This window comes from Mixophyes fleayi, chromosome 3, assembly GCF_038048845.1.
Source record: "Mixophyes fleayi isolate aMixFle1 chromosome 3, aMixFle1.hap1, whole genome shotgun sequence".
NCBI classification, from domain to species: domain Eukaryota; kingdom Metazoa; phylum Chordata; class Amphibia; order Anura; family Limnodynastidae; genus Mixophyes; species Mixophyes fleayi.
The window spans coordinates 188,839,318-188,983,496 of NC_134404.1; the positions used below are offsets into that span (position 1 = coordinate 188,839,318).

General features: G+C 40.3%; 3 protein-coding genes across 8 annotated transcripts; all 3 read right to left on the minus strand.

Moving 5' to 3' along the window:
- Window positions 1-6,927: 6,927 nt before the first annotated feature.
- Window positions 6,928-17,369, minus strand: LOC142144277 (uncharacterized). Of its 3 annotated transcripts, XM_075202915.1 has the most exons (7): window positions 17,086-17,369; window positions 11,496-11,624; window positions 10,714-11,412; window positions 10,259-10,375; window positions 9,063-9,179; window positions 7,445-7,561; window positions 6,928-7,207 (listed from the first exon to the last, which is right to left on the minus strand). In XM_075202915.1, the coding sequence occupies exons 3-7, from the start codon at window positions 10,984-10,986 to the stop codon at window positions 6,962-6,964; spliced, it is 870 nt and encodes a 289-aa protein (XP_075059016.1). In that variant the 5' UTR covers window positions 10,987-11,412; window positions 11,496-11,624; window positions 17,086-17,369; the 3' UTR covers window positions 6,928-6,961. The 3 variants fall into 3 exon arrangements, with proteins under 3 accessions (XP_075059016.1, XP_075059018.1, XP_075059017.1); XM_075202917.1 differs by lacking the exon at window positions 10,259-10,375; XM_075202916.1 differs by lacking the exon at window positions 7,445-7,561.
- METTL24 (methyltransferase like 24) lies at window positions 15,157-92,888 on the minus strand. Of its 2 annotated transcripts, XM_075202914.1 has the most exons (6): window positions 92,331-92,886; window positions 65,757-65,855; window positions 63,963-64,102; window positions 53,578-53,806; window positions 43,479-43,607; window positions 15,157-15,351 (listed from the first exon to the last, which is right to left on the minus strand). In XM_075202914.1, exons 1-6 carry the CDS (start codon window positions 92,625-92,627, stop codon window positions 15,328-15,330), a joined length of 918 nt encoding a protein of 305 aa, XP_075059015.1. In that variant the 5' UTR covers window positions 92,628-92,886; the 3' UTR covers window positions 15,157-15,327. The 2 variants fall into 2 exon arrangements, with proteins under 2 accessions (XP_075059015.1, XP_075059014.1); XM_075202913.1 differs by lacking the exon at window positions 15,157-15,351 and having other exon boundaries at window positions 41,244-43,607; window positions 92,331-92,888.
- A 10,548-nt stretch (window positions 92,889-103,436) lies between these two features.
- On the minus strand, window positions 103,437-131,523 carry DDO (D-aspartate oxidase). Of its 3 annotated transcripts, XM_075202920.1 has the most exons (6): window positions 131,469-131,523; window positions 121,940-122,115; window positions 120,307-120,415; window positions 115,161-115,337; window positions 113,859-114,222; window positions 103,437-103,488 (listed from the first exon to the last, which is right to left on the minus strand). In XM_075202920.1, coding segments are annotated over exons 1-6 (849 nt in total). In that variant the 5' UTR covers window positions 131,471-131,523; the 3' UTR covers window positions 103,437-103,467. The 3 variants fall into 3 exon arrangements, with proteins under 3 accessions (XP_075059021.1, XP_075059019.1, XP_075059020.1); XM_075202918.1 differs by lacking the exon at window positions 103,437-103,488 and having other exon boundaries at window positions 113,242-114,222; XM_075202919.1 differs by lacking the exons at window positions 103,437-103,488; window positions 115,161-115,337 and having other exon boundaries at window positions 113,242-114,222.
- Window positions 131,524-144,179: the final 12,656 nt, after the last annotated feature.

Here is a 144,179-nt window from a genome sequence, read left to right on the forward strand (position 1 = left end):
TTGGAAGTATGTTTGTTTTGCAGTGTCCAGAGCATTTCGATAGGAGTGATAGATAAAAATATATGTGAAAAACTCATTAGAGGTACAAGATTTACGCCAGTGACGTTCTGCTCTACAGGAAAGTTTTTGAAGGTTTCATGTTACTTTAGTGTGTCACGGCTGATATTGAAGTCAACATGTAGTATGAAGAGTCGCTGGAGCCACTTCATCAAGGCCTGTTCCTATGGTTTGGTGAAAATGCAGCGGAAAACTGTTGAAGATTAATACATTTCTGCAGGTAAGAAGAGGCTTGGTGGAGTGTGATAGCAGAGAGGAGGTTTCAGCAGTGGGAGGTGAGCATGTAGCTGATAAGGTGATGATCCGAGAGAGGGATAGGGGGAATGCTTTATGCAGGCCAGTCAAGTTCTTTCACACCAAACTCTGGAAATTATTTTTGCTGGACTTCGCTTTGTGCATGGATGCATTGTCGTGTTGAAACAATATGGCTCCTTTCCCAAACTGTTGCCACAAAGTTGGAAGTACACAATTCTCTAGAGCAGTGTTTCCCAAACCCAGTCCTCAGCGACTCCTAACAGTGCAGGTTTTCCAGGTCACAAGTTAAATAATTAGTACAACCTGTGGATCTTTCAAAATGTCAGTCCGTAATCAATACACCTGTGCTCCAGCAAAGAAATATGGCAAACAAGCTGTGCACCTTCCTTCCTCGCAACAGCCTGTGTATGTTTCAACAGGAAGGTGGACATGTTTGTAAGAAGAGCCAGAAGCAACATCAACATCATTGAGCCGAAAGAGTTAAGCCACTCAGCGTCATATGCTGCATGCCACCGCTAAAGGAAGGTTAGTGCTGCCTGTTAGACGAGACCTCTAGACATGATCGTATTGTTTTGGTACTGAGATGGGAACGAAGGAAGGAGTGGAGAAACTCAGACTGGTTGCGCCCTAGCAGCTGTCATCTGGCTACTCTACTTGCTCAGTGATGGCAAAACTCCCCATTGCCTCGTCCATTATATATAGTGGTAGTTAGATCCCTAGGCCTAGAGCAAGGTATCTCCTGAGTAGTTGTCAGAAGTCTCAGAGCCCCCACCAATGATGCCTTCTAAAGTGCCAAGCAAATTGGTGGAAAGCCCCTCCTCCAGCTCCACCTCCATTTTTGAGGAAAGGGTCTTTGAAGAAACATTAATGGAGTAATGGGTAATGGAGAGGATGTGGCAGATAAATATAAGAAGGTGTTCTCATGGAGACTTCCTGTTGAAAATTGTATTATATTAATAATAGAGTTAAGCTAATCTGAGTTTATTTTCAAACATGGTTTAGTTTTGATTGACCACTCTTATTATTCGTGAATTTAATTATAAGATTTAAACAAAAAACCCACTATAAACATATAACTGATATATACTTCTCTTCTCATAATATGCAGTTATTATTAGTACTTCTGCAATGTTTTACTTGGAAGTTGATTTTATATCCCTAGAAGATAAACACAAAGCACACACTACTAAAAACGTAAGCTATTTCTAGATATTCCTAAAGTAAAATATATTTTTGTGGAGGGCACACAAACACTCTATGGACAAAAGTATTTGGCCACACCTGTTAATTATTGAGTTGAGGTGTTTAAATCAGACCAATTGCCATAGGTGTATAAAATCAAGCATCTAGCCATGCAGTCTCCATTTGCAAACTTTTGTGACAAAAAATGGGTCATTCTGAAGATGCTCATGCGTGGTACTGTGATAGGATGCCACCTTTGCAATAAGAGGGTTCCTGAAATTTCATCCCTGCTGGATATTCTACGGTCAACTGTAAGTGATATTATTAGAAAGTGGAAGCATTTAGGAACAACAGCAACTCAGCCACAAAGCGGAAGACCACATAAAATCACAGAGTGGGATTAATGACTGCTATGGAGCATAAAAGTCGCCAACGCTCTGCTGGCTCCATAGATGAAGATATTCACACTGGAACGGAGATTGCAAGCCAGGCCTTCACGTCCAACATCAGTGCCTGGCCTCATAAATGCTCTACAGGATAAATGGGCACAAATTCTCACAGAAACACTACAGCATCTTGTGGAAAGCCGTCCAAGAAGAATAGAAGCTGTTCTTGTAAAAGGGGGACCAACTCCGTATTCAAGTGTATGTATTTGAATACAATGTCATTACAGTCCCTGTTGGTGTAATGATCAAGCGTCCGAATACTTTTGTCTATATAGTGCATGTTATGTCTGGAGAAATAAAGATCACACAGTACCGGCTCATCAGTTAAGACAGGATAATACACCTGCTTTCAGAGGTTATGAGACAAGAAATGCCTTTTAAAAAAACTCATTTAGACAACTAGTTGGTTGTATACAATTCAGAAGAATTTCATATTTATTTATGTTTTGGATTTTTTCTTTGCCTTGTCAGTCTACACAATCAAAGAAATAATTAAATAAAGCTCTGTTACGAGAGGAGATATAATCATAAAAATCCCTAAAAATGGTAAGTCCCCAAGTCCAAACAAGTTTATTATTATTGTTAATTATTATTTTATAATAATGTAGTACAATAAAATAAAAAAAAATGTGAGCATTTGTTTATAGAAATATCTCCTTTATAAATAGTGCTTGGATGAATGCCAATATATTAAGTCAATGTTAAGGGAATATGTCCTGGAAGGTCACATTTTAAAACGTTGTAAATACTTTCATGTGAATCCATGAACCAATATTAGAATGCAGGGGTTCCAATCTGCAGATATCCATATAAAGAGAGTGGTAAGATAAGGATACCCATTGTCACTGGCAGGGGCAGATTGTCCAGGTAACCTACCGGGAAAAGTCCCTGTAGGCCGACCGGTGTCTTTTTAGAGAGGTTTTTTTAAAAAAAAATTATGTGTAGATATTGCACCCTAACTTTTCGAATCTGTTTCCTCCCACATTGACTTTATTACAGATCTGGGATGCAGACAAAACAAAATATAAATTCTTTCATGTCAGAATTGGCTTCTGATAATTTACCACAAGTCAGTACCAATGCATTTGGAATCACTCATTTATTAACTCTACATATCTCAAATCTAAAGGGGACCTTTTCTCAGAATATGAAATGTAATTTGTAGAAACACCTTCATCTATGCAATATTATTGGAAAGATTTATTCGGAATGGACAAAATGAGTGGCAAAATGTTTCACAACCTTTTATCAGACACATCTACTCACTTACCCAAGACCTGGACATCAGTATTAGAGATACAACGTTCAAATAAACAGTGTTTACAGATTTTAAATAATGCAGTGTAATGTTCCAGAAACAGGCTTTTAAAACTTAACACAGATTATTTTATACTCCAGAATTCAATTTATTCAGAAATTAGTTCACTTTGTTTTTAAAGATGAAATCTGATCTGAGATTTGATCAATATCTGGTTGACATGTGCTAAAATTTAAACTACTTGGATTAAACTTCAGACATTTGAAATTGTTCTATATATGTTTTTTAAATGAAAAAGGTCATCAAGTTATTATTCGCATCAACAGTCTGCTAATAAGAGAACGTTTTTGCTATCTCAGAAAAGAATATAGATCATATTTTTGAAAACTTGCCAATTGTGGCTACAACATCCTTATGGCTCTAATTTGCAATTTAATTAACGCCTCGTCATCTTTCTATTGTTATTACACTGGAAACAATCTGGATCTAGTTATGAGCATTTCTGTAAAATATAGTCTTAGTTTAATTTATATTTATTTGTCAATATGTTCTACTAATTGTTCTGCTAAAATAAAAAAATATATGAAAAATGTATGTGTATATAATATATAAATGTTATCTTTCCTTTCCTTGTTCCCATAAAGAGCCTTATGGCTCTGGAGGATGGAGAGGAACAGGGCTCTTTCCCTTTTTTGGATGGATCCAAATTACTAGATCCCTACGCACTGTACTCATGTTGCACTGGGAGATGGAAGCACTGCACCTCAGGCTTCATTACGAAAAAAAAAAATCGGGTCCCTCAGAATGTTATGTCATCTCATTCTAAAAAGTCAAAAGAGGAGCTGACATGACCTCATCAAAACCCTTGTCCACATACTCATTTACTCTGTCCTTGAATACTGCAACCTCCTGTTATCTAGCTTTCCCCTCAACTATCAACCCCCGCTATAATGTGTATTAAATGCCACAGGGAGATTTCCTCTCTTCCTGCACCTCTCTGCAAATTTCAAGCTACTCATCCTCACCTTAAATCCCTCACAAACACCTATTCCTTATAAATCACTGATATCAACCTGAGATACTCTATCTCATGCCCTCTTAGATCTGCCTCTGGTCTAAGCCTCATTTCATCATCTCTAACTACCACTTTTCTCTTCCAGCTACAAGACTTTGCGTGCTGCTCCCCACTTATGGAATTCTCTATCCTACATGACCAGACTCTCCTCCAACCTTCAATCTTTTTGACTTGACCATTCCTAAACTTTGAATCTAATTTTTTTTTTTTTTTAACTCAATCTAATGTGGATTTGCTGGTGTGATCATGCCGATCATGCAGCAGGAAAGACAGATGGCTTCACTTTTTTTCTCTAGAATACTTGGATTCAATCATGCAAGGCATCCAGTTCCTGTGACTACAAAACAACCTCAAATTATCATCCCTCCATCACCATCTTGACAGTTCATCTGGGGTTCTTGTTGTGATATTCTTGTTGTAATACTCTGGCTAGAATATAATGTTCCAGAAGTCTTGTTTATCATTCCGATGCAACTTTGCAAATCTAATCCGACGTTGTTCCTGGTTACCCCTCCATAAAAACCATACTCTTTTTCTGATAGAGTAAGGGACATTAATATTTACATAATTGACAGATGCATGTATTTACATTAGAGATGGTCACTGACCATGTGTTTTGGTTTTGGTTTTGGATCTGGATTACCTTCGGGTTTTGGTTTTGGCAAAACTGCCCTTGCGTGTTTTGGTTTTGGTTTTGTTTGGTTTTGTTTTGCAATTTTGTGTAAAAATCAATTTTTTTTGGCCTAAATTAACCTAATTTAGTGCTCTACCTTTTTCTTGGATAAGTAAGGTAATTCTAAAGCTAATACATTAGGAAAAAAACAGTTTAATCCCTAGTAGGCCGTCCTTAGAAAAGAAGCAGCCTGCATAGACTGTACAATATAAAACAAAATGGACAAAGGTAGTTTGGTGGCTGTCTATGAGCCCCCCACCTCCACTTGTAGTTAAATAGAAAAGAAGCAGCCTGCATAGACTGTACAATATAAAACAAACTGGACAAAGGTAGTTTGGTGGCTGTCTATGAGCCCCCCACCTCCACTTGTAGTTAAATAGAAAAGAAGCAGCCTGCATAGACTGAACAATATAAAAAGAAATGGACAAAGGCAGTTTGGTGTCAGTCTGTGTCAGACCCCTTCTTCACTAGTAGTAAAATAGAAAACAATTCAGCAGGTCTAGACTGTAGAATATAAATAGAAATGGACAAAGGCAGTTTGGTGTCAGTCTGTATCAGACCCCCTCTCCACTAGTAGTAAAATAGGAAACAATTCACCCAGTCTAGACTGTAGAATATAAATAGAAATGGACAAAGGCAGTTTGGTGTCAGTCTGTATCAGACCCCCTCTCCACTAGTAGTAAAATAGGAAACAATTCAGCCAGTCTAGACTGTAGAATATAAATAGAAATGGACAAAGGCAGTTTGGTGTCAGTCTGTATCAGCCCCCTCTCCACTAGTAGTAAAATAGAAAACAATTCAGCCGGTCTAGACTGTAGAATATAAATAGAAATGGACAAAAGCAGTTTGGTGTCTGTCTGTGTATGACACCCTACCCTTATCGTGAAATTGACAAAACAGCAGCCTTTCAAGACTGTACGTGATATAGAAATGCCCCAAGTCCCTTTCCAATATTACACCCTACACTTATATAGAAAATTTTAAAAAGATGTTATCGTCATCATCTTCAGCTTCATCCTCACCCTCATCAGTGTACACATCAACATCACAGACTATCAATTCATCTCCACTTGAATCCGCCATTAGAGAACTGTCAGTGCTTGGATGTCTTTGATGGTAAAGGCCTTCCTCGTGGAAGATGTAGTTCATTTTTATGAAAATCATTTTCTCAACATTTTTTGGAAGTAACCTCTTACGTTGATCACTGACTAGGTTCCCGGCTGTGCTGAACACTCTTTCAGAGTACACACTGGATATAGATATAAGATATGGGTAGACGTGGGAGTGCCCTCCCCTCTAACACTGCACAAAAAAATGTTAACACTGAAGTAAAATAAATAAATAATGGGTGGTCATGGAGGGCAGATAACAGGAGGTGGTAAGGAGGTAGCGGTACTAGAAAGACACAAGACATGAGGAAATAATGAAAGAAGGATAGATAAATGGAGGTTGGGGTGAACAATAGACAAGGGAGTAGCAGATTTTAATGACATGGGTTTAGTGTTGCCATTCGTAATATAAGGGGCAGGGGTGACAAGAGCATTGTGACACTTTGGAAAAGGCAAGCTTTGTAGGACAAAATAGCTGGGAGCCATATATGATTTATGCGTGTGTATTCAATGTTAAGTCTGTGGTGTTTGTATGTTTGGTCAGGGCAGGGTCACCATCAGGTCTGATGGGCGGGAGGCACTGACAAGGGGCCAAGACTTCCAAGACTGCCAAGGGAGCCCACTTTGACCTGCCTACCCACACCTTTGAATTAAACTTAAAAAAAAAAAAAATAAGCTTTGCGATAGATCCCAATATCTGATATGCTGGAAACATCTTTACCATTTCTGTTCATTGCTTTTGTTTTTTCTGTGGAATAAAAATACAAATAAAAAAAACTACTATAAATGCTGCGGTAAAAGTCTAAAAACGTTATTTATTTAAATATTTTAACTGGTAATTTTTTTTAAATAATATTATATTAGGACTGAAGTATTAGCTATGGTCCATTTGTACTATTATATTGATCAGTCATCATCTATTACTATGACATCATTAATGATTGTATAGCCTCTGGATTGTGTTGATTTAGGAAATTCCTTAGTTTTCCTGGTGCCAGCGGTGTAGTTGGGCATCTCCAGTATTTTCATGTCAGGAATCGTTTGATTGGTCTTATTAGAATTAGAAGTGAACTTAGAGGAAGGTCCATCATTCTCCTCTGGCAACACAATTGGTTTGTTTACTTTAGAATGGTTTTCTCTTATTTCCATGAACTGCGGATATATAAACAGTAGAAAACCATCATTGATTTTGAATTAAGTTGATCATCTCAAAGTTGTAAATAATTTTTAAGGCATAAACAGGCAATCTGTGGTTCTCCAGCTGTTGCAGAATTACATGTATCATAATGCTGGCACTTTTACAATTCTACAGCAATTGGAAAACCGTAGGTTACCCAAGCCTGCTTTAAGGAATAAACTGTTAAAAGAATATAAGTGTCTTTTCCTCACCTCCAATGGTAACAATTTGTCTACTCGCTCCGGTTCATATTTAAGAGAATGGAAATCTTCATATGTATCTAGGAACAGATCTGTGTCTAAGAATGCTGGTTTGATGTTTTCTTCAACCTAGGAACAGATTAATAATCACTGTGTAAATGTCAAGACTTGATTGGTTCGGGTAGATATGAATGTATCTAGGACATAGTCATCATCATCATCTATTTATTTATATAGCGCCACTAATTCCGCAGCAATGTACACAGAGCTCACTCACATCAGTCCCTGCCCCATTGGAACTTACAATCTAAATCCCCTAACATACACACAGAGGCCGAAAGAGACTAAGGGCAATTTAATAGCAGCCAATTAACCTACCTGCATGTTTTTTGGAGTGTGGGAGGAAACCGGAGTACCTGGAGGAAACCCACGCAAACACAGGGAGACACATACAAACTCCACATAGATATGGTCATGGTCGGGAATCAAACTCATGACCCCAGTGCTGTGAGACAGAAGTGCTATCCACTAAGCCACCGTGCTGCCCAAAAGTCAATAAGGTGTCAGGCGCTGTCCCGGTACTGTCCATACATGCCGGGGATGTCTCCTGTGCCGAGCCGCGTAAGTCAACGGGACGTACTTCCGGCTTTCACTGTTTGCACATGCGCAGTAGGTCCCTCTATCGTCCTTCCAATCAGGGGCCACATATTGGTATATAAGGCACCTCCTTTCACCATTCTGGTGCCAGAGTATTGGTTTCACCAGCTCCAGCGTTCCTGACTCCAGTTTCCTTGTTCCTGTTGTTTGCTACTTTGGTCCTGACTCCTGGCTTTTTCCTGACTACCCTCTTGTCCTACGATTTGATACTATCTGCTATCTGGATCTTGACCTTTGGCTCACCTCTGACCTACCCTTTGGATTTTCACTGTGTACTACGCTATCCTTTGGTATCTGAACCAGATTGCACGACTATTCCTGTTTTTTACCTGCTGTTCAGATAACTAACTTGGAGAACTGCGATCTGCGCACGTCACGCAGCCAAGACCAAACCTCCATGCGAGGGGCCCTGGTGAAAACTGGGGGACGGGGGCACTGACAAGGGGCCAAGACTGCCAAGGGAGCCCACTGTGACCTGCCTGCCCACCCCTTTGAATTAAACTTAAATTATTTTTTTTAAAAAAATATCCCACCTTTGCGATAGATCCCAATCTCTCATATGCTGGAAACATACCAGCCTATCAGAGATTGGATAGTATAAATTAATAGCATAAATGATCTTCTAGGTTATTTCACTTTCAGTAGATGGCTGAAGAGTCCCTTTGCCCACTCAAAATGACATTATATTTACATATAGGCAGAGGTGGGGAACAGATGTCAGCCTGTACTTTCAATGAAAAGACTCTTGGTGAAACTGGGTACATTTTATGAAGAACAGAACATTTTTATAGCCTCAAATAACAAGATTAATAAAAATGAAAATATACAAATGTGATACAAGTCATAGAGAATTACATGTATCAGAATGCTGGCACTTATAGTTCTACAATAATCAGATAACCATGGCTTACCCAAGCCCACTATAAGGAATAAATTGTTATAAGTTAAAAACATTTAAGTGTCATTTCCTCACCTCCATCGGTAACACGTCCTCTTCTTCCTCCAGTTCATCAATGAGGGTCTGGAAATCCATATCTATGTCTGGGGACAGAACTGTGTCTAATAATGCCGGATGGATGATTTCTTCAACCTAGGAACAGATTTGTAATCACTGTGTAAATGTCAGAATTTAACTGGTGCGAGTACACATAAATGTATCTTGGACATAGTAATTAAGGATTATTTGCGAATGTGCAAAGGTGCGGCCCTGCAGAGAAAATACCTTTATGATGTCATGCCACTATGACTGCGCCTGTTTATACAGGTTCTCCTAGTGATTGGTGCTACTAGATGGTGGTGACTGCAGGGGTGTAATACTGTGCTCCTTCTGATACCAGGAGCTGGGGGGTGTTCCATTTTCAACATGGACTGAGTACAAAACAGCACTTCAATCTCCTCACATGTAAAACCAGATATATATCACAGAATATTATATATAAATGGATAGTAATAAAGAACCAATTTCCTCTTACTATTATCTCATCTTACTAAGATAGAAATGAGTTTTCAAGAAGATAAACATTGTAAAAGTTGTTATTAATCATGAGAGTGATCCAGAAATTCAATGTTACGTCTGTGCTTATTGTATGTTTGGTCAGGGCAGGGTCACAATCAGGGAGTCTGACGGATGGGGGGGCACTGACAAGGGACCAAGACTGCCAAGGGAGCCCACTGTGACCTGCCTGCCCACCCCTTTGAATTAAACTTAAAAAAAAAAAAATATCCCGGCTTTGCGACAGATCCCAGTCTCTGATAGGCTGGAAACATACCAGCCTAACAGAGACTGGGTAATATAGATTAATAGTATAAATTTGCTTCTAGGGGTTTTTCACATTCAGTAGATGGCTGAAGAATCCCTTTGCCCACTCAAAATTACATTATATTTACATATAGGCAGAGGTGGGGAACAGATGTCAGCCTGTACTTTCAATTAAAAGACTTTTGGTGAAACTGGGTACATTTTATGAAGAACAGAACATTTTTATAGCCACAAATAACAAAATTAATAAAACTGAAAATATACAAATCTGATACAAGTCATAGAGAATTACATGTATCAGAATGCTGGCACTTATAGTACTACAACAATTAGATAACCATGGCTTACCCAAGCCCACTTTGGGGAATAAATTGTTATAAGTTAAAAACATTTAAGTGTCATTTCCTCACCTCCATTGGTAACACGTCCTCTTCTTGTTGCAGTTCATCAATGAGGGTCTGGAAATCCATGTCTATGTCTGGGGACAGAATTGTGTCTAATAATGCCGGATGGATGATTTCTTCAACCTAGGAACAGATTTGTATTCACTGTGTAAATGTCAGAATTTAACTGGTGTGAGTACACATAAATGTATCTTGGACATAGTAATTAAGGATTATTTGCGAATATGCAAAGGTGCGGCCCTGCAGAGAAAAAAACGTTATGATGTCATGCCACTATGACTGCGCCTATTTATACTGGTTCTTCTAGGGATTGGTGCTACTAGATGGTGGTGACTGCCAGGGTGTAATACTGTGCTCCTTCTGATACGAGGAGCTGGGGGATTAGGGTGTTCAATTTTCAACATATAGAACTATACAATACAGACCTGTTCCATTGGTGACCTGTATAACTAGTATTTTACCTGTGACATGAACTCAGGCTGATCACACAGAGTCTCTATGTAATGTAGAAGTTCTGTTTCAGGTGAGTCCTCTGATGGGCGTCCTTCTACTCTCTTTGGGAGCTTTACACCACGTGGCCAAATTATTGTCTCCATATAGCCTGGGGCGATCTTCTGGTGTTGTCTATAGAGATGTCTCTTCAGCAATTTCTTCTGTCTTTCATAGCATAGATGACTTCTTTTATGTTTTATTTTCCAGTTACCTGCTGGGAGAAGAAGAGAGTCTAGAAACATATTAGTGAAGGCCTGTCAATAAAATTCTATACAGTCACAGTACTCAGGATGTAAAAGCCACGTCTACATAAACTCACTGTAGGGCCCAGGTCAAACACTTGATAAGAGAATTCTTCTTTCTACATACCTGCTCGCACACGTCTATTAGTGTGCACAGTGCTCTTTTTGTTAATACTGGCCTGTACTGGACTCTCAGAGTTTGCATTGATCTTTATTTTCATCACTGTTTGTGCTTTGTTTTTAGTTTGCTCATCATAGATGTCCCCTTGTACAGCAGTTTCAGTCGTTGCAGTTATCTCTTCATGTATGCCAGCTTCTGATGACCCTTCTGTCTCCATATCATCTTCATATGGTTTTCTTGCTTCTGCCTGCCGCTGGATAGATGCCTCTATCTGCTTTGCTTCCTCTTTCTCCAATTGTATGAAGCTAAACCACACAAAATAAGTTCAGAAATGGGGTAATAAAGTGGATAGCCTATTGTTATGCTATTTTTAGGTCGAAAAACTTACTTCTTAGCCATCTTGTAGAAGATCTTACGATCAGCTTCACTCGTTTTTATCCATTCCCTTACAGTATAGCGCACACCCTCCTGTAGCTTCATATCAGGACGAAGACGCGTAAGAGAACGAAGTACTGGACTGTGAATAATAAAATTAGATTACAGTTTAGTTTAATATTATTTATACAAACATTGTAGTCCTTTCAAACATGTGTTACTAGAACAGTGATAAGCGCTGTGTACATTACAACAAAAACATCACCTGTAATGTGAATTGACATTTGATTAGCAAACAATTTATTTACTGTTCCATCTTTGTTTTCACTTGGGGCTTTAAAATGAAATATTTTTTGATTCACTGTCATTGGTTCTTCAATATTGTTAGCAGTTTGTAATTGCAGGGACATAGGGGCTGTAGATATTATATTTAAAATATCTATCTGACACATAGTGTGGTGCATGTAATTCTGGTAATCATATTCTAGCTGATGCGAATATCCATGTACAATAATTGAGATTTGGAATGACAGTACTCTGCGCATTTTACTTTTCCAATATTTATATTCTATTGAAAAATGTAGATTTTTTAACAAGCAAAAATACAAATAATACGTTTCTCTCCTGGTTCAGCTGTTGTTTATTTAAGAGTACCCATTGCCTACACAAAGTGGAGGTAGCCATTGTGTTGACTGAACCAATATTCATGCCTCATATCTCAATGTCATTAGATTCTAGTGTATTTATGTTCTACATTCTCAGGACTATTGTCAGCCCACAAAGTTAATTTACACCCACTGAAGAATGAGTCAAACCTGCCCCACTGTACAAAACTGCTCATACATATTTCCTACTGATAATGGTAATAGGATCATCCCCACCCCATTCTGTTTTTTATAACTTCCCCATAAAGGTACAAGCCATTTGCTGAACAGATTAAATATAATATCTGGAGTTTCATACACGTCTGATTGAAGCCACATCAAGGAAACCTTTATATATACGTTTCCTGTAGGCTGGCGCCTCATATGGTTTTTGGACCTATTGAATATGAATGGATTGTTTTGCCTACAGTTGTATTCTTAAACACAGCATCTCAGTATAGAGGTTCACGCACAAATTAAACTTTATAAAGTGCATCCATCATCTACAGACCTTGAAGGCCATTATGTGCAGAGTGCTGTCACTGGCTCCTATTAAATTGAATTGATATTCAGGAAATATTTGTCTCATTCCACATCTGTCTATGCTTTTGAGCATGTTTTGTTTTACCCCAATCCTACCAAACAGCAGAATGAATTAACTGTCTTTCTGATATATCTATAAATTTGGCAAAATGTTACTTTGTAAATACAATGTAACATTACTTTACCATGAATAGGGAAAAAAAATCAATTTGTGTAAAATTTAGCTGTAAGTTCATCCATATCTAGTTGATAAGTAGCTAAAATAGTAACTACCTCTGTGTGTAGCCAATAGATGCACTTTAATGATAATGACTAACGTGTTTACACTGTGCTTATTTTTGCAGGGAGGTGAAGATTGTACAAACGTGTGAACATTACATCAAAGCCCAACTTTCTATTCCTTTATGACCTTAATTTTCATTGCAATAAACTTATTAAGCTTTAATAAAATGTATTAATAAAGTAATAGAATGCCAATACAAATCGATATAAATAATATAACATAACTTCTGGGTCTAAATCCAAATGTCAAATAGAAGATACAGTATGGTACATGCATATCAAAAATCTAAATCTAAATAATAGATCAATAACATGAATTTTGCGATAATTTATAGATGTATATTAATACATGTACATATAGTGATATATGCATTCTATGAACGGGAAGGGAAAATGTATTCTATAGCTTTAATATTCAAAAATATAGATACAACCTATTATTTATAACCTTTTCATCTGGGAGATATGTGACTTGCTGGTGTCCCCACATTAGGCTGAATTAATCTGGTATCAGTTGTCATGTACCATCAACTAACTAGCTGAGCCCAAGTTAAAGCTTTGCCCCTCACCTTCACTCAGTGGAAGAAGCCATTTGCTAAAGATTATGGCTGGGAGTCAGTAAATAGGAAGTTTGTATTCTTATTAGTGTTATCTCAGGTCACACAATGGATGCATCCATTGTATATCATACCTCTCATTATTGTGAAAATAAAAATAGGAACAAAATAAACCATGCCCCAAAAATGCCCCAAACACAATTCTGAGTTACCTAAAGCCCAGAATTTGCACATTACATTTTAAATGAATTAATTAGGGATATAATGTACCAGATATATACTTTATAAAACAGGTCATATCAGCAAATATGCATTAATAAATTGAGAGATTAATATTCTATTTAGTTACAATGAACATAAGTAATTTTAAATGTCTTTGTGGCAGAATAACGTGGAGTGACAGTATTTTTCTTTATAATCATAGAATACAAGTTGCATAATATAGAAATACATTTTGTAACTTTCACAAATGTGTATGAAAACATTCCCATTGTGTATGAAAGTATTCCCATTTAATGTTTAAGTTGTCTGACACCTGTATGTAACCAATACCTCACTACAAGCTTTTACCCTCTTATATCAACCAGTTAGGAGTTTGTTCCGCCCCCGGCTATCCATTTGTAGTACCAAGGTTAGTCTTGTTGGAGTCATTTGGCAGAATAGTCACACTATTAGAGGTCACAACACACACTGGTCTTAGTATCTCATTGCCCCAAATAATTGTGGGTAGAACATTAGGGCTCGATACTGTGGTTTGATGCGAGTTGATTTCCTATTTATTGAGGAAACTAACTCATAGTGACCATGAAAATTACAATAATTGTGAGTTATTATTTACAGAGATATTCCTTATAACATAATAAAACATTGTTCATACAATGTTATCAGTCTATTCTATATGTGAACCCAGAAGGATTGAGCTGTGGACCATATGTCTGATTAGATATATAGAAAGTGTCTGTGTCCAGGGGTGCTGAGAGGGGGGATAGCGGTTACAAATTACTGGGGCCCGGCCTGCCTTGGGGCCCCAGGCTCGCAGTCCGGTATTTTTTCTTCTCCCGCTGTGGATGGAGGGGAGCCCAGAAAGTTGCAGTACCGGGGCCCCAAATTCCTCTTGGCGGCCCTGTCTGTGTCTGGTCACTTCCACAAAGCTCAACAGCTATGAGCCAGTGTGAATATCAGGTGGAAAGCCAATTTGTAAGGAAATAGTATAGGGATTCTTTGTGAATACCAGCAATGCTACAATGGGGAGCACAAGTGCAGTGTGAGATTTACAAGGTTAAACATCATTTACTGGACTTATAAGAACACATACTAACAATGTGTGTGCTGAAAGGGGTATCAACAAAAAACATCCAAATACTCTATTTATGGGTGAAACAGTAGAGCAAAAGGTAGTGGACACTATAAAAATAATTAAATATTTTTTTTATTAATAATTAATTATAATTTGCATAACACTTTAACAAGCACCCTATAGTGTAAGTAACTCAGAGTTGTATATATATAGTACCAGCAATATCTATCAATACAATTTCCGCTCATGTTATTTCTTTAAATCAATCCAGGATCCTGCCTTTACTTTTCTGTAATAACCAGGTTGTTCAAACTGACAAATCTTAAAATGCTTATTAGGACTTACCTGTATTTTCACTGGTAGAAAGGAACTAGTATATATAGCTACAGGTGTTGTATATTCTGTGAATAAAGCCACTAGGATTCAGCTTTGGACCATATATCTGTTGATAGATAAGGAGCTGGTGTCTCTGTGTCCGGTCACTTCCACGATGCTCAACAGATATGAGGCAGTTTGAATATCTCAGGTGGGATGATGCGTTATGTTCTAGAACACAAATCAAAAATAAACAGCTTCAGCTACTGGCATGTGCCGAGACCAGTACATCATTTACTGGTTTATTTCATAGGGTGTTCACTTGCCTATACTAGTGAATAATTCAAATTTGGTAAAACATGTATAGATTTACTAGCAGTAGTAGACCTTTTCTCTGGGTTAAGAAGTTCTCAGGATTTCAATTCCTTTAGTTTTTCACGACACAGTTTAGATTATAAAATTATATGCAACAATACTAGGCAATAAGAGGGGTTATGAAGTTAAGGAAGAATTATGGGTGATGAATAAATAAAGAACAATTAACTTTTAACTCTTTCTACTACTAGTCTGGTTGGTCTTTATCTGGTGTCATGGAAGCCAAACTAAATTTCCTCCACCTCTGTTTCTGTGTAAATTTGAAACTTCAGTACCCAGTAAACATGAGACGCATTGTAAGAGATATTGGAAGGGGTGTCTGCGCTATACAATAACAGTAAGAGTGTAAAATATTAAAAGTCACATTCCCGATTTAATAAAACAATATACCAAAATTAATAATATATAAATATAATACATTCATAAAAATAAAAATTGAAAAATAGGAACATAAACAAAAAACTTATCGATAAATAATGCCAAGTGTATCTAATAATAACAGAAAACATATGCATCTGTATGTTCATTCAAAATATACACATAGTGATAGAAATGAACCAATCAGCTGTATATCACTTTCAATACATGACTATGTGTATATTTTTAATGAACATATAGATGCATACGTTTTCTGTCATTATTAGATACACTTGACATTATTTATAGATAACATTTTTTTTTTTCTTCTATTTTTCATTTTTTATTTTTATTTTTATGAATGTATTATATTTATATATTATTAAATTTGGTATATTGTTTTATTAAATAGGGAATGTCACTTTTAATATTTTACACTCTTACTGTTATTGTTTAGCGCAGACACCCCCTCCAATATCTTTTATATGTAATTTAAATCGGGTATACCCACTACCCGTTGTGACTGCAGCTTTACTTTATACATTACAGCCAATAGCGCCAACTAGGGTTTAAGTTTGGGTACTGTGACTCTCGTGGCAATCCTTATTCAGGCTAGTTCTGATAGCCACACCCTCTCTTTCTATGAGACGCATTGTGAATGTAACACAAAACTTGCTGATATTTTGTAGAATACTGAAATGACTTTAATATGTGTAATAACATCTGTAAATAACAATTGTGTATTAGTGCTCAGTGATTTCTTCTCTTAAATTTTCTTGACAGACCAAGAAACATTTCATCTATTTTGCAAGCCACCCTTCAGGTGATAAACCTTTCCCTACCCCTGCTCCCCTACTCCCAGCTGTGCAGGCCTTTACTCAGGGGCTATGTGTACAAACATAGGTCTCTATGCACTAACATACATAGGTCCCTGGTGCTCCATTTTTGAAAAAGAGCTTCAACCTATATAATACTTAGGTAATACATATAGTGGAACAGAGCTGATCTCTGCCACCTCAGAGGTGATGAAGGCTTTAGTGCAAGGAGGTGGGATGGGAGCAGCACAACACACTGCATGGTAATTAATCACATACCATGAGTCCACTCCATAATCTGCCTTACTCTTGTTCTGGACACCCCCCCTCCTCCCGATGGACGGCTATGGTAAAGCAGCCGTCTATTGGCAGATTTGGAAGAAATACAGAAAATGCAATGTTCTTTCTCTATACTTACCTTGATGTGTGAACCTCACAGTTTCTCCTGAAATTGACTGCTACAGCGTAGTGCTCACTGTCCATTTAACTACATCAGAGGTGTCCTGTAGCACCACTGTCTCACTCCCCACTGTCTTGCACTCTGGTCTGTAGTGTGTAGACCAGATGAGGGACCGACACATCATCAGACTGGCCCTCCAGGGAGATCCTTGGTGGACCCCACTGCTGAAGAGCAAAATGCAATCACCAGGGCCCCCACAATCTTCCATTTGTTACTGTGTACAATGGAAGAAGTTCAGGAGAAGTCTGAGCTGCTCTTTAGTATAGTTTGCTGCTCATGCAGGAACTACTCATTGCCTCTGGTGCTCCAATTGGCTGAAATCACACAGTCACTCAACCAATTGGAGTATAGACACGCCCCCTACTCACACTGCAGCAGAAGAAGATGGAGGCAGCACAGCAGGAAGAGGTAAGTGTATGGGAGCTGGTGTGTCAGTGTGTTTGAGAGAAAGTGTGAGTCAGTATGAATGAGAAATGTGTCAGTGTATGAAAAATGTATGTGTATGTATATGAGAGATGGAGTGTGTTTGTGTTCCCAGGTGTATGAGAAATGTGTACTGTAAATGTGTCAAAAACATAGTGCCAATACTTAATACAAGCGGAATGTCTTTGGTAAACTGTAGGCACTCTTGAATATCTACCACACATACTGTGTGTATGCAATCACATCCCCCTCTATTCATATAGGCCTAGCTCTAATTTCGTAACATATTAGCTGTCATTCTTGTTGTTTGTCGAAAGCTGATTTTTATCTATGTACGATCTTGCATTGATTTCTAATCAGCAGTGATTTATTATAATTAATCTCTTTAAGGCTGTGTGGGGTAACTTTTTATTTTTTATTGATTATCCACTGGGTAAGCCAGTGGATAATCAATAAAACAAAGACATGGTTTGATGAGTTCGGTGTGGAAGAACTTGACTGGCCCATCCAGAGCCCTGACCTCAACCCCATCGAGCACCTTTGGGATGTGCTGGAATGGAGATTGGGAGCCAGGCCTTCTCGTACAACAGGTGCCTGACCTTATAAATGCTCTACAGAATCAATGGGCAATGTTTCTGTGGGCACAGATTCACACAGAAACACTCCAACATCTTGTGGAAAGCCTTCCAAGAAGAGTGGAAGCTGTTATCGCCGAAGGGGGACCAACTCCATATTAAAGTATATGTATTTGAATACAATGTCATTACAGTCCCTGTTGGTGTAATGGTCAAGCTTCCGAATACTTTTGTCCATACAGTGTATTTATGCAAAAATCCTTGATAACTCATATAATAAATGCTTAATATTCAAAGTTCAAGCATATATTTTGAAAGGATTGTTATTATAATTATTCATGTACCACATGCACGTAACATTTAAGCCCATACTAGCTCTGCACTGTCAATCTGTGAGGAGATATGGAAAAAATACACTATGTCTGTAAGGACCTGCTAAAGAACAATTTAGCAGCAGCGTCAGACTGGCCCACCGGGATACCGGAAAAATCACCGGTGGGCCCCGCTGCCTTACGGCCGCACCCCCTTTTAAAAGTAGGCAGAGCTGACCCTGGGAACCCGTTGTCCACACTAGGGAGCCCGCTGTCCTCCCCGGTGTCCCCGTTGCTTCAAATGCGATCCCACACGAGTGTATTAAGCAAGAGGTTCATTGAAAAGATTGATGCAACATAGCGGTGACTTGTTATGTTCTCTTGTCCTATTTAAGCTTGTTCTGTAGAGATTCCCAAAGTTGTAGCATGATCCGAACAGACTCTTGAAGGTTAACTTGTCACTGTCCTCTCTCCAACTGCGCTGTTATATCCCTGGCTGGTGTCAGAGGTTTCTGCAACTCCTCAGACACAATCTTACATTATACGGAGCAGATGAAGGATAGACATTTTTGAGGATTATTTCTGCATGAGACGATCAATGGCTGTATTATAGGCTTGATTACTTATATCGTCTGGTGAGTGCGCACCCCTTAGGGGTTAAAAATTAACCCTTGTCCACACGTGGTGCTCCTATCGTTTTATGAGTTCACGGATTAGCTGGGGTTTTTTCTCTACCATCTTGCTATATCTACAGTCTGCACTATTATTTGTCTTTTTTTCTTTTTATGTTTTATGCCTGACCTACGAGGGACATTGAATTTCTTTGGAACTTCGTCAGCAGGCTGATGCTGCTTTTTTAAAGGACTTTGAACTTTTCCATCATTGTTTCATCACCGTGTTATGAGTATAGAGAGTATGTTATTGACACCATTTTATCTCTAGATTGGCGCTTGTCTGCAAATTTATTTGTCCTGGTTATATATCTATAGGGCTTGGTGTTACCTAATTTGTTTGCTACAAGCTGCCTCTCGGTTTGCTACATTGGGTGCGCCTGTGACCTAGACATTGTTTGTTATTTTTGTAAGGAGCAGAGAGGATTCTACAATCAACATTCAGCCACTTGTTTATATTTTTATGCTATCACTGTGTGTGTGTTTGTATATATATATATATATATATATATATATATATATATATATATATATATGCGTGTGTGTCATATATATATATATATATATATATATATATATATGCGTGTGTGTCATATATATATATATATATATATATATATATATATATGACACACACGCATATATATATATATATATATATATATATATATAACAAGATGTAAACACTGGCGCTCAATGCAGTATTGTACATGTGAAGTGGTAGAAATCAATCCCACATATACACCTCTTCCATGTGAGGAGGCAGCCTTCCTTCAAAACTCTGTCTGGTAAGGCCGTAAATGTATATATAGGTACAACAGAAGGAGGGCGCAATGGTGATCTTAACAGATTATACTGAACAAGGTGGGTACAGAGTAATGGGCATAAGGAAGTAAGATAAGTCTCTGGGTTGGTATCCAACAATATGCGTAGTAAGTCCAGAACTAAATTCAAATGCTAGACAGAGTGACCAATGTATCAGATACTAATGTGCAGAGAATCAACATAAATGTCACAATATAAAGATGCAGTTTCTACTCCTCTAAAGCTTGCTGAATCAGTGTAACACAGCTTGTAAACTCTCCAATCATATGTCAACAGAGGGACAAGGATAAACAGGAGATAAGTAGAGTAGTGCAGTTCACCAGATAACAAATCAATAGATGGGAGCGTACCAGAAAATAATATTAAACCAGCTTATCTGTATCAGGGTCTCCAAAGGGAAATCACGGCTCCGTCTGGTGTGTCAGGAACAGGCATAACAGCAAATGATGCAGTATGTGGTAAATCTTAATCTCGGGCAGCCGTCCCCATGCAAACACCGTAGCAAACTCCAGTCAGCCAAAATGGTAGAGATAAAGGAGCCATATAGTGTAGTAATTTATATACAAAGAGTTTATTCAGCAATCTTATAAAATGCAAACTCACATTATGCAAAGTAAATAAAAGCTTATCTGTATTAGGCAGTAGGTCAGCTTGTACCAGTATGGATCCCTGGAGAGTTCTATAGGTATTACCAGCGATCTCCACACAGGAGTATCAGGGTATATACACCAAGTGTCCAGGATAGTGGTGTGTCCTAGTTGGTATCTTACAGAAGTATTAGGGCCTCAACGCGTTTCGTCTTGAAAGACTTCTTCAGGAGGAAAAACAAGTAACCCATGCTTAGGGCTTGTTTAAATAGTATATGCGGTGGCCATTTTGCGCATGTGCAGTGCGCAGATGCTACCATGCATGCGCGGATACCCCACGACCGCGCGGGTACTACAGAGGTGGAGGCTGAATAGTATGCTCAAGAAGCATATGGATCCATGTCTCTGGAACTTAGTTATTCATGTCCAGTGCCTGATTAGTGTTAAAGAACCTCTGGCAGATATCAATAAAAACTAGTGCGACGGCCATCTTGGATAAGGGCACCCTACATAGACTATCAGTATGTGAAGCCTATAGTGGCCATCTTGGAACAGGGGACTAAAATGCATATAAAGTACATATATAATATAATGAGATAACAGTTAAATGAAAGACAGAGATAGCATATATAAAACAGAACCATTATAAACAATAAAAAACTATACATAAAACCAATGCATGAATTGCAGTCAGAAGGACATGTATTAAATGAGTATATATTGGTGCCATCCTGTACACCCATATAAAATATATAAATACGTGGCTATCATATGTGAGGGTAGTATTAACCATCAAACATGAAGTGCCCACAAACATAAATTAAAATATGATAAAAGGAGTTAGAAGTATAGTAAGGCACATAGCTATAGAAATGGCGCAATTTCATAGCCTTCATTAAGACCATAAGGGCTAAGGGTGTTCAGCTGGAATATCCAAAACATCTCCCTTTTGGAGAGTTTGGATTGGAGATCTCCCCCTCTGCGTCCTAGGCATACGTTCTCTATTCCCTTGAATGTGAGGTGGTTTGGATCGGAATTATGTTTTTTATTAAAATGTCTAGAGACAGAGTGGGATTCAATTTTGTTTTTGATATTCCGGACATGTTCCTGGATTCTTAGTTTTAATGGTTTTTTCGTTTTGCCTACGTATTTAAGACCACAAGAGCATTCTAGTAGATATATAACAGAGGATGTTTGGCAGTTTATAAATTCTTTTATATCAAACTTCTGGCTATTGTCATGGTTATAGAATGCTTTCTTATCAGGACTTGCAAACTTGCAAATGATGCAATGGCTGCACCTGTTAAAACACTTAACCGCTAGAAATGTATTGGAAGTGTTAGTATGAGTATCAGGTATCATGCTAGGGGCAAGAGCATCTTTTAAATTCCTATTTTTGCAGAAGATAAGGGTCTTGTAGGAAGAATAGTGGCTAGGATGAAGTCCATGCGTAAAATCTCCCAATGTTTGGAGATAGTAGACCTTATTCTATATTCACAAGAATTATAATTGGTGATGAAGGGAATGCGTTCCTTTTGGTTATCCCTATTTTTATATTGTAATAAGTCAATTCTATTGACACCTTCAATTTTCGTTAGGGCTTCTGAAATGAGTTTATCTGGATAACCCCTTTCCTGGAAGCATTGTGCATACATATGTAGTTGTTCCCTACATTGAGAGTCATTGCTGCAGTTTCTTTTTATCCTATGGAATTGGGAGTATGGGATGTTGGATTTCCATTTCTTCACATGACCGCTTTTATAATGGAGATAGCTATTGGTGTCAACCGTTTTAACAAAATTCTTCATCTCAACCCTATCATCGGTTCCTGTGAGAACTAAATCCAGATATTCAATGCTGGTAGTATTCTGATTAGCTGTGAATTTGAGATTGAAATTATTATTAACAATATAAGCAAGGAATGAATTGATGGATTCATGGTCACCCTCCCAAACCATAAGGATATCATCTATGTATCTCCTGTAGATCTTAATGCAGTGGGAAAAAGGGTTGGGCTTATAAATGTATTCATGTTCCCAGCTCCCCATAAATAGGTTGGCGAAGCTTGGCGCAAAAATCGTGCCCATAGCTGTACCGCATATCTGGAGGTAAAAGGTTTCTAGAAATTTGAAGTAATTGTGAGTGAGAATGAACCTCATTAATTCGCACAGAAAATCTTTATGTTCTAGGGAGAGGTCTAGGTCCGGATCTAGGAATTCTCTACAAGCTTTAATGCCCTTTTCGTGCTCTATTGCTGTGTACAGCGATTGGACGTCAATAGTGAGCCAGATATAGTTGGGCTTCCAACAAAAATTCTCAAAGATGTTCAGAACGCTAGTTGTGTCCTTGAGATAAGATTCAAGCTTGGTGACGTACTTGCTCAGAAAGATATTAACATATTCGGAAATATGGGATGCAAGGGAATCTATACCGGCCACTATTGGTCTAGCAGGAGGTTTGTTCAATGATTTATGAATTTTCGGTAAAAAGTAGAAGACAGGAATAATGGGATTTAAGATCAATAAATATTGATATTCATCTTTAGTTAAGACATTATTCCATAAACCTTTTAAGAGTGTATTCCTTAGTGATACGTATTCTATAGTAGGGTCAGTATGTAATCTAATGTATGAAGTTTCATCATTCAATAGCCTCTCGGCTTCTTCTATGTACGCTGATCTATCTAGTAAGACGACACCTCCCCCTTTATCAGCTTGTTTTATTATTAATTCTTTATTATTAGCTAGGGTATCCATAGCCTGAAGTTCCTGTTTGGTGAGATTAGAAGTTTTCGGGTTATTATAATTGTCTCTACACAGGTCTTTAATAACCAATTCCTGGAAAAGGTCGATGTGACTACTTCTAGATTCTAGAGGGTAAAATTTAGAGGTGGGTTTTAGACCAGATTTAGACATGTTTTCGTAATTTGAAATGATAGCTGTGTCTTTTCTGGCGAAGTGTCACTTCAACGTCAATTTCCTAATGTATTTATTGATATCGATGAACATCTGAAACTTGTTTGGTTTACATGTAGGAGCAAATGAGAGTCCTTTACTTAATATTGAAAGTTCTGAACTATTGAGTTGGTGTTTAGATAAATTAAAAATCCCATTTTCTTTTAACGTTCTGTTGTCGATGAATTGAACCTTCTCCTTTGTTTTTTGTAAGCCCCCTCGTTTTCCCCTTCTTCCATGTGTCTGTGTTTCATGGGTGAGGCTATTCTTATATTCTCTTTGACATTCCGTTTGTTGCCCCCTCTCTCATGTAGCAAGCGTACTGGGGATAAAAAATCATCACTATCGCTAGCATCAATAGTGTCTAATGTGAGGAATCTGTTCCTAAGTGGTAGCTGTTCTACAGGTGGATGTTTCTTAGTGGGGGGACTGTAGTGTGTTCTATCACGATTCTGTTTAACGATTTTACAATAATAATCTGACTTATGTGAATTGTCGGGATATGATGAATAACTATTCTTATGAGGAAACTGTGTTGTCTGTCTTTTCCATTTTTTAATGTTATTCCTCTCGTAATCCTGTTTGTCCCTAATGAACTTTTTTTCTTTTGTTCTAACAACTTCCAACTCTAGTCTTTCAAGTTTTGTTATTGAGAACCTGTTCATTATTGGCATAATCTTCTTGTGTTTGGAATGGTTCTAAGAGAACATCTTTAATTTTAATTTCTTCCTCAATTTTATGAAATAATTTTTTCTTTTCACGGATAATGAGTTTCATGAGACTCAGGGAGCACTCATGTAGAGTTTGGTCCCAGTCTTTCATGAACTCAGCATCGTCAATACCAAAAGTGGGAGATTTGTTTATACGTAAGCCCCTGGGGATACGGTCAACAGAAATATAATGTTCTAAGCCTTGAACATCCCACCGAATGCGTGTTTCTTTAACAAACAATTTTTCTATGTCCCAGAAAACACTGTCTAAGTCTGATCGTGATTCCAATATATTGGCATTCTCATTGAAAATCTTTTTACACCAGTCTGACCTTTTGGTTATTCTGTCTGAGTTTTTCCACTTGTTGCTACTGTGGAATTACAATCTGTATGGCTGCCTGTTTAATCAAAAACCAAGAGAGTAGATATAGATAACAAGATATAAACACTGGCGCTCAATGCAGTATTGTACATATGAAGTGGTAGAAATCAATCCCACATATACACCTCTGCCATGTGAGGAGGCAGCCTTCCTTCAAAACTCTGGCTGGTAAAGCCGTAAATGGATATATAGGTACAACAGAAGGAGGGCGCAATGGTGATTTTAACAGATTATACTGAACAAGGTGGGTACAGAGTAATGGGCATAAGGAAGTAAAATAAGTCTCTGGGTTGGTATCCAACAATATGCGTAGTAAGTTCAGAGCTAAATTCAAATGCTAGACAAATGCTAGCAATTCAAATGCTTTGGATATTCCAGCTGAACACCCTTAGCCCTTATGGTCTTAATGAAGGCTATGAAATTGCGCCATTTTTATAGCTATGTGCCTTACTATACTTCTAACTCCTTTTATCATATTTTAATTCATGTTTGTGGGCACTTCATGTTTGATGGTTAATACTACCCTCACGTATGATAGCCACGTATTTATATATTTTATATGGGTGTACAGGATGGCACCAATATATACTCATTTAATACATGTCCTTCTGACTGCAATTCATGCATTGGTTTTATGTATAGTTTTTAATGGTTTATAATGGTTCTGTTTTATATATGCTATCTCTGTCTTTCATTTAACTGTTATCTCATTATATTATATATGTACTTTATATGCATTTTAGTCCCCTGTTCCAAGATGGCCACTATAGGCTTCACATACTGATAGTCTATGTAGAGTGCCCTTATCCAAGATGGCCGCCGCACTCATTTTTATTGACATCTGCCAGAGGTTCTTTAACACTAATCAGGCACTGGACATGAATAACTAAGGTCCAGAGACATGGATCCATACGCCTCTTGAGCATACTATTCAGCTTCCACCTCTGTAGTACCTGCTCGGTCGCGGGGTATCCGCGCATGCGCGGTAGCATCTGCGCACTGCACATGCACAAACTGGCCGCCGCATATACTATTTAAACAAGCCCTAAGCATGGGTTACTTGTTTTTCCTCTTGAAGAAGTCTTTCAAGACGAAAGCGTTGAGGCCCTAATACTTCTGTAAGATACCAACTAGGACACACCACTATCCTGGACACTTAGTGTATATACCCTGATACTCCTGTGTGGAGATCGCTGGTAATACCTATAGAACCCTCCAGGGATCCATATTGGTACAAGCTGACCTACTGCTAAATACAGATAAGCTTTTATTTACTTTGCATAATGTGAGTTTGCATTTTATAAGATTGCTGAATAAACTCTTAGTATATAAATTACTACACTATATGGCTCCTTTATCTCTACATTTTGGCTGACTGGAGTTTGCTAGCGGTGTTTGCATGGGGACGGCTGCCCGAGATTAAGAATTTACCACATACTGCATTTGCTGTTATGCCTGTTCCTGACACACCAGACTGAGCTGTGATTTCCCTTTGGAGACCCTGATACAGATAAGCTGGTTTTATATTATTTTCTGGTACGCTCCTATCTATTGATTTGTTATCTGGTGAACTGCCCTACTCTATGTCACGGGCAGTAGGAGTTTTACCCAGAATTCACCAGGTGGAATTTCACTTTACCAGAGGCGCGGAGTCTAACACAGTGGCTGGTCTTCTCCAGGAACTCCCGCAAGGGAGTATGGTTTTAGCGGCTGCCACTGTGCAGGTCGCGGCCCTCTGGGAAGTGTGGTGAATATACAGAACTATACAACTGAATAGGAAAGGGAATGTCAATGATATAAATGCAGAGTCTCTGAACAATGGAATCAGTGGTAACACTGTAGACTGATGAGCAGTAATAAAAGGAGGAAAGAGTTCCAAAGTGCATTAGCACACAGGTAGCATACGGCAGACCAATGTATGACAACTGGATAAAGTCTATGGAAGGACCAATCAATAATTCAGCAGGAGAGTCAGCGATTCGCAGCTATACTTCAGAGGCACTATAGGCTTTAGTCCTAATAACAGGTACCATGCAAAATAGTAGGGTAAGCTGCTCCTGACATATGTTCCTGCTGGTAAATGTAAAGACTTGTGCAGATGCAGGTATAATACCAGGTAGCGTAGAGTGGTCTGCGGCTAGCAAGTTGTACCACTGATATGGAGAGAAGACTTGTCCAGGTGCAGGTATGTTACTAGGTAGCATGGAGTGGTCTGCGGCTGGCAATTTGTACCACTGATATGGAGAGACGACTTGTCCAGGTGCAGGTATTTTACCAGGTAGCGTAGAGTGGTCTGCGACTAGCAAGTTGTACCACTGATATGAAGAGAAGGCTTGTCCAGGTGCAGGTATGTAACAAGGTAGCGTGGAGTGGTCTGCGGCTGGCAAGTTGTACCACGATATGGAGAGAAGGCTTGTCCAGGTGCAGGTATGTTCCACAGCAAACAGAGAGCACAAGTAGAAACCGGAAACACCTCGGAGTCACAAGGGAATGAGAACCAAGAACATGCAACAGTAATAGAGTAACAGGTGCCTTAAGTAATGAGAGGTGATTGATTGACCAATGAGACTATGAGCAAGGTTTTAACAGTCCGTGGTTTCTGCACATGCACAATCCTTGGTCAAGATGGCGGACGGCCGCGGCGCAGAACAGGCGCCGGAAAGAGAGAGAGAGACCTATGTCCCAAACCAGAGGCACTAACCGTCCGGTGAGTGACAGTACCCCCCCTTTTAAAGGTGGGCACAGAACACTTGGAACCGGGTTTGCCCGGATATTTGGTATAAAACTTTTTTAGAAGTGCTGGAGCATTAAGGTCATCCGCACGGATCCAAGAGCGCTCTTCCGGACCAAAGCCTTTCCAATGCACCTAAAAACGAAGAACTCCTCTAGAAATTTTAGAATCAAGTATATGAGTAATCTCAAACTCCTCCTCTTGTTAAACTTGAACTGGGCGAGTTGCTGAAGAAGGAACAGAAAATCGGTGGATGATAACAGGCTTGAGTAATGAAACGTGGAAAGAGTTGGAGATACGAAGGTTCTTAGGCAATAACAGCTTAAAACAAACAGGATTTATCACCTGAATGATTTTATAAGGACCAATAAAACGTGGAGCAAACTTCATGGAAGGAACCTTCAGGCGAATATTCTTGGTAGAAAGCCATACACGATCTCCAATTTTGAGTGCTGGAATTGCTCGCCTCTTTTTATCAGCAAAGAATTTATATCTCGAAGATGCCTTCTTCAGAGAGGATTTAACCTGAGCCCAAATGGATTTAAACTTTTGACATAATATATTAACAGCAGGAACTTGGGTGGGAGGGAGGGAAGGAAATTCTGAGAGACGGATGGTGACCGTATACCAAAAAGAATGGTGTTTTAGAAGATGATTCATGATACATGTTATTATGGGCAAATTCAGCCCATGGAAGCAAGTCTACCCAATTGTCCTGATTGGCTGAAGAAAAAATTCTAATGAAAGTCTCTAGGTCTTGGTTAACTCTCTCGGTCTGTCCATTCGATTGAGGATGGTATGAAGATGATAATGACAATCGAATACCCAAGGTCTTGCAAAGGGCTCGCCAAAATCTGGAGACAAACTGTACTCCTCTATCCGAAACAATTTCAGACAGACATCCATGAATTCTAAATATTTCTTTGATAAAATGATCAGCCAATGTAGAGGAAGAAGGTTACCCTATCAAAGGGACGAAATGAGCTATCTTAGAGAATCTATCAACTACCACCCAAATGGTATTAAATTTTTTGCTGAGAGGAAGATCAGTAACAAAATCCATACTTATATGGGTCCATGGTTTGGAAGGAATAGGTAGTGGTTGAAGTAATCCCGCCGGTGTTCTACGGGAAGACTTAAATTGGGAACAAACATCACAAGCTGCCACAAACTCCTTGACATCTTTCCTAATAGATGGCCACCAGTAACTCCGAGAGAGAATCTCTAATGTTTTTCGTACTCCAGAATGCCCAGCAAAACAAGAGGAATGATACCATGACAGAATCTTCTTTCGAAGAAGTGGTGGCACAAAGGTTTTTCCAAATGGTAGAACATTGGTGGAAGAAGCAGCTAAACTCACACATTTAGGATCAAGTATAGGACGATCAAAACAATCTTCAATATCGGAGGAAGGAGCAACCGCCCGAGACAATGCATCCGCTTTTTTATTCTTGGAAGCAGGTTTGAAGGTTATAATTAAATCAAAGCGAGAGAAAAAAAGTGACCATCTTGCTTGTCGGGGGTTCATACATTGAGCTGACTGCAGATAGAGAAGATTTTTGTGGTCAGTAAATATAGTCAAGGGGTGACGAGCACCCTCCAGCAGGAAGCTCCATTCCTCCAAAGCCACTTTAATGGCCAATAGCTCCTTATCCCCGAAAGTATAATTCTTCTCAGCAGGTAATAGACTTCGAGAATAAAAAGCACAAGGATGGAATTTCTTTTGTACCGATCTCTGAGATAGAATGGCCCCTAGTCCAATATTAGAGGCATCCACCACCAGGAAGAATGGAAGAGTCACATCAGGTTGTCGAAGAATAGGAGCAGTTGAGAACGCCTTCTTGAGGAACTGAAATGCTTGAAGAGCCTCAGGAGGCCATTGCTTGGTATTAGCACCCTTACGGGTAAGAGCCACTATAGAAGAGACAATGGAAGAAAATCCTTGAATGAAACGTCAATAATAGTTAGCAAATCCTAAAAAGCGTTGAATAGCTTTGAGTGTAGTTGGCTGGGGCCAATGTAAAACTGCATTCACTTTCTCTGGATCCATTTTTAGGCCTACTCCAGACACAATATATCCTAAGAAAGGAATCTGGGATAATTCAAAGGAACATTTCTCCAACTTACAAAATAATAAGTCTAGAAAGAACCTCTGCCACGTGCTGTCGATGAGATGAAATATCTTGAGAAAATATCAATATGTCATCTAGGTAGACAATGACACAAACATATAACAAGTCCCGGAAAATCTCATTCACAAATCCCTGGAAGACAGCTGGGGCATTACACAACCCAAATGGCATGACAAGATATTCATAGTGTCCATCCCTGGTGTTAAAAGCTGTCTTCCATTCATCTCCAGCCTTAATCCGAATTAAGTTGTAAGCACCACGAAGATCCAGCTTGGTGAATATCCGAGCTCCCTTGATGCGGTCAAAAAGTTCAGCAATTAATGGAATAGGGTAACGATTTTTGATGGTTATGGCATTGAGACCTCGATAATCTATACAAGGCCTTAATGAACCGTCCTTCTTCTTAATGAAAAAGAAACCCGCTCCAGCGGGGGAAATGGGCGGCCGAATAAACCCACGATGGAGATTTTCCTTGACATAGTCTGACATCGCTTGAGTCTCTGGTAACGGGAGAGGATAAACACGACCCCTTGGAGGATTCTTACCAGGTTGTAAGTCTATTGGACAATCCCAAGCCCGATGAGGCGGAAGACGTTCTGACTGGGCTTTATCAAATACATCAGCAAATGAAGCATACTGTGGAGGAAGACCAGGCAAACAAGGTGCTATAGAGGATTTATTTATTTTCACGGGAACAACTTGAGTCAGACATCTATGATGACAAGCTAGACCCCAGGAAATAACTTGCGGAATGTTCCAATCAATTTGTGGAGAATGGAGTTGAAGCCACGGAAGGCCAAGTACAATAGGACTAGTGGTAACAGGGAGGATCAAAAAAAAAAATTGCTCTTGGTGTTAGACCCCGATTTGAAGGGTTAAAGGAATAGTACGTTGAGTAATAATTCCATTGATAATTCGTGAACCATCTATGGCCGTGACGGCAATAGCTGTTTTTAAAGGAATCACTGGTAAGCACCACTGACACACTAGGGAACTTGAAATAAAACTTCCAGCGGCTCCAGAGTCCAGAAGTGCTTGAGTGGTAAAAGACGTAGTGGAAGTAGAAACAGTGACAGCAAATGAACAAGTTTTAGAATCCATATGACATGGAGAGGATTCCAGGGACCCCAACCTTACCTCTCCAGAACAGGTTAGGGCCTCGCGTTTCCCGACTTTTTAGGACAAGAGTTCAGCATATGATTAGGATCAGCACAATAGATACAGAGTTTATTGTTTAACCGTCGTTCCCTCTCCTCTGGAGTCAATCTAGAACGTCCCACCTCCATGGGTTCTTTTGGTGGAGAGGAATGACGAAATCGGGATGCCAAGCGGACAGTTATTTTAGATGAAGACTCCCTTTCAGAATTTCTTTCTCGGAATCTCATGTCCACTCGGTTACACACAGATATCAGAGCATCCAAAGAAGAAGGTAACTCTTCTGAGGCCAATACGTCTTTAATCTTGTCAGCAAGACCCTGCCAGAAGGCAGCTATCAACGCCTCATTGTTCCATTGGAGTTCAGAGGCAAGTGTGCGGAATTGGATTACATACTGTGCTACTGAACGAGATCCTTGGCTTAATCGAAGAATGCTAGAGGCAGCAGAAATAACACGACCAGGTTCATCAAAAATTCTTCGGAAAGTAGAAATAAACATGGCCCTATCCTCCAATAGAGGGTCATCTCTTTCCCACAGAGGGGAGGCCCATGCCAGAGCCTGTCCAGAAAACAAAGAAATTATATAGGCCACTTTAGAGCGATGAGTAGGGAAATTTTGAGGTTGGAGCTCGAAATGAATGGAGCACTGATTGAGAAAGCCCCTACAAGCTGTCGGGCCTCCATCAAATTTTGAAGGAGTAGGCAGGTGTAGAGCAGAAGCAGTAGATGCCTGGGATGGCACTGGGAGCGAAGAGGACACTGGAGGATTAACAGTAGAAGATACATTTTGCACAGGGTCTCCCTGAGAGACTAGAGACTGGAAACATTGAAGTAATTGTTGCTGACGAACATCTTGTTGTTCAATCCGAGTAACCAGGTGCTGCAACATGTCCTTAGCTGTTGGCTCCGATCCTGGGTCTGTCATGGCCTGTTCTTACTGTCACGGGCACTAGGAGTTTTACGCAGAATTCACCAGGTGGAATTTCACTTTACCAGAGGCGCGGAGTCTAACACAGTGGCTGGTCTTCTCCAGGAACTCCCGCAAGGGAGTATGGTTTTAGCGGCTGCCATTGTGCAGGTCGCGGCCCTCTGGGAAGTGTGGTAAATATACGGAACTATACAACTGAATAGGAAAGGGAATGTCAATGATATAAATGCAGAGTCTCTAAACAATGGAATCAGTGGTAACACGGTAGACTGATGAGCAGTAATAAAAGGAGGAAAGAGTTCCAAAGTGCATTAGCACACAGGTAGCATACGGCAGACCAATATATGACAACTGGATAAAGTCTATGGAAGGACCAATCAATAGTTCAGCAGGAGAGTCAGCGACTCGCAGCTATACTTCAGAGGCACTATAGGCTTTAGTCCTAATAACAGGTACCATGCAAAATAGTAGGGTAAGCTGCTCCTGACATATGTTCCCGCTGGTAAATGTAAAGATTTGTGCAGATGCAGGTATAATACTAGATAGCGTGGAGCAGTCTGTGACGGGTAAGTCTCATCACTGATGTGGAGAGAAGACTTGTGCAGGTGCAGGTATATTACCAGGTAGCGTAGAGTGGTCTGCGGCTAGCAAGTTGTACCACTGATATGGAGAGAAGACTTGTCCAGGTGCAGGTATGTTACTAGGTAACGTGGAGTGGTCTGCGGCTGGCAAGTTGTACCACTGATATGGAGAGACGACTTGTCCAGGTGCAGGTAGTTTACCAGGTAGCGTAGAGTGGTCTGTGACTAGCAAGTTGTACCACTGATATGGAGAGACGACTTGTCCAGGTGTAGGTATGTTACCAGGTAGCATAGAGTGGTCCGCGACTAGCAAGTTGTACCACTAATATGGAAAGACGACTTGTCCAGGTGCAGGTATGTTACCAGGTAGCGTAGAGTGGTCTGCGACTAACAAGTTGTCCCACTGATATGGAGAGACGACTTGTCCAGGTGCAGGTATGTAACAAGGTAGCGTGGAGTGGTCTGCGGCTGGCAAGTTATACCATGATATGGAGAGAAGGCTTGTCCAAGTGCAGATATGTAACAAGGTAGCGTTGAGTGGTCTGCGGCTGGCAAGTTGTACCATGATATGGAGAGAAGGCTTGTCCAGGTGCAGGTATGTTCCACAGCAAACAGAGAGCACGAGTAGAAACCGGAAACACCTCAGAGTCACAAGGGAATGAGAACCAAGAACAGGCAACGGTAATAGAGTAACAGGTGCCTTAAGTAATGAGGTGATTGATTGACCAATGAGACTATGAGCAAGGTTTTAATAGTCCGTGGTTTCTGCACATGCGCAATCCTTGGTCAAGATGGCGGGCGGCCGTGTCGCAGAACAGACACCGACAAGAGAGAGAGAGACCCATGTCCCAAACCAGAGGCACTAACCGTCCGGTGAGTGACACTCTACTTATCTCCTGTTTATCCTTGTCCCTCTGTTGACATATGATTGGAGAGTTTACAAGCTGTGTTACACTGATTCAGCAAGCTTTAGAGGAGTAGAAACTGCATCTTTATATTGTGACATTTATGTTGATTCTTTGCACATTAGTATCTGATACATTGGTCACTCTGTCTAGCATTTGAATTTAGCTCTGGACTTACTACGCATATTGTTGGATACCAACCCAGAGACTTATTTTACTTCCTTATGCCCATTACTCTGTACCCACCTTGTTCAGTATAATCTGTTAAGATCACCATTGCGCCCTCCTTCTGTTGTACCTATTGTAACAAAAGGAGGCATTTAGTTGGCAATATGCAGAGAAAGCAGGGAAGTAGAGTAAAAACATTGGCACAGTTATGTACCTAGGTGGAGATTAAACCAGGTAAAAACATATGTGTAGTTTAAAATTGGTTTACTTACATGATTTAAAAGCTACTTCCTCTCAGCAAACAGACAGGGTGGGTCTGATAGTCTAAACAGAGCCAGGGATGGGCGTTTCCTTTTCCTTTTAAAGAGAAGGTGGGTGTGTCACCTGTCCATCAAGCTAGGCCTGTGGGAGGAGTGTCAGGTATAAAACCCTGCTTGTTTCATTGTTCAGAGAGATCAACGCTGGGCTAGCTGGCTGACCTGGACAGAGAGCTGGACTATGTATAGTAAGCGTTGAGGGTCTCCATAATTGCTGTGCAAGTATACGGTGTCAAAACATTATTACCATCCTGACAATAAAGAACCATAAAAAGGAAGAAGTTGTACGCGTGTGCTTCTGCAGTAGCGGGCTCTTGCCACAAGTGGTGTCAGGAGTGGGATGCTCCGGGAAGCAAGTTTCCGCTACCCAACCCGCGCAGACGTCAACATGGAGGAAGTACTGAGAACCCTCGTGAATGTGGCCGCTGCGCAGCAACAGCAGCAAGCTCAGATGCTACAAGTCGCCGAGGCACAGGTGGAAAACACAAGGCTCTTAAGAGAAGATTTAAGCCAGGTGAGGCATGACAGAAATGAACCACCTTGTCCTGTTCTCCAGAAAATGTCACCAGCTGATGACGTAGAAGCATATCTGGTGTCTTTCGAGAGACTTGCAAAAAGGGCAAAATGGCCTCCTAAAGATTGGGCTGAGAGACTGGCGCCATATCTGACTGGTGAAGCTCAGCGAGCTTATATGGATCTAGATGAGGAACGGACCTCTGATTATCTGTGTCTAAAGTCTGAGAAATTGGCTCGCATTGGAGTTTCCGGACCAGGCAGAGCCCAGCGCTAGCGCTATGATAAAGAAAAACCGGTCAGAGCGCAAGTGGCTGAGCTTTCTAAAATTTTAAGAAAAGTGGCTGCAGCCTGAGGAGAATTCGCCTTCTCGGATTATTGAAGTTCTGGCGATAGATCACTGCATCCGGGGGCTGAACCGCGATTTGCAAAGGTGGGTTCTGCAATCAGACCCACAAACTTATGAAGAGCTTGCCACCGTGGTAGAAAGGTTTTGTGCGCTACAGCAAATGACTAAAGAACCTGCATTTGTGCCAAAGCCGCTGCCACGCCAAAAGCCAGGTTTGACTATACTTGCTACAGGGCCCAATGGCAAAACTGCTATGGACAGAGGGTCAGGTGCAAAGCTGTCTAATCTGAAGTGTTTTGAATGTGGTGAGCCACTTTAAGGCAGAGTGTCCTAAACTACAGGAACCCATGGACTGTTCTGTAGCACATATTGGACCTGCATTTCCAAGCTGTTTTACCATGAGTCCCACATTAGGAAGTCCTTGTTTGTTCCGGGTAACTGTGCTAATCAACCAAAACCTTGTTCTGGCCTTGGTTGACTCGGGGAGTGAACTCTCATTGGTTTCCAGCTCTGCTTTACCCGAAACCATAACTTCTCGGTTGCCCAAAGTGAAAGTTCTTTGCATGCATGGCACAACAGAGGAGTATGAGAGAACAATACTACCAGTCACACTCAAAGACAAAACTGTTATGGTGGTAGCTGCCATAGCACCTAAACTCCCATATCCACTCATTTTGGGGCGAGACTTCCCACTGTTTAATGATCTCCTCGGTGAGCGGATCCGGCCGGACATGCCGGCAACTGATGCAACGGTCGGAAGCCCGGTCTTAAAGGAACCGCTTAAAATCCACAACATCTGGACATCGATCTTTGGGAACCGCCAAACCGGAATGCCATCCTGGGAGTCACAGCAGGAGTTCCATAAAAGCATCCAACTGTGGGGAAACATGGACAGTCCAAACTAGCATTGGTCGGTGATGTCGCAGATGAGCCCACCCCACCTGTCAGTGAGGATACGGACTGGTCCGCAATACCAATTTTGTTTCCTTTGCAGTACTTTGCTCGAGACCAACTTAATGATGCCACTTTGGAACATGCCTTTAAAAGTGTGACTGAGGTAAATGGGGTAGCAAAAGCCGCCCAGCCTGCAGAAGGTATACCATATTTTATTGTTAAAAATAATTTCCTGTATAGAGTTGCTAATGTACAGGGGGAAAAAGTAGAACAATTAATGGTTCCTCAGGTCCATGTAACCCTAGTGTTAAAAGCAGCACATACACATGTCTGTGGGGGACACCTAGGGGAGGATAAAACACGGAAACGAGTTCTGCTTAGGTTTTACTGGCCCGGTGTACACATGGCAGTGAAAAAGTATTGCCGGTCCTGTCCCATTTGTCAGAGAACCTGTCCCAAACCCATGTACAGGGCACCTCTCATTCCAATACCAATAGTACAAGTTCCCTTTGAACGGATAGCTATGGACCTTGTGGGGCCCCTGGAAAAATCCGCACGTGGACACCAATATATACTAGTGGTGCTTGACTATGCAACCAGGTATCCAGAGGCAATTCCCCTACGAAACATAAAGTCCAGCACCATAGCTAAAGAACTTGTATTGATGTTTACACGCTTGGGCTACTGTTTTGTCAATTTCACGACAAGGGTAGGGTGTCATACACAGACTGCCATCAAACTGCCTTTGTCCATTTCTATTTATATTCTACAGTCTATAACGGCTGAATTTTTTCTATTTCACTACAAGTGGGGGGGGGGGGGGGTCTGATACAGACTGCCACCATACTGCCTTTGTCCATTTCTTTTTAGATTGTTCAGTCTATGCAGGCTGCTTTTTTTCTATTTAACTGCAAGTGGAGGCGGGAGGGGGGGTCATAGACAGCCACCAAACTACCTTTGTCCATTACGTTTTATATTGTTCAGTATATGCAGTTTTCCTGCAAAAGTTCAGGCACCTCGTAACAATACTCTGTTAGAGGCCCATGTTCCTTCCACTATCTAACTATCTGTGGTTTCAGGCTTATCTCCATTTCCTACCTCACGTCGTGACACTTAATGTGCTCACAGGTCGGACTTGAGAATTTGCAGTAAAAAGCAGCAATAATCAAATAACTGAGAACTCGCCTGTTTTAGTAAATATGCAACAAAGCTAGTATTCCATAGACAGGAAGTAGCTGGTGTACGGCAGAGGGAGCCAAACATATAGGACTCAATATTGTCGGTTCAACTTAGAAGCCAAAGGCACAATCTTCAGAGCCAGAGATCATGCACATCTGATGAGAGTTATAGGGATTACCCTCAAATGTTTGGTGCGGCTACATCTATCCAGGCCTTTTCTTACTGTGGCAAAGAAAAGGCCCAGGACTGGGGGTCAGATTGTAGGAGAGAAATGATGATCCCAACTCTTTGATGCTCTGACCCGGAGGAACGGGGTCTCAACCGGAAATAGAGCTTGCAGCTTTCCCTGAAATTCCGGAACAGAGATCTATTTCCAGAGAAGCGATCCGGCAAATTCATCTTAGGTTCACAGGAGGAACTTGGAGTGGGTTGAGAAGTTTTTGCGGCTTCTTCTTGAACAGACAGACGCTCAGCCAATCCCTGAATCATCTGATACAAGGACTCAACATGGGCTGCTAAGGCTTGTGCCGGAGACGGTGTGGATCCGCTTCCATCCATCGCAACCTCGTCTCAGTGTGTGGTTATAATGTTAGGAACCCCTCCAGCCGGCACAACACAACCCAGAATCTACTCTGCCAATCAGGTGTTCACTGGAGCCCCTGATGGTGGGGACAGACTGGGCCGCAGACTGACAGAGGTTCGTGAAGTGTGTACCGGCTGGGGAGAACCCAGGCAAGCGGAGTGAGGTCCACGCAGAGGTCAAGGGCCGGCAGCAGACAACAGTATCGGTAAGCAAGTTGAGGTCAAGGGTCACAGGCGGATAACAGAAATGGTAAACAGGCCAGAGATCAGGGTCACAGGAAACACAAGCGAAGTCCAATTCAAAGCCAAGGGTCATACACGGGAAATCAGTAGCGGTATCAAAATACAGGAACAGGAACAAGCAGGTCAGCAGACTGGAGCACAGAAGCTATAACCGGCAATGAGGCAGCAGACCTCATTGCCTTAAATATCCAGATGGACCAATCAGAGCCTGCCCCCAGATAGAACACACTTGCAGGCTAATTGCCTGCTACACTATGCGCCAATCAGGGCTTAGCCCTGGCATCCACACTTGCAGGCTAATGCCTGCTAATTCAGCCACAGGCTGAATCTGATTGTTTGCCCCATATGCGCGTGCGCACCCGGCTGCCTGGCCGCCGCGCTGCAGAGGCGTCCGACCGCTGCCTTGGCCTTGCCTTGTCATGGTGACTGCTTTTGGTCTCATGCAGACTTGTATTCTTTGTATTCCTTGTATTTTGTTGCTTAAAATCATTACAGGCTTACATAAAGTAAATAAAGTACATGTTCACATTCACAGTCATGGAAAATTTTATTTTTAGATGAAATTCTGATAGAATAGTACTTAACGGACATAATTAAAGCTGCATTCCCACATAGATATTTTTTCTTACAATTCTTTATTTTGAGTGGTCAGTCAAAATTATACACAAAATGTAACAGTATAAGTGTGAAAAGAACAGGGAAGAATGCAAGTATTACAAAAAAATTGCCATGGAGAGTCCTAGGCAAACACATTCTCAATGTACATAGCGGATGAGTGAGGCATCATGGCGAACAATAGTAAACGACCAATTATTAGGAATGTACAAGCAGTGGTGGTATAGTGGACTACAGCGGCAGAAGGAGGTATGGTGGACAGGGGGGGGGGTGGGAACAGGAGGGGGGGACCATAAGGTAGGGTGGCATGGTAACTGACTGGGCAAACAGCATATACGTATCCTAGGGGAATGTGGTGAATTACAGTAAAGGAGGTAGCATTTGCTGCACATGGGTTGTATAGTAGGTTGGGACAGGAACTTATGCTCTGCAAATAACTAGGGGACCCAGACTTGGTTAAATACATGGCCTCTGACATGGAGGTAACAGGTGATTTGTTCCATGGCTGCATCGTGCCAAATCTGCTTTTTAAGGGCGTGATATGTTGGGAGGGAATGTTTTTCCAGATGATTGAAAAATGAAGCCCATTGGAGTCATTTTCCAGAATGTCTTGCTAACCTCCATTTACCATTTGCAAAATAGCTAGTATAGCCAGGGCTGTTAAGATGAATTCAGGGCCCGTGTACAACAAATTCATAGGGCCCCCCTCATAGTCGAGTAAGCCCCCTATGTATGTGGTCATACATTTGGGGACATGGCAATGCGCTGTTGGGGCGTGGCTAGCACATCAAAATCACTAGGTTCTGAATTCACCAGAGCGTCACATATGTCCCAGCACTCCTGACTTTTAAGACATCTAGCACCACAGTGTAGTATACAAAGAATGCAGTGTGTACACAAAGAGTTCAGTCTTTGCCTGCACCTCACATTGGACACAACACTCACCAAAAATTGCCATTGTCCCTACTAGAATCACAACATTTCACACACTCTGCTGCTCTCTCCTACCTGTTCTTCTCACTTTCACCACCTGTGACTGCTGCTTTCTTTAGTTGCGGCTTGTCCGGATCCTGGAATGTTGAAGGACCTATTTGAAAAAAAAAATGGCTACATTTAGAAAATTACAGCCAACCCCGGCGTTAAATCAATAGCACCCACAATTAATAATTAAGCCTTCCTCCAGCCCCAACATTAAAATAATAGTATTCACATTTAATAAATAAACCTATTCCCTTCCTGCAAACAGCAATACCTATTTCCCGCAACCATCACTGCCATTAAATAACTCATAGTCACATTTAATAAATAGACCTCATTCTCCCTAAACTCACCCCCATATTCAATAGCCCCCAAACCACCCCATCTTAAATTAATAGTCCCCACTATTAAATTGCCCCACCATCACCCTACAAACAAAATATCGCCCATTAATTAGTGCTTCTCTCACCTTTTTTTTTTTTTAAATTAGTTCTTCTCTCCCTATTTTTTAATTAGTGCTTCTCTCCCCTTTTTTTTAATTAGTGCTTCTCTCCCCTTTTTTTTTAATTAGTGCTTCTCTCCCCTTTTTATTTTAATTAGTGTTTCTCTCCCCTTTTTATTTTAATTAGTGTTACTCTCCCCTTTTTTTTTTAATTAGTGCTTCTCTCCCCTTTTTTTTTAATTAGTGCTTCTCTCCCCTTTTTATTTTAATTAGTGTTTCTCTCCCCTTTTTATTTTAATTAGTGTTTCTCTCCCCTTTTTTTTAGTGTTTCTCTCCCCTTTTTTTTAATTAGTGTTTCTCTCTCCTTTTTTTTAGTGTTTCTCTCTCTGTTTTTTTTTTTAATTAGTGCTTCTCTCCCCTTTTTTTTAATTAGTGTTTCTGTCCCCTTTTTATTTTAATAAGTGTTTCTCTCCCCTTTTTTTTTCAATTAGTGTTTCTCTCCCCCTTTTTTTTAATTAGTGTTTCTCTCCCCTTTTTTTTTTAATAAGTGTTTCTCTCCCCTTTTTTTTAATTAGTGTTTCTCTCCCCTTTTTATTTTAGTGTTTCTCTCCCCTTTTTTTTTTAATTAGCGTTTCTCTCCCCTTTTTTTTTAATTAGTGTTTCTCTCCCCTTTTTTTTAGTGTTTTTCTCCCTTTTTTTAGTGTTTCTCTCCCGTTTTTTTTAATTAGTGTTTCTCTTTCCTTTTTTTTTTAATTAGTGTTTCTCTCCCCTTTTTTTTTAATGTTTCTCTCCCCTTTTTTTAATTAGTGTTTCTCTCTCCTTTTTTTTTTTAATTAGTGCTTCTCTCCCCTTTTTTTTAATTAGTGTTTCTTTCCCCTTTTTATTTTAATTAGTGTTTCTCTCCCCTTTTTTAATTAGTGTTTCTCTCCCTTTTTTTTTTTTAATTAGTGCTTCTCTCCCCCCCCTTTTTTTTTTTTACTCTGCCTCTCTCCTGTTTTTTTTTTTACTCCCTCTTCTTTATAGCACTGTCCATTTCTGTTCCCTCCCCTTGCCTCTCCGCTTCTTTACTTATCTTATTTCTTTTATTCTCTTCTCTTCTTTCTGCTGACTTCTCTTCTTTCTTCTGGTCTTGTCTGGCGCTCCTCACTGACTGCCGGGCGTGACTTGATGACGTCACGCCCAGCAGTCAGTGTGAATGGAGAAAAGAGGTAGGAGGGACGCAGTGCCGATTACGTGAGTATGAATCTTTTTTTTTTTTTTTTTTCAGCTCCCCCCACCAATGATGGACCCCCCCTCCCCCCTCTGTGAAAAAAAAAATAAAAAATCACCAAATAGAAAAAAAAATAAATAAATTACAAATTAGCACGCGAGGGCCCGGCCCGGGTAAAATGTACCCGCCCCCCCCCCCCCCTCTCGGCAGCCCTGGGTATAGCTGCGATTGTAAAATAAAGAAGTAGAATTACTAAAACTTCTAAGAAGGAAATGTGGAGGCCACTAACAATCAATCAGATTCTAGCTATCCTTTATCTAGTGCAGTTTAGAAAATGATAGCTAGAATCTGATAGGCAACACCTCCACTTTTCCTTTTTAGTAACATTTGCAAATCTACACCAAAGTCGCTCAGTTGGAATGCATTTGGGTTTCAAATATCAAGCTCATTCCAGAGCAGTCTGTAATCTGAGTCAGAGCTCATCAGTCAGGAAGCTCCTTGGTGGTCATATGATGGCAGAAGGTGAAGGGGGAGGGGTGCTATTGTGCTATTAACATGCAAGCTAAGAAGAGAAGAGTTCCAAAGCCCCTCTGCTCATCATACCATATGTCATGTGACTGTGGTTGACATGGTAGAAAACTGGAAATCATTAATAGCAGTTTAAATAAAAGAAATAAGGGGAAAATATGCATATTCTTATTGGTAACCAGGGCGATTTATGATTTAACAAAAAAACAAAACACAGACACCATATATTCAGGGGATTGCAGCTTTACATTACATTGAGCAAAATATCATTCACAAACTAGCAATCAGTTTTAAATAAATACATTACTAAACAAATAGTTAACCAACACCATGACAACACAATCCAGCTGTGTTTAATGCATTACATATGTATAATGTCCTTTCTAAGCATACATAAGAGTTGGACACATACATCTGTGGAAATTGTATATTTCACATATTTCAAAAATCATGTAATCTTGTTTCATCAAAGGCTTATAGAACAGAACATCTAATTTTGTATCATTTTAATACAGCCTGTATCCGACTGCATCTGCAAAGTAAAATAAATCAGAAAAATACTGCATAAAATACCCTTCAGTAAACTTTGTAAGAATGGGACTGTTAAACAAGTTGGACCATTTGTAATCACATGATTTAAGGCTTGCGAAGGTTGAGAGCCCTATAATCATTACATGTTCTACTTTGGACATTCTGGTAGGGGTGGAATTTAAAGAGACACTATCATGAAAATGGGTTTGTTTCTATGCTTTCAAGGTCCTGTAACAAATGTTATGAGTTTGCCAAGATTTGGAATCACTGTGTGCAGATCCATTGATAATCTACGAGCCATACACAGTAGCTTAGTGTCATGTAGGCCACACACCGGGCAAGCTGCTGGATTATTGGAAGAGATGCACTCAAGCAGATCAGCTGGATAACACCACAAGTCCAATTGGAAGATGAGCACATATTATCAGGAATCACTCTCGGTTCGAGGCACACACTACAAGAACATGTTTGGGAATTGGGATAACCAACACCCCTCAGTTCCTATATAAACACCCTTCAATCAGAGGCAGCACATACCTTCAAGCAATCCAGCAATTGGGTCAAACATACCGACTGTCCCACCTATATCAGGACATTTAGTTTAATTTGGCAGATTACAGACAACAATATCAGCTACTTAGTGACATCATAGCTAACTTGTTTTGGAATGCAATCAAAAAAGTGATTGAGATGGAGTGCGAAAAACGACAGCAATAACAGCTGCAGCTTCATTATACAAGAACATTGATTCCATCAATAAAACAATGCAACTATAGACTTTTGTTCACAATTTTAGATCTATAAAATAAAGTCAACTATATCCTCCTTAAGGCAGTGCTGCCTTGCTAAGGCTATGGGTTCAAATCCGAAACGAGCATACTCTGTGTGGCTATGTTATGTTTGGCATCTGATGAAATTGGAGTTTGTGCATTAGAGAATTTAGGCTGTAAGCTCCACTGAGCCAGGGATGGATGTGAATGATTAAGAAGCATTCTCAGTAAAGCAATACACAAGTTTTTAGTGCTATATAAATAATAGATTATAATAATAAATATACCCTATTGACAATTTTAACGCTTATGTCCCTTTAAGAGAAGCAATAACTACTACTTTAGTAAGTTGTGCAGAATTGCTATTGAATTGTGATATTCATTTAATTACTAAAATCACATTGTTATGATAATCCCTCCTCTTCAATATGTTGAGTAGTGCTTTGTTATAGTCGGCATGGCTGTCTATAAAGAGATTATGTTGCTCAATAGAAGCTTTTAAAGTGCACTCATCTATATACACTCTGTAGGCTGCAATGTAGTGAACTGAACAAATACTCCTGAGAATACAATCTAATAGTTTACTGCATTCAAAGTAACAACACAACTGCCTTCAATGTGTGTAGCCAATAAAAGTGACATCAGTAAGCGATAAACTCAAAAAAACATTTCCAGAAAGTTTAAATGAGGCACTCGACAATAATTGAGTACCATTATTCTGACTTGCAGGGACAGTTATCAGACATATGATTTAATAAAGGAATAAAAGTAATACTTCTCTGAAAAATAAGCTGTAGAGCATTCATAAAACTATTCCCCAAATATGTGTAATATGCAATGTACTGGTTTGACGTTATTTAAATATTCGATTCTTTTCTCTTTCATCAATCACAACATTGAGAAATAATGCAGTGCAGGACTTGTTCTTATCGTATGATGGTCTTTCTTTGGTGCAATTTCATAGACATCTTTGTGTCATGTCCACCTGGTGTTTACCCAGCTAAGTATGTAGCAACTGCTTGCGTTGAAGACTTCCTTTTTGAGGAACATTTGTGGCTTGGATAAATCCTTGTACGTGTAAAAAAGTTTAAAGTCCTTGTGTTCAAGTTCTTTGAACAAACTGTACCAGTATCGAACAACACTGCTGTCATTTCCACTGACCTCAAAACCAGGCCAGTGGAGGTGGATCTCCACAATAAGCTGTCCAATCTGCTCGACAATACCCTCTAGAATCAGATTTTCCAAGATCTTCCACTCTGCACTTTCCATGTCTGCTTTGAGGACATCAATCTGAAAGTAAACAAAACACAATTAATGTCAAGCAGCATATTTGTTAACTGCCTTGTGTGTTTTACAAACTGAGCATATACTAAAAAATAAAATTATACATATGAAAGCATAACCCAATCTTAGTAAATAGGATGTGTTCTTCAGTAATGGGTGAAAACCATAATTGCCGGAATGCCAGACATAGGAGATAAATATAACTTATAAACACTACAAACAGTGCAGAGAACACATCTGTGTAACAGAACAGAATGCACTATACAGGGACAGAAAACACATCAAGTTTCACTGAAGACACCAAGCAACAAGGGGGCACTACAGAGAGCCGACGCATTCAAGCATCCGGCGTTCCGGCAGTTCCAGCTTTTACCTAATCGCCTTTGGTGACTCTGACTATTAATACCCAAGTACATTGAAACTATACTAGCTACTTTCTTTCATTTATAAAAAACTATTCTATCTACAACTATGTCCTTCTAGTTGGATAAATAGGCCTTGTCTGCAGGAGAAATAGGAGACCTTCTGCGTGGACTAATGTGTCGTCAGATCTTTTGTTACTGTAACATCGCTCGGTCCTAACTATCAATGTGAGCTGGAAAGATTATTATGGCTGGCATTCATTATCTGAATTTCAAGCAACATATGGTGTTTATTCTTCGCATCCTCTGCAGATTTATCTTGTACAAATTTTGGCTGCCTGAATTCATCTACATTAAATGTCGGGAAATTGTGCAATTCGTACTGAAATCCAATAAAACCAGAACTGTTAATTCTGCAAAACGTTTTCTTTTTTATTGTACTGTATAAACTTTAATCCTAAAGTACAAATACTCTCAACAAATATCAATTTAATTTGGGTTTACATGTACATAAAAACAAGCGTTTTATTTTCTAAAAAACAATGTATGAAAAAATCCTGAAATTAAATGGAAGAGCAGTCTAAAAATCATTGAACATACTCTCTGGTCTTTACAAAAAGATATATCCATCACTTTGTAAAAGTGTATATGAGCTTAAATAATTAATTCTCAGCTAATAAGACAGTCACAACCTAAAAGCAGAAAAGAAATTTGGCAGACTAGGCGACATTATTCCAATTTTCAACTGTCAAGTTTTTGTGAGCCTGTGCCTACTGTAGCCTCAATTTACTGTTCTTAGCTGACAGGAGTGGAACCTGGTGTGGTCTTCTGCTGCTGTAGCTCATCCACTTCCAAGGCTGTGCATTCAGAGATGCTCTTCTGCATACCACTGTTGTAATGCATGGCTATTAGAGTTACTGTCACCTTAGAGTTACTGTCACCTTCCTGTCAGCTTGAACCATTCAGGTCGTTCTCCTCTTACCTCTCTCGTTAACAAGGCATTTTCCACCCACATAACTGCCGCTCCCTGGAGGCTTTTTGTTTTGCACACCATTTTCTTTAACCTATAGAGACAGTTGACCAGAACTGGAACTAGCGAGCTGTGGCCACCGGTGCAGGTAGGCGGGGAAGAGGAAACCAGGGCCCCCAACCCTCTGCTACTGCAATGCAGTGGGTCCCATTGTCTCCATGGGCCCTGGTGAACTGCACATGCTGCACCACTGGTAGTTCCGCCACTGCTGTTGACCATTTCTTCACCATTCTGGTTTTTGGTTAGAACAATAACTGAATCTCTTGACCATGTCTGCATGGTTTTATGCAGTAAGATACTACTACATATTTATATATCGAGCATATATATACACAATGGGCAAAGTGTAAATTCATAGGTGGCGACATAGTAATTTAGAAGTGGCGGTATTGAAAATGTAAGCAAATGGAATTTTATAGTTTTACAATGAAGACAGTAGGAGAGGTGGCGGTACACAAACCTACTTAGACCACTGTACTATATATACATATATATATATATACATACATATGGGCAGCACAGTGGCCTAGTGGTTAGCACTTGTGCTTCGCAGCACTGGGGTCATGAGTTCAATTCCCAACCATGGCCTTATCTGTGTGGAGTTTGTATGTTCTTCCTGTGTTTGCGTGGGTTTCCTCCGGGTGCTCCGGTTTCCTCCCACACTCCAAAAAACATACTGGTAGGTTAATTGGTTGCTATCAAAAATTGACCCTAGTCTCTACCTCTCTGTCTGTATGTATATGTCTATGTGTGTGTCTATATTAGGGAATTTAGACTGTAAGCTCCAATGGGGCAGGGACTGATGTGAATGAGTTCTCTGTACAGCGCTGCGGAATTAGTGGCGCTATATAAATAAATGATGATGATGATGATGATACATATATATATATATATATATATATATATATATATATACACATACACACATGTAACCAGGCTGGCTTATATTAAGCAGCCAAGTGCTGAGGTTGCTATGGAAATGCAGGGTGAAGCGAGGTCTGCCATTCTGGAGAGTCTGTGAGTAGAAGAGAGAGAGGCAGGAGGAAGAAAGCTGACCGGAAGGGGTACTGAGAGTGTGATAGGGGTCACAGCAACAAGAGAAGAAGTGAGGTGTGTATAGAAAGCAGAGTCTGACAAAATGGCCGAGTATATAAAGGAAGAGAAGGATACCCATGTTATGCAAAGAGGAGCTGGGTGTAGATTTGCACAGAGAGGTCTTGTAGCTGGATCACTGCAGAAAATCCACTATCAAGTTGCCTAAGCAGCAACGCTAATTAGTTAACCTCACAAACTATTTATTATTGGCAGGATTGTAATTATTGTTGATTTATATTTTCACACTGTGTGTGGGTGCGTTGTGGGAGAATTTGGGACGACAGTGAATGTATGTGTGGCCGACATCTTGTCGTTTAGTTATTACTATACTGATGACATTGATTAATATCATACCCGCTGTCCCATTTATCCCGTTCATAATTTCCCAATATTAATTCCCATTTATTTCCCCCAAAATAAACACCCAGGGCTAGATTTACTAAGCTGCGGGTTTGTAAAAGTGGGGATGTTGCCTATAGCAACCAATCAGATTCTAGCTGTCATTTTGTAGAAGGTACTAAATAAATGAAAAGTAGAATCTGATTGGTTGCTATAGGCAACATCCCCACTTTTTCAAACCCGCAGCTTAGTAAATCTAGCCCCCAGTTGATCGTTTGCAACCACAGTGTGCCGTACATTATTACTTAGAGGGTTAGTGTGGTCCGGTACAAGCGGTTTCTAGAGTCAACCCCTGGTGGATTCAGTCATAGTCCACATCTCACCATACTGTGCAGAAGACTTGGGTAGAGGCGCTGAAGAGAGAACATTTTACCACCCCTTTTGGTGTGCTAGGGAAAGGGGTGCCACACACACACACACACACACACACACACGATCCTCCACACTCAACAAGGACACTATTATTGTTATTTAAGCTGTACTCTGTATTAAAGCTATATTCTTTATTAAAAACAGGGAATGCTAGTTTCACATATTGCAAAACATGTTATGGTAACCAACTCAAATCAGCTGTGTACCATAAGTCTTGACCCAAATAATAGAAGTGATAATATTTATAGCATAGCAAAGCATGATACATTATGTTCAGTGTAGGACTAGCCATAAGGGAAGGACTTTGTCAGACGAGTGCATTTGTAGTGAGTTGCCTCTTCCCTTTTTTGCAAAAAAGGTGCATTTTTGTAGCATTGTTTGGCATGCAGAGGTCTGGAACTGCCTTGGGATGTCTCTGGGCATCCCAGGGGTTATATATTTGACTGATAAGATTCCCTAAGATTCTCTAAATGTATATGTAGTTCAAAGTTGGTACTTTCATTGAATAGTTAGGTCCATCTAATTGCCACTGCAATGCAATGTCATAGTTACCTACTCTCCTGGAATGTGCAGGAGACTCACAAATAAGGGTGAGACCTCCTGGACTCCCAAGAGAGAGCAATTTTCCCAAAATAGCACTTACTTGCCTGCAGGGACGTGCCATGATGAAACAAATTGTGTATTTAAGCCACACCCATCTCCTGCCTGAATGACTAATCTGTTATGTAAGAGAATTTCTACTACATTTAAATGTTAGATTTATTCCCCTGTATATAGACTGGATTAAAAGAGTAGCATTGGCAGAGGAAAAGATGAAATACCAAATGCTATCTTTCATTAGTAAGATGACTAATTAAATAGCCTCAAGGAACTAGTTATATGCAACGAGAATAATGAGCCAATAACTAAAAATGTCTTTGTCTGTCTATGAATCACCTTCTGGTTTGCACAAGAGATTTATGCCTGTACCAGTCTCTGCAATGTTAGCAACTGTAAATAACGTCACAGGGCGTAATAACAAATGACTGAGCATGCAGCAAATGTTGCTGCTAGGGTTACATTTCAGCTTTACCACTCTATTACTTTGAACTGGACAGTAAAGGTGATGGTGGCCCCCAGGAGATCACTCACAGGCTGTCAGAGTACTAGCACTCTGATCACCTACTGCAAGGTTCAGGACTAGATGTTGTTGCTACTTTATAGTGGCCCAATGACATCTGCAGCTGCAAACTGTGAAAGCTGTGACTGCAAAGAGTCCATGCACCATGACAAATTGTTCGTCCAGACTGTAGAGATCAGGTTGTTCAGTTGTTGATCAACTGGTTCACATTGGAATCAAGCAATATGTAGAATAATGCAGCTGCCAGGATAGGCAGAAATGTAATGTAGTACCAATGGCATTGGATTATTTTTATATGTATTTAGCTTGTAATTAAACTAATGATAACTTCAAAATTTGTGTGAAATATTCCTAAATTTTACCATAATGGGATATTTCACATTGTATTTACTTTTACTGTGCCACATATATATGTGATTACTCTCTGACTGCAGCTAGGAGTACAACAGGAAATACTTGTCTACATTCGCAAGGACTCCTCCAAGAGATCAGGGGGAGGTGGTCGTGTTGGGGGTGGGGCCTGATGGGTCACGTCATTGATCACGCGTGATTCACGTCCTAAGCCCAGCCCCCACCACTTTACTATAGGTGGCAACTAGAAAACGGGAGGTTGTCTCGCTCTCCCGGGAGGACTCACAGAAATTTGGGAGTCTCCCGGACATTCCAGGAAACTTTATGTATGTATATATACACCCAGGTTCCCTGAAAAGCTTCTCATTATGAAAAGCATAGTTATTTGAAAATGTCATTTAGGAATATGATGTTAACTGTTGTATATTTTCAAATAATAATTATTGAGCACATGGACAACCGAGGCCAAAACAAGTAGATAGTGGTTGTCATAATTAGACTACTATATATAAAATAAGGATTTCACACGACAAACTCACAGGTCGTAGAATAAGATTTTAATTGTCAGCATCAAAGTATCTGAAAATAACAAACAAGTTGCCCCATGAAGGGTACTACCTCACTTCTTGGCCTCTCTCTAATCATTGGGAGGCTGCTTATCACTTTTCTATACTGGCTGTACACAAGAACACATTTTTCATATAGCTGGGGACCTCTAAGTCTGTGGTCTCTCTTTCTGTAGTATAGGAATTTACTGATTTCCTGTCTTGAGAAAAAAAACAATAAACAGACCACCTGTCTGTCTCCAACTTGTCTTGGCCTGCAGTTTCTTTAGCATGCCTCTAGCATGTCACACCACAGCCCCTCAATTCACTGACTCCAGTGGTGGGATTCAAATGAATTAACAACTGGTTCCCTTCCATATGAACGTTTTAAGTATACAGAAAGATATACTGAAAGGTAGTTTAATATTTCATGCATTTAATACTCAAAAAAGAACAATAAAAGAGGTACACAAAACTAGATTATGTTACAAGAAAGAGTACCAACAATGGAAGTTACATGGTAACACATACAGTGAATCACATTAGGAATTAAATTTAAATATTGGCAATAAAAGAGTACAAATTATTAAGACATTACACAGACAATAGCAAAGTAATAAACAACAAATAATATAAAAGCTGCATAAAAATAAATTATTTCTATCAATATAAAGAGGCAGTCAAACCCAGGTGTGCGTGTGTATAAAATATTTCTTATTTTATGCTGCTAATATCAAGATAATAATAGTAAAGAGTCATGTTATGCCACACAGTAATACCCCCATTTCAAACTATTCCACAGTAATGCCCCCAGTTCATATTATGCCACAGTAATGCCCCACTTCATCACACTGTGCCAATGCTGCTTTTGTCCCTCTTCACACTCTGCCATGCTGCCTTTGCTCCCCCTAGCTTCCATTCTTTCACTTACCTTTTCTATCTGCTCCTTTCTTCTCTTTTCTTCTCTTCTTGCTTGCTGACTCCCCTCTGCGCCGCTCTTCACTGAACGTTGGGCGTGATGGCGTCATGCCCGACATTCAGTGCGGTCGGAGCAAGGAGGAGGAGTGTCGACGCCGCGAACAAGTGAGTATGTTTTTTGTTTTTAAAGGACCCTGCTCCCCCCACCAACGAAGATGGTGGACTCAGTCTGTAGTCACCGGCTGAATCCCACCGCTGACTGACTCATGAGGTCTACACCGAGCCATCTCCAACCCATCTTCTAAAACTTCCTGCCTATTGCAGGACACAATGACCCTCAGATCTAATCTCCTAGGACAGACCTCTTGTCCAACTCCAACTAGTCCTCTCAGCTTTCCTGCCTATTGCATGACCCACAGCTAATTTCTGAACCCTACATTAAGCTGCAGAGAGGGAGCAATCATGTATAAGAACATATGTTACCTGCAATGTCCTGTGCCATCGCTATTTGTTATGCAAATAGAAGTCTATAAACTGCTTGGGATGTGGAGTCTGTCCTACATCATGTCACCCTTTTAGGCAACATCAATCATCATATGCAACTGACACACACCCACACACCACACACATATTATATATATATATATATATATATATATATATATATATATATATATATATATATATATATATATATATATATATATATGATGTATAACTCCAGTTTCTACTAATTTGGTGGGATTAAGGAAACACGGAATGATTTGAACCCGAACATACAGCCTTTTGATCACCGCAGTCGCCACTTAATGATAATGTCTGTGTTAAAAATTATTTAACTGGTTCTTTGCTATTATGAATATAGTTTGATTGCGGATTTTTCTGTGCTTACTTTTTTTCGGCATACAGCAACATATAGTTTGGTCATGGACTTCTCCATCCATATCTCTCTCAGCAGCTAGTAACAGATGATTGGATACAAAGCAATGCAGCATGATACCAAGGGGTATATTTACTAAACTGCAATAAAGTGTATATGTTGCCTATAGCAACCAATCAGATTCTAGCTGTCATTTTGTAGAATGTACTAAATAAATGACAGCTAGAGTCTGATGGGTTGCTATAGGCATCATCTCCACTTTTTCAAATCTGCAGTTTAGTAACTATACCCCTAAGTAACTTCTTACAAAGATATCTAGCTATATATTTTTGGTTTCGTTTCATTCTATAGCCTTCTTATGAACTTTCAAGTATCTGAAAAAAACAATCTAGACTGAAGTGATCCAACTATAATTGGGATTAGATCTAACCTATTATGTTCATTTTGTGTATCTACATTATAAGAATATTGATTGCTCTGTTTTAAAATGTGGTATTTTATTTTATTTATATGATTAATATGAACTATATTTTAATATGTGAACCTTTCTGTGAAATTCTGCTGTTAAGCATTTTTGAATTGACCCCAAAAGGTCAGTGAGTGGTATGAAAGGATTACTCCTCAATGGACATTTGTTAACATCTTTCTGATAAAGTAAATGAGAGGTTTATGAAACACCAAGGACCTGCTGCCAGAGAAGGGGATACTGGTCCTGATTCATCTACGAACACAAGTCCATTTGCAAGCCGTATCTTGCGTGAAATTGCTCTGTGCATGCGCCAGAACGGGACTTACACCAGTGAACTCAATTGCATGCAATTCATATTCACACACAAATGACTCTTCTAACTGCCTAGGCTTTGAAGGGTGGAACGAGAATGGGAGGGGGCAGACGCATGTAGGCGATGTACAGTAAGTGCACGCCGAGAGTAAGCGTACGTACATTTGGATGATTCAAGCTCAGTGCCCCTCTTAGGAACGTGTTTTTTAGCTGAATCATTTGCACCCAGGGCCATCTTAACAACATTATGGGCCCCCGGGTAAAGCAGTGCACCGGGGCCCCTATATATATATAGAGATATAGATGTATAGAGATACAGATATAGATATAGATATATAGAGATAGAGATAGATAGATAGATGTACTTGCTCAGTGACCCTTGAAGGGTTTTTTTTGCAGGTTTTTTCTTTTGCAGGATTATTTATTCTAATTAGGAGCCCTGCCTATGGGGCCCCCTTGCCCGTGGGGCCCCCGGGCACCTGCCCATTGTGCCCAATGGAAAAGATGGCCCTGTTTGCACCAGCTACAGGGCAGGAGTATATGCCAAGTGATCGTAACGACAGTCGTGTATGCATTCCAGCACGTGTTCGCAAGGAAGAGAAACTATAAAAATGTATTTTATTTACAGTATGCATCATTTTTTTAAAAAACACACATATATATATATATATATATATATATATATATATATATATATATATTTATTTTAAAACCTATATTTTGATTAATGATTCTAGCACTAAGAGTTTTAAATTAATTTTATTAAATCCTTTTTTTTGCATGTTTTCTGATTGTACTTTATATATGTGTGTTCTGTCTGTCTGAATACGGCAAGTAACTTGTAGCTAGAGAGTACTTATATCCATATACAAGTGGAAACATTTCTTGAGATCCGCTTGTATTTGAATACAGGTGTATGGCCGCACTTATACTTGCATTTACATTGCATACGAAGATGAATAAGGCCTACTATCTCTATTCAGATATCTGGGGACGTCAAATAGATTTTATAGCTTTAAATTACGCTTGTTATGTAAGTGCAACTGGTCTTGAATTTTACATTGTATATTGGATTTTACACTATTGCGTGTATTCGGTGTTTTAGAAAATAAAAATCATATTGGATGAACATTGAAAGAGCGTTTATATTCCTATTTATTAACCCTAATAGTCAAGTTGAGACACTTTTTCACAATTCTTTTAGTTTGTTATAGATTTACAGTATATATATTACTGTATGTATGGAGTTATTTGTCACAGTCCATTGTAACCCAGCGTAGGTGTGCAGATCTACTGGCAGTATAAGTGTTTTTTACATGAGCACTACATTTTGGTTTATATTATTCCACATGTTGTTCCAGCCTTCTGTGAGCTGGTTGGGAATAGACTATTCACTTGTTTGAGGCAAAAAAAAATATTCACTGAGGGTGAGCAGTTTAATTATCTTTATTGCATATTTACAATTTGGGACAGTACACATTATGTTCCGTTTATCTGTCCAAATCTGCGCCAAGGGATTCTTTTAATATACTATCTATTGTGCAAAGTGGGGCTTATTGCAGTTGTAGCGGCTCCAGAGTCGATCTGAACAGTGTCACTACTGGTGACTATCGCATGACATGTTTCCTAGAATAAGTTAAACAAATCTACTATTCTGGCCCAACCCCTATTCTGTATAAACTCCTCTAGAAATTTTATCTAATTATTTGTATAGTGAAACACCAGAAGAGAGAGATAAACTAGAGATAAACAATCCTAGTGCCTAACATATACACGATGAGATACAGCACAGTGCCACCCTATAAACTGTGTACACTGTAATGTTGCTGAGGGAATACACTGGATTACAGCCTTACAAGGGGATCAGGAGTAGTCTAGTGTAGCATTGATGAGAGAGTATCTCATGAACTGTAAAAGTAGAAAGAGCTAAATGCAGGAGAACCTATATACATTTTTGAAGAGAGAACTGTTAAACCTCATATACAGAACAAACCACAAGTAATTTGTTTAATACAGTTAATATATGCAACATTAATAATATACTGGTTACAATATACAACGGATAAAAGAAGTAAAACATACACAATATAAAATAACACCACCGATACCCAAGTTCTTCCTACCTTCCAATGTCCAAACTCATTCAGGATGGTCCCCAGTTTCTTAGTATTGCTATGTAATCGATGTGTAGCTATGGCTGGGTTCGGATCTCTCCAATCAATGGACAGACGATGATGCCAAAGCCGGTCTCCTTCATGGATATGAGCAGATAGGATGCTTGGATCAAACCGATGCACGTCACAACCGCCAGAGGCCATCTTAAACTCAAATATGTTGTCCTCTTCACCCAATCTACAAACACAAAAATATGTATATGCTATGACGGCTAGAAGGGTAGTTAGGTATACGTTTACACTTGCATTCATTATGTGGAATTGAAGAAAAGGATGTAGCTTTAAAATTATGAGAATAAAATATATGAAATGTATTTTGCCTACTTGCTGTGGTATCAGCTTTGGTTCTCAGAAACAAGCTGGTGTCCTACGTAAAATACTAGACAAATATTATGATTACATTTAGAAAACAATGTTTTGGGATTTTAAATGTTCTCATAACAGAATATTACATTCTAGAATAAAGATTATGATATACTGCGCATGTGTGTAATAGGTATGTCATCAAATGTTTTTTAATTCATATAAACAGTTGCTTATTGTTACTGAGAGGAAGCCATCTCAAAGACATAATTATTGTGTTTCATGGCTCCAAAATCAGTATACTAATTTTATTGCATTTTTATATTATGCTTTTATATGATAAAATAATCATTATGATCACTTACAAAATGAATTAGTGATGTTTTTCCACCATGCTGCCTACTATTCAATTACAAAGATTAGAGAATTGTAGATTGTATCTACCAAAACATTTAACAATTAATACTGTGAAATTGGCTCTAATTGTATAGTGTTACATAATCTGTTATTCTATAAATACAGGAAAATTTCAAGGGTGCCTAGAGAGCATTTATAAGATTGGTTCTTCACTTAACTTGAAGAGATATTAAGCACTGATGTTAGGGTGGTAGTACACAAGTGTTTCTTACCATCCTTAGTGTCCCACAAAGTAATGCTGGCCACTCAAGCTGCAAAGGCCCCAAAACATCCTCAATATTAATGGAATTATCGAACATGTTGGTAATATCTGCCTGTGTATGTGGTCCTCTTCTGAACACATTAAGGGCTCAAGTGGAACCAGAAGTGAACCAGCCACTTGGCCAAGCACTGAATGACCAGTCTCGTTGGTCATTCAGTGGCATCTTACATGTGCGGCCAAATCGTTTACTGATCCAGCCACTTAGTGCTTGGGCCAAGAAGGAGACTCTATACAGATGCAAAATATGTCACTTCTAATCACTACTCCACAATGATACTATAGAATACTTCACCGAAAAAAGCCCAGAAAAAAACTTAATTTTATACAGGTCCCAAGACCTCAATCCAGCTATATCACAGCTGTCACACATATAGTTCTATGGGAAAGGCGGCTGTTATAGGTAAAGACCTCTACTAGTCTGGTTCTAAAGGCTTATCAATAGCTGCCATCCTAACAGCTCTACAGATGCTGGTCCAGTACCAAGGTCCAGTTTATAAAATAATCTGAACATTGTTTTGGTTGCAGAAATATTGCCTTCTGGAGTATAAGGCCCTCAAATATCATGACACCTATACACTACTGAATACTGAGGAGGACTTTAATCATAAATGTATTTAAAGTTTTTGCAACAAGCAAAATTGAGCCACATGACGTATATAAAACAGGGAATTACAAAAGAAGATACAGCAATAATATATCCATTAAACCTGATTGTTATCTTCAACTTTTCAACTACATATTAGCCAGTAAGAGTTACAGAGAGCTCCAAGAAGGCATGTGTTTCCAATAATCTGAGAAATGTAAACTGTGACTTGAGTTGCTATTAATAAAAGAGCCAAATGGCAGCATTGAGCACAGTGCATTCACCCTTCAGATAACCAACTCAACGCACAGTTTTGTGTAGAAAATTTTTTCAGTGTTCAGTTATGTGGCCTCCGTGATTTTTTTCCAATAGAATAATTATTATAGTATAATTCCGTCTTTAAATAATATTGTATAATATTGTACAAGAAATGTCTGTTTTCATTTTATTGTTTTGAAGTACAGGAAACTTCAGAAATAAATTTTGAATCAGAGGACAGGTTTTCTTGCTTTGTATCTTTTAAAAGGTTAGTTTTAGTGGTGAAAGGGGCAGCTAGCAGTGATATCACATAGCGCTAAGTGCAATGATTGTGGCAGGAAACTACAGCTCACATAAATCGATGCAAATATGCATGTAATAGCAGCTCTGAATTTTAACTGTCCCCCCCGTGACATCACCAAGCTGCATTGCAGCATTCTTGCATCAGCTCGTATTTGAGTCCCAAGAGCTAACACCTGCAGAGAATGTAACATAATATAGAGATTGAAGTGGTATAGGGCACGCCAGACAAATCCAAACACTACATAACTGTTTATTTACCACAGCAACCAAGCTAAACAATATATTGTCACATGAAGCCAGGCTTCGCTGCATCCTCTAAACTAAAGCTTCTAGCGATCATGTTGTATTGCAACATGCTATATATTTGCATGTAATATATTTAATGGAAGCCACTTGTTTGAGAGTAGAATTATTATTTAAAGTTGAATGGTAAACTGAACATAATTTGATTGTCATAAGTAGCTTCTTGAGCAGAGTAAGATCATACCTCCCAACTGTCTGAATTAGGTGGGACAATTCTATCCTAGGGGACTGACCAACTGTCCCGACAATCAGGACTTATGGTCTAGCTCCCCCAATTTGATGTGATCTCATCTTGATGCAGCCACACATCTCTTAGGAGGTTGAATTACAAAATTGCAATGTTCATCATCATCATTTCATCATCATCATCATCATTTATTTATATGGTGCCACTGTTTCCGCAGCGCTGTACAGAGAACTCATTCACATCAGTCCCTGCCCCATTGGAGCTTACAGTCTAAATTCTCTAACATACATGCACACAGACAGAGAGAGAGACTAGGGTAAATTTTTATAGCAGCCAATTAACTTACTAGTATGTTTTTGAAGTGTGGGAGGAAACCAGAGCACCCGGAGGAAACCCACGCAAGGGAGAACATACAAACTCCACACAGATAAATAAGGCCATGGTCGGGAATTGAACTCATGACCCCAGCGCTGTGAGGAAGAAGTGCTAACCACTTAGCCACCGTGCTGACCATAGCTACCGTGCTGCCCATGTTGGGTGGTATATGAGGTCTGGCAGAGTACTGTTGCCAGGGTACATTTTAAAAGTAATTAATTTAAAGGTATATTTAGTATTTTCCCTTTGTAACTGTCTAATGTAAATATTAAGCAAAGAATGAATATATAAACATATACTTGCTATAGGAATTTATCTAATCTTTATGACAGATCTAGTAAGTCAGCTTTTCAATCAGTAGAGATGCCATTGTAGTTTTTCTATTCCCCATAATACCTTTATCTCCTACCCTGACAGACTTACTCAGTTGGAGTAATCCTCTCCCAATATAATTGTTTGGGGGCGTGACCTGGTGTCAAAGAATAAGTGATCACTGGGGGCATGGCAAAAGTGTAGACAGGTCCAGGAAAATGTCAGCGAGCAGGACAATACCCTGTATTTGCTCATTGCCTTTACAGAAGGATAACAAAACTATGTCTAGCATATAGATTGCCTTGTACTAAGAACACAATTGAAACTTTCAGATAGGAGCTATGAAGTTAAAATACATTATTCAATGTTAACCTGACATTCCACTGAAGGTCTTGCTGTTGCTTCTCCCATATATTTAGGACAGTATTCTGATGCATACCACCCAACTTTTAAAGTTGGGGAAGCAGGACAATGTGCATGACCATATCCCACCAGGGTGGTGTGGAGAGAGTCTTTAAATCAGGACTTTGAAAACTCCACCCTTTGAAAAAGTCTCTCCGTGTGACGAAATGCATAACAAAAAACACCTAAGGACACCATGATACACATCACATGACAACTGGAAACAGGAACTGAACCACGCCATATATCGGAATCAGACACGCATATCGGCACAAGGACTGCAACTCTCTACTGTGAGCCGGCTGATTGGAGTTTCCAGTAGTGTGCACACTAGCCCACAGCAAGTATTTTTCAATATTGTGTGTTTTATTCTGTTGGACTTCCATAAGTGGACTATGTTTTTATCATTCATCAAGGGATTTTTTCAATTATAGGAATTTCTATGGACTATATGCCTCCTGGATACTTTTAAGTAGAGATGGTCACTGACCCCCGTGTTTTGGTTTTGGATTCGGTTTTGGATCTGGATTACCGTCGTGTTTTGGTTTTGGTTTTGGTTTTGCAAAACCGCCATTGCGTGTTTTGGTTTTGGTTTTGGTTTTGTTTGGTTTTGTTTTGCTATTTTTTGGGAAAATCCATGTTTTTGGGCCTAAATTAACCCAATTTAGTGCTCCAACTGTTTTAGAGACAAGTAATCTAATTGTTGAGGTAATAAATCATCCAAAAAAACAGTTTAATTCTTCGTTGGTAGGCCTATTCTACACACAAAACAGATTGTCTTCCTCTCCATCTATGCATATTGGCAATGCAGCCATCGTCTTTGAATGTATATTACACCCTACACTTATAGTTAAATATGTAAAGAAATGGAAAAAGCCAGTTTGCTTTCTGTCTCTCAAGGCCCCCCTCCACTTGTATAAAATAGCAAAAAATTCAGCCATTATAGACTGTACAATATTAATTGACATGGAGAAAGCCAGTTTGGTTTCTGTCTCTCTAGGCCCCCCTCCACTTGTATAAAATACTAAAAAATTCAGCCATTATAGACTGTACAATATTAATTGACATGGAGAAAGACAGTTTGGGGTCACTCTGTCTCTCTAGGCCCCCCTCCACTTGTATAAAATACCAAAAAATTCAGCCATTATAGACTGTACAATATTAATTGACATGGAGAAAGCCAGTTTGGTTTCTGTCTCTCTAGCCCCCCCTCCACTTGTATAAAATACTAAAAAATTCAGCCATTATAGACTGTACAATATAAATTGAAATGGACAAAGGCAGTTTGGTATCTGTCTGCATCAGATCCTCTCTCCACTAGGAGTAAAATAGAAAACTATTCAGCCGTTATATAATCTAGAATATAAATAGAAATTGAGAAAGGCAATTTGGTATCTGTCTGCATCATAATCATCAACATCATCATTAGCGCCCTCGTCGCCTACACAAATCTCCCCCTCATCCTCTTCTAATTCCAAAGTGGCATCCTCAATTTGGGTATCACCGGCTACACTCGGGCTATTAAGGCACACATCAGCAGAATGCTCACGATTAGACATCCCACTGTTGGATGGACTCTCCACAGGGATTGTTGTCATTTGTGAATCAGAGCAAATATTCTCCTGTAATGCCTCACTGGTATCTTGCAGCTCAGCTTTGACGCGTAACAGTAGTTGTGCACCAATTGTAGCCTGGGTAACTTTTTGGGATCTGCCACTAATAGCCAAAGGTGAAGGCCTCATTCTCTCTTTGCCACTGCGTGTGTAGAATGGCATGCTTGCAATTTTTTTTTTATCGTCACTTAACTTTTGCTCAGTTACACTTCTTTTTCGCTTCAATACAGTAAATTTTTTTTTGGTTTTTGTTTTTTGCACTAATTTGAAAACACTCTGTTGTTTGACATCGCCTTGGCCAGATGACGTACTGGGAACACTAACATCAGGACTGGTGACAGAACCTGGTTGCTCATTTAGATCATATGTGGACTGCTTTGAATCCATTCTGAGCGCAAACCACTGAGGAGTGCTAAAAATTATTGAGTAGATACTGCTGACAGATATGACTTTTGACAGCCAGAAATATTAATGCACAATTAGGGAGGACACCCCAAAAACACTGAGGAGTGCTACAAATTATTGAGTAGATACTGCTGACAGATATGACTTTTGACAGCCAGAAATATTAATGCACAATTAGGGAGGACACCCCAAAAACACTGAGGAGTGCTACAAATTATTGAGTAGATACTGCTGACAGATATGACTTTTGACAGCCAGAAATATTAATGCACAATTAGGGAGGACACCCCAAAAACACTGAGGAGTGCTACAAATTATTGAGTAGATACTGCTGACAGATATGACTTTTGACAGCCAGAAATATTAATGCACAATTAGGGAGGACACCCCAAAAACACTGAGGAGTGCTACAAATTATTGAGTAGATACTGCTGACAGATATGACTTTTGACAGCCAGAAATATTAATGCACAATTAGGGAGGACACCCCAAAAACACAGAGGAGTGCTAAAATTTATTGAGTAGATACTGCTGACAGATATGACTTTTGACAGCCAGAAATATTAATGCACAATTAGAGAGGACACCCCAAAAACACTGAGGAGTGCTTAAAATTATTGAGTAGATACTGCTGACAGATATGACTTTTGACAGCCAGAAATATTAATGCACAATTAGAGAGGACACCCCAAAAACACTGAGGAGTGCTTAAAATTATTGAGTAGATACTGCTGACAGATATGACTTTTGACAGCCAGAAATATTAATGCACAATTAGAGAGGACACCCCAAAAACACTGAGGAGTGCTAACATTTATTGAGTAGATACTGCTGACAGATATGACTTTTGACAGCCAGAAATATTAATGCACAATTATGGGGGACAACCCAAAAGCGCTGGGGAGTGCCAAATATGAAGAAAAAATAATAAACCTCTATCCTCCTCTCTGCACTAGCGATTTTGGTTAGAGCAATTGCAAGAACAATATTGTATTCTTTCTCTGTCCCTGCTCTAATTAGCCTATGACTACACCCTGCTCTCTCCCTCTGTCAAATGGCGATGGATTGCTGTGGAGGCGTGTATTTATAAAGTTGAAGTATCGCGAGAACCGAGTCCCGAGATCCGACGACGTCACAATGACGTTCGGCCTCGATTTGGATTCGGAATTGGCGGGAGAGTACCGAGCTGCTCAGCTCGGTACTCGGATACCCAAAGTTCGGGTGGGTTCGGTTCTCGGAGAACCGGACCCGCCCATCTCTACTTTTAAGTGACTATTTGGCATTGAGATTTTATTTTAATTTTGTTTTGGACCTAGCTTATTGTGTTTATATCATGTCAATAATGTTTTATAATATTAAAATGTGATTATCCATTATTTATCACATGATATGCCTATCCTTAACATCCTGTTATTGTAGTATTTTGGTAGTGCCACTTTATTTTTTTAGTGATATATACATATGGTCATACACCATCAATCACTATTTGAGCGCTGGATCATTACTGTTTTCTTTATCGTCCAACATCAGTACTTGACCTCATAAATGCTCTACAGAATGAATGGGCACAAATTCACACATAAATATTCCAACATCTTGTGGAAAGCCTTCCAAGAAGAGTGGAAGCTGTTATCACTGCAACAGGGGGACCAACTCCATATTGAAGTATATGCATTTAAATACAATGCCATTACAGTCCCTGTTGGTGCAATGGTCAAGCGTCCAAATACTTTTGTCCATATAGTGTATATTATTCGCCAGTAATACACAGCCTTTGACATATTTTAATTTCAAACAGTGGCTTTAATTGCTCTTTAAGCCAAAAAAAAATAAAAATTAAGTTTTTAAAATGTGATTTAATACATATTCATTAATGCAATGCACTATGAATGTATAGCTGAGCTGTAGAGTTCTAAATTCACAAAACTATCGCTAGAGAAATGTGAAAAAAATAAATAAATAAAAATCCATGTGCAGTAATTCCTTTGTTTCTGAAATATCAGAACATACAAATGATTACAACCTGTACTGTTTCTAAACTCTTTCAGCAAAATATTTATAGGTTTGTTCTTTTCACCAAAACATATATATTTGTCTTTTAAATCAGGACTTTAACCACTGTGGCATGTCTGTTATCTGGTCATAAGATCCATTAATATATACCATCATATTTCTTGAGTTTTATATCCTTCTTAAATCTATTTCATGCTGTCGAAGCTTCAACATAAATGAAATATTTTCCAGAGATTTGGAATATAAATATCTACTTGGCATGAGACATTTTCACAAAAGATTTTGCCAAGTCTTAAGCAGCCAACAGTCAGTGCTGCCAAGCGTCTAGGAGGATAAGATGCAGCCCACAGGGAATTAAAAGGCTTCAGAACTGCCAGCATGAAGGAACGCATAGCATAAACATTCTCTGGGTTCTAATGCTTGCAGGATTCTAGAGTCTGGCCTTTAGTTCACAGATACATGAGCACTTTCAGACAAATAGCACATTCATTATCAAGCTGGATATGTAACCTGAGAATGCTTTAACCCTAATGCTACTGAAGATATTTAAAAGGTTATATATAAAGTCACTGCACAACCATCTCCGTTTAAAAGAGTCTACTCCACGTTTTCTACTTGTCTCTGTTTTACTCTTCACTTTCCTTTTTCACAAATACAACACTATAGGATCAGACAGACTGCTGTCTGTTATAACAATATAAGTACCTACTTATTTACTGGTGCTGAGAAACAAAGAAAATTGTTGTCTGCCTAAAAAGCCCACCAACACTCTGCTTAAACTGAAAAAATCCATACTGTATCTATAATAAGTACAATTATCATACAATCAACTTCACATTATTGGACATTAAACAATCAATGTAAACTCTATCATATATAGTTTCAGATTGTAAGCTCTTTTGTGCAGGGCAACCTTCTGTTTCATGTCACTGCATATAATATAGGTAGAAACAAGGTTTTTTTTTATTTGGTTTTTAAGTTTTACTTTTCATTTATTTTTTAAAATAGGTTAAGACCTTTATAAGTCATCAGAAAATCAAGCAGGTCTCCAATATATTTTTTATAAATTAAAAACATAGAGAACAAACTGGATCTATTAGTAACTATAAGAGCAGATACTATTAGAAACAAATAAGTAATCTTTAGTGGTGTTACAATGGTGATTCTCTGAGACTGTTTGGTGCTTTTCTTATTGTAAAAACAGCATTTACCAATGAATGGTGTTTGCACATATTGTAGTGTCAGGAACCGAGCAAAATGGGTTCTGGACCTGTTACTCCACACTAGTGCGTGTTCCCGTTTCACTCATGACAAAAACTTCACTCAATGTCTTTTTTAGAGTGAAGAAATTAATTGGTTCCAGCAGGTTCCATATAATTATATAATGAAATGTAAAAGCCACTGTCAAACAGTCATGCCTTGGCATCAGTATTAAAGGGACTGTAACCTCATTTTAACCTAAATCTTTTCCTGCTCTCTGTTATATTTCCGATTCTTTCTGGACCTGGCCACACCTACATGACTTCATACTTTAACCCAGTAATGTCATCATAACTAGCCCTGGTGACTGCACACACCCTTATTTTGTGTTGTTAGAATGTCAGAGGGTTAACAGGTCTGGAGAAAAAAACCCAAAAGAGAGCGCTATACTTAAAACCAAACAGTGTTACTTTAATAAAAATCAATAGGTATATGATCAAAGTCATTGTAGAATAAAAAAGAGCAAATTTAAATTGGTGGAATATTGCAATACAGGAATAATGATGAAAACATAGGCACAGTCCAACTCCTGACACTCTTAATTTGTGATTATAAACCACATGAGAAAACTTCCAAATTCTATACTTTCAATAGACCTTCTACTGGAGCGCGAGAGGACCGTTTCATGGAAAAAAAAAAGGAGCGTTAAAAATGGAATTGAATTGCGGGTAAAGGTCACCGGCTCGAAAATTATAAAAAACAGTGTTAAAATGACTTAGCGTGGTCAAAAAAAAATCTCGCTGACAATTGAATACCCCCCATAAAGTGGTCTGTATCTTTCTGCAAATATTGATTTTATTTATTGTATTTGCATTTTGGAATTATTGCTTTTATATTTGTCATGTTCATTCAATCGATGTTCTTGCATATGTATAAACTGATTTCAATAAAGTTGCCTCTTATTCATATGGAAATTATTATCAATTTCACCTGGGTACCAAAATCCCTTCTGATCTTTATTTTGGGTCAATAACAATCACTTTCATTGGTGAAAGGTTGCTAATTACCTTTTAACATGATTTTGGATGTGATTGGTTATTTCTGAACACTGCTTCAGTCCCATTATGAAAGGCGTGCAAACTTATGCAACCAGGAAATTATATATTTTTTTCTTTGTATATGCACTGTAGTGGTGAAGTCTATTTTTCCCATAAGGTAATTAATTACTTATTGCAGAGCTACTACAATACATATATCCATTACAATAAACACATGGTAGCAATGGGGTACAATTTAATTTGTTACCCATAAAAACATTGCATGCATCACTTACTTAAGATCTGTCATTCTTACTTACAAATAAATTTGGATATGCAGTTTAAAAGAAAAAGCCCTTACCCAAAGGAGTAGACACGACACTGCTTATTTCTAATCTGATAAGCTAAATTGAATTTATCATCCAAGCAGACAGTCCAGGGCTTCACAGTGTCCTCAGACTGATCTGTCAGTCCATTTGTTTGCAACCTAGAACACACAATCTGTGGGGGAAGAATATTATTCATGTTACTCTTAAAATACCAAGACAAATAAGAATACACAACAAAGACAAGTCACACATGTAAGCAGTACAGGATTTGAATCAGTTATTTATTAATTTGGCTAGTGGTTCCTCAAGAAGCCTTGCAGCAAACTGTTTTTAACCTCTTTAAATGTTTTATTAACCAATATTTATATAGCACCTACATATTATGCAGTGCTGTATATCTACATTCCCTACCACAGGAACACACACATTAGGGTTAATCTGATAACAAGCCAAATGACCTACCAGTAAGTTTTTTAGAGTGTAGGAGGAATTCAGAGCACCTGGAGGAAACCCACGCAAACACGGGGAGAACATACAAAGTCCACACAAGCAGTGCCCTGGTTGGAATTGAACTCAGTGCTGTCAGGCACCAATGCTAACCACTGTGCCACTTCTTTTTAGTACAGTAACAATTGTTTCAGTTAGTATAAAGGTAGGTATTTTATTCCAGCTATTTGCATTCATTATGTCATAAACAGCACTCATTTGAGCCTGTGTGATGGGGGTGTGACAAAGGACAAAGGGTTAATCAAAACGCAACCACCTGGTTTGTCTAAAAATCATTAAATCCCAGGTTCTTAGCTCACTATTAGTTAAAAACTGGCATCACAAAGGTTTGTTTCAAGAGCTTACAGGTAGTCACAAAACTACAATCATAAATTAAATCAACACAAGTTATTCTTAGCCAAACAATCACCGGCATTTCAGTTATGTAGCATTGAAATCAGGGGTAGGCTGGTCTGGGGGCCATTTGCCCCCTGGGTCGGTCCCATGGTGGGCTATCTTGGCCTGGGTCACTGGGCCACCTGTATTTTTTCCTTTAAAATGTTCCTAATAGGTTGCTGAGTCGAATCTTGCCCCCAGGCTAAAATTTGCCAGCCCACCCCTGATTGAAATAGCCAAGGTATAATGCACATGTATATGTTAGAAAACATAGACAGAGCAATATTAAATGTAATTTAATATGACAAAATAGCCACAATGCTTCAGCTATAAAAAATAAGATAATAAAACAATATACAGTAATATTATGCAAAACAGTTTGTTTGAAATAAAAAGGAATAATAACAGAAAATCAATTCACTTTTTTTCTGAAAGGAAAAGCGCCTAGGTTTTACGTTTTTACGTACCGTAGTCAGTGGCGCACGCAGGGGGGGGTTTCTAAGTCTCCAGAAACCCCCCCCCCCCCCCTGCGCTATCTAAGTGCCCACCATAGCGGCACTGTATTATACAGCAGCCGCGGCGCTGTATAAAAGAAGCGTCCTCGGCGGGCGCATGCGCAGCAGCTCTCTCACGTGTTTTGGTTTGTTTTTGTTTTTTTGGTCAGGGGTGGAAACACCCCCCCCCCCCGGCCCTTTCCCCCCTGACAATCCTGTGTGCGCCCCTGGTAGTCTCCCGGGAATGTTCTCTCCTTTTTCAAAGATAGAACTGGTTGTGACACAGAGGACTACGTATTTCCTGATTAACTGTTCATTTAATTATTACTATGAGTATGACAAAAAAGGATAGCAATAAAAGCTTGCATTGCAATAATACTTTCAAAATGTCAACTAATCATACGCAAATTCAAAACACAGTTGTGTTTTTGACTTCTAAATTCCATTTACCTGAGACTTTGTGATATAGTGAAGAAATCGTGTCGCTTCTTCATTGAGTGAATGCGAGGAACCAGCCCAGGGCTGCAGATCAATGTGCCAACGTATAGGCTAAAAGGAATGAAAAATATTAATCATGGACTGATTGATAAAAAAAAAAACCATAAAGGTTATTTGTTGTAACAAATTATATATTCTGACAAAACATAACAAAAATGTTTTTCTCTGGCTCAGTAAAACTAACCTTCACATTTTCAAAGCACTTCAGTGAGCTAAATACAGGGAATGACAATGAAACTGTTACCAGAATTGATCTATAATATAATTTGGGTACACAAATATCTTACTTTTTGACTAGGCATATTCCTTACATCACTGATGAACAACCTGTGGCCATTTTATCTGTCTTGTACACTTGTTTTATTGTGGCTGTGGCGATAGAGAATCACAGCGATGTCCGTCTGTGCTCATTTCTGAGTACTACAGTACCAGGGGCGGATCTAGGCAACTGTTCTACCCGGGGTGATTTTAGGGGGGGGGGGGGGATTTAGGCTCCGCCCCTTTCTAATTTCAAAGGCTGCCGGCAGCTGCACAGTATGTGCAGGTCCGCTCGGCAGTGACAGTGTGCTGTCCGGCTGCTCTGATTGTGTTTAAAACACAATCAGAGCAGCCGGGCAGCACACTGTCAATGCTGAACGGACCTGCACAGTGTGCAGCCGTCAGCAGCAAGCCCCTGCTAGGGGGGGGGGGGGCGATTGCCCCGATCGCCCCCCCTGGATCCGCCACTGTACATTACCCAAACATCACGGATTTTCCTGCGCACCTCTATGGGATGCAAGGCAAAATCTGTGCTGTTACATAGCAATAGTGTGTGTTCCGAAGGCACTCCATGGCAGATCGAAGGGAAATCAATTTCCCCCTTAGAGTCCCCACCCATGCACCTGCAATGAGATCCAGACATTTGTCAGTGATGTCTGCCAGTGAATCAGAATGAAAATGATGCATTTTGATTTACTGCCAAGCTGCCATTGTACTACTACATAGCTTAGTCTAGTGCGGCGGTTCCCAAACTGTGCTCCACGGCTCCTTGGGGTGCCGCGGCACTGTCACAGGGGTGCCGCGATCGCCTAGAAAAAAAAAATGAAAATAGAAAAAAAAACAAAAAACAAACAACTTACCCATCATCCAGCGCCGGATCCTCCTCCTCACTGACTGCCGCGAGCGTGACCTCATCATGTCCGGCAGCCTCAATGAGCAGCAGCAGAGAAGACGTCAAGGAAGAAGGTAAGTGAAGGGGGGCACTGAAGGACACGCTGAAGGGGGCAGAGAGACGCTGAAGGGGGCAGAGAGACCCTGAATGGGACAGAGAGACGCTAAAGGGGGCAGAGAGACGCTGAAGGGGACAAAGAGAGACGCTGAAGTGGGCAGAGAGACCCTGAAGGGGGCAGAGAGATGCTGAAGGGGACAGAGAGACGCTGAAGGGGGCAGAGAGACGCTGAAGGGGGCAGAGAGACGCTGAAGGGGGACAGAGAGACGCTGAAGGGGGACAGAGAGAGGCTGAAGGGGGACAGAGAGACGCTGAAGGGAGACACAGAGAGGCTGAAGGGGGACACAGGCTGAAGGGGACAGAGAGACACTGAAGGGGGACAGAGAGAGGCTGAAGGGGGACATAGAGACGGTGAAGGGGGACAGAGAGAGGCTGAAGGGGGACAGAGAGACGCTGAAGGGAGACACAGAGGCTGAAGGGGGACAGAGAGAGGCTGAAGGGGGACACAGGCTGAAGGGGACAGAGAGACACTGAAGGGGACAGAGAGAGGCTGAAGGGGAACAGAGAGAGACGCTGAAGGGGGACACAGAGAGGCTGAAGGGGACAGAGAGACACTGAAGGGGGACACAGAGGCTGAAGGGGGCACAGAGCGACAGGCTGAAGGAGGGGGACAGAGAGACAGGCTGAAGGAGGGGGACAGAGAGACAGGCTGAAGGAGGGGGACAGAGACACTGAAGGAGGGGGACAGAGAGACACTGAAGGAGGGGGACAGAGATACACTGAAGTAGGGGGACAGAGAGAGACACTGAAGGAGGGGGACAGAGAGAGACACTGAAGGAGGAGGGCAGAGAGACACTGAAGGAGGAGGGCAGAGAGACGCTGAAGGAGGGGGACAGAGAGACATTGAAGGAGGAGGGCAGAGAGAGATGCTGAAGGAGGGGGACAGAGAGACGCTGAAGGAGGGGGACAGAGAGACGCTGAAGGAGGAGGGCAGAGAGACACTACAGGAGGGGGATAGAGAGAGACACTGAAGGAGGGGGACCAAGAGAGATGCTGAAGGGGGGTCAGAGTAAGATGGCGAAGAGGGGGACACAGGGTGTGAGATGGCGAAGAGGGGGACACATAGTGATATGATAAAGGGGCACAATGTGATGGTGAAGGGGTCTAAATACATCTTACGTCATTTTGACCCAACTACTTAAAAAACGGGACTACCCGGTAATTATTTTTGCTTAGGGGTGCCTTGGAAAAATTATGGTGACCCTAAGGGTGCCTCGAGCTGAGAAAGTTTGGGAACCACTGGTCTAGTGAGTGAGACATATCCGAGTCAAACAAAGTTGCCTTGAATGCCCCTCACCACAGCTTTCCTCCTAATGGTCACAATTTCAATGAGACCGTTCCAAATAATGATCCTTGAAAGGGGTGGGACTTGTGCAGATATGGGTGGAGCTTCACCCATAAAGTAGACATTTTGGGAGGATCAGTCAGAGCTTGAGCAGTTCAGGGGCGGAGCTAATTTTGCCCAGATTTTACCTATATTAATGTTGGAAGGTGTGCCATACGATAGGTAAGTAAAATGCAGGGGATATTTGTTACTACAGAGCTGAGGAGGTGGAATGTTTTACAGAGGAGGTATGGGGAAAAATGTGTTAGAGGTGATACCAAATATATTAATGCAGGGAAGAAAGGGATATGGTTTTATAGTGTATCCAAAACTCAACAACTAAGTAAAATATGTAACAAATAATAATTCAATTTTAAAAGGTTCTTTAATTAATAATCTCTCAAATTTTGACACAATGTAAATATAGTTGAATGTCAAAGGCTAAATAACATAGCCAAGAGTTTAACTTTGCTAACAGGTCTGTGAGATAAGATTTTTTTCTTGAAAGCATAAGGTGTGCTAAACAATAGGTCATGCAAAGGTAAAACAAACATCTTTATTCCTGGTAATTAAATACGATTTTCTACTGACCAACACAAAAGTTTCATGAAAAAAGTAATTACACTTTGACATTTATTTGACTTATGGGCATATTTATCAAAGTGCGAATAACCCTACTGCAAACAATTTTTTTTAATGATAAGGTGATTTTTTTTTTGCGCAAGACATCCCGAACTTACCGCCAGTGGGGGTCTTCTCCAGTAATAATGGTACTATAAACAGCGGTAAGATTTGGGATGGTGATAACAAAAATCTATCTCCTGATCCGTTCATCCCTCCCTTTTCTCCTTACCCCTTTCCCTGCCCCTCTCTGGTGTGGTCTCCTCCTCCCTTTTATCACAGGTGGCAGCAGTGGTCAGGGAGGTGGTTACCCAGGGTCACAGGCTGCACATACTCTGGGTTCAGGGGTCTCTGTCCTGTCTGCAGGACACAGGCTGTACCTTGTCCCAGAGCACTGCTGGTACATGGTCCTAGAACGTCATCATCCAGACTTGAGTAGACTGTAAAGTCCCAGAATGTAAACTTTGGGGATCTTATGTTATGAATGGAAGGCTACCTGTGCCTGTTCAATTGTAATGGGACTACAAGTACCAGTACACCCTGGCAGCTGGATATGTTGGGACATCACAGCTGGAGAAACACTAACATACTGCACTGGCATCATCTTATGAGTTGGTGGATATATTCCCTATCGATTTGCATTACATGGTCATCACTTGGATACTCTCTGTATTGTACAACGCTCAGTAGGTGCTTTCTGTATTGTATATTGGTCACTAAGATTCTATTTGTATTATATGACAAAACTAGGATGCTCTCTGTTTTGTATTGCAGTTACTAGGATGCGATGTGTACAGTATGTCCGTCACTTGGATAATCTCTGTATTATATGGTGGCCACCCTTGCCCCTAAGAATATGCACATAGAGACCTATTCTTGGGGGTAAAGGCATGCCCACTATCATGCAAAATGCTCAAAGCCGGTTTTTCCTTGAGAATCCACTGCGCTTTTGATGGAGGCTGGTGGTGAAGGGTAGTCTAGTCATTTGTAGCTAGCGGATGACTCATTTTATGAGGATTTTTCGGTTTTTTTATTTGTTTATTTGGACTAAAATTACTCTAGAAAGAAGACAAATATCATACTGCATTTCCCATTTGGACTATATATTGTATACCACTCTTGATCTCACCAAGGGATATTGGCAGACCGCCCTTACCCTTTCAGCCAAGCAAAAGATGGCATTTTCCTCCCTGGATGGCCTTTCCCAGTATAAGATCCTTCTCTTTGGTCTACATGGTGTTCCTACCATCTTACAGCAGGCCATGGGTAAGCGTTTGTGGCCTCATGCAACTTATGCTTCTGCATACCTGGATGATATTGTCATTCATTCACAGGACTGAGAGTCCCAATTTTAGAGGCTATACTGGCATATTTAAGGTCTGCCAGGTTAACCACTAATCCAGAGAAATGTACAGTGGCTATGAGAGGGGCTAAATACTTTGGATTGCATAGTGGGACAGGGGCAGGTGGAACCCCAATTGGACGAGGTGGAAGCTGTAAAGAACTGGTCGATGCCACTTAGGAAAACACAACTGTGAACCTTCTTAGGGTTAGTGTGTTTTTTTTGAGATTCGTAAGTCACTTTGTCACTAGGGCTGCTTCACTCATGGTGATTCTCCAAAAGTATGGCCCTGATAAACTAGTGTGGACAAATGCTGCTATAGCAGCCTGGACTAATCTCTAATCAGCACTTTGTTCTTTACCGTTGCTGCAAGCTTCAGACTTTAATCAAAGGTTCATTCTGAAGACAAGTAATGTTGGGTTGGGGACAGCTCTGTCCCAAGTCAATAAGAGAGTTGAAAACCCCATACTTTATTTGAGATTACCACATGAGCAAATATATGCGACAATGGAAAAAGTGAGTCTGGACAAACAAATAAGCCCTGTATTACTATTTGCCTGGCAGGAAATTCATCTTAGTAATTGATCATGTTGGATGCATACCAACGGGGAGGTGAATGCCTAGGTGACCGGGTGGTTCTTGGCCCTAGAACCTTTCCAGTTCACGATGGATTATAGACTAAGTGTTCTGCATAAGAATGCATAAACCTTATCAAAGAAGTCTGTGCCACCATATTTAGCGATGCTATGGGGAGGGACATGTGGCAGAGAGAGCAATTCCCCAAGACAGTTCAGGATAAAAGGGATGTGTGACAGGCTGCAGTGTGGGGTGACAGCCATACACAGTGTGTAAACTCACACAAGTAGATTAGTGCTTGGTTGGAAGTTAGGTATTTAAGTGTCTGTTTTAGTTGGAGGCGTGGCGATCAATGTCTAACTAGTGGGCTGGTGACTAGACAGTGTTGCTGTGTTAATTAGTGCTAGGATTGCAAGTTTGTTTGTCTCATGGAAAAAAAGGATCATGTTTTCTGTATATATACATCCAACTTCAGAGTACTTATATATACTTATATGCATTGATATTTAGTTTTATAATGCTGTGTTTATTTTATAAGCAATGGGTATTTATTAATTTTTTTTTCATTCTTATGTTTTAAACAATAACTAACAATAAATGCTTTTTTTTGTACATGCTATCTGCACTTTCTATTTTAGTTGTAATTTAGGGGTCCTTAGGCAGGGCCGCCGAGGGGGGTGGGCGGGTACTAATTACCCAGGCCAAAACCTGCCAGGGGGCCCGGCCCGGGCCTTCACTGCCAGCTGCTTGTTTTTTGTTTTTGTTTTTTTTAACCTAAAATGTTTTATATTTTTTATTTATTTCATTATTTTTTGCTGGTGTGTGTGTGTGGCTCCACCCCCTTCATTGGTGGGGGGAGCAGGTTATTTTTTAAAAAAAAACACATACAGGATCGCGACGCCGGCGGCCCTCTTCCTTCCTCTCTGCTCCGTTCCCACTGAATGTCAGGCGTGACATGACGTGATGACATCACGTCACACCTGAGGAACGGTGCAGAGAGGACCCAGACAGAAGAGAGAAGACAGAATAATATTTATTATATTATGATAGTCTGTTCTTCACGCTGAGGAATTATCCTTAACAGTCACCAAATCCATGTCCCCTCCCCATGCACTTTCTTCTGATTTTGTACAGAGCAAGTAATATAGAGACACTATAGAAAGAAACAATAATACAGAAATAAATGAATAGCTATAGAAATCCCACAAAACTCCAGCATATCACCTGTCTCCCATTACTTTCAAGATCTTTTAAATGTGCCTAATGGAATGTAACAATCTGACCTCCATCCATGACCTCTTCCTTTCAAACAACCTGAACCTTCTGGCAATAACAGAAACATGGCTCATATAATCAGACACTGCCTCACCTGCAGTCCATTTACACAGTAATCTCCATCACACCCACCCCTCCAGGTCTTGAAGCAGACAAGGGGGTGGACTCCTCCTTTCCTTACCTGTTCCTTCACTCATGTTCCCATATTTTGAAGTGCATAATATCTGGCCTTTCAACACCTTCTCAGTCCCTGTGATCTATTGTTCCCCTAGATCCCCCCAGCAATTCCTTGAACATTTCACAGCCTGGTCCTCTCATTGCTTATCCGCTGACTCCTGCACCATTATCTTGGGTGATTCCAACATCCGGTATGATGATCCACATTATTCTTCTGCCTCTACGTTATCCTCTCTAACCTCCTCTTTTGACATCTTCTAGTGCAGAGATTGTTCTACTCAAAGTGACAGCCACATTTATCATATTTTATACTGACTTTGTTCAGTTTATGGTTTCAATTAACAGTACTTACTCCCTCTCAGATCATCATCTGCTCACCTGCCGCTTCTCATCCATCACTGTAACCTCTGTGCACACTTAGTCAAGCCTTCTAATGACCTCCTCTTATAAACTGCTATGTACAATTTCTAACAAAATCTGAACATTACTAAACAAATATTTGTAAAATATCTCTGCTCATTCTTCTGATCCCAAATGCTATTTTAATATATTAAAATCTACCCAGCCCACTCAACCACCATCACTGCCCAAGATCTTGCTTCATAATTCAAGGACAACATTGTCAAGATACAAAATGTAATTCTGTCCCCCAAGCAAGAACCTGCTAAATTATGTTCATTAGTACATTTTCTACTGGACAAACCATGTTACAATGCAAGGGGTGCAAATTAGTTTATTATTTTGAACACAAGTTAAATACTGGCTGTTTTTTCATGTAGCACATAAATACTTGATAGCTTATTTTTAAACTGAAATTTAAAGTTGCTCTAGGACATGCCCTATCCAACTATAAATCTGTCCCCACATTTTAAATTTACCCCCCCCCTCCTCCAATGCAACCTGGTTTTGCCAATGTGCAAAGTTACTCCTTTTTTATGCTTTGCTCTCCTAAATGAATCATGTCCGAAGTCTCTAATTATTGTTCACCTGCCATTCAACAACCTGTCCACTCAGCCCTACCTCCTCCAATATCAGTTGTTCACTGTCTTCTGTGCTCACCTCAGCCTTAACTAACATGTGTAACCTCTCTATCTCCATTATTATGTTCCCATTATTGTTCAAGCATTCATTTACTATTCCTATTTTGAAATAAAAAATAATTCTGACCCAAATTCTCTCTTAAATTACCACTCCATCTCTCAAGTCCCACGTCTCCTCCCCAAGGTTCTTGTAATGTTTGCCTTGTAAAGATTGCCTCACATATTTTTTTTCTTCACACAATTGGGCTCTGTTCAGTTAGGCTTTCATGTCCACTGCATAGAGACTGTACTGACTAAGGTAGTCAATGCTTTGATCACTGCCAACTTTAAAGGCAACTACTCACTTTTAGTTTTCCTTGACCTCTTTGTCACGCACTTCTCAGACAAATGCTGTATCTCATAGGTTTGCAGGACATTGTTCTATCTTGTTTCTCATTCTACCTATCAAAGCACTCCTTCAGTGTTTTCTGTATCCACCGCCACTTCTATTCCTCTAGCTGTTGGGAGTACCACTAGGATCAGTCAATGATTCTCTGCTTTTCTCTATCTATATGTCTTCTCTAGGAAAAAGAATAATCTTCTTTGGGTTTCAGTATCACCTCTATATGGATGACACCCAAATTAATATTGTCTGGATCTTTCACCATTTGTGGTAATCCGCATTTCTTTCTGTCATTTCATCTTGTATGTCCTCTTGCCACCTCAAACTCTCTGTTTAAAAAAACTGAGTTTATCATTAATCCACCATCCAACACATGCTACTTATCTGACATCTCTATTTTTTGTTTACACACAATAATAAACTCTACACTCACTCTTGCTGCCTACTAGGTATCATATTAGACTCTGAAATGTTCTTTGTCCCCCACATCCATACTGACTGCAAATCATATCATACAAATCTAAGAAACATCTCCACAATATGTATGTATCTCACACAAGACAGTACAAAAGCTTTACGTCATGCCCTCAAAATGTCCAGCATTGACTATTGCAATTCGCTTCTTACTGGTCTTTCGCACAACAGACTTTCATCCCTACAATCCATACTGAATATAGCAGCTAGATTTATTTTCCTTTCTAAATGTAATACTAATGCAGCTCTGCTTTTCCAATACTTATGTTGGTTGCTTATCCTCAGGGCCTGATCAACCACTAGGCTAACCAGGCTGCAGCCTGGGGCGCTGAGTCCTGGGGGGCGCAGCGCGGCACACTAGCAAGCTGTTTTTTTTTATTTTTTGTTTTTTTCTTCAAATGCCGGCGATCGGCTTCTTTCTCCTCTGATGGGGCCGCCCCTGTCCACAAGGGGGCGGTCCCGCATGTTCCTATACCCAATCACGCAGCTAACAGCATCTCATGCTGTTAGCTGTTAGCTTCTGCTGTTAGTCAGTGTATTGCTTAGTGTGGTCACGTGAGATCTCACATCTCACGTGACCACACTAATCACAGAGATCGCGCCCGTAGTGACAGTGCAGCTAACAGCGTCAGAGGCTGTTAGCTGCGTGTGAAGATGACAGAAGCGCCGGCTGGTGAGAGGAGGAACAGAAGACAGCAAGGTAAGTGCAGCTTGTTAAATTGAACTGGCTAATGTGGCTAACGAGGGGGGTCTTATAAATTGGATATGGGGGGGATTAATGAACTGGCTAGTATGGATTGGATAGGGGGGATTAATGGAGTGAAAATGGGGAGGTAATGAACTGGTTAGAGGGGGTGCTTATGAATTGGATAGGGGGGGGCTTATGAATTGGATGGGGGGATTAATGGAATGGCTAGGGGGGATTAATGAAGTGCAAATGGGGATTAATGAACTGGCAAGAGGGGGTGCTTATGAATTGGATAGGGGGGGCTTATGAATTGGATGGAGCGGGTTAATGAAATGGCTAGGGGAGGGGATTAATGAAGTGAAAATGGGGAGGTAATGAACTGGCTACAAGGGGGGGTTAATGAATTGGATAGGGGGGTCTGTTGCGGGTCGATAGGGGGGATGAATTAGCTGGTGGCGGAGGTGATGAAATAGCTTGTGGGGGAAGGATCTCTGTATTGTGTGGCGGTGATGTGGATGCTGACTGTGGTTTCAGCGGTCACTAGAATACTAAATACTAGATAGACAGGGCTGGTAAATGTTACTATATGAGTGTAAATAAATTTCATATATTTTATTGTCTATGTCTGTACTAGGGGGTTGTTTTGTATCATTCAGGGTTTGTTAAAATTTGGCACTATAATACAATTTTTGCACATTTTAAATACAGGACTCTCAAGTTTTCAGAAGCCAAGCAATGGCAACGCTCCAAGAACAAGCAAAAGAGAACACCAGGTAGTCTACGCTGCAAGATCAGGTAAGAGAGGAAGTGCATAATGAAGTGTGTTTTATGTATTAATGTTTTACAATTTTGTTTACATATATCTATGTATATATATATATATATATATTTATTTTTTTTATTTACCCACACATTGGTGCAGGGGGGCGGTAACCAGTGTAGTAGCCTAGGGCGGCTGTGACCCTTAATCGGGCCCTGCTTATCCTTTACAGAATCCAATTTAAAATACTTCTACTACAAATTCATTAACAAAACTGCACCAACAAGCATCTATTCTTGTCTCAAAATATCTCCAAATTCCTTTGTCAGGAACCCCAACAGCCAGCAACACAAAACCCGGAGTCTACTCAGAAGTCTGGTTTTCGCTGGAGCCCCTAGTGGTGGGGACAGACTTGGCCGCAGACAGCTGAGGGTCGTGAATTGTGCGCTGACTGGGGAGAACCCAGCGATAGAGTATAGGAGCAATAGCAGAGTGAGGTCCAGGCAAGGGTCGAGACCGGCAGCAGACAGAATATCCAGTACACAAAACCGGGGTCAGAGGTCACAGGCAAATCAGCAGCATAGGAGTCCAGGCAAAAAGGTCTAGGGGCACAGGCAATCAAACAAAGTCAGGAATCAGGCAAAAGGTCGGCAACAAGTAATCAATCCAATGGAAACAGAAACCAGGAACACAGCAGACTAGTCAGCAGCAAAGCAGGAACTATAACCGGCAGGGGAGGATTGTCCCTCCTTGCCTTATATACTAGCACTGGCCAATAGAAAATGCCCGAGGGACAGGAAGGGTAATGGGCCAGCTGGTTAATCTCTAATTTGCGCATGCGCCCGGCTGTCCTGGATGCCGGGACGCGGCGCTACACATAAGGACCGGCAAGGCAACGGTCGGGGTAAGGCGGAAGTGATGTCCCGGTCGTCATGACGACGGCCGGGATGCCAGGAAACATAGGGGAGCGAGTCGCGGTGGTGCCCAGAGCCGCCGCGGCTCGTAACATCCTTATGCTCTGACAAAGATCTGTGCCTCTCATTCCACTAATTACCTGCTCTCATCCCCAGCTACAGGACTTTTTTACACTTCATCCACTATGTGGAATTCCCTCCTTTGTAAACAGACCTTCCCTTGCCTCCAAACCTTCAAGCGTTCCCTGAACACACACATCTTCAGACAAGCTTATCAAATTCCTGAAGCACTTTCTTTAACTCCCTAAAATATTATATCTTATTACCATCTCTCTACATATTTAATGCAAAACTTAAATTTATTCTCTTTCTATACTCAACCTGCTGAGCATTAAACAATAATTTCTATGTGACTCCCCCACTACGCAATTTTTCTCATGGCAAGTTGGCTGGACCAATACGCAGCACGTAGCACTAAACTTCATGTTAGAACTCATACTTTCCTATAGATTGTAAGCTTACAAGAAAGACGCTCTAACATCTGTCTGTTTATTAATGCTCAGTTTTGCTAAATTACTGAGTATGTTTCAAAGCTTGTAAAGCACTGCGGAATATGCTATAAAATAAATGAATAAATAATCATTGTATTTTATCCACATGCAAACTTTTTGTGTTAAGATATTTGCAGGAACGTCAGGATTGGAAATTTGAAATATTGGGCAATGCTTTTTGACTATCATGAAGCTGCAGAGCCCCTTTACCCCATAAAATTACTTTTATCTTTTAACTGGGCTTTGGACATTTTTTTTCACTGGGGTGCATTTTGCCCCATCCAGAAGCAATTTATGTGGGGAAAGAAAATTTAGGGGTTCAATTCCAAACGTAATAAAAACAAAAAAATATAGGATTTTGACACATTCACTTAAGAATACAATATATTAATGAGGCTACAACAAGCAGTAGTTTAGGAGCAAAATAGAAAACTTAAAACTAATGAAGGGAAATGCCGTAAAGTGGTTTAAGCATACTTGCCAACTCTCCCGGAATGTCCGGGAGACTCCCGCATTTTGTGAGAGTCTCCCGGACTCCCGGGCGAGTGTGGCAATCTCCCGAATTCTGCCCACTTCACTAGGAAGTACCCCACTTCCTAGTGAAGTGGGCAGAATTAGATCCCAAACGCCGCGATTCCCGGTGAATCGCGGCGTTTGGCCCCGCCCCCGCTGTCAAATGACGCAATTTGCGTCATGACGTCACAGGGGGCGGGGCCGAAATGACGCGATTTCGGCCACCCCGCCCCTTCACGCCCCCCTCCACTGGCTGGCTCCCGGAAGGGAGCTGAAGAAAGTAGGTAAGTATGGGTTTAAGTCATCAATCTGAATTGACATATTAACTTTTTGTTTGGATTGCACATTTACGAATTATGCCCACAAACCCACAAATGGTCATGCCAAGAGCTTGCATAGAGGCACTTCCAAATAGCAGTAAAAATAAGAGTGCTAAAGAAACCTTTATTCTGCAAGAACATTTATCTTGATTGTGACACCTTACACCCCCCAGGCAGATAAACTACTGTCTTTTACATAGATTCACTTGTCTGCCTTGTCACTCAGCTTTTGTTCACATAATGTATTTAACCCAGAAGCAAAAAGTGGCTTGTACTGAGGCTGGGGGCACCTTGGAGGAGAAAGAGAGGCATGTATTGACAAAACCTTTATCACTCATGAATTAGAAAGTGTATCATGAAACATTAGGTCACTGAAGCATTCTAGAATGACTAACAGGGAACTGGAAAATTAGGAAAACAGATTTTATGTAGTACCTGACGCTTGTTGCACTTGACACAAATACAGTGTTTATTTATTTAGTTCCCAGCATTATCTAACGCATCAACACAGTGAAGGATAAATATATAAATGTAATAAATATTTGTTACTTTATTATGTGAGAGGTTAGTTATAAAAGCTTAATATTAATATAATATATCTATAATACATAGTACTAATATTTTAGATAAGTCAAATCTACTTTCAGTGGAGAAGCAAAATGACTATAAACGTTAATTTTAAATCCACTTTTTTCTTAAATGAGTTTATATGTCACATATACCTTGGTTCAGGATAATAAGAAAGTGGAAAGTTTGCTTTCATAGTTATTAAAGGGATATTCAGATTCCTACCTCGTAACAAAATGTATGCATTTAAAACCACCTCCTGAGGTGGTAAAAAAAGAACTACAGTGGATTTTGACAGCAGTAATTATAGCTGTCAGCAACTTTATCGACAATGAGTCAGTGAATTGTGTCTGCAGACACACCTGGCATGTGGGAGAGAAGCATGTATTCAGCTTGGCACATGTTCTCAATTATCTTCACAGGCTGACAGACAAATCTTCAGTTGCATAAAAAACTAGCAATCCCCCATAGAAAGTTGTTTTATTTTCTTCAAATAGCAAGTTAAGTACCTTTTGAAGTCAATTTTATCTTCTAGAAATCATTATCTCCTTTTCAAAATATCTCTGGGGGTTGAAAAGTATGCCTGAGAGTTAGTTATATAGACACAGGTTCTCAGCATGTCATGTGAAGGCATGAAGGGAGGATTTCATAGTACAAAGAGCAGACAAAGCTCAGAAGGTCATACCAAAGCCTTAATGCTCTCTACATAATGTGCCATGTGACTGAGGTTGTCATGGCACTACATGGAATTGTGCATAATAATAGCAGAAAGAAACAAACTAAGGAAAATTGCTAAACACAAACATTCTTCTAGTCTGCCAAAGTGTTTTATGTTACAAAATTTACCTAACTTTTTCATGGGATTGCTGCTGTTAGTCGTTTCAATAGTTCTTACCCGATTGCAGTCTATATTAACTTATTATTTACCTTCCTACATGACGGATTTCCACAAAGACACATTGCACAGCTTCAGTTTCTTGGATTTAATGAAACTGTACAATTAAGCAATTTATATGTGACCTGAATACATAAGCAAATTTATCATCATTTTTGAAGCACCAAAATCAGAAATAATGTATATATTTTCATTAAGACCATAGCAATCAGGCAGATGTTTGCTTCCATTGCACTAAACAGATAACAGTTAATTGTGACTGAATGCTATGGATTTACTGTAGAATACCAAAACTGACTTGGGTCGTTGCCAGCATGATTTTATGGCTGTACAGAGACTTGTAATGCCACAATAAACAGCCCATTTTGGCTCCATATAGGCCCATTATGCCTGAATATAGGCTGCAGTATAGCACAATGCTCTAATTGACTCTGGAATTTATGGATCGAGTTTTCGTGTACCAAAAGACAATTCCCCGTATAAAGTAAACACAACCAGGACCCATACATTATTACAATGCCGCCTTTTTGAATGGCGATCTGGTTACTCATAAAACTGTTCTCCTCAAATTGTGTGTTTCAAATAAATATATTGACAGCAAATCATTGACTCTCCCTTTCCTCTGTCATCCTTGGCTTTCTTTAGTTAGTAATCAACAATTCAATCATAGATTGGCTGGCCTGACAATGCTGATTCCCTGCATCACAATACCAGTTTTATCTCTTCAGGTTACCTGCTAATACCAGACTAATTCTGGATGGTTCTTCTATTACCTTTTTTACCTCCCATTATCACTACTATCTTGATGTATTCAGAGATGTCATCACATAGTTTTCAATGGGCTCAGCATGTCCGTTCACGTGCGGTTTGTGACTGTGTAAAGGTGCCCCAACACTCACCTTATGGTTTGCCTCAACCAGTCCCAGTGGCCCGTTGACCATGCGGCTCCATTGCAGTGGATCACATCGATGATCTGCCTAAATCAGCTCATTACAATACTACCATGGTGGTGCCTGATGATATCATTTCATATTGTGGTGCTCAGTTTCCTTTGGCACAATTTTTTCCTTTGGCTTATAATTTCTGTGTTTACCCTGACTCCCCCTCTTTAATATTGTACGGACAGTGAAAACAAGAATAGACAGTGAACTGATCAGTGGACTTAATTTCCAAAGTGCAAAATGGCCAAGGTGCAGCGCAAAACACTCCTTGGTCGTGTTGTGCATCTCAGGTTATACAGGTACATGTAGATTATCATCGAAGCACATGGGTTTGTGGAGCAAGATGCTGGAAATTAATGGCAGTAGTTTGGCAGGATGAGGGCGTTCCTTCTAAGTATGGAGTAGATGCAGCAGTGCTCTTACAATAAAACATCATTTTATTTAGATTACTGAAAAAATGAGTGGAAATGGATCACTTTTAGGACTGTTTCTAGCTTTGCCGAAGAGTGCAGAGTTTTTCGCTCTACAAAACACTTGAATTTTGCATTAGCTCTGTCACGTTTTCAATAGAATTACCACTGACTGGTATTGGCGCTACTAAGCTGGGAGGCGGGGAGTCTAATGCACCACCGGTGTTCACCAGGGACCCCCGCAAGGAAGTATGGGCTTTGCTGCGTGAGGTGCGCAGGTCGCGGTTCTCCAAGATAGTTACCAGTGCAATGGATGGAGCGTAGTCAGACAGGCCGAGTCAAAACCAGAGAAGCGCAGTACCACGGAGAAAAGACAAAGAGTAATCAGGAATGGTCCAGGGGTCAGTACCAGAACGGGCAGTGAAGTACAAAGGGAGATCCAGAGGGGTAGTCAAACAAGCCAAGGTACTCTGAACACAGGAGACAATCAGGAGCAACAATAACGCTGGAGCAGAATAGAACCAATACTCTGGCAGAAGGAAATAGCAACAAAGACGGCGGATTGCGAATGCACGAGCGCCGGGATCACGTGACCGCGTCATGTTGCCTAGCAACGGGACTTGAGCTGCGGGCAGAGGGTGTCCGTCTCTGGCACCCATAGAAGGTGCGGAGACGGCGCCTGACAAGCTCTTTTAATGGAATGCATTTTGCACCTTCTAATTGTACCTCAGTGGAAAAATGCATTTCTAGGGGCAAAAACACAAAAGTGACACATGTAATAACGACTATCCCGATGTTGCCTGCTTCTCATGAATAATGTTAGCTACTAATCAGGCTAAATTAAGTATAATAGGAGAAAAAACAGAAATGTTTAATTTAATTAAGGGCTGGTTCGAAGGAGGTAGGAGGCTGGACTTGATATGCTGTCTACACTTTTACAGAGTGCGGCTCTCCAGATTTTTCTGTCTCAAGTAAACCTAGATGAACTTTTAGTTTGTGAAGGTATTTCCTGAGAGCAGAGGGTAGACGCCACACCTTGAAGTGCTCTGGGTGGACCAGTGCAAAACCAAGGTCTTCTTGTTTTGGTGTGGATCCAGTGAATTTCCAAAATGAGATCCACCGTTCGTACACGTACCTCTAAGAAATAAGCAAACAAAGGTGATCAAAGAGCACTAAATTCTAATAAAAGGGCTGGAGGAGAAAAAAGAATTTTTTAAATAAATACAGGAAAGAAAATTCCAAATAAACAAAACATTTTCAAAGGGTCGCTAGGCTGCAGCTGAAAACAAGGCTTGGAAAGTATTGACGTAGGAATAATTTTGTAAGTAAATATCATTATAAGTCCATTATAAAAATCCAATTGGAAAAGTGTAAAATGACGGTTATAGTCACTTGTTGTCTGTACAATGAGCCAGGTTTCAGGAAATAGTTTTCATACAAGAGAAAACTCATAAGATCATGGAATTGTTCAATATGCATTTTGGAATATCAGTTGTTTTTGTTTTTAATATAAGTCACTTTCCGCCAATTCTTTTCATATAGCAATATTCATTCCAAAATGTAAAAAGTCCAATCAATATGACTAATGTCTATTTGAGATTTTTTGGGTGAGACTGAGTGAAATAAACTTCCAGGAATTGCAGTGGAGACCATTGCATCTATAAAAATTGTCATGGTTGTATTCTTTTAATTTTACCATTATTTAAATACCTTTGTTATAACCCAACATTGAAACTGCAAAATTGCAAGCCACTGTATATGTGGGTGGGGTACGAATGTACGGAGGTGCTGTAAACGACAGGCAGTAGGCCGAACCAAAAAAAATGAAACTCACTTGCCCGACTGATAATGATGACTGAGCTTAACAATGACACAACAAGTACCCAACAGTGTGATAACAAATCACTATCAGCAGTAAAAATGGCACCTTGTTTTGACGTCATTTTAAATTGCGACCTCTATATCAGTATTTTTAAAGCGACAATGCCGGGTCCCTAACCTTATTCTTATGCCTAGCCCTAACCCTAAGTGTGACCCTAAGTCTAACCCTATTCCTAACGCTAAGCCCAATTGTTAGAGTTAGGTCGGATGAGAAGCGGCATTGCCGCATTAAAAATAGTGATATAACGTTTGCAATTTAAAATGATGTCCAAACAGCGTGCCGTTCTTATTGCTGATCGTGATTTGTTATCACACTGTCGGAGACTTGTTGTGTCATTGTTAAGGTCAGTCACCATTTATTATGAGTCGGGCAAGTGAGTTTCTTTTTTTTTTGGTTTGTGGTAGTCACTGTCTGTGTTATCAGCACCGTTGACTGGGTGTTTCCCTCACATTTAGTACAGTTTTGGACCAGTATCTTGCTCACTTCCTCATATGTCACTTTCATTAAAGAAAATAAGCCTATACACAGGCACACACGTTTATTTTAAAGAACACTGAATCCTTGTGTTAAAGATGAAGCCTGCAACATTTGCCATGCTCTTGGATGTTGTAATAATGCTCTTAAATGCTTGCAGCATTTACTGACATTTAAAAGAAAATACTATTGTTGAGTTTGGTTTCTTATCTGCTTTTGAGCTACAATCTCAGTGAAAGCATGGACGCCAAGGTTTTGGACTGCTTGACTACAGCAGCTATTGACAAACCAAGGACAAATATATTACTGTTGACATGAAGCAGACACTTGGCTTTCTAGTATCTATTTGTATAATGACCTTCATTAGTATTCTCTCTGTTATTTGTGTGTCCCCTGTTCCCTGTTTATTCAACATCTGTTTAAAAAAATGTATACATTTTATATAGTAACAATGTGAGTGTGTTAGTGCTCTACACTATTGACAACAGTCATGATAATGAATATTTGCCAAATTCCTCAACTTTCCAAGACAATTCCAGGCTTAAACGTTTCGTTCCTGGAATTATTTAAACCCTGCTCATGTCCCTGCCTCGGTTTTAGAATTGATCTTGTAGCCCAACAATACAGCCATTATTTTCCTGATTAGTTCATAGTATCTGTTCCTATTCTGAATGGTGCATAAATTAAATACTTGCATCTGGTTTAATCCATTTTATACCATTCTTTCTTTCTTTTTTTTTTATAAAAAGTTTTATTTTTGACATGGTCAAACAACATAGTACAACCAACATTGAGAGCACAAAAATATAGGCATAATAATCATACAGTAACTATGACCAGCGTAGTCACAAGATGTGAATGAGTTCTCTGTACAGCGCAGCGGAATAAGTGGCCCTATATAAATAAATGGTGGTGATGATGATGATCACTAAAAACAGAGGTGACATCAATATTTAAGGAAAAAAAAGGTTGACCAAGAATTGTATATTAAGGAACAGAAAGGTAAAGAAGAAAGGAAAAAATGGATAGGCAGGAAAAAAAAACGAAAAGAGAGAGAGAGAGGAAGAAGAGTGGCTAATGTCCGTGGTGGTGATCAGGGTAAATGGGAGGACAAGGCAAGAATAGCGAGAGGAGTCAGGTGAGGTCACAAGGAGAGTGGGCTTGGAAAAAAAAAGAGAGCCATGGGTCCCACACATTGGTCAAGGCTCTCAAAGAACTGCGAATAAAGCTGGTCTTACATTCCATGTATTGAGTCTGCCATACCCCATTAATAATGGCCTGGAGGAGTGGGAGGGCTGTTGCTGTCAGTCAGCAGCGATTTGGCAGGTAGCTGCCGAGATGATATGCCGAGCTAACTTGTTCTGATGGGTCGCCGAGGGTGCTTCCAAGGTTAGGAGATAAAGGGGGAGGAATATCAATCTGAAGGATCGATTGAATCAGTTGCTTAACCTAAGTCCAAAAGCGAGTAAGCCTTGGACACCTCACCAGGAGGAAGGTACCCTCCTGGGAGCAACCCCACCAACACAGGTCAGAAGAGCCCGGGAGGATCTTATGGAGACGTGAGGGCACATAGTACCACCGGTACATCACCTTGCAAACATTTTCTTTTATTTTGACACAAATCAAACTGGAGGCAGAATGTTCATAAATTTCAGACGATTCTTCATATAGTAAAGTTTCACCAAGGTCTTTTTCCCAAGCAAATCCTTGAGATTTTCTAAGGCCTGAAGTGGACAGGGCAAATACGTGATATATTGTAGAAATTAGATCTTTTGTAGAGATACACTGTAAGCAAAGGTACTCAAAGGTAGTCAGAGAGCGGGAGCGAAGGCGTGATTTGATATTATGGTAGTGTTGTATCTGTAAATATTGATAGAAATACTTTGAGGTAATGTGGAGGCAAACTTGAATATTGAGGGAATGTCATAGTGGAGGTGAGGTCACTGAGATATCTGACACCCCGTGAGAGCCTTGGTTGAAATATATTAGGAGTGAGTCCAGGAGAAAAGTCAGGGGAGTTAAATAACGGCAGCATTGGGAAGGGGTGAGGAGAGAGGCCACATTTTTGGGATGGAGTCCCAAATTGATAGGGAACTGACTGGGTGAAGAAGGGAGCGTTTTGGTCGCTGAGTCCTTGGGAGCCAGAGGAAAGAAGAAGGTGAAAGCATTCCCAGACTCTCAGCCTCAATACGAGACCAAACTCTGGTATTGTCAGAACTACACCATAGGACACACTGAGCGAGCTGGGCAGAGAGGTAATAGCGATGAAAATCAGGGATGCCCAGACCCCCTCCTCGTGTAGCCCTCCGAAGAACCGGGAAGCGGACTTGAGGACGCTTTCCTGACCAGATGAAATGAGATACCTGAAACTGTAAAAACTTAAAGACATAAGGGAGAACACGTATAGTCAGGGTCTGGAAGAGGTATAGGAGCCTGGGGAGGACATTCATCTTAACAGCGTTTATACGGTCAATCCAGAAAATATATAAGTGTGACCACGTGGCGAGGTCCTGCTTTATCTGGGCAAGAATGCATGGAAAATTTGCTTGGAAAAGATGGTGGTATTGTTTAGTAATAAAAACTCCTAGATATTTGATTTTTTAGAGATGCCATTGGAATGGAAAACCACTCTAGTATAGATTTTTCTGATGCTGTAATATAGAAGTCTAAAACCTCAGATTTCTCCGGATTGACCTTGTAGCCCGAAAAATGTCCATAGAGATCTAATTCAGTCAGGAGGGGGCGGGGGTAGAGAGACGGTGGTGTGGGCAATAGACATAAGGACTCTCCCAGCTCTGTCTGTAATAAAGATAAAGTTCAATTTATTATTAAGAAACTAAAACAAATAGTCTCCTGCTTCCTGACCACTTATTTAAGCACTTCTTAACCACTCAATAAGTGCACAATAAGTACATATTGAACTCCTTTAGAAAGACAAATACACAAAGTGTGTGATAAGCTTTCATGTAAAACTAAACTACAAAACACAGTTTAGCATCGTATTAACACAGCCTTACAGGTAATTAACTCCTCTTGCCTTGGGGTAAGGCAATAACCTGGAAAATGAAGCATTTGCATCTGGCAGTAGGTTTTGTGTGTTGTTTTATCGTCAGCAATTTAAATGACCCTCAAGATTAAATAGATCGTTCACATGTTTTAATTATCTTACACTTAGTTAAACAGAAACAATAACCTACTTTTATTGCATTGAGATTATCTGTTTATTTGTATTTATAAATCAGAGAGATCTGCCATACAACTCAAATATTAAATGATCACTAAACATAAAATACAATTTGCTTTATCTAGAAAAGTTTGTTACATTCTAAAAATATAAGTAAAAGTTCCCATACCCATGCATTGTGTTGTATTACATTTGCTATGTAGTAGAGAGCAAGCTGTTGTTCTCAGTTATAAGCTACTGTCTGGTAAATACGATAGACAGAGCAGAGCAAGTATTTAGGGCATTTTCTCATGTTGTCTTCCATTTGGAACAAGATACAAAAAAGCAGTCTGAAGTTCTGCAGAGGTCATTGATTGACCCAGGGATCATTGCCTGCAGATGACTTCTGTTTTTTCTGTTGAAATGCAAATGATCCCAGTACCTACAGAATTTCCAATGTAGCACTTTTCTCAGAAACAGGACCCATCTGACTGAGCACTAAAAGAGACAGACAGATTGGGACGTCCTTTCATGGGATTACTGACATGAAGTCTGTTGTGCTTTGGGAGAAAAAAAAACTTTCCCCATTTTCAAACCTTTATCTTAACTAGATTACATCAAAAAGTTACAAGTAATATATGTTCTGCAACATGATACTTTTTGAATGTAAACAGCAATCACATGCACATAGCACTTTCCCTGTTTGCGTTAGGCTACCGCTGCAAGTAAAATTACTTAATTGAGGATGGGGCGGTCTATGCCGGGCGTCCCAGAGCACCGTCAGCATAGTAAATTGCAGCCGTACTTCATGATGTACATCTGCGATTTGCAGTGTTACATATTGGCTGCCATGCTGAGGTCATAAATTTAATGTATAATGTATTTTTACACATTTTAAATTTGTTTAACTGGCTAATATATGCAAAATGAGCAAGAGCACAGAAAAATACCAAATGCTGTGCCCTAAAAGCACAAGCCAGCATGAAGTGAACAGCCCGAAACTATTTGCTTTATTTTTCATGCAGTCTGAAACACATGAATACTGCATTGTGACTGACATTAAAATGTCTTTAAATGTCAAATGAAACTGCTATTATACTGAAAAGTAATACAGACTGATAAATTATGGTCTAGCATTACTTCATAATGGACTATCAAGTTCCTATTTCTAACTATGGGGGGAATTCAATTGGCCATGTTACGAGTAAAAGTAACGCGGCCTGCGCTTTATTACCATTATTACGGTAGTTTCAACGCCGGCTTTTTGCACGCAGCTCCCTGAGCCGGGTTAAATCTACCGTAATAACGGAAATTTGGGGGGAATTGAATTCCCCCCCCTATGAATTCATGATTTCAAATGTAAACTTGATACATTGTAAAGCAAATTGTCAGACTAGCCAGACAGTGGCCCAACAGTGCACCGATGTGATTATACATAAAAGCACATTTATACATGTGTACTAAATAGGATAATGAATGTGTGAACAGATAGTACTGGATAAAGTAAAAAGTCCAAACGTTTATATACTGCACTGGGTAAATCCACTTTCCCCTTGGTATTTGTACTTATAGACATATTTTTTTGCTATAAAGCTTATTTATCCAAGATATTAAAGGGAAGGTGCACTCTCCACATATACTACAGCAATATCATACAAGGGGAGGAAAGAGGAAAATGTGTAACGAGGGCACTCACTGGACAAATTAAAATTCACTTATAAACCTTATTGATAAAATATCAATAACGTTTATAAGTAAATTTTCATTTATAAAGTGAGTGCCCCCGTTACACATTTTCCTCTCTCCTCCCCTTGTATGATATTAAAGTAAAAAGTCCGCCTGTTAAGTGCTAGCAGTCACTTTGACCACACCACAGTCTCCCCTACTTTTGCCCATCATTATTTTATTCAAATTGATGCCTAGCAGCCCAGGAAGATGTCACATAATAAAAGATAATAATTTGGTTTGGGATTTGGGTGAAGCTTAAGGATGTTTAGCAATAATCAAACATCCTTGGGATTCAGCCAACTCAATCAAAATACTGCCTTCCTTGTGATTTTAGTATTCTCAACAGAATGAATGATTTTTTCAGAAGCTAAAATTACAAAAGATTATTGTTTAGACAAAGCCGGTTTCATTTTAATGTAGAAATGTAATTGTTTTTCCAGCACATCCCAGATTGAGAAGGCTCCCACAGATACTCGATCGGTTTGAGATGTGTCAAGTAACATCCACATAAATGCCATGACCTAAGGTTTCCCAGCAGAACATTGTCCAGAATATCACACTCAGGGGCAAACGCAGGAATTGAGGAGGGGGATTTCCACGCCACTAGTGGGTGTAACCAGCATGTGTGGGGGAGTGGCTATAATTTTACAACATTTAAAACATTCCATTGGTCCATCAAAATGCATATACCTTGCTATGTCTAGTGTGCAGCTAAATACATGACACTAAGAACTGAATAAATAAACAGTTATAATTACAATAAATGATAAGCAAAGTGACACACTGCAGTCATAGTAAATGTGGCCAAACATCATATGTTCTGAAAGATTATTGAGGATTATTTCAATTATACATACAACTAAATGCTTAGATGCTGTTAAGCATAAATGCTGCATATAGAGAACAAGTTAACCCGTGCATGATACTCATGCATTCTAGTCAAATCAAGCTACTTAAGATGTTAAAAAGGTTCTTGTCATGCATTTGGGCCATAGCCCAGGCCTCAACCACCAACCACTCCCCACTGTCACCCCCGGCAACCACTCCCCACTGTCACCCCCGGCAACCACCAACCACTCCCAACTGTCACTTCTCCTTCAAGAAATATATATATATTTTTTTTAAAATCTTTATAAACACTTTTAACAATTAACAAACTAAATTAACAAATTAAAAACATCTTAGTATACCAAATTTCAGCCCTTTCTGAATTTTTTTCCCCACACACACTAAGAATTTAGTAGGTCAGTGTATAACTCCGCCCAGCAGGTGGCGCTGCAGCTTGGTTTTATTTTTTCCACACACACACAGACAGACTAACACACGCCACTAGACATTTATATTATAGATCATTCTTGAAATTAAGCACATCCCAACATGCTCCTGTACGCTTTACAACCTTGCTCATTAACATAAACGTCATGTGCTGTATATGTTCCTATAGTAACAAACCCTGCTTACTGAGTATTCTTAAGTAAAATCCTATATAAGTTGCTTGTTTGTTTACCATTGCTGTATCACACAAGCTGAATTCTTCAGACATGGTCAAATGTTATACTGTACGGACATTAAAATCACTGTATTGCTACTCAGACTAGGTGGCCTGTATGTATTGTACTTTTAGGTGATAGTTTTGTATGCTAATGTATACAATAATGTACACAATATATATTCAGTGTTTGCTGCCTCATGGAAATTAATGATGAAATTGGTTTTTGGCACAAGCTGATTAGCAATTTATAGTTTTGTGGCTTATTTCAACTAGTAATTATCTAACTAGAATAGTCAAACTATATCACAAATGCATATCTCCTATCTGTCCCAATTTAGGCAGGTTAGGGTCCCACTCTCAAACACACACAGGGTCAAATACACAGACATGTAAACTGTCACATACACAGACAAGCACAGAGTCACACATACACAAACACACAAGTAAACTGTCACATACATAGACAAGCACAGAGTCACACATACACAAACACACAGAGGGTTAAACACACAGGCATGTAAACTGTCACATACACAGACAAGCACAGACTCACACAAAAACACAGATTCTCGTACCTTCTTCTTCTGCCTCCTGCATCACACACATGCTGGCCGGGTGGGAGGAAGGGGCGGGGCCCAGACTGCAGGTCATAGGGGAGAAATGAAATTGTTCGCGTTACGGGTAAAACGCGGTCTGCACATTATCACCGTTATTACAGTAATAATGTGCTTAATTACCGTTACGATAGTTTCAACGCTGGCTTTTTGCTGCGAGCAGAAAGTTGTGTTAAAACTACCGTAATAACGGTAGTAGTATTAACGCTGCGCTAATTCGGGGGGTGGGCACTGAATTCCCCCCACAGAGTGCTGTATACACACAGCAGGGGAAGCGATCCAGGGGCCAGTCACTACAAGAATCCGGCACCCCAGGGAGGACAAGGGTTTCTGGGGACTAGGAACTCCCCTACCCCCCTCCCTCGGGTGCGCCCCTGACAGGCTTGTCTTATTCCAATAGTGCATCCAGGTGCCATCTCTTCCCCAGGGAAACGACGCACATGCACCTGGCAATCCACATGATAACATGATATAAAGGAAAACATGATTCATCAGACCAGGCCATATTCTTCCGTTGCTCTATGGTCCAGTTCTGGTGGTCATGTGCCCATTGTAGGCTTTTTGTTGTGGACAGGGGTCAGCATGGGTACTCTGATCAGTCTGCAGCTACGAAGCCCCATACACAGCAAGCAGAGATACACTGGGTGTTCTTACACATTTCTATTATAGCTAGCATTAACTTTTTCAGGAATTTGTGCTACAGTAACTCTTCTGTGGGATTGGACCAGACAGGCTGGTCTTTGCATCAATATTGGTAACACCCCACAAGACCAGCCGTTTTGGATATGCTCTGGACCAGTCTTCTAGCCATCACAATTTGGCTCTTGTCAAAGTTTTTTTAAATTCTTACACTTGCCCATTTTTCCTGCTTCCAATATATCAACTTCAAGAACTGACTGTTCACTTGCTGCCTAATATATCCCACCCCTTGTCAGATGCCATTGTAACAAGATAATGATATTCACTTCAATTGTCAGTCGTTTTAATGCTGTGGCTGATCTGTGTATATTATGTCTACAGAAAAACTTAAACAAATTGGAAATAAACTGAGATTTGTATGCAGAATGGGAAGTGACAATGGGCAGTTGTTCCCACTTACAAAACAAAAACAGATACTGAGTATTGCACCCACCATACTGAACTGAAGTGTTACAGTTATCAAGATATTAAGAAGTAATAAAAACACATAAAATGAGAATTTAAATTAAGGGTAATTTCATAAACAAAGAAAATGTATAGATTCTAAAAATTAAACCCCACATCATGAATAAGAAATTGCACTGTGCTGTTATCTATATACACAACAATAATATTTACTAAGTACTGCATACATATCAGTGGAATTTCTAATAGAACCATATATATATATATGTATATATATAGAACAATGAAGTCCAGGGGGTATATTTACTAAACTGCAGGTTTGAAAAAGTGGAGATGTTGCCTACAGCACCAATCAGATTCTATCTGTCATTTTGTACAATATACTAAATGAATAACTAGAATCTGATTGGTTGCTGTAGGCAACATCTCCACTTTGTTAAATCGCAATTTAGTAACTAGACCCCCAGGTGTTTGCTTGTAGGCCACACACACATATACATATATATATATATATATATATATATATATATATATATATATATATATATATATTATAACTAGATACCCGTGGGTCAAACACTATTAAAATGTTTTGCATCAAACAAAGTTGTGGTGGCCATAAAAGTCCTCCAGTCATGTATCAGACAGACCCACAGGTCAATGAAAACTAAGACATACAGAAAAATACCTTCAGCATAGAGAACAAGAAAAGTGGTATCTAGTAAATTAACTAGCAAAAATCCAATTAAAATATATCAATCTGAAAAGAAAAACTTCTCTTATCAGTTTCAGCATATGTGTACTTGAAATAAATGTTCTATATTTCTGTCAGCCTTTTACCACTACATAGTATAAATAAGAACTTAGCACTAACTTATACCTGTCTCAGCAGAAGTAAGCAGTTAATCAATACAATTATGTAAATTAAATACGTAGCATATGTATAAATGTATACTGTCTTTAGCAGGAATCACAAATACTTGGAGAACTAAATCATTAAAATGGGCAATTTTCCCAATAAGTGTCACTGACCTTTAAGGTGTCTCTTTTGCGCACATTGGGGTTGCTACCTTGTCTTCCGTAGCTTCCATTTTTGCTGCCCCTTCTCACATATATGACCTGCCGCTTGCTGGGCACCTCCTCCATTCTACTGTTGTGCCCCTCTATGCCAGGCTCCCTGCTCTGCACTTTAGCGATGAGCCCCGATTGAGACAATGACTTGCGCTTCAGCTCAGAGGAGAAGTGGGTGCAGAGGAATACAGCCAGACACAGGGCGAGGAGGCGCAGGGAACAAGCTCTCCAGCGCAGCCTCACCTCTCTCCCCAGCATCCTCTCATCAAAACCAGCTGAGATGTCCTGGGAGATCACAGCATGGAAGAAGACAGCTGAGGTTTTACAAGAAATATGTAACACTTTGCTGAGGGAGTTAATTTGAAGCAGCCATGCACGTAGTGTAGAGAAGTGCGATGTCCCAGATGTGATAGTCCAGTGCTAGAGAAGGAAGTCACTTAGGATACTTGTGCTCTTACCTCTTGTGAGATTTGAGCCTCCCCTTCGTTCCTCCCCTCCCCGTGCTGAACTCTGCCTATTGACGTCCAGTGTAACACTATCCCTACTCACATCAGTTTTTAATGTCCTGCACAGCACTGTGTCAAAACTGTCAATAAGGACAAAGTTGTATTATTGCTGCTGACAGAGTTCCAACATACACTGCCAGCGCCACCTCAGGACAGACAAGTATCCTCTGGCATGGTGCTAGATAATAGCAACGCTATTTCTGTGTCCATATTTTAATATTATACGTCCCCACTCAAACGTAGATCATAAGACATAGATAATAAATTACCACATCCCATCACATATTGGTGTTAGTTAACTGATTTTTCCTGTCTGTTAACATGGGAATATATAATTGTTTTTAATAGTGTTATTATGTTATTTACAGATTGGATTGCATTGCATTGTTGTGGGAATGTAATTAAATACAATATTAAATGCAATGTAACATGAATTGTTTAATATAAAACTGATTCTTTTTATAATACTGTTTTGCCACTTACTGCTTTACACACTGCTGAGTGACCATGGGGAATATTTATTATGAACCGCATTTTAAACACGATCAATTTCATTCCTTATTGCAGTGGTTCCCAAATTTTTTCAGTTCACGACACCTTTAGGGGCATATTCAATTGTCCTGTTTCTGCAGTGCGTTAAAACTATTACCGTTATTACAGTAATAGTTAGCTGGATTTCAGCTCGCGGCTCAGGGAGCTGCAAGCTGAAATCCAGTGGGAAAACTACCGTAATAATGTTTTTTCCGCGCACTATTACCGTAATAACGGTAATAATGTGCAGACCGCAAGATTTTCGGCGTTTCCGCCGACAATTGAATATGCCCCTTAGAGTCTCCAGATTTTTTCAAGGCACCTCTCCAAATTAATTACCAGGCAGTCCCATTTAGTAGTTGGGTCAAAATAACGTAATAGGTATTTAGGTAAGGACAGAAATACTTAGTAAGTTGTTTGCAAAAATAATACACATAAATCCAAGGGAAAAAAATATTTGTATATATTTTTCCAATTATATTTCTGTCAAAGAATAATTTACAGCTAATATTAAGAGGAATAAGATCAAACAAAATAAAACAACATGTACAAAAATCATCATTCTGTGCCCCTTTATCCTCACACTCTGTGGCCCTCCTTTATCCTCACACTCTGTGGCCCTCCTTCATTCTTTGCTCCTCCATTGCTGTTTCCTATCACCATTTCCTCTCCGTTTCTTTACTTACCATACTTGGCCTTCTTTCTTCTATTTCTTCTGCCTTCTTACCAATCCGGCGGTGCCCGGGACCCAGCATACTCCTCTCTCCTGCCGCTCCTCACTGAATATGTCAGACGTGATGACATCACGCCCGACATTCAGTGAGAAGCGAGGAGGGAGAAGGATGCTGGGTCCTGGGCGCCACTGGATTGGTAAGTTATGGGGTTTTCCCCCTCCCTGGTCATGGCACCACTGCGCACACTTTGGGAACCGCTGCCTTATTGCAAAGATAAGGAATGAAATATCATGACTATTTCTAAAATTCTTCACAAGGAACAGCAGTCACGAAAAACTACCATACCTGCAAAGATCTGTCTCTTATGTCCTCTATGGTCACTATCGCAAAGTGGTAATCTTTGCGATAGTGACCAAAAGTGTACATTGGTATATACATATACACACACACACATATATATATATATATATACAAATGTACAGCATTGTGGAACCCTTGTGGCACCTTAAAAATAAAAAAAAATAATATTAATTTTATATACATTATTAGTTCAGATTCATCCTTTGCCACAAACATTATTTTACAATAAATTTTCTATCAATGGAATGAAACAGAGAGATGGGGGAGGTTTAAGAGCTAAGCAGACCCAAAGATATTTGGAAGGCTTTGTTTTCAAGAAACATCTTTTCTCAATACAGGTGTCCATTCACTAAGCTATTCTATCTAAAAAGGAGCAAATCACTGCATATGTGGGCGCAAAATTGGCATAAATCGTGACCGATATCTAAATGATATTTATCAGACATCTATCGGTAGAAAATGCAATTGCATTAATTGCGTCCATTGCTGTCTGATTTGGCTGCCTATGTGTATGGCCAGCTTAACCATATTGGAGGACATCGTACAGAAAATAGTTGGACACAAGTGTTGAATGAAAAGCATCATTAAAAATGACTGGTATATTAGGTCTGCCATAGCTCTGACTCTAAACAAAAAATAAAGGCTTAGGCCCCTGGTTATTACCCACCGCTTTTTATACACAATCTATTTCAATCTTCATCACAAAGATAAGGATTGAAATATTGTGCATATTTATTAAAAAAACTTAAACAGGAACAGCAGTCATGAAAAACTGCTGTTCCTGTGAAGACCTATCCCCTATGTCCTCTATGGTGACTATCGCAAAGTGACCACCTTTACGATAGTGAACGAAGGGGAAAGCAGTAAGATGTGGTGAGGAATCCGAAGATCCCTCTACCGCAATGCTCTCCCCATAGGAGCAGAGCTGAAAAATTATACATATGGTAATGTACGGCAGCCTGAGTTGGGCGTACATTACCGTATGTGTAATTGCCTTTTCTGAACTTATTAAATTGTGGTATATAGCAGTCCCCATAGACAACTATGGGTACAGCTCTGGATTTAAAAAAAAAAAATGCAAAGCAGCAGATCCTCATCATCAGCAATTTATATAGCGCCACTAATTCCGCAGCGCTGTAAAGAGTACTAACTCACACCAGTCTCTGCCCCATTTGAGCTTACAGTCTAAATTCCCAAACATACACACAGAGATATCTATGATATCTGCTGTGATGCACTGTTAATAAATGTGCACATTAATTAAATGTGCATTCATCCCCCGAAAACGTCCGTATTGGGGGGAATTTAATAAAAAAAAGCATCAATAAATAGGCCCCTTAGTATTGTAATGATATATTGTAAAGATAGGACTGGAATGTATGGTATTGGAGGATAAGTACAATGTACTGAATAGTTGGGAAGTTGAGAATAGATCATTAGAATGGACTTTGGAACAAAGGAACCCCCTGCACAGCTCCGTTGCACTGACCTGTAGGGAATGCTATCTGATTGCAAAACCACTTCATGTTGTCTGGTAAGGTATATACGGCTGCCTGATTTTCTACTGCTCTGTAAAATACCAATACAACATATCTCCAGAATAAATTGTCCTAACATTTACATATGCATTTTTTTTAATAAAGATACTAAATGACCAGATTCATTTTTTACCATAAACCATGGCACAAAAAGGTTCAGTGGTGCAGAAAATTAAATGGCCAAGGCATTAGCTGATGAAAAACACCTGCAGTGTTACTATTTTAGGGTCAGGTGACCTTTTGGTTTTCAAAAGAACCAGTCTACTCTCCATTTAAGAACACACAACAAAGATAACATTACTCTCTTTTAATAAAGAAGAAAGACATTAAGCTTTAGCTAGGGCCCTGAGTGAAAGAATTTCACCTGTTGGAAGAGACAAATTCCAAGCTACTCAATCCTAACAAAAGCCCTTTTTATCCATCTGATTACTAAAACTGACGTTACATCTGAAAACAAGACTTTAATTCAGTTTTTTTCCTTCTTTTCCTTTAAAGCAAGAGTTTACGATTCAGTTTTTGTATTACATTAAATGATGATAACGATCACAACTTTAAATTGTGTGCTATAGTACACATATTGCTTGTTTTGAAATAGTCTTACCTACAAAATACTGTAATTAGATAAAAATCTGTAATCACCATCAGGTCATGATGTTTTTAAAGGACTATTGCACCTATGACCCCTTTCTCTAGGAGCCATTGCCATTCTAGTTTACAAAACTGATAGAAAAGCAATATTCTTGAAGCTTTTACGGCTATTTGACTTTAGCCCCCCAGGCATTTCATGACCCAAAATACAAAAACTGGATTAAAACTAGAGTGTAGGAAAATGAGGATTGTGGAAACAAAAGATAGGACCAAGGAGAGGGTATTTGGAAGGACGATTCTGCTTGCAGGATCACTACAGCAACTTAGAGCATGGTGGGTAGAAATAGCCAGCAGCCTATTACCCTGCCATCATCATCTGTCACCTTCATTTTTATTAATAACTTTGCTTTTACAGATGAAGAATGGTAGGAGGTAGATTAACACATGGAAAGCTTGCATAAGGGCTATATACAGGAGCAGACATGGGAACAAATGTACACACAGACAATTGTGTGGCAAACACAGATATAATGTAGCAATCATAATATAACCCACTTAAAAGCTAAGATGTAATGATATATCAATAATCTGGGCACGATTTTTCAACCTGAACAAGACACCTATTTCAAATCATAGTGTGTTGTGAGGATGTCAATTGCGAGTCTTACATCGTCCCTTCCATCTCTTGAAATGTGACTACTTTTTGAGTTTAATCAATGAAAAGTGGAATAGACTGACTACAAATATTTGGGCAAAAGTGCTTTAGCTAGATTCAGCAAATGGTAAAATATAGAATTTTTGTTATTTGATGGTTTGTACTTATTAGAATGAATCTGAATCCCAGGATGACTTTACAGAAATCTGTTTGCAATGGCATGACCACCATATTATATATTTATAGTTGTTCACAGGTGGGAATTGCATCGCCAGCATACATAAGTACACGTCAGAAACATCTTATGGTGTTTTCAGTGGCCCAAAGTCATATGGATATCAAATTATAATTGTACTTATGTGCTTTGTTACAAGTTGATCTAGAACATGAGTTACCCCAACTATAAATCTGCCATCACATTTTGAATTGAACTCCCCCTCCAATGCAACATGGTTTTGCCAAGGTGCAAAGTTACTCATTTTTTTTGCTTTACTTTCCTTAATGAATCAGGCCCATTATAACTACATTTGACACAACATAACAGTACAAGTTAAACAAACACCAGTTTACCCCATGAAAGTTTCTTATCTATTCTTCGACAGGTAAGTTGTTCACTTATATCTGTAGATAGAATACAAGATACAAGTCCCATTTGGCTGTCCATTTGGCTCACTTACCCGGTGAGTATTTAGATTAGTATAACATGCTGTCAGTTTTATGTTTTTGCAACATCAATTAGCTTGTCAACATTTATGGTGGTGCATCCTTGTCTTGGAAAAATACATACACTTACTAAAAGATATCCGTAGACTTGCAATGTAATCCTACTTCCATATGTCTATCTTAGTAGACTTGCAATCATCACTGTATATGTCAGTCTATTTTCTATGACAACATATCTTAGGGATGCTTACTGTTTATAAATCTCTTGTATTTGCTATATGGGTAACACCAATCTTTTCCCAAAAAAAGGAATTAGCCTAGAATGGTACCCTTTGGGTGCATATTCTAAAATAGCCTTCCTCTATTCCTGGTGGAAATAGTGGATTTAACATAAATAAAGATGGTATCAGGACTGGGCGCTAGTGTATTCCTCAAAGCCGCCTAAAGTACATAAGAAAGACCACCAACTTTCAAATAAACATACAAATGGAAAACAAGTAATGTACCTTCCAGCGCTAAGTGGATCAACATAGAGTTCATCAGTACCACAGGGATAGGAATACTGTAACAAACAATGAAAAAAAAACACACACATCGAGTAATATAGTCCCAGCAATTTGAAATCAAAGTGTGGTATCCCTTAGGGATGTGCCCTTCTCCAGATGTGTCTAATTCATATAACCAGATGTGAGTATGAACCACGTGAAGGGGTCCCCTTAGGGAATCTGCTTACAAGATAACTTCTTGGATTCAGCACATCAACAATATCTGCTGTTGGGGATAATCTTCATCCTCCACAGAAAGCTCCAACATGAAATATGTAATACCGGAAACAGAAATGATCATAGCATAATTCCATTTAATAAAACATAAAAGATAAAAAAATAAAAAGCAGGGACTGGTGTCCTCCTATATGCGTACCATGGATCAGTAAGTTTCAGGCAAAATCAAAGAGACAAATGGATATCCCAGGTCCCGTTATCTCCCAATAGCCAGATACCGCACTGTTCCAAATGGTCACCGGAGTTGCCGTGGATTGTCCGACGCGTTTAGAATCCTGCACGGACTCTTTATCAAGGTAACCTCCACGGCAAATGGACTTTCCTTTTAAACTTAAAAATCCCGATCACATGATCCATTCCGCGAATCAGCAGTGACATTTGGAAATAGTGGATTTGTCAGCAGGGGGTTAGGGGAAGCAAAATATTTTTATGGGTAACAATGTTTTTCAATCAATTTCAAATAGCTTAGCTTAGTGGTCAAACTATGAAAAGTGATAAGATTTACCATGCACACGAATGTTGCCACCAGTGCAATAATCAGTGCCACTACAATTCTACAATAGACAAAACATACAAACCTCACACATCTAGAAGGGCTCTTGCTATTTGCTCATCAGAAACAAAGGGATAATCAACAAATAAAAAATGTACAACTTAAACCAGTCTTATCTGCTGGGTATCCTATAATATTATATCCAAGTTGCGTTGACCAATATATGTATGGAAACAAATACAACATAGTGCAATATATGTTTTTTAAAAAAAAACAAAAAACCTCCAATTGAAATCACTATTGTGTTAAACACTATATATAAAATATAGATGACCCTAACCATATATCTAATACAGAGCTTTTCCAACACTTTAAGTGACCCCTTATGGCTGTATGCTTACCTCAGGGTGGAAAAAAATAAATAAAAAATAAATAAAAAATTCTATAGCACAGCCCAGACCCTCCAGAGATTATGCTTACTTGAAGGAATTAGTCAGCAGGTATAAAATATAAAGTCCAGAACACTCACATACAAACATATAACAAAAACTAAATGATCCCCAGCTGAGGTGGGATTGGATTATCTACCAGATCGAAGATGTTATAGTTGCAGAGTAATATAAGAATGAGGTAAAAGCCAGAAATGCTGGAAATTCCAGTTACCGGAATAGGGATCTGAGCGACTAAACCATCCATTCTTTCAGCTGCAATGGAACTCAGAGTGCCTTATACATCCATTCAGGCTGCTGGGATGGGGCTCTGTGTACCTTAGGTATCCATTCCAGCATCCGGAATGTGGTCTGGATGGAATCCATTTTCTCAGCAAAGTGCAATATGACTGGACCTTGTCCATTTTTTCCACCAATTTGTATTTCTAAATTAGAAAGTGATTTTTTTCACTCAATGCTGAAGTAGGATTCATCAGCATAAGGCAAACTACAGTTTTCACATTTATTTATTATTTATTTTCATTTATTCATATAGCACACACATATAACATCCCTGTTTCATTGAAGCTCACAAGCTAAGTTCTCCCTCACAGGAGCACACACACAGTTAGTTTTTTGTTAGAAGCCAATTAACCTACCAGTATCTTTTTGGACTGTGGGAAAAAACTGGAGCACCCTGTGGAAACACACGAAGATACTGGGAGAACATACAAATTTTTCCACAGATAGTGCCTTGGTTGTAATCAAACTCATGCTCCTAGCCCTGCGAGGCAGCAATGCTATCATTTCATTATGGGTAAGAAACTTATTTTTAATAAACTAAAATCAAAGAAGGGCAATGTGTCTAAAAATTATATCAGCGGAGGCCAACCTGCAGCTTTCGAGACACATGCAGCTTTTCAAGCTTAAAACTGTAGCTGCTGATGGGCATGCAAGGGGTTTTTGGTTAGGTTTGATTGCATGTGGGGAGGTCTGATGGGCATGTGGGGAGAGCTGATGGCATGTGGAGAGGTCTGACAGGCATGTGGGAATATCTGATGGCCATTTCTGAGGCATGTGTTTAGATTTGAAGTCTGAAGATATGCGGGAAGGCTGATGTACATGTAAAGGGGAATGTGGGGAGATCTGATGGGCATGTAAGGGGCATGTGAAGAGGTCAGAGGGTCATGTAAAGAGTTCTGAGCAGCATGTTGGCCTTTAATTATTTTTTTTTGTTTCCCCACTGCAACAGTTCCCTTCACAGCGATCGTGAATGCAGTAGCAGCATGAGCTATTGTGAATAGATTATAAGTAGTTCTTAGAACTCTCCCACGCTGGACACAGCAGCGAGGTAAGAGCTGTGCTGATTTCATGATTATTGTGCACATTTTTGCAATGTTAGATATTTTTTTTTCTTAGCAAGATATTGTAAATTATGTATTATTTTCAATGTATGTGTGTACAGTATGTATGTGTGTGTTTATACTGTGTATATATACATATAGAATGTAAAGTTGGCTCTTTTCGGCATATAGAGATATTTTTGTCTCTTAGGGGTATATTTACTAAACTGCGGATTTGAAAAAGTGAAGATGTTGCCTATAACAACCAATCAGATTCTAGTTATCATTTATTTAGTAATTCTACAAAATGACAGCTAGAACCTGATTGGTTGCTATAGGCAACATCTCCACTTTCTCAAACCCGCAGTTTAGTAAATAAATCCCTTAGTCTCTGGCTGGTTGGCCACCCATGAACTATATAGTTATCCAACTGGATTCAGACTTCCTCAGTGGTCCTTTGCACCCATAAGTCAATTATAAATATTAAAATGATTTTAATCTAATGAAAGATAACATAACATTAATTGTCATCATCGTCATAAACATTTATTTTCCGGATAAGGTGGGTTTTCAGAGAACTCTTGAAGGTTTGAAGACTGGAGCGAAGTCTTATTGTGTGAGGGAAGGAATTCCACAAAATGGGTGCAGCTGGAATTGTCCATGTTTTGTGCAGCTTTACTTTTAACTATAGTTCAGAGTAAACAAATAATACCATAAACGTTAATAAGATGATACACCCACAAATCGCTCATTTATGTAGTGCTAACAGGTATGTTCTCTATGACTCAATTGACATTTTGTAACTCTAAAACTGTTATTTATTGTGAGCTACTGCATAGATAAATCAAATTAGAAAATTGCAGAAAACCATAACTAAAAATAAACCGTCTAGTGTGTCCAGGTCCTCAAATATTGATTCAAATAATATAATTCTGTTTATGTATGGTTCTGCAAACATAGATGTATTTATGATCATAGTCTGGTTACCCACTGGCATTGCCTTTGACACACGTAAATCACATGTGAATATGCAGCTATTGAAGTGGGCTGGTATACATTGGTATGCAATACCACCACTTCTCTTACTGCCACAAATTCCATTCATATACATATTCCGTACTGCCACTTATGAATTTCCACTTCGGCCATAGATAATGCTTATAAACTCTATTGAGCGTTGAATGTAAGTGCAGTTTTTAAGTGTTCACATACATATTCCGTACTGCCACTTATGAATTGCCACTTCGGCCATAGATAATGCATATAAACTCTATTGAGCGATGAAAGTAAGTGCAGTTTTTAAGTGTAAGACATGCTTTTTCGTATTCCATCTGTGCATCAGAAATATGTATCTCTAGGTCCATATAAAGATTTTTGCATATCCCTACCTTGCGCTCCCTTGCATTTGAAGAGGTGGAATGAGAAAGGGAAGGTATGTGTAAACGTAGGCCAAGTATAGTAAAGGTGTGCCCATGTAATTGTGATTTAGTTAGAGGTCAGTACTGTAAGTGACTTAACTGTCAGGAGGAGTGTCTGTTTCCCATGATGATGATTATCAACACAGACCTTGCTAGTGTAAATTTTTTTAAAAAAATAAGTAAATTAAAAAAATGATATGCCCCATCCCCCACCAAATAAAGAAATGCTACCAGCACCATTATTCAAAGCCACTACCAGCATTAGTTTATGACAGGCTGGGCTAGTGACACTATAACATGAAATCCACAGGGTGGGGTCCCTCTGCCATAAAGTCACACAGCCCTCGCCTGTTCATCATGGGGCTGGATTCCCTAGGAGAATTACGTCTGTGAAAACATATGTGTTACCCCTTTAGAAAATACAAGTCCTGTGATGAAAGCACTAGGACTGCTCGCAACACACATTGCCAGTGGGTAGTGGGGTAATAAAGTGTTAAAACTTAAGTTATCAGGATTTTGTCTTGTCTGGTGCCCTACTAATCCCAGCAAGCCCTGGTTGTCCTAAACTGCTTGGGAATGCTGTTATTTACTAATTTATTAGGCACCTATAGACAGGAGGGGTCCTCTTCTTTCTTCCAGCTTTTATTAAAAAAACAAATACACTTTTTTCAACATTTTATGTCTGCACTTTTAATGCAAATGCATCTAGCTCTAAATGAGCCTCTATGTGTAATCCACATGCATTTAATATGCGGTTCACATGCAGTGTACCCACAGTTGATATGTATTGGAAGCATGTGCATGCTACATGCAGAAACCCTATAGAAATGAATGGGGTTTTCCAATGAATGAGGCTCTGTAAATGAAAAATAAATAAATAACATCACGCAATGTGGACCCACTAAAATTTCTGCAACTAGCCAGGGCTAGTTCCCATTACATTAGGAGGACAGCGAGCATAGGGTCTCCCTGATTGAGTGGTTTGCATATTATTATTTCAATACTGACAATATTTACATTACAATATACTGTACATCTGTATAACATGTTACCAAAGTAATTCAGAAGTTTCAGTCTGAATGTAAAGAAGCTCTTTGCAATCAGATGTGGAGTTGGTGGTTACTGTGTTGCTACGAGACGCTGTAAGGACAAAAACAAGATGAATAATTAATAGATAAAGAAATTACAGGCTGAACAGGAAAGAAGGATGTTTGGACAAACAGAGATAGTAATAAATATATTGCTTCCTAAACAGCAGTGATTTACACATAAAACAGGATGGAATTAATTCCAAGGAAGATAAGTATTTATACTATTTCTGCCAAAATAAATGATGTCACAAAGTAAGGGAGAAAAAAAGCATACTTTGCTTCATTGTCATTTCTCATAACAGCTGGAACACAAACAATCCCTGATATGAATGCATACACTTGTAAGCATATGGTAGAACTAGAAGTGTTGTAGAGGAAGCTGGAGTTGCTTGATGTAGTTAATACAATTACGATTTTGATGATCAATCCATGCTTATAAAAATAAATAAATGATGTGCTTCATTTTAAGTCATATTTTGACCTTTTTAAGATACAAACTACAGTATACTTTTGCCAGTGGAAACTGTACAAAGTGTTCACTGAAAACCATACATTACCCAGAATTCCAGACACTGTAATGTAATGTATGTAAAGAGCAGACAGGGATAGACGATTATCAGATTCGGCAAATATCTTACAAATAGAACAGGGTTTATTTATAAAGCTACTGAATGGTTTTAGCACTTTAAGTAATTATGTCCTTCAGTTTAACTGTAAATCCTCTCACATCATAAAACAGGGTACAGTGATACAGTACCCAAAGTCTACATATCAAGACAAACTCTGGGGCAATACCTCGAGGTACTTGTCTAGTGGTTGCTTTCTGATGGCAAAAGAAATGACCTAGGCCGAAGATTTGGCTGTCACGCATTAACACAAGACCAAGTGGAGTTCTAGCTGTCAAAGACTGAATAGGTTCCGCATTCTCCTAACTAGTATAATGGGAAACGTAAACCGCAGTTGGTAGTCAGCACTGGTCTGACCAGGGAGATCTGGACACTGTGAGTGTAATATATACATTGTAACTGTCCTGACTGATACCCCTAATCTCCTGGGCTGAACAGGACCGGAGTCTCATTCCACACACAAGAACCAAAAATAAATTCCTAGGTGCTTACAAATATTTAATCTACATCTTTCAATAAAGCAAGTCAGCTCTTCACAGAGGGTGGAGTGCCACCTACCTCAATATAATAACAAATGGAGTAAGACAAGAGGAGAGCCAAGCTATATATATATTGTATTGTATATAAACAGATAAATTGAATTTAACTGAATATGGCAGAAAAACATAATAGGATCTTAAAAACCTCATAGCATGACCATATACAAATAAAAATAGAACTACATATATAAGAAATAGATCTTTAAATGAATAATATTCCCTCATATTCATCATTTGCACCCACTATAGGTAAAGTGTATATACCTATTGATAGCGATGACTGACACGGCATAGTCTTTGAACTGAAAAGTACACGTATGAATTTGGGTGGGCAGGGCATCGTGAATGGCCACATTTAGCATTGCTCAGTGCTCGACCCTATATTCCAGGCCAATCTACTGTCTACTGGTTGAAATTTCCGTGACTCACCATCAGCTTTCACTGAAGAAAGCCCCCAGGAGTGGCCACTCTTGAAAATTATGCGAACGGAGGACTTTTGTTTTCCCCCCTGGAGTCCGGCCTTCATGTTGGGGCCTTAGAGGGAGTGCATGACCGCCAAACCCATGGTCCCTCCACTCCTCTGGTGAAATTGAATCCGACTGTTCCTTACAGCAGTAGTTATCAGTATTTTCCCCTACCTCAAAGCAGACCACTTAAGGATTGCTGAATTATCCCTACTATCGGGTGAATACTGTTTTTTCCCCTCACCGTGGCTTGATTACTACATTGGGGCCAGTACCAAAAATATATCCCCACTACGAGGCCTTGCTACCCACTAGACTTACCTGCTATTATGAGCCACCACGCTAATCGCACAGCTCTCTTCCCTGCCAGCCTACTTCTTTTGAGCCGTTGAGCTGCCGTGGCAGCTCATACTATCACTTCTGTCCAAGGTGTTGCTAGCAACCAGGACGCTTCTGTTGATGTTTTCTGCCCCAGCTGTTGTGAGGCAGCCAGGACGCTCCATTGAGATTGCAATCATGTGACAGAAATTGCCTATTAGTGCTGGGGGGGTTTGCCTTCTATCTCTGCCATGAATGGTCCTCTCTTGTTTAAGTAGCAGGGAGGGCATAGCCTGACCTTGCTGTTCCCTGGAAGCTTCTTGCCTGTTGTCTTCCCTTGAGCCCTTGCCTTGTTACCAGACAATTATGCTTGCTGCCTGTCCTCAACCTTTTGGCTTGTTACTGGACTACTCTTGTTTTCCGCTGGCCCTCAACCTCAAGCCTTGGCTCTGGTTACTCCGTGGACACTATAACACTCTCAGTCTCCTTTCTCCACATTACCTGTTTTTTGTTATAAGCTTTTACTACTATCATTGTAGGACCTGGGGACATCCAAGTACCTGTGAGAATATCTACCTGTACGGAAAAAGCAGCTGCTATAAGTGAAGACCTCTGTTGCCTTGCTTTAAAAGCTTATACAGGATTCAGGGGAAGCCCTAACACCTGCCCTGTTGGTGACGGTAATCATGACTTTACTCCTCTTCATGGAAGCGTCAGCTACCGGAAGTGAAGCTTGAACCGCCCCTCATCTTGGTCTCTCTCCTTGGCCTCATTCTGGTGCCTGGCTCCACATGACACATGGACTAGGGACAACAGGGATAGTCCCGCAGTTTGGATCTGTTAAGGGCGAAGTAAATGTGATCCTCAACTACTAGAAACACTTCTCGAGATGTTCACCCTTTCTGAGGAACTTGCTTTGCGCCACAGTACTCAGTTGCCCCAAGGACTTAAGCTCGGGTAGTAGTAGTTGTTGATTAACAATTGCCCAATAGAGTGGACAGAACACGGTAGGAAGTAGTAAGAAACCAGATGGTGTAGTGTTGCAAACTGAGAATCAGACAGGCAGGGGTTATGGGAAATAACAGGCAGGCCAAGAGTAGAGAGGACAGCAGTTCCTTTAAACAAGCCAGTGGTCAGGGCAGGTAGAGATATAAATATATATGCAGATCCACATAATAAGCCAAGGTTCAGGAATGGAGAAGGCAGCAGAATCATTTAAACAAGCCAGGGATCAGGGCAGGTAGAAATACAGTATATATGCACATCCATTTAACAAGCCAAGGGTCAGGAGTAAAGACAGGAGAATCCTTTAAACATTCCGGGTCAAACACTGATAACAGAACAGGTCAGGATACAAGGCACACTAGGTCAATTAGGAACTATCACATGTATTGGTATTAAGTCAGAAAGAGGTTTCTAAAGGTAGCAGCACCAATCAGAACTGCATGGTGATTAGCTGCATGAGTGTGATAGTAACTATACAGCTGACGCTGCCAGACTGAGAGCTTAAGAGAGGCTGGTTGCTATTTACCCATCAACCAGCTGAATCACTGAGGCGCTGGCTGCATGAGCTGAGAGGGCGCTAGTGTGGTTGTTAGGCAACAGTCTGAAGTGCAGCGACGGACTAACAGATCTTATCATAACTACTGCCGCTTAGCAAGGAAAATGCTTGAAACTGATTGGACATGCGGCGTAGACTACCACATAACAGGGTACATACTGTAAGCGGGTGTCAGGAGGCAATGCCAGTTACACAATCTGACTGGTACTGGTGATCAAAGGTACCTGGGCACAATGTAGCACAATTCATGATCACTTGACGATGAAAGAAGATAAGTATCAATTGGATATGCAGAGGTGATCACATAGCACATATCACATAGTGTGTCAAGATGCAACCCACTGCTGCCTGACAGAGAGAGGACGTCAACCACTGTTGCCAGGGGAGGGCTGGCAAATTTTAGCCTGGGGGGCAAGCACATAGCACTGGCCCATATACTATATATATATATATATATATATATATATATGTATATTATCCAAAAACCAGTGTGTCTAGGCAGGGAGTAAATGATGTGTAATAACACACAGCTGGTAACAGGGTAAACCACTTGACCCTTGAATAAATGCAGCTACAGATTTCAACAGCAAATAGTACAACTTTCCCTATAATCTTCATGGGCTGAAGTGTACTCACTCAAAATGATAGGTAGCAACTCACTTATCTGTTCAGCATCTTTACTTTTCTTGTAGTCCTACAACTTCTGACAGCAGTAGCAATTGGTTAGTTCAGGAAACATCTATGTCACTTGAAGTAGGTCAAACTCATTGTGTCAAACCTAACCACCCTCTCTCCCTAATCTCTTATTACCCTTGCAAAATATATCTCAGTCTAGCACGAGCAAAATGGCATAACACAAATCCACATACTCAGGACTCCCCACACTGTCCCTAATCACATCACTCTAGGGGGAAGATTCAATTCCCCGCGTTATTCTGTAGAACAACAAGGGGTGCGCATTATTACCATTACTATGGTTATTTTAACACAGAATTTTGCTTGCAGCATTGAAATTACCGTGGTAACGGTAATAATGTGCAGCAATTACCGTAGTAACGGTAATAATGCGCAGCAATTACCAAAGTATTATCGCAGTCCACCAGCAAACAAGTAATATATCCAGCTATACTTAACTGGAATTCCTCAACTCCAAAGCTTCATGTCTGAACTCTCCTTCAATGGCTGCTGTTTTCCACTCTGTTCCAAATAGCAGCTTCATGCTCCTGTTCTTTTTTCACAGTGTCTCTCTCTTGCCGTTATCTCTCTCTGCTTCAGTTGTTTTCTCTTCTCTCACAAACTCAGTGTCTTCCTCCCTTAGCTTCTCTGTCATTACACACTCCTCTCTCAGACTTTGAGTCTTGCCAAAACGGGGGCACTTTTTCTCTCCCTTTGAGCAGGCATATACACTGGGTTGGCTTAACTCCTCCTCTGGCATGTTCCCAGCTGCAGTGGAGATTGCTAGGAAGACGTAATTTGCCTTCTATCCTGGCGCATGTGCAGTTGCACAGCTGTGCTGATTTCACATTAGGATATGACTGGTTTATTGCCAATGCAAATAGCTGAATACATGGTTAATCGAGTTTGACTTTTAGATAACTAAGCATCCTGAAGCTATCCACACACGTGGCAATTTCATTATCCAATGTCATGGTCTGACTTTATTACACAGGTTAAAAAGTTTGGTCTGTAGCTGACCACATTGAGATCTATAAGCCGGACACCCCAAAAAACGTGTTGTGATCTGCGCAATTTGCGCGCAAATGTCATATGTGTGGACATCTTTAGACAAGGATTTGTCATCTTAGGTGATAAAACACAGATGCTCAGGATTCTTGAATCTCACAATACTCACAACACATCCAGCAAACGTAGTTCTCTAAACAAAAGTGGTAATCCTTGTAAGTTTTTACAAATGAATGGTGTCTTGAGGTTCAAAACGGTACAGATATTCTCATGTGCATCCACCAGACGTATTAAGCATGCAGTACTTTAGGGTATTTAGAGTATGCAACTTTTTTTTTAGCTAATGGCTGCAATCAGGGATGACTTAGGCAAATTAAAAATAAGAACAAAAAAGCTGATGCATATCACTATAACTATTAATTTAGTCATTTATTTTACTATATATTTCTCGATTATTCAATCAAAGGTGAGGTTTAATAGTGTGTGACAATGTTTCTGCCAGCTAATGACTTTCTTCGCTGCAAATCCGATGGAAGTCTCTAGCAAGCATTGGCACAATTTGCTTGACACTTCTGTGGATTAAACCTTACTTTGATATACATACATACAAATAGTTTTGATATTATACTAACACCAAGTCACCCACTAAATGTTCTCTCCCTCTCTCTGCTGTCCCACATGATCTTTATCATCTTTCTCCCCATAACTCCTCCTCTCTCCCCACTCCACTTTCTCACCTTCTATCACATCTTTCTCTTTACGTCTCTCTTCCCTCTTCTTTCTTTCTCACCCTCTTTTCTCCCATTTATTAATATTGCCCCATCCTCATTTACTCGACAGTTGGTTTCCCCACTGCAGTTTTCTTATCCCTATACTACAGACTGTGACTCCTCTCTAAATCAGCTTTATGAAGTCATTTCATCACAAGACAATTACAGTTTGACTTTATACTTAAAGTGCTTCTACAATAAATAGAAGTAGAAATCACTGACCTGACTACAATGTATGTGTACATTATATAACAAACCTGACCTTGTGTTCCTGCTGCCTAAAATGCTGTGTCCCTGCTTGTCTTCCTTCAGGATCGAGTGAGCTTTCACACACAGATATGCACATTTTATATAGTCTTTCCCAGGGGAGAGCTGGCAAACTTTAGCCCAGGGGGCAAGATTCGATTCAGCAGCCTATTTTAAATGAAAAAAAATGCAGGTGGCCCAGTGACCCAGCCCAAGGTAGCCCACTATCGGAGCGGCCCAGGGAACAGATGTCCCCCTGCCCCCCCAGCTCAGCCTGCCCCTGATCATCCCCAGTGGTCGAAGTGGAAATTTATAAGTGGCGGTATAGAAATTTATAAGTGCCAATATGAGTATGAAAAATGAAATATTAATGGAAATTGATAGTTTTACAATTAAGGCTGTAGGAGAAGTGGCGGACCACCGTGCACACCCCCCACTTCCACCACTGGTCATGCCTGGATAGGTGCATTTATAGAAACATGCCCAGGTAGGCACATTTTTATACTAGCTTCTGTTTAGGCAGTTTTAGTGAGCACACATTTGTATTTAAGCATTATTATGGTTGACCTTTTATACTGACACAGCTTCTTGACTCTGGTCTTTACCTTTTGACCCCGGTTTGTTATACATTTCTAAACCAATCCTGCCTGTCTCAACCATAGCCTGTATACTGACCACAATTTGTGTCTTGTTCTTCTGTATAGTCTGCTGCTTTTTAGTTCTGGGTACTGTGACTTATGAGTTACTTTCAGAAAAGCCCATAACACCCTTGTGGGGGTAGTGGTTGAAGCAAGAGTTCCCATAGCTCTACAAAACCCTAATAATTAGCAGCACAGTGAATTAATATCCAGGAAAATTTGATTTATCTGTTCGGTTACACTGGATTAAACAGTCACCCTTTCTCAATTCAAGCACTATAATTGTAGGGACATTGAACTAGGTTGAAATAGCACTTGATCCAAGACAAATGTAAACGGTAGGTCCAGGTTGAAATCAATGTCATCACTTACCTTTTCAAGTAAGGAAATGCATACCATAGGACTTCACTCTTTAAAGAAGGTCTAACAGAAAGTTAGAATTGACAGCAGATGATGACATCAAAGGGTCACAATTAAATAATTTTCCTCAGACTTTTTATAAAATTAATTTATTTTGTTATTCTGATTATAACTTAAATTATACAGATGTTTTAAATATTAAAATATTAGGGATTTCAATGAGTTTCTCAGCACCTTATTGTTTTCAATCTTCAACTCCTTCACGAATGGGATGTCCTTAATTTTCATGTGAGAGAATGATCTGTAGATCATCAGCAGCAGGAGTTGTGTGTACTGATCTCGTAAAAGGTAGCCGTACCAACAGATGCACTTTGGGTGTCAAAGGAGGCGCCCCCCATCGCAGGCAGCGACCCACAACTCATCTCTTGCTCCCTTCAGTCTGGGAAAGTGGCACTGAGCAGTGACATCATAGCCCAGTGACACTCTACCAGACTATCACTGACACTGAGAAGCAGCTGATAGCTTCACAGGTAAGAACCTGCTAGCTGCTTCTCTTTCATGGCAATGTCCAGCTCTCTGACATTAAAAACACAGGATGACTGACGCTATATCACTTATTCAGTGTAATATGTGCACTCTAACCATTGACACCCTAGACTTGGCTAATAGTAGCCCTGGGAGGCAGAGACCTGTCCACCTGAATGATAACGTATATTGAGCAGTGGCAAAACTACCGCAATTGCAATGACAGCCACTAAAGGGCCTGTAGGTAAGGGAGGCCTCGTAATGGGACTTCAATATGCTTGGCCTCTGCCACGCATTCTCAGAAGAGCTGAGCAAAGAGGGGGCCTTGGGAGGTGGAGCAGATTGGCCCACCTCCGACAAAGTTTGTTATGGGGCCTGGTGATGCTGTGTTCTGCCTCAGATACTGATGACAGGGTGCATGTAACAGAGACATTGTCATGATGCAAGGAGGTAGAGGTGATAAGCAGGGCACTACAGGTTGAGTGTTAGATAGTGGAAACAGTAAATTCAATAGCAGCATACAGTAATAATACAAGGTTCCTTCCAAACAGATTGGCATTATTGCTGTGCTAAAAGCCCCTCTGTATGAAACAAATTTCATATATCAACTTGTTTTTATAAGCTTTTTAACAAATAGCAGCATGTTATACATGTTTTTTGTGACATGTACTTACTATGCACCCTAAATGGTAATATCCCAAAGTAATGGTATTACTTGGGCAGCATGGTGGCTGACTTAATCTATGTGGAGTTTGTATGTTCTCCTCGTATTTGTGTGGGTTTCCTTTGGGTGCTCGGGTTTCCTCTCACACTCCAATACCACACTGCTAAGTTAATTGGCTGCTGACAACATTAGCACTAGTCTGTCTCTGAGTTAGGGGATTTAGACTGTAAGCTCAAATGGGGCAGGGACAAATATTATCTGTACAGCACACCAGAAAATGTTTGTTGGCACCATATAAATAAATGGTGAGGATGATTGCTCCAAAAATGCTTCAAATTATAACATTTAAATTATACTTCTCAATTGCACAACAAATATGTTTTTTAATTTGATCTTCAGTAAATACAGGGGTACAGTCAGTGGTGGGATTCAGCCGGTTCTCACCAGTTCGCCAGAACCGATACCTAATTTTAGGTACCCTCTTCGTTGGTGGGGGGAGCAGGGTCCTTTAAAAAACAATACTCACCTGTTCACAGCGCTGGCACGCCTCCTCCTTGCTCCGTCTGCACTGAATGTCGGGAGGGATGTCATCACGCCCAATATTCAGTGAGGAGTAGCGCAGAGAGGAGTCGCCAAGCAAGAAGAGAAGAGAAGAAAGAAGCCGATAGAAAAGGTAAGTGAAGGAACGGAAGCAAGGGGGAGTAAAGGCAGCATGGCAGAGTGTTTTGAGGGGCAAAAGCAGCATGGCAGGGTGTTTTGATGGGCAAAAGCAGCATGGTAGGGTGTTTCAGGGGGCAAAAGAAGCATGGCAAGGTGGTTTGAGGGGCAAAAGCAGCATGGCAGGGTGTTAGGAGGGGCAAAATCAGCATGGCAGGGTGTTTTGAGGGGCAAAGGCAACATGGTAGGGTGTTTCAGGGGGCAAAAGAAGCATGACAGGGTAGTTTGAGGGGCAAAAGCAGCATGGTAGGGTGTTTTGAGGGGCAAAAGCAGCATGACAGGGTGTTTTGAGGGGCAAAAGCAGCATGGCAGAGTGTGATGAAGAGGGACATTACTGTGGCATAATTTGAAATGGGGGCACTACTGTGGCATAATTTGAAATGGGGGCACTACAATGTGGCATAACATGACTTATTAATATTATTATCTTGATATTAGCAGCATAAAATAAAAAATATTTTATACACGCACACCTGGGTTTGACTGTCCTTTGACATTGATATAAATAATTTATCATTATGCAGCTTTTATAATATTTGTACTTTGCTATTGTCTGTGTAATGTCTTAATAATTTGTACTGTTTTATTGCCTATATTTAAATTTAATTCCTATTGTGATTCAATGTATGTGTTTCCATGTAACTTTCATTATTGGTACTTTATATATATATATTTTTTTTTCAGGTATTAATATTTTTTCATTAAAATTTTAAAACTCTTTCTTATAACATAATCTAGTTTTGTGTACCTCTTTTATTGTTATTGTGTATTAAATGCATGAAATATTAAACTACCTTTCAATATATCTTTTTGTATACTTAAAACGGTCATTAGGGCAGAGAACCGGTTGCTAATTTATTTGAATCCCACCACTGGGTAGAGTGCAACAAAAAAATACTGAAAAAGAAACAATTTGCAGCTGAACATCCAGTTCCTTTGCACAGAAAGCATGGAGACATAGACATATCACATGACATGTCTATCATTATCTCAGTGTGAAAATAAATCAATATAAATCAAAATGACACAGCTTATGTATGAAAGGGAAACATTACACAAAATGATGTTGTGTAATTGTAATATTTCCTTACAGTTTATATAAAATTATAATTTTGACTTAGCAGAAGCGTTAGTCATTGATGGGATCAAATCTTGCAGCAGTTCAGTGGCTGCTTTGGCAGTTCCCCAATGGATAGAAAATCCACCACCACCATGACCAAAATTATGTATTACAGGAAGCTGTTGTCCATTCTTGGCAAGAATCTCTTTTTCAACCCTTACAGCTAACCGAGTTGGTCTCAAACCTACCTTATCTTGGATTACAAAAACCCCATGCAGAGAAGGTTCAAGATCACAACATCGCTCTAAAATGTCTTTTCTAGTCTCAGCATCTGGGGAGAGTCTCCAGTCATTTTTCTCCTTCGTTCCACCTAAGGTTACACCAGTTATTCCAGGGTAAATGTAAGTGTTCCCATCACCGTCTCTGATGAAGTGTGTTAGCCAGGGAGCATGAACCTCCAATACTTGTCCTCTGACAGGATATACTGTTAAGTCACCAATCAGATCCCTTGATCCTAACCCTGAGCAGTTCATAACCACATCAAAACTGCCATATAGCTGCCAGATATTGTCTACTTTTCTGGTTTGCACAAATCCTCCATTGCGTTTAAATCTATGAAGGGAAAGAGTAAAGATAGAAGAGAGCAGTGAGAACTACAGCATTTTTTTTTTTTTTTAGAAACCATTAAACAAATAAGTCTTTTTTATGGCATGCAGTATATCTTTAAGCCTCTGGGTGTCACTACTGCCATTCATAGATAATGTTACAGATACTTTCATGTGCACAGTTGTCGCTAGCATAGGAAAATGCATATGCTAGACATATTTTTATGATTTTTGTTCATACAGGTTATAACTAGACTTACGTTTGTGACTACTTCCTCTTTGTCTGCTCTATTTCATGTTTACAGACCACTGTATCTGGCCAAACCACCAATAACGTCATTCCATGTGCCAGGACCCTAAGTTGTTGTGTTGTGAGTGGATTATAAAACATAAATAATAGTTGCTGAAAGGTATTTGTAGAAGATAAATGGATATTGGAAAACAGACGTAAAAGAAACTGTCTGGATGCAAACTAAACCCTACAAAATGAGTTAGTAGCATCTTTGTATAATTTAGGTAAATTCCTAAGAGATATTCTGTATAGTGTTATACATTAATCTCTTAGTATAAACATTTGACTAATACAAAGGAAAAAAAATAAAAAATAGGGATAGTCAAGTTTGAGTGACAAAGAATCAACATAATCATCAATATCAAGTTGTACTTTTAGAATTTACTGTTTTCCATTAATGGGAAATTAACAGACATAAACAAGGTGTATTTTACTTTGTTATGGGGATTAAATTTATAAAACAAATATTATCCAATTGATGTATATCACAGATCAATGTGGTTTGTATCAGAACTCGTGTCCATGCACTACACATACTCTACTGTACATTGCTTTAAACTATGATGTTACACAAAAGATTCAATGGAAGTTCTTTGGGGCTAAAAAAGTCTTGAAAAACAATTAAACAACCATGAAACAGATATGAAACCTACATTTTCTCCATCCATGGTAGATAATGTGAAGACTGACATTTCAACGTTGTGAAGGACTGACCAAATGTATAAAATGGGAATTTTGCCAGCTCTGCCTCAGTCATTATGCGAAAGCCCAGAACAACTTGCCACCAAAATGGGAAGGCTTCTTTAGGAGGCGTCTTGAAAACTTGCCATCTTGTGAACATAATGAAAAAATATGTTTAAAATGTTTTAAAGAGCAATAGAAAACATCAACACATAAACTGGCTATTGGATTCTGTAGCGATAATTAACCACAAAGCTTTACATTTCTATTACCATTGCCACTATTAGTATGGTTGTCAACTGCCAACTGTCATAGGTTTTAAAGATGCCTCCCTGGAATTTGTTTTATTAATGTTGAAATGCCCCCATATTTAAATACTGAACAATTGTACAGTAGAACTTCAACATCATCAGCTATTTATATAGCACCACTAATTCCATAGCACTGTACAGAGAATCATCAGTCCCTGCCCCATTAAAGCTTACAGTCTAAGTTCATTAACACACACACACACTAGTATGTTTTCGGAGTGTGGGAGAAAACCTACGCAAACATGAGAATATACAAACTCCACACAGATGGTTTGAGGACCACATTGAGAGACTGTATTCAATTAAAAGGGTCGCATTAAATCATGTTGTGGAAAAATTTAAAATATGTTGAATGCATTATAGGAAAGGAGGAACATCTTTGCAGTCATGCCATACCTATCAACATTGTTAAAAAGTCCCCACAAGAATAGACTTGTATGCGCCACTACCAGAGGGAGCGTGGTCAAGTTCATGCACATAGCGGGCATTATCATTTCATATAGTCATTTGGTACCCCCCCATACTTGCAATCTCTCCCGGAATGTACGGGAGACCCCCGAATCTCGGGTAGGTCTCCCGGACTCCCAGGAGACTAGGGAATCCTCTCGCATCTGCCCACTTCCTAGTGAAGTGGGCAGAATTAGAGGCACAATAACGCGATTCTCATGGTATTATGTAATTTTGCCCCCATATAAAATGACGAGTATGCATAATTACGTCACAGTGGCAGTTTATTCACTGGTGGTTATAAACAATGAATAGCAACCAACAAACTACTATAGGTGCAAGACTGAAGCAAAAAGAATTGTCCATAAACGTTATATCCACTCAAAATGATTTATTATTATTGTCAGGCTTTGACAAATTTATCAAAAACTTAGCAGCCAGCAACTGTCTATTTAAAAAAGTATGAGCCATTCACAAATTTTTTTATGAATGGGACTATGCACAATATGTATATTACCTGGCATTAATAAAAAGCATTGTTCTTAAACTGGACTTGTCACTAACACACAGTGGAAGCATCCAATTTATAGGCTGAACTGATATTTATGAGAATATAATCTATCAATTCACTTTGAACAAGTACTTCATGAATATAAATTAGGCCAGACGAGTATTAGTCAGTGATGTCACTGATTACAGGCATGGGATGCATACTGGTGTAAACCGAATGGATGCCTCAACTGTATAAGTGACAGGTCCACTTTAACAATGGTTGGCAGTTATACTTTATCCACAGAGACTGCAATGACTGAGATGGTCAGTGTCCTCATCACTGCTAAATCTAAAGGCCACTACTAACTTCAAATTCTCCTTGACCTCTTTACTGCATTTAACACTGTGGACCACTCACTATTCATATAGACCAGGGGTGTCCAACCTTTTAGCTTCCCTGGGCCACATTGGAAGACGACGAGTTGGTTTGGGCCGTACATAAGATACACTAACAATAACGATAGCTGATCATCCAAAAAACCATAGAAAACATAGTTAACATACATATATGAGAAAAAAAAGTGATATATATATATATATATATCACTTTTTTTAAAAATCCCCTATACTTACCTTTCAATCGCCCTGTTCAAAAAATCCTCTCTAGTTATTATACTATAATCACTTTTTGTATTGTTTCAATGGAATATCAATAAAGTGCACTTAAGCCAGGCATTGTATATCAGGGTGCCCTGACCAGGCCTGCGGTACCTGACATATACATCACTGTGACCCCAAATTGTGGCCTGTATTGCTAATTACACCACTATGTTAGTTAAGGGATGACAACTTATAATGGGCCAAGAGAATAATATATAATGCCCCATTAGTATTACAAGTAGAAGTATGTAGCAGGGAGATAAGGTCCATGATGCTCCAGGACAAGATGACTTTTATTCACTTGTCAGCGTCCCTTGAAATAATAAAAAAAATCCCCTGTCCTCTTCTCTTCTTTTCTCCAATTCTGTGCTGCTGATTGTTCTTCTCACGCGGGTGACTCCTCTGTGCTGCGCTCCGCAATGGATGTTGGGTGTGATGACATCACGCCCGACATTCACTGCGAGCACCGCACGGAGGAGGAGACAAGGGAGGGAGCCGTAGTACCAGCTGACGTGACCGTGTGACCGCAAGGTAAGTACATCACAAGTACAATCACACCGCTCCTTCAGTGTTTGTTTCTATAAATTCACCCCCTCTCTTCTTCTTCTATCAAGGATCAGTCCTAAGTACTCTGCTCTTCACTATCTACTTTTCTTGAAAAACTAACAAGCCCCTTTGGTTTTCATTTTCACCTTCATGTGGGTGACACCCACATTTATCTATTCCCTCTGTCTCTTTGACCTTCCGTGTGGGTCTGTGTTATTTAAAAGTCTGTCATTTCATGTTGGATGTCCCCTCAGCATATCAAGCTCAGTCTTTCAAAAATTGAGCTGAGCCAATACTCTTTCCACCAGCCAACGGAAGCTACTTATCTGATGTCTCTATTTCTTATCTCTATGTTCTGACATTAAAGACATTAACAAAACTGCCACAATATATATATATATATATATATATCTATCTTCACTTGTGTCAAAGTCTCTTCCAACTCAATTTCTCTGCTCTACCCAAGATCTGCACTTCTTATCCTCATTCATTACTTGCTTCCATGCATGGTTACAGGACTTTTGTCAGGCTGCATCTTCTCTATGAAGTTCCCTCCTCATAAAAAGACTTTTCCCTAGCCTCCAAACCATAAGTGTTCAGTGAATACCCACCTCTTCAAACAAGCTAACCAAATTCAGAAGCCATCTTCTTAAACACCCTAAAATATGTTACTGGATCACTACCACTCTACACAGTTCATACAAAACCTAAATTTATTCTCCTTCTATAATCAACCAATCTACTGACTGCCAAGACTGCAGTGTAAGTGAATCATGTAGCTCCACTAATCACTTTTACCCATTACAATCTGACTCACTAGACCTATATGCAATCTGTGCATTTATCCTCATTATTATTAGTATTGTTGTTGATTTGTAAAGTGCAACAGTGCGCCATAGACAGTGGGAAAAACAGAGTACAAAAATAGTTTTCCCAATTGCAAAGTGCTGTAGAGTATGCTGGCCCTAAAAAAATAAATTGGCATAATAACAACACGTAAACCCATATGACCAACAATATTGTGCCCAGTGCCGGATTAAGGGAATGGAGGCCCCCCGTGATCCGAGCTGCCCGCACCCCCCCCGGCACTTGCCTCCTTCTCTGGCTCGCTGTACGCTCTTTACTGAGGAGATCTCGTGATCTTGCATTTTTTTTTATTATTCCCAATTACTCAGTTAGAAATTACAGTTACAACAGAGTGTAGTATATCTACCTGCTTCCAGACTACATGAAAACAACCTGACAAGCCTGGAGGCCACTTTTTTCATGTGTCTGTCTTGCCCCCCTTCTACAAAGGGAATAGTTTTGTTTGTGGTTAATCAAATTACACCATATTATTCTATAGGTACGTCTACAGGGCTACATTTGTGCCATAATTGTTTTGACCACATCATGCTCAGGGGTATTTAAGGGGGTCATGCAAGCTTTACAAACCAAGCACCCTGTCGCAATAAGAAATGTTTTGTAGGGATTTTCTGAAGGGACTCGGAAGCTTTCATATTGCAGCTTCATCCAAGAACCAAGAGTAATGTCTGAACATTCCTTGGTGTAAATATTGCAATATCAATACAGGACTACTTATTCTGTTACACATCTCCAGTGCCTCATCTTCCAAGGTCTGTAGTCTTAGTGGCCTCATGCTTTTCATGCAGTCTGCGCTGCGTCTTCATTTTTAGGACCATGCACGCCATATTGTTTTGTTTTTCAGGAAGATTTCCAGTCATCCACATAGGCAGATGAGATCTAAAATGATCCATCATCTTATTCATCTCTGTTTACTGTGGATTATAAGTGCTGCTGACCTTAGGGCCGCCATACAAGCCTTTGCAGTTATAGCACGTGTCCTTTATCCTTTCCTGTGAGGTTTACTGACACCATGTTAGGGTCTATGCTTGGCTGCCTGGTGGCAGTATGGTGGCATCACATTTATTATGCATCTTACACACTGATGGATGTAAAAGAAAGCTCAGCTTAATAATGGTGTAAAAGAAATGGTGTAAAAATGTCCGCTATGGTTATAACCATAGTTACCTACACTCCTGGAATATCCGGGAGACTCCCAAATTAGGGGACTATCAAAAAGCAGTTCACTCTCAGGAGAGTGCTTACCAGCTCTGTGCGGGTGGGTACATGATGTGAATTGTGTCAACAAGCATGAACCACATCACTAAACACCGAGTAACAGGTGCAAGATGACAAGAATTGTGTCATGATACCCGTTTACTGGGGTGAGCAAGGCTTGATGATAGACTGTCCCACCCACTTGGAGTGCCATTATACCCGTTTACTGGGGTGAGTGAGGCTTGATGATACAACTGTCCCACCCACTTGGAGTGTCATCAAGCCTCACGCACCTTATCTCCAGTTGTCAAGAAGCGAGGTAGGAAAAGTAGGCCAGTATGTTTGTGACATGTATAACAAGGTGAATGCTCTTTTTTGGCTTCTGCTATGGTTGCAATTTTTCAGAACAGTAATAGGAACAATGACCAACACTTCAAAATTGAATGCCACATATATGAACAAATCCTGGACATTTTTATGATTTAGAATCTGGAACATGACTGACAGGTCACGCTGACTGTATAAAGCCAATATAAGAATGAAGTTTTGTGTCGCACACCGCATTGTTAAATACATAGCAATCTGTGGTACATTTCCTTACCCTGAAAGCAAGTTAACACCAGCTTCAGCAGCCTCTGGTGAGTTGGCAATTTTAAACAAGTAGTCAAAAGTCTCCTTGAACCAGTCTTTCTGTTGATGAAGTGGTGTGTCTAAATAAAACAAAAATGATTTATACTAATTAAATATTATTAATAAATAGTATTATTACTACAGACATGAATTAAAAGAGCAGCTAACCAAACATATGGGAATTTAAAATAGTTAATTGTTTCAATTTAACTTAATTTGAAATCTTTGTTAGCAATTAAGACATTATCACAATTAGTTGGCATCAAGAAGATATTTTTAGTCATACATGATACTCTATGGCACTTCATACAGATCTTTCCCACTCTCAGCATTTATTTGGATTTTTCCATTTGTTAGTTAGCTAAGTTGACAATCCTGGGGCCTGATTCATTAAGGATCTTAAATGAAGAGGATTCTTATTTCAGTCTCCTGGACAAAACCATGTTACAATGCAAGGGGTGCAAATGAGTGTTCTGTTTTGCACATAAGTTAAATACTGCCTGTTTTTTCATGTAGCACACACATATCAACTTTAAATTTCAGTGTACAAATAAGCTATCAAGTATTTGTGTGCTACATGAAAAAACAGGCAGTATTTAACTTATGTGCAAAACAGAACACTCATTTGCACCCCTTGCATTGTAACATGGTTTTGTCCAGGAGACTGAAATAAGAATACTCTTCATTTAAGATCCTTAACGAATCAGGCCCCTAGTCCTTATGGAATAAGTCCCCTTGTCCATTTTGATCATAGTGGAAAACAAAGTATGTTGTAATTTATACGAGATGTTTTCAAAAGTCAGTTTTGGTGTATGAACCATTGTCACAAATGCAGCATGTGCTGTAAGTGTCATTTTAGACTCCTCTTGTGTGTATGTCGTATGCTTTTGTATGGGATTTGTGAAATTTTATATGCTATTTTGCTAAGAAGTTTTGTTGCACTGTTTACACACGATATAGGGAATAATATCCTTTGGAACTAGAAAGAAAATGGAAACTATTAAATTGATGCATAAAGGGAAATGAAAACACTGTGGTTCCAGAATTAAACAATTAGTTTAATGCATCATATTGCTTTTTTGTGATTTCTACAGTTTGATTAGAGCACCTTCCTTTTCATGCTGTTTTCTAATTATTCAGCAGATTAAAACTCCCATGGGCGCTAGGGAGGTGCTCAAACCATGAGCCTCCATAATTCATACATTTTCATTCTTGAAGACTCACCAAAACACACATATTTCCCTATCCATCTATCACAAGACTTTAACTCTTCACAAGAAAATAAACAAGTGTAGCATGATAAATATATTAATATGCATAGCAAGTCTCATACTGTTGGTATATCTCAGATTAAACAGCAAATATCTGCATCCAAGCTTACTTTTTCTCTTATCAAAAGGATACTTACACCACTGAAAGAGAAGGTCTGTAACCCCTTAGGGCCATGGGCACCTAACCACCCCATGTTGTGTGGTGTAAAAGTGCTGCAATATTAGAAGAGGGTGTGGTTAGTGGACAGCAGGGCTTGGGGTGTAGGTTCTGTGGCTACAGGTTTTAATAAATCAGTCAGCTCTTATATAAAAGCATTGGAAGAAGCCATTTACCAGGATATGTATGAGGGATGAGGCATCCAGCTGCAACATCACCTGTGGTGTTTGGAGAGAATTTCTCAGAAATAACAGTGACCAAACACTGTGGAAGAGATTCAGTGATGCAAAGTGCTGTTGAAAGACCAACCAGTCCTCCTCCAATTACTGCAACTCGTATCTTCTGTGGTGACCTAGTGGAAAACATTACATAGTTGTTTAAGTTGCAATAATACATATGTCCATAAAAGTCAAACTTTCATCCTCAAAAACACTAATTCATCCAGGGGAGGTCACAAACAGTATTAAGCAAATTCCACTTTGCCTTGAAAGAGAAAAAAATCCTTCATGACCACATACTGGTAAACAGTCTATTCCCTAGAACAGGCTTGGCTAACCTGTGGCACTCCAGGTGTTGTGAAACTACAAGTCCCAGCATACCCTTCCAGCAATAATGTGCTATACATTGGCAAAGCATGCTGGGGCTTGTAGTTTCACAACACCTGGAGAGCCACAGGTTAGCCAAGCCTGCCTAGAACAACATGCAATATAATGATATTAATGCTAGTAGCCCTATATTTTTTTGTTACAATCATCTCTTACATTTTTCTGCAGGGTCTGACAATACCAGTTCTTGAAGGCAGAAGAAGTATGGTGTTGTATTGCCATCGATAGACATGATTTTGTAGCAGTAGGTGCTTGGCCAGTGAACACAGGTATAATAATTATACATATAATCAAAATACAGTTTAGTGTTTTTACAGACTTACATTTGGCTTTTTGTAGATATCTTATTCTGCTCATTGTCTTCTATTCAGTTCACACATCCACAGATACACACACTCAGTGTGGTGCTAAAGAAAACCTTAGAGTTGCATAGTTCTAGTTACATAAGAATATTGCACTCTCTCTCTCTCTTGTCACATCTCAAGTCCACCTCTCCTCTGTCACATATTCCCTCCCCTCATCATATAAGGTGCCACACCTTTCTGCCCTGGTCACGTATGTCATCCACCATAATTTCCTCCCTCCACCACTATTTCCACTGGTTCCTACCTATGTTAGGAACCCCTCCAGCCGGCACAACACAACCCGGAATCTACTCTGCCAATCGGGTGTTCACTGGAGCCCCTGGTGGTGGGGACAGACTGGGCTGCAGACTGACAGAGGGTCTTGAAGTGTGTACCGGCTGGGGACAACCCAGGCAAGCGAGTGAGGTCCACGCAGAGGTCAAGGGCCGGCAGCAGGTAGCAATTCCAGTTAACAAGCCGGGGTCAGGGGTCACAAGCAGATAGCAGAAACGGTAAACAGGCCAGGGTCACAGGATACACAAGCGAAGTCCAATTCCAAGCCAAGGGTCATACACGGGAGATCAGCAGAAGTTCAGTAGACAGGAACGGGAACAAGCAGGTCAGCAGACTGGAGAGCAGAAGCTATAACCGGCAGTGAGGCTGCAGACCTCACTGCCTTAAATGTACAGGTGAGCCAATCAGAGCCTAGCTCTGCAACTTACTCCCAGGAGCTGACTAAAAAAATAATTACAGCCTAATAGCCAGCAGGCTATTAGGTCCCTCTGCGCACGCGCCCGGCTGTCCCCTGTTGCCGGGACGCGGTGCTACTCTGCAGGGCGTCCGGCCGTTGAAGGGAAGTGACGTCCCGGTCGTCATGGTGACGGCCGGGAAGCTGGGGCAGGCAGGAAGCGAGCCGCGGCGGCTGTGAGTACCGCCGCGGCTCGTGACAGTACCCCCCCCCCCTTGAGGAGGGGTTAAGGAACCCCGACATCCAGGTTTCCTTGGAAATTTTTTGAAGAATTCCTTCAACTGTTTAGGAGCATGGAGTTGTCTTCGCGGAATCCAAGACCGTTCTTCTAACCCACAATTCCTCCACTGCACTAAGTGCACCTGCCCTTGCACTTTTTTCAAATCCAGGATTTTCTGAACAACGTATCTCTGTGGCTTGCTTGAATTTCCCCCAGGCACACTTGAAGACTGAGTTTGGCTAGGATATAGTATCGGTTTCAACAGCGAACAATGAAATGTGTTGGGGATTCTTAAGGAGAATTTTTAGCCTAAATGCAACAGAATTAACCTGCTTGACGATAGAAAACGGCCAGATGAACTTAGGGCCCAACTTCTTGCAAGGCTGTCTAAGCCTGATATTTTTTGTAGACAACCAAACTTTCTGGCCCACCTTGAGGGAGCAGATGGTACGATGGCGGTCCGAATTTTTTTTTGCCACAAATGAGGCTTGTCTTAATGATGACTGGACCTTCTTCCAGATAACTCTGAGATCCCTGGCCGTGGAGCGGATCTCCTGGATACTAACGGACTTGAGTGAGTATAAAGAGTTAGACCTGGGGTGAAAATCATAGTTGCAAAAAAATGGAGAGGTTTTGGTAGATGAGTGACAGGAATTATTATAGGCAAATTCCGCCCAGGGTAACAAGGAGGACCAGTAGTCATGGAACTCTGATGTGTAGCAACGTAAAAACTTCTCCAAGGACTGGTTAGCCCTCTCAGTTTGCCCATTTGATTGAGGGTGATATGCGGATGACAAACTGACCTTGATTCCGAGAAGGGCACAGAAGGATTTCCAGAATAGTACTTTGAACTGAGACCCCCGATCAGAGACGATGTCAGTAGGAAGTTCATGGAGCCGGAAAATGTGTTGAATAAATAAGACGGCCAAATCTCGAGCAGTAGGGAGTCTGGTTAACGGAATGAAATGAGATATTTTACTAAACCGGTCTACCACGACCCAAATGGTATTGTGTCCTCTAGAGAATGGCAGATCCACTATAAAGTCCATGGACAAGTGGGTCCATGGTTTTGCAGGAATGGCCAAAGGAACCAACTGACCTACCGGACGAGTCCTGGGAATTTTGTTTCTGGCACAAACCTCACAAGACAGGACGTGATCCTTGACGTCAGCAGACACAGATGGCCACCATACAGTACAGGAAAGAATTTCCAAGGTTTTGAAGACTCCAGGATGCCCAGCAGTCTGATTATTGTGTGCTTCCGCAAGGACTGCCTTCCTTAGATGAACTGGGACAAACAAGCATCCTACTGGAGTATTATCAGGAGCGAATTTCTGAAACCTTTGTAGGGTACAGCTTAGGTCTTGGGTCAACCCAACATGGATCACGGATATGGGAACAATAGGCTCTGGGCTAGTAACCGGAGCATGATGTGCCAGGAAACTTCTGGACAGGGCGTCTGCTTGGACATTCTTAGAACCAGGACGGTAGGTGATTATAAAGTTAAACCGAGTGAAGAACAGTGACCAACGAGCCTGTCGGGGGTTCAGTCGTTTGGCTGACTGTATATACTGCAGATTCTTATGATCCGTGATAACGGAGATCTGGTGTGCAGCGCCTTCCAACCAATGTCGCCATTCCTCAAAGGCCCATTTAATTGCCAACAGTTCTCGGTTTCCCACGTCATAGTTGGTTTCCGCTAAAGAGAACTGACGGGAAAAATAGGCACATGAATGTAAGCGTCGGGTATGGGGATCTTTTTGTGACAAGATGGCCCCAGCACTGACGTCAGAGGCATCTACTTCAAGAATAAATGGTACCTTAGGATCCGGGTGTCTAAGGACCTGAGCAGACACAAAGGCTTTCTTCAGGGTTTCAAATGCAGTTATTGCCTGTGGTGACCAAACAGCTGGATCACTTCCCTTGCGGGTCAAGGTGACAATAGGAGCCACGATATCAGCAAAGCCGCCAATAAATCTCCTGTAATAATTGGCGAATCCCAGGAATCTCTGGACCGCCTTGAGGTTATTCGGTTGTACCCAATCCAGGATTGCTTGGACCTTGGTTGGGTCCATGGAGAAACCTTCTGAGGAGATTATATAGCCTAGGAAGGATATCTTCTGGACCTCGAACTCGCATTTCTCGAGTTGAGCGTAGAGATGATGTTCCCGCAATTTCTGTAGGACTTGTCTAACATGACCCTGGTGCACTGACAATGATTCTGAATATATGAGGATGTCGTCCAAGTAGACAACAACGAAGTGTCCCAGAAACTCACGTAACACCTCATTAATCAAATCCTGGAATACTGCAGGGGCATTACTAAGGCCAAACGGCATGACCAGATATTCGTAGTGGCCCGAGAGCGTGTTGAATGCCGTCTTCCACTCATCACCTGCTCTAATACGTATGAGGATATAGGCACCACGAAGATCAATTTTTGTGAAGATAGTTGCCCCTCTTAGTTGGTCAAAAAGTACGGAGATAAGAGGAAGGGGATAGGTGTTCTTAACCGTAATGAGATTCAGCCCTCGGTAGTCGATACAGGGTCTGAGACCACCGTCCTTCTTGGATACAAAGAAGCACCCTGCTCCTACTGGGGACTTGGATGGCCTGATGAAGCCTTTCTCCAGGTTTTCGTTAATGTATTCCTGCATGGATTTGGTCTCTGGACCGGAGAGAGAGTACAAGCGTCCCTTGGGTAATTTAGAACCCGGAATGAGCTCGATGGCACAGTCGAAATCCCGGTGCAGTGGTAGAGTGTCAGCAGCCTTTTTGGAGAAAACATCCCAGAACTCATGATACTGTGAAGGAAGCTGCTCCGGAATAGGCTGAATCACACGCAGAGGTAGTGTCAAGCAAGACTGTGTACAATAAGAGCTCCACTGGACAATTTCTCCTTTTACCCAATCCATGACAGGGTTATGGCGGGATAGCCAGGGATGGCCCAGAATCAAAGGAACTGACGGACATTCGATAAGGAGGAAGACTATGGATTCCGAGTGGAGAGCTCCAATGTTCAATTGTAGTAATTCCAGCAGAGCGGGCAAACTCAAAGTCAAGGAAGTTGCCAGCAGCTCCACTGTCAATGAAAGCCGACAGATTCACCGAACCGGCACTAGACGTGAGTTGTGCAGGAATTAACATAGCATTTTTTGAGGAAACAATTTGCAGACCTAGGTGAACCTTCCCCTCGTTCCCTAGGCATGCTCTTTTCCCGGCTTATTTGGGCAGGAACGGGAGAAGTGGCCCTTAGTGCCACAATAAAGACATAGGCCTTGTGATCGCCTCCTGTCTCTTTCCTCAGAGGAGAGACGATACGCTCCAAGTTGCATAGACTCCTCGTCATCCGTGACAACAGGAATCAAGGCAGATGGAAGAGAAGATGCCTCCTTCTCAGACTTGCGTTCCTTAATTCTTCTGTCAATTTTAATGGCGAGGTGCATCAGATCCTCCAATGAGGTAGGAGTCGGGTATTGCACCAAAGAGTCTTTAATCTGTTCAGACAGACCTAGACGGAACTGACTACGTAAGGCGGGATCATTCCATCCACTATCAGGTGACCATCTACGAAATTCAGCGCAGTATTCCTCTGCCGAACGCCGGCCTTGTTTCAAGGCCCGTAGATGAGCTTCAGCGGAGGCCATACGGTCCGGGTCATCATATAGTAGACTTAATGCCTCGAAGAAAGCGTCCACTGACTGCATGGCAGGACTGGTCTGCGGCAAGGAAAAAGCCCAGGACTGTAGAAGGGAAATGATAATCCCGACTATTTGCTCCTCTGAACCGGAGGAACGGGGTCTCAACCGAAAATAGAGCTTGCAGCTCTCCCTGAAATTCCGGAACAGGGATCTATTTCCAGAGAACCGGTCCGGTAAATTCATTTTGGGTTCACAGGTGGAATCTGCAGTGGATTGCGAGGTTTTTGCAAGTTCCTACTGAACGGACAAACGCTCAGCCAATCCCTGGATCATCTGGTACAAGGACTCAACATGGCCTGCTAAGGCTTGCGCCGAAGACGGTGTGGATCCGCTTCCATCCATCACAACCTCGTCTCAGTGTGTGGGCTGGTTATAATGTTAGGAACCCCTCCAGCCGGCACAACACAACCGGGAATCTACTCTGCCAATCAGGTGTTCACTGGAGCCCCTGGTGGTGGGGACAGACTGGGCTGCAGACTGACAGAGGGTCGTGAAGTGTGTATCGGCTGGGGAGAACCCAGGCAAGCGGATTGAGGTCCATGCAGAGGTCAAGGGCCGGCAGCAAGTAGCAATTTCAGTTAACAAGCCGGGGTCAGGGGTCACAAGCAGATAGCAGAAACGATAAACAGGCCAGAGGTCAGGGTCACAGGATACACAAGCGAAGTCCAATTCCAAGCCAAGGGTCATACATGGGAGATCAGCAGAAGTTCAGTAGACAGGAACGGGAACAAGCAGGTCAGCAGACTGGAGAGCAGAAGCTATAACCGGCAGTGAGGCTGCAGACCTCACTGCCTTAAATGTACAGGTGAGCCAATCAGAGCCTAGCTCTGCAACTTACTTCCAGGAGTTGACTAATAAAATAATTACAGCCTAATAGCCAGCAGGCTATTAGGTCCCTCTGCGCACGCGCCCGGCTGTCCCCTGTTGCCGGGATGCGGCGCTACACTGCAGGGCGTCCGGCCGTTGCCTCGGCAACGGTCGGGAGTTGGAGGGACGCTGGGGCAGGCAGGAAGCCATCTACAACAGTGTCCAGAGAAAGAGGGCGCCATTTTTCTGCACAGCTCACATGACACGGCTCCTGCTCAGGTTCATGTTATTCCTCTTGCCTCCCCTTGTGGAAGCCCCTCTTCCTGTCACAGTGGACCATTGCTGCGCATGGCCCCGTCTTGGCCCTGCAGTAAAGAATCCTTTTTCTAGCTGGAGATCTCTTTTAACCACAAGTGGTGGACTTGTGTCCTCTGTGGAGACCTTAAACTGAACTGGGTGATACAGAATTTTTGGTATGAGCCATAGTTATACACAGTGATCATGTCCCTCCTCAATCTTTGCTAGTTTAAATAAATTGAACAGTCTTTGTTCATAACCGAGATCTTCCATACCCTACATTGATTTATTTGCAGCTCTCTGCATTCTCCAGTTCAAGAACATCTTTTTTTGTAAATTGATGCTCAAAATTAAAATGTGTATTTAGGGTGAGGCCACACCAGAATCTTATAAAGGGGCAAAATTATACTTTTCTCTCTTATCCCCTTTAATACATACAATTATCCTGCAGGCTCTGGATGCAGCAAAATTGGCACTATTGCCCAATCTATAATCTACAATTATCCCTAGATTGTTCTTCGTCAAAGATTCGCCAATAGTGATCCACCTAAGGTGTAAACTGCATACAAACAGCCCCCATAACCGTATATTTAACCCCCACCATCTGTTGCTACTTAATCCAATTAAACGAGGTCCAATTGTAAGTACAAGACATCTTGTATGAACAATGAATTTTAACTTTTACATGATATCTAATCAAATTAAACAGCATTGGTCCCAAGACAGGACCCTAGGGTATCCCACTTGTAACCTTTGCCTAATAAGAGTATGAACCATTGAGATCTAGTCTCTGTACACATTTAGTTACATGTTGTATTTTCTACACCAATAGTCCTTAACTTTTACATTAAGCATCTTGAGGTAGATTGTTAAATGCATGTGAAAAATCTAAATAAACTAAATTCACTACCAACCCTCTGTTCGATTTTCACAAATGCAAATAGTTTGACAAAGTTTTTCATTGAAAGGGCTAATTACATACATGTTTACATTTTCATTATGTAGAATTCAATAAAAATATGTCTCATTAAAGTTTTAGTATAAAATATCTGAAATTTCTCAATCAGGTACTTCAAATGCCAACAACTCGAGCTCTCCAATTTTGCTTGCAAGACTAGATTCTAGCACTTGTGACCATACATTTAAGTTGGTTATTAGTCTATAAATTCAGTTCTTTTGTTTTATTTATGTGACTTGTATACCAAGTTTCTGTTACATGGACTTCCTTGTCAGTTGCCATTATATACACCCCATTTCATCGCCTACCACTGCACCCACTGCTATTCACATTCAGTCTTTGGCTTTTTATGCATCTATTCACAGGGACGAATCCAGATGGGGGTGATCAGGACGATTGCTCCTGCTAGCACACACTGCATAGATGTAGATGTGCCTGTTAAGAGGCAGGTAGAGGATTTTGCCTGTCCACTCCGATTATATTTAAAATACAAACATTTTTGCGACTGTCCCAGGACATACGAGGTATGTTCCAATTATCCTTGCAGTCTTAGCAAAGTCCTGACTGAGAAGGACAGTCAAACAAAATTGGGACTACACCACCAGAATCGTGACAGTTGGAAACAATTGCCTGTGTATTTGAAGGGGATGGGTAGTTAGAGAGCAACCTAGCAATGTCTCAAATAATAGCCACACCCCCTTTCCATTGCATACCACTCTGGCGGCATGTTGTGGGAACCCCCTCTAGAATTCCTACGTTTGCTCCTACAGCCTGACTCATTTTCACAATGCAATAAAATGTTTCTGTTTTTCACAAATAATTTGCTACTGAAATAACCTGGGCTCAGTCAATTAACAGAATATAAAGGTATCTTTTTAAAGTTGGCCAAACAAGGGTGGATGCCGTTGGTTGTCCTCAGTGCTGCGTTACAGGATCGGTGCCCAATTTTAATCTCTTCTGGAACATATTAGGGGATGTAAGTGTGATTGGAAGATATACGCAAACACAAGCCAATAGTGGTCATATTTTTCTGCATTTACGAACATGCCCAACAATGATCTAATTTCAAATGGGTTATTATAAAGCATCTGGGGCGTTATATAAGACCAACTGCTGAATATCACAGTGTGTGTAGCCAGCATTACATTATCTAATTTATTCCAGGTTACTACAATTTGAAACCAATAGAAACACAGAATTATCACATGCATACATGCCATCTTAACTCCTTTTTACAGTAAACTACACTGAGTTGCTACACTATTCTGAATGATTCTTACTTTGAAAAATGTATTTGCACTAAAGCAAGCTTGGCAAACCTGTGGCTCTCCAGGTGTTGTGAAACTACAAGCCCCAGCATGCTCTGCCGGTAGACAGTCAGCCGATACCTGGAGAGCCACAGGTGGGCCAGGTTTGCAAAAGGAATACATAGTTGCCAATATTTTAAAATAATATGCAGGAACACTTTGCTGTTGAGCAGGTGCCTCTAAGCTTGCCATGCACTGTATTGAGTACTAAACTTCGCATTAATGTATATTTTTGCTTATCTTCAATAACTATTAACTGAAGCCCAGAGGATAAGCATAAATAGGGAGATGTAAATTATACAGAATAAGAAATTACACTGTGCAGTTTGACTCTCCCTGAACTTAGGGACAATTGGAAACTATCAGGTTAAAATGATGTAGTAAATTTACTATATGTTATATGACACAACAGCTTATAATGGGCAATATACAGGTCCAGATAAATATACTTTGTGCATGATAAATTAAATCTATAAGTGCAGAAGACAATTCCGGCTTTAACACTTAACAATCACTAGCCCTTTTCCTTGGATCAACCACATTATATGGCAACAAAGAGAAGTCTTAATGGACAGTAACTGATAATAGTTTATATAATCTATAACATATTAACCTTATAGAAAAACAATGTTTTAGAAGAGAACTTGAACATTTAATGTATGTGATAATATACTGTTACAGACAGTGAAGTGGAATTGTGAAAACAACAGTTACCTACATTATAGATGCTGGAGCTCAGTGGACTAACGGACCTTTGTTGATGTCACGATCACGTGACCAGACTCATGAGTCATAATTGGGAGGAGTAAAGCAGGTTGTTTCTGTGCAGCCCTAGTCAACCTGACTCCTGTGTCTGGTTTCACTGTATATTACTGTGGTTCTTATATGTTGCCCTGACAGTTCTTCGTTGAAATAAAACATTTGCTTTCAAACCTTTAAAGTATGTGTTTGGTGTGATGTGTGATATTTAACATATATTGTATGTGTTGTATGCTATCTAATCCAAATTAAATCTGAATTTTTTAGACTGAAAGAACCTCTTGTGTGTGATGTTCACAAAAACTATGTGTTGGCTGCTTTCTAATCCATATTAAGGGCCTGATTCATCTTGGAACGCAGTGTGAACGCAATTTGTGGTTTTAAAAATCGGACTTAAGTTGCACGTATGTGCGCATATATTCAAGTACAAACGTTTCCATTTGGATAAGGGTATAAGTATGCTCTAGCTATTCGTTACTTGCTATATGCAGATAAAACAGACTGCAGGATATGCATATGTGTAATATTAAGTCCCATCAGAACGCATGCAAGAAACAAACTATTAAATACATTAACAATTCTTAACCCTATAATCATTATTAAAAATACATTTAAAAAATATTATTTTTTTTCCATCAAATACATAAATCAGGATGTTTTTAAAGCATACTGTAAATTAAATGCATTTTTACAGTTTCAGACATATGTTCTGGAATGTATTCACGTCACTCATCACTATCAGTCGGCACTTACACTTGCCCGCGTACCTAGAGATGCCCAAGGCTTAAATCGTACGAATGTGCGTGCACTCGACCTCGGGATCCTAGATGCCCGGAAAAGTAGGCATCCTCCCGAGCATCAAGCCCCACCTCCTGTTATTCTGTGAATTTTGGCATTTCATAGCAGGGGGCGGGGCCATAGTGACGCAGTGCCGTGCTTGTTGGGCCAAAACATCAGGTCGGGAAAAAAAAGGAGATTGCAGTTTTCCTGCCCTTTTACACCAAAGGAGATAAGAAACAGTCACATCCCTCTCCTGCTGAAAGTAAAGTGTGGACAGTGAAGCATGACACAGCCAAACGGTGGCTTTGACTATAGCCCGGAGAGCAGTGGAGATGAGCATGTCTCTGACACTTCAGGGGAGAGTGGTTCAGGCTCCAGTGGGGATGCGCCATTTTGCGGTAGTGGAACAAAGCATAGGTACACAGAGACATATTCTATGCATAACGATTCTCAACCTGATGGCAGCGTTGTTTTAAACACAGAAGCCCGGAAAGATGATACCGGGTACATCCAAACACTGTTCAAAAACAGAGATGGCTCAAGAGTGTATGCCAAAATGCGGTATTGCCAATACTGTAAGAAACTCCTCTCAAAAATAACTGGACATATGGTGCACGTTCAACGTAATGAGACTGAAGTAGTCTGGGCCATGAAGTTCCCCAAGCACTTGAAAGAAAGGTGCATGCAAATGGCACATCTTTAGAATAGAAGCAACATTGCACACAACGCTGAGCTAATAAGGACAGGATGCAGCGTTCTGATACCATACAACTTCCAGACAAAGAGACTGTTGCCGAAGACTGTGAACTATGCAGCCCGCAAAGGCTTGTATGCAAGAAAATACTTGTGGTGACACACAAAGATATGTGTTCTGTACTTGGCCTTCTGGGTTTTTTTTCTGTAAACCTTCTCCCGGTGTGAACTCATGAGTTCCTTCTATGCAGACGACACTCAACTCTACCTCTCATCTACTGATCTCTCCCCTTCACTTCTCTCTCTCGGGTGTCCTGTTGCCTCTCTGCCATCTCCTCCTGGTTGTCCTTACGCTTTCTCAAACTTAACATGAACAAAAAAGAACTCATTATTTTCCCTTCATCAAGAGATCCTCCTCTCCCTGTCTCTTTATCACTGTTGACAGCACCACTATCTCATCTGTTCTGGTGCCTGGGTGTCATTCTTGAACCTCCCTCTCCTTGGCTCCTACATTCAATATCTTGCTCAATCCTGTCACAATCCAGCTCAGCAACATCAAAGTATCAGATCCTTCCTCTCCCAGGTTGCCACCAAACCTCTTATCCACTCACTGATCATTTCTCGTCTCGACTACTGCAACCTTCATCTTACTGGCCTCCCCCCCCTCACATATTGCTCCTCTTTGATCAATACTTAATGCTGCAGCAAAACTTATTTTCCCCTCTTACCGCTCCACATCTGCCTCGCCTTCTCCTACAGAATCCTCTTCAACTTTCTCACCCTCATGTACATTGCTCTCTCTTACTCCACTGCTCCGTACATCTCCAACTTCATAATTATACATAATCCAGCCCACCTGCTCCAGAAAAGCCTACCAGTCCTCCATCATTTCACCATGTAGTATACCTCACCCTCTTTCATCCTCCATCCCTCCCACTCTTGCTTCTTGCCGTCATATCCCTTTGCAATGGCTCACCCCCATGTGTCAACCGTTTGTCTGCCCTTTTCCCTTTAGATTGTAAGCTCTAGTGATCAGGGCACTCGTTATTAATAATAATAATAATAATAATAATAATAATAATAATAACCAGGTTGATCTGAAAGCAAAATATGAACTAAATAATACATCTGCCTCTTTATGTTACATAAAGTTTTTCCCTCAGTGTCAGACAGACGCTGGTGCTGTCTGCAAGGGGAAGGTTCAGTGTTCTATGTCAACTCACAAAATAGTGTATTACATGTACAAAAGATGGACTTAGGCCATCACTACCCCCCTCTCCCATTAAAAATGAAGTGCATTGCCATGTGCACATGCCTCTAGTGGTGAATGGGTCATACCTCCCAATCCTGAAAGTCAGGACAAAGGTGCCGACACTCAGAAACACAGGACAGACCCCTCAAATTGAGACAGTTGGAAGTTATGAACACAACTGTTTTGGAATAAAGTGATATTATTAATTTTGATGGTCACATACATAGACCTTGCTCTTTCAACATTTAAAGAGTCTTGTCCAACATTTATTGATCTATTGCTGACTTCAAATCACTAAGGATATATCTCTTCACCACTGTTTTCATGCTTTACAGTTATGTATGTTTGCTTAATGGGTACAGATGAGGACTTCCGGCAGCTTGAAGTACACATTTTGTAATCTCACCATTAGCTTTCTAGCAATTACATCAGTTACTTTAGCTGATATTTTATGGATGAGCAGCTCACTCACCGAATTGTACAGCCACCACCAATTTCCTTTCCGCCTTCCCTTTTCCAATGCACTAGTTTGCATTTTGTTACAGTTTACCTGTTAAAATGCATTACAAATAAATAATGCATAAATGGTTTTTTTTTCCCTGAAGTACATACAATTGATTGTAGCTCTCTGTTCACTGGCAGTGTGGGATAAATGTATCTCAATGGCACCTACCTCTAGATCAGTCACTAACAGGCTTGCTCAGTTCTCCTCATCTCAGGCTCCATTGGGATTAAAATTAACAGGTGCTCCTGCACATGCAGGTTTAGTAATACAATGCCAAGTATGCTGACACTGGTATAGAAGCGCAGTTTCATCAAAGTTGTTAAAAGGAATGGGCACTAGATCAATTCTTTGGTTGAAATAAATGCACAACTGTATTACATTCTTTTCGTCTCTGCAGCACAGTGATTGGTTAAATTGCACATGAAGGCAGTGGCTCACACAGGCAGTCATAAGAAATGAAATTTTTCTTGACTTCTCACCTAGAAACTGCCAGTCTCTCTCTCTACCCCTTGCTTTCACTCAGCCAGTTGTCACACTCGGATAACTCATCTGGGCAGACTAGACTCACATGCCTCTGCTAGCAAGTTCCCTAATTAGACGTCTTGACCCTCACTACTCAATTACCTCAACAGGCCATCATCATCATCTATTTATTTATATAGCGCCACTAATTCCGCAGCGCTGTACAGAGAACTCATTCACATCCGTCTCTGCCCCATTGGAGCTTACAATCTAAATGCCCTAACATACAAACACAGACTGAGAGAGACTAAGGGAAATTTAATAGCAACCAATTAACCTACCAGTATGGTTTTTTTTGGAGTGTGGGAGGAAACCGGAGCACCTGGAGGAAACCCACATAAACACGAGGAGAACATACAAACTCCACACAGATAAGATCATGGTCGGAAATCGAACTCATGACCCCAGTGCTGTGAGGCAGAAGTCCTAACCACTACGCCATAGTGTGCCCCAGGTAATCTTTACAACTCCTGCATTGGTCTCCTACATGGAGCTTTCATATACTTAGCACCTCTCCAGCTTCTCTTGGTATTCACTGGGTTCCAGTTCTTCCCTCTTCGAACTCAGACTCACTTTAGACTTGATGGTTAGCTTATCAACTCCCCATTGCATTCACTGGGTTCCGGGGGCCTCGCTTTCACAACTGAGGCTCACTCTGCTCTCTACTCTCAGATCACACAGCAACTCACAACTCACAGTTTTACTACAGTCGCATGGGATTTTTGTAATATGTGTCTTACTACCCAGTCAGGATTAACAAAAAAGGACATGAACTTAAACTTGATTGCACATTAACTCCAAACACTCACATGCACCCCACATGTACTTTCGCTAAACTGAAAACCTAAATCATAAGGGAACTAAGCTTTGTGTCTCTAAAACCCACATCCAGCCAAACCGTATTTATCAGCCACAAGGGGTAGTTTATTGAAGGGATCATAATGCAAACACATTTTGTTCAATGACATGGAACAGAAGGTAAAGATTGCCAAGCCCATATGTGCTTACAGTCTAAGAGGTATGGAGAGAAAATAATGCATAAGATGCTGGTGGGGAAAATGTGTATGGCGATTGTATAGCTATTTTCCCAGTGACACAAAAAAACTTAATCCATTGCTGGCACAGCATGCTGTCTATTGAATATATTCCCAAACATAGATTTGTTCCTTTTTAAGATAAGTTGAATTATATCCAAGATACGTGTCCATATGAAAGATGAAACTTACTAAATAAAAACCATATTACGTAGGTGTGGCTTGGCAGCCATAGTGGTCGGCAGCAGTTCTCTGTCCCTCCATTTTAGTGCATGCTAATCCTATTCAAATCGTGGTCTCCCTTACCCAAATTCTCCATCCAACAACACCCCTGAAGTCTCTAACACTCTCTACAGCTGGGGCTATCTTTATTCCCAGGTTTGGCTCCTCGGAGTCTGCCGAATGGCTTGTGGCATGTCCTGGGCATGTCTCGCCTGAGTGCACCACCAGAGTCCCCATCAATAGGTTAAAAGTGGAGTGTTGCCGCTACTTACACTGGACTATCCATTTTGTGCAGTTCCTGGCAGCAGAGGCACAGTCTCATATCAGATCTTGCCTAACCTGGAGCCACCTGATTGAAACACAGCAGGTGCTAACTCCGCTTCTACTGATCTATAACTTCATAAGCACTGGGAAGCCCCAGATGACACAGACTAGTTCTCCAAGCATATGCATTTTATCCCAACCTGTTGATGATCCTTCTCTTCTCCAACCAATTGGTTCTCCAAAATGGATTTTTTAATCATATGGACAATATCACTTCAGCGGCAGGCGATAATTACAAATTTTTTCATGATACCTGATATCGATGATTAGATTTCAAGGACCCTATACTCTACAGTTCCTACCTATCTCCTCCCACTAGTTGAGTTGCATATACCTCGTTAATGCATTGGGATGTGAGGGATGATGCTAGTTACTCCTACAGCTAATAGCAATCCACGTACATCCCTCTTTCCTTCTCTCTTATTGGTGCTCATTGGAATAGAACCTGTCTGTCTCATATGTTATATGCAAAATTGATCAAGACGAATTGGCTATTGTGCGGTCTATTGAAACACAGCAGAGGCTGTGCAGCTTTGCGCTGCTGGTGACAGGAGGAAGTGCCGTGCGCATGCGCACAGCACTTTCACTGTATCGGATTCTGCGAAGCCAGAGAGACTTCAGCAGAATCCCATAGGAAATGACAGGTAACGCCATCCTGAGATGGCGTTACCTGTCTACACAATGCAAAGCTTATCAAAGCTTCATGCATTGCAGGACTTTGCAGTCCCCATAGTAATAGTAATTTCTGTGAAATCTCCTCCATTAGACATGTAATACATAGCAAACTTACTTAAAAGATGCGGAAACAGCCTTTTCCACATCTTTTAAGTGGAAAAATAGCTTGATGCAATAGACCCCTATATATTATATTTTTTTTTTTCACAACCCTCTTATCGCTGATATTTTAAACTACATTCTTCCCACTCCCTAAGAATCCCCTCTTGTTTTTTCTTCCAAGCTTACTTTCCCATTCCCCCTGTTTACTTTTCTACTTGGTTATTAGGTGAGTGTCACGAGATAAGGTAAATAATGTTATGTATATTTGTTGCCTCAACAGCAAATGTATCTTACGCTCTGCATTCCGAGTACCCTATTCTGTATATATGTGTGCTATTTACTGATTGTACTGTTCTGTCTTGAAAATCAATAAAAAACATCATTTTATCACCATAAAGCTTTTTTCAAACTGTATCTCTGCGCACAGTGATTTGATATTATAGCTAACTTTTTCCATTTTAGGTTTTAAAATATGATCAAATTATAATAAGTCTTCCAGGGAGATGTATCAAAGTCTTATGGATTTTAGCTGTTTCATGGAATATCGGTATCCAAGGTTATACATAAAAAAAATCTTATTCATCTTTAAAGGCTTTGTCAACAAAAAGTTAAGATCACCATTACAACTTTCCAGGATACTTATCCAAAGCCATATATCAATCGTTATAATTAAGCATCTACGTACAGTCATTGTCATGAGCCTCATTTGTCAACACAACCATCAACCCCACCTCTTGTCAGGTGTCTAAAAGCAATTCTTTCTCTATGTCGGTAGTAGATTGTAAAAATAATAAAGACTAAGAATCAGCACTTCAAAAGAAGAAATAAAAAACTGAAGGATTTTCAAAAGCAGTATTTGCAACTATTCTCAGGGAAGTATTCAAGTCAGAGTCAAAATTAGCCTCTGGTGTACTAGGTCCTGCCTTAAAGAGGTCCCAGAAGGATCACGTATTAAAAAAATATTTTGTGAAAAAGTTTACTCACTAGTTTTTGAAAGCATATAAAAATGTCAAATTTATTAGTAGCAGAAGTAGGCCCTAATTTATTAAGGCACGCATAGTGAGCGCAATGTGTGTTTGTTTTAAAAAGCACGTAAATCGGGTATACGTAAGTCCGAATTCAACAAGGAGCGGATGTGAAGATATGTGTGGTGATAAATATGGGTGTAGGTCAGCTTTGCTCTGCTCTCCTACACAGCACACTGCAGGATATGCCAAATACATATGTGGAATATAAAATCACAAAAGAACGAACAGAAAAAAAACCACTATTCAATTAATGTCACCTTTTAATAATATAGGCATAAATGATATAACATTAAAAAATGAAAAAAAGGATTTTTTAAAAAAAAATCATTTTACACTTTAGTCCTTTGTACAAAAGGGGTATGGACTTTGGATAATCATATATTTGTCAGGTTAAAAATACCTGTCTCCTTAAGGCTGAATGAAGCCTTTTGGTTTAAGGTTTTTAAAGTGGAGCCCTCCTCTTTTTATAGCACACTCTGCTCACTTTGACTTGAACTCTATTGACCTGTCTGGTGGTTCATTCAAGGGTAATAGACCTACTTTTTGTCAGCAGGTGCAGCTGCTCTATGGACCCAGTCTTGGCTGTTTTATACATCAGGGAAACTTTAGCTCCCTTCAGTGGGCACTTATAACCTAGTGAAGCGGTGACTATATTTAGTGCTAATTGACATTTGTAATAATCTCTGTCATTGTATTGGTTCCATCTGAATCAATGCGAAATGCCATTTGTCTGCTTTGTTACTGATATTCAAATTTCTATCCTACTCTGCTACTGGTTTTCACATTGTCAGTGGACAGGTGGTTATTTTAATATTGTTCTGGATCTGCCACATACTCCCACTTGGTCACTTATCGGGGATCACCAGTTCACTAGATTTCACCAACTTTTTACTAGGGATGTGCACCGGCCACTTTTGGTGTCTCGTGTTTTGTGTTTTGGATTCGGATTTGCTTGAGGTTTTGGGTTTGGATTTGTTTCGCAAAACACCTGACGAAAGGTTTTGGTTCGGATTTAAGGTTTTGGATTCGGATTTATTTTGAAAAAAACATAAAAAGTGCTAAAAACCAGTTTTGTGGTTTTTTTTTCACTTCTACGCTATTATTAACCTCAATAACATTCAATAACAATCATTTCCACTAATTTCCAGTCTATTCTGAACACCCTCACAATATTGTTTTTAGGCCAAAAGGTTGCACCGAGGTAGCTGGAGCACATAATGCCAAAAAAAGAGGTACAAAATGGAATTGTTCTGGGCCCTCCCTCCCACCCCTCGCGAGATTCGACGCGAGACTTGGACGACAGAGCCTCGTTTTCAATTTTTTGCACGCCGGAAATATCCGAACAGTGCTCGGATCCCGTTCGGATCCGCACTATTCGGGTGGGCTCGGATACTCATCTCTACTTTTTACTACACATAAAATGAAAGACTGGCCTCATCATCATCTAGTTCCCATCATTGTCTTCTAATTCGCTATCCAACTGGGAGGGTGGCGTTGGCCTGTAAAATTGTAACCCAGTGCCACGCTGCCAGACCGTCACTGAAATGAAGGAGCAGCAACTTCACAAGTAAGAGCCTGTTGGCTGCTGTCCCTACATGTAAGTGGTCAGAGGCTCAGTGTGGGGGTTCTGTGGGTGCCTGGTGGTGAGTGGCTCTTGGTATGTTATCACATCCATTTCATGATTGTGTGCTCATTATTTTTAATTGACTAGCACATCTCATCATCATCATAATCATTTATTTAAATAGCTCCACTAATTCCACAGTGCTGCACAGAGAACTCAGTCACATCAGTCCCTGCCCCATTGGAGCTTACAATCTAAATTCCCTAATATAGACACACACTCACACACAGACACAGGCAGACAGAGAGGGAGAGACTAGGGTCAATTTTGATAGCAGCCAATTAACCTACCAGTATGTTTTTGGAGTGTGGGAGGAAACCGGAGCACCCGGAGGAAACCCACGTAAACACAGGGAGAACATACAAACTCCTCACAGATAAGACCATGGTCGAGAATTGAACTCATGACCCCAGTGCTGTAAGGCAGAATTGCTAACCACTTATCCACCGTGCACATCTCCTAGGGTCATCAACTCTCTGAGTCTGAGGCAGGCTATGGAGTCTTTTCTCCCACTAGCAGCAGCTTTTAATGTAGATATATGGCTGTTCAGCAATCCCAATCTCATGTAAAATACTTCCAACCCCTTCCATTCTCACAGGGGCATTTAGAGTTGGATGTAAATCCAGCTAAAAGGTGCAAATTTGCACCTGGAAAAACCATGTTGTGATGCAAGGGATATGAATGCTATTTGTTTTTACAGGCAGGGAAAATACTGCCTGCTTTTGCATGTAGCACACAGATAATGGGGAGCTTTATTTTAATACTACAATTTTGCACTGAGCTAGGACGCACCACCCTAACAACTCTAAAACTTGCCTAATGAGGCCCCAAGTCTGGATTTGCTTTTGTATGCTTCTTGGGTGCTATGGCCCCTGCCCTAGCCAGTATACAGCGTGGAGGAGAGGTGTGGAGAAGAGTAGAAGGAATGAGCGAGAAGGTGAGGGAGCGTAACGGATCTTTGATTCTAAGCACAGTGCATTGGTGGCTGGTCGCAGGGAAGCAGAGCAAAGGCAGGGTCATCCCTGGTATCCCTATAATGTGGTTCACTCGCTAGTCGACCTAGGCCATCTGCCACTATCTGCAGGTAATGCCGACAGGCAGGCCTACTAGGCCATCAGCGGTGACCTATATTACCTAATGGGTGATCCGGTCCTACTGTCCAATTTTGTCACCCACATATGCAGCCAAATTGCAAATTGGACACAGATACAGTTCATTTGTGATTTTTTTTTATATCAGATCTAGTCTCTGATATTGTATTACAATGGGTTATAAGTGTTTTATTTTATATGTGAGATTAACCAATAGAGCAAAGTTCTGAAAGGTCTTATAAATTAAATAACTAACAACTACGACAGATGTTTTCTTATTTTCACAGCTCCACTAATGATCACAGGTGTGCTACATGGGCCATGACCTCACAATTTTATTTTTTATGTGAAATAATGCTAATACAGTTTTTCTTAACTCCAATCTTCACACATCCCCAACAGCTCATGTTTTCAGCATTTCGTTAATCATGCACAGGTGACTTAGGGGTAAATTTATCAAGCCTAGGGTTTGAAAAAGTGGAAATGTTGCCTATGCAACCAGACTCTAGTTATCATTTATTTGTACAGTCTACAAAATGACAGCTAGAATCTGATTGGTTGCTATAGGCAACATCTCCAAGTTTTCAAACCCACAGCTTGATTAATTTACCCCTTAGTCTATAAGGCTGTGCAGTAATTATCCCACCTGTTTCCACAGACTGAAATCCGCAAAACATGAGATGATGGGGGTGCGAGAGGACTGGAGTTATGAAACACTGTGCTAATGCAAAATACTGTATATGACATTTACTTTTATTATTAATACACATCTACTATATGTTCTATTCTTAAGAGCTATGTAACAAATAATGTCATAATTTAAATGTAATGTGTAAAATTGTTTAAATTAATTGGAATTAACATCTTCAAGATCGTAAGAGAAGAGCATCACACTGCATTGTTTTTCCAGGAATTACCTTTTCATGTCTTAATTTACCAAAGCAACGTTTTTGTGGGACATATAGGGCCTGAGTCATTAAGGAGAACAAAGCAAAAAAAGGAGTAACTTTGCACCTGGGCAAAACCATGTTGCATTGGAAGGGGAGATACATTTAAAATGGGGACAGATTTATAATTGGGTTAGGGCATGTCCTATCATCATCTTTAAATTTCAGTGCAAAAATAAAGCTATCAAATATTTGTGTGCTGCATGAAAAATCAACCAGTATTTAACTTATGTGCAAAATAGTAAACTAATTTGCACCCCTAATTTGCACCCCTTGCATGGTGTGTCCAGGATCAAATTTACTCCTTTTTTTTGCCTTCTCTCCTTAATGACTTAGGCCCCTAGTAGTTTCTTTATCTAGGGAAAAACAGACAAAAAAATCCCAAAAATACACTTTTATGTCATTCTTCACTTAAATCCATTTGTCTAATTCTCCCAGGAATGCACTTTTAATTAAGATTTATAGAGAGTACAAGGAACAGAAACAAGTTATATTTTTACAACCTTTATTTTTCATAATTTGTTTCTTACCAGGAAAGACCATTGGGAGGCATCTTGGAATTAGATAGGTCTCCTTATTCACAGTGCTTATAGAAAATCATTATACCCTGTCAAAATAATTTTGTCACATTACACTTGGAAATTTAAATAAATTAATATTTTTCCAGATTTATTTGCACATTTCACCTTACAACAATCAACTAACAAATAAAGACAACAATAAGACATGAAAACCCAGAATAAAAGGGTTGGAAAAGTTATTAATCCCCTTTTCTAATACTTTGAAGAGCTACCTTTTAATTAAAACTGTAATTACAACCATCAGTCTGCTTGGGTATGTCTCTACCAGTGCACTTGGGGAATATTTGCCCATTCTTCCTTTCATTATTGTTCAAGTTCAGTCATATTTTGTGGTGAGCTGCGATGGCCTGCTCTCCAAGTTCATCCACAGATCTAAATCAGAGCTCTGACTTGGCCATACAAGGACATTATTATTATTATTATCATTTATTTGTTAGGCGCCACAAGGTTTCCGCAGCGCCATACATAATACAAACAGGAGACCATACAGGGTGACATAGTACACAGCAATAAACACAAAGTACCAATACTTCAGAATTCCGGGCAGACATATGAGCGAAGATGGAGTAGAAGAACAGGTATGGAGACAGGAGGGGAGAGGGGCCCTGCTCATACGAGCTCACATCCTAACGGAGGGTGGACAAACAGGTACAGGAGGGAGCCATTAAAGTAAGGGAGAGAAGGGCGGGGCTGGTGGAGAGAGGGGAGAACGAGAGAAGGATGTTTGTGAAGGTGCAACGAGGTAAGGGTTAAGTGGATTGTTGGTAGGCTTTGAGGAACAGGTGAGTTTTGAGTGCCCGTTTGAAGGAGCACAGACTGGGTGAGAGACGGATGGAGCGAGGGAGGTCGTTCCAGTGGAGGGGAGCAGCTCGGGAGAAGTCTTGGATTCTGGAGTGGGAGACGTGATCAGAGTGGAGGAGAGGCGACGGCCATTGGCCGAGCGCAGGGAGCGGGCAGGGGTGTGAATGGTGAGGAGGTTAGAGATGTAGGGGGCAGTAGACTGGGAGAGGGCTTTGTAAGTGGTGGTGAGGAGCTTGAAAAGGATCCTGTAGGGGAAGGGGAGCCAGTGTAAGGCAAGGCAGAGAGGGGAGGCGGAGGAGGAGCGGCGTGAGAGAAAGATGAGTCGGGCGGCCGCATTGAGAACAGAGCGAAGGGGGGCGAGGTGGGAGAGGGGGAGGCCAGTAAGGAGAAGGTTGCAGTAGTCGAGGCGGGAGATGATGAGAGCGTGTATGATGGTTTTGGTGGCATCTTGTGAGAGGAAGGGCCGGATGCGGGCAATGTTACGCAGCT

Excerpts from the sequence above, each read along its gene's own strand:
- LOC142144277 (XM_075202915.1), bottom strand. The coding sequence starts at position 10,986 with ATGTTTCTAGACTCTCTTCTTCTCCCAGCAGGTAACTGGAAAATAAAA. Across the intron at positions 10,376-10,713 it reads AGCCTGAGTTCATGTCACAG|GTTGAAGAAATCATCCATCC; the intron begins GTAAAATACTAG and ends ATCTGTTCCTAG. Across the intron at positions 7,562-9,062 it reads AGGACGTGTTACCGATGGAG|GTTGAAGAAAACATCAAACC; the intron begins GTGAGGAAATGA and ends ATCTGTTCCTAG.
- DDO (XM_075202918.1), bottom strand. Across the intron at positions 115,338-120,306 it reads GGTGTTAACTTGCTTTCAGG|ATGGCAAGTTTTCAAGACGC; the intron begins GTAAGGAAATGT and ends TATGTTCACAAG. Across the intron at positions 114,223-115,160 it reads CTACCATGGATGGAGAAAAT|ATTTAAACGCAATGGAGGAT; the intron begins GTAGGTTTCATA and ends TTCCCTTCATAG.
- METTL24 (XM_075202913.1), bottom strand. The coding sequence starts at position 92,627 with ATGCTGGGGAGAGAGGTGAGGCTGCGCTGGAGAGCTTGTTCCCTGCGC. Across the intron at positions 65,856-92,330 it reads GCAAAAGAGACACCTTAAAG|CCTATACGTTGGCACATTGA; the intron begins GTCAGTGACACT and ends CATTCCTTTTAG. Across the intron at positions 64,103-65,756 it reads ACTATATCACAAAGTCTCAG|ATTGTGTGTTCTAGGTTGCA; the intron begins GTAAATGGAATT and ends CTTCCCCCACAG.